Below are 144,179 nucleotides of genomic sequence, written 5' to 3'. Positions count from 1 at the left end.
TAAACCACCAAACATCTGATTGGTGAACTACCGATATACCTACTGAAACACAGCCACCCAGAGAGATCTGAAGACTGCTGTGTTGTCATATCTAAAAATGCTGAGATGTGGTAGGTCACGGTTCTGAAGCCTATTTTAAGTCTTCCAAGAAAGTCCATCTGTAAGCATAAACCAAGAACATAGTGATGTAGCCAAATACATGGCTAGGGAGAAGAATGTCAAGGATATGTTTTTTACCCTGTTATTCCTTCACCTCTACTCATATTAAAGTGGATGAGAATAGTGATTGCACCAATAAATCATTTACAGTCATGCCATATTAGATGTACTTTGTTTTTCTCCTTTTGCTGTTGGTATGCATGGCTTTGTACTAATGCTTGTTAAGTGTGGTTTCAAACCTCTTAAGTTCAGGAGCCTCAGGAAAGAACAATGAAGGCACCAAAGCATAAAAGCAGGAAAATATTTAAAAATACTTTCCCACCACAAACGCACCCTCCTGTCCTTCCACGTCTGTACCGCCTGTCCTCTGAAAACACAACATTCTGTAACACTCAGCTTCTTACCCTCCATCTCCAGAGGGTTCAAGGGCAACAGTTTTGTCCTCTCTCAAGACTCAGACAGTGTTTCCTGAAGAGGCGTTAAGACTGTACACACACATACAATCAGTTTGGGTAAAACAGGCAGCAAATCGCATGAGTTTTAAGGCAGCTAAGTTATTATTGTAACCCCAGGGAGGCCTTCCTCTTTGCACTCCCTTCCCAGCTCACCTCAGGGTGCTTTGAAATGAGAGAGGGAGTGTTAGCATAGATAAACAAGAGATGAAGATTATGAGCCGGATTAAGGTAGAGAGTGGAAGGTGGGCCGTGAACAGCATGCAGCCTCCCATACTGAAGAGGTCTCCTACTTCCCCTCACAGAATGAAAACAAAGCAGGGAGAGGGAAAATAAAGGACAGGATACAGAAGAGGGGAAAACAAGGCATATTGGGGGGGTTGCAGGACACTTTAAATTTAAATTTTATACCGTTTCAAGATTATTAGCCCTGTGGCCAATGAGCCGTAAAAGGAAAAACATGATCACATAACATTACATAAATCAGATACCAAATGCTCTATTTGAACAAAGCTACTTAGCTCTAAGCTGGGCTCAATGTATCCCATGGTCCAGTCCTGCTTTACAGGTGAAAATAGAGCAACAGGACCGCTGAGTCTTTGACTTTATTTATTTTCTGCTGTGTTTTACTTGCATCTATTTGAAAGAGTGAGTGTAAACACAAAAAATATTTTATTTTATGTGCTGGAATGTGCAGAGAATAGGTTTAAATATTAAACAAATTTCTTCCAGTGAGAGAATGTTGCATATAATAAAATTTTTGCTTGATGCATAAAGTTAAAAGATTAAAACTGATAAAACAAGTTAAAAAAAAGAGACTTTTCCATTTGATTACATTGAGTATGATGGATTATGTAGAAAAAGTAGAATTGGGCTGAAAGATCTATCGCTTTATCACCTCTTCAGGTTGTAAATCGTGTTTTTAAAAAGTAACTAAGTAACTAAGTAATTAATTACTTTTGAAAATAAGTAATCAGTAAAGTAACAGGATTACTTTTTTTGGGGAAGTAATCAGTAATTAGTTACTGATTACTTTTTTCAAGTAACTTGACCAACACTGTTTATAATTCTTGAGTTGTTGTTTTATTACGTTAGTTCACCTTTTGTGCCCAGTCTATATTAGTCTAATCTGTGTTCTGGCTTCAGTGTCTATGTGTTTGTTTTCCTCGGGTCTTGCTAGTCGCGTCCCGATGTCTGTCTGGTCTGTTTGTGTTCTGTATCCATGGTTGTCTGCGTATATATATATATATATATATATATATATAAAAACACCCAGCACGCCCCTGCGGGCGGTTTATCCTTCAAGCTCGGGTCCTCTACCAGAGGCCTGGGAGCTTGAGGGTCCTGCGCAGTATCTTAGCTGTTCCCAGGACTGCGCTCTTCTGGACAGAGATCTCCGATGTTATTCCCAGGATCTGCTGGAGCCACTCGCCTAGCTTGGGAGTCACCGCACCTAGTGCTCCGATTACCACGGGGACCACCGTTACCTTCACCCTCCACATCCTCTCGAGCTCTTCTCTGAGCCCTTGGTATTTCTCCAGCTTCTCGTGTTCCTTCTTCCTGATATTGCTGTCATTCGGAACCGCTACATCGATCACTACGGCCGTCTTCTTCTGTTTGTCTACCACCACTATGTCCGGTTGGTTAGCCACCACCATTTTGTCCGTCTGTATCTGGAAGTCCCACAGGATCTTAGCTCGGTCATTCTCCACCACCCTTGGGGGCATCTCCCATTTTGACCTCGGGACTTCCAGGTTATACTCAGCACAGATGTTCCTGTACACTATGCCGGCCACTTGGTTATGGCGTTCCATGTATGCCTTGCCTGCTAGCATCTTGCACCCTGCTGTTATGTGCTGGATTGTCTCTGGGGCATCTTTACACAGCCTGCACCTGGGGTCTTGCCTGGTGTGATAGACCCCAGCCTCTATGGATCTTGTGCTCAGAGCTTGTTCTTGTGCTGCCATGATTAGTGCCTCTGTGCTGTCTTTCAGTCCAGCTTTGTCCAGCCACTGGTAGGATTTCTGGATATCAGCCACCTCCTCTATCTGCCGGTGGTACATACCGTGCAGGGGCCTGTCCTTCCATGATGGTTCCTCGTCTCCCTCCTCTTTCTTGGGTTTCTGCTGCCTGAGGTATTCACTGAGCACTCGGTCAGTTGGGGCCATCTTCCTAATGTATTCTTGGATGTTCGTTGTCTCATCCTGGACTGTGGTGCTGACACTCACCAGTCCCCGGCCCCCTTCCTTCCGCTTAGCGTACAGCCTCAGGGTGCTGGATTTGGGGTGAAACCCTCCATGCATGGTAAGGAGCTTTCTTGTCTTTATGTCAGTGGCTTCTATCTCCTCCTTTGGCCAGCCTATTACCCCAGCAGGGTACCTGATCACGGGCAGGGCGTACGTGTTGATGGCCCGGATCTTGTTCTTACCATTCAGCTGACTCCTCAGGACTTGCCTGACCCTCTGCAGGTACTTGGTGGTTGCAGCTTTTCTAGCGGCCTCTTCATGGTTCCCATTCGCCTGTGAGATCCCCAGGTACTTGTAACTGTCCTCTATGTCTGCAATGTTGCCTTCTGGTAGTTCAATCCCCTCAGTTCTGACTACCTTCCCTCTCTTTGTTACCATCCGACTACACTTCTCCAGTCCGAACGACATTCCAATGTCATTGCTGTATAGCCTGGTAGTGTGGATCAGTGAATCGATGTCTCGTTCACTCTTGGCATACAGCTTGATGTCATCCATGTACAGGAGGTGGCTGACAACTGCTCCGTTCTGTAGTCGGTATCCGTAGCCAGTCTTGTTAATGATCTCACTGAGGGGGTTCAGGCCTATGCAGAACAGCAGTGGGGACAGAGCATCTCCTTGGTAGATCCCGCACTTGATGGTGACTTGTGCTATGGGCTTGGAGTTGGCCTCTAGTGTTGTACGCCACATCCCCATTGAGTTCCTGATGAAGGCTCTTAGGGTCCCATTGATCTTGTACAATTCTAGGCATTCCATATATATATATATATATATATATATATATATATATATATATATATATATATATATATATATATATATATTTTAGGGGTGCAACGATACACAAAATTCACGGTTCGGTTCGGTTCGATACTTTGGTGTCACGGTTCGATATTTTTTCGATACAAAAAAAATGTTCATGCCTTTTTAATTTGTCATTTATTAAAATTATAAATATATATTTTAACTCAAAAGTACAGTTTTTAAATTTAACCCTAACCCTTGTGCGTGTTTTTTATTTTGACAGCGAATGCGCACCTGCGGACCACTTATGTGCAGCCCTGGTTATATAGCTCGTCATATTGCAGCCACAGAAATTATTTTGTCCATGAAACCATAAAGCTGCACTTTCTTTTTGCCTTATAGTCTGATTTGTCATAACTTCTCCGTTTTGTGGTAAGCTTTTCTTTGGCTGTCACTTTTTCACCTTGACCTGTCTTATTTGGCTCAGCAGAACTAAAATATATATCCTGCTGCTTTTACACACACACTCACATAACGCTCAGCGATTCTCTGCGCATCAACCTCTCACATGTTTAAGCTGTGGGAGATTTCACTTGTCATGTTTGCATAGTAAGCTAACGATTAATAAGACGATGTCAGAGGAATTGGTGCACAAATTATCATCACTCACAGATCAGTGCTGTCGCTCTCTATACACAGTTCGCACGATTGCAAAGTGAAAGCAAAAAAACAAGCGCAAATTCAAACGCGATTTCAATATGTCACATACTGACAGAGGCTCACCGATGCCAATGACATAATTACCCAGCTACATTTCTGAAAGAATGCAAAAGCATTGACATATATTTTTCCTACAATAGCCTGACGGGCAAGGCAGAGATAGATTTTGGTAGCCCGACTGAAAAAATCGCTAGCTCCAGGACGTCGGGCTAGCGATATTGCAAGCCCTGTATCTGATTGAGGAATCACTCATCTTTGGAAAAGAGAGTTTATTACAGAGAAATGTCTCTTTCCAAAATAAAAGCTATACTATCCGCTTCTTCTGGGCTATATTCTCAGCAGCATAAGGAGAATCATGTGCTAACAGCTGTCTAAATGACTCGGCTAAAGTTAGTAGCATGCTTGTTGTTTTGGTCTTTGCACTAGGATGATGTCGGCGTAAATGTGCACTCATATTCGTTGTGTTCCCACTAGTGCTTTCAGGTTAATCTCGTTGAAATGACCTTAACGCCACAACACGGCAAATCTCCGTTAACGAGCTACCGCCGATCGCCCCGTGTGTGGGGCTAGACGGCCAACACGTTAACGAGCTAACTGCGCTAACACACTAGTTCCCACCCATGTAATTGAGCATTGCATGGCACATCCAACATACTGTTTTACTTTAGTCCATGACTCGCTTACCTTCAGGGTCATACGTCACATGAAAACCAAAATAATTCCAGACGCCAGATCTGAATGAGGGAGGTCCATGTGTCTTGCTAGCTTGCCCTGCGCTCTTCCTTCTGACTATGCTGTCTGTGTTGAGCGCTCAGTGGATCTGCGCTCGACAGTGCAGTCTAGGCGGAGTAGTCGAACGCAGATATACTGAGCGCTCAACACAGACAGCATCGTCGGAAGGAAAGTTGATAAAATAAATTACAAATGTTGTATTGTTCGATACATATGCGTACCGAACCGAAAGCACTGTATCGAACGGTTCAATATCGATACGAATATCGTTGCACCCCTAATATATATATATATATATGTATATATATATATATATATATATATATATATATATATATATATATATATACATTGGGAAGATGGCCCCAACTGACCGAGTGCTCAGTGAATACCTCAGGCAGCAGAAACCCAAGAAAGAGGAGGGAGACGAGGAACCATCATGGAAGGACAGGCCTCTGCACAGTATGTACCACCGGCAGATAGAGGAGGTGGCTGATATCCAGAAATCCTACCAGTGGCTGGACAAAGCTGGACTGAAAGACAGCACAGAGGCACTAATCATGGCAGCACAAGAACAAGCTCTGAGTACAAGATCCATAGAGGCTGGGGTCTATCACACCAGGCAAGACCCCAGGTGCAGGCTGTGTAAAGATGCCCCAGAGACAACCCAGCACATAACAGCAGGGTGCAAGATGCTAGCAGGCAAGGCATACATGGAACGCCATAACCAAGTGGCCGGCATAGTGTACAGGAACATCTGTGCCGAGTATAAACTGGAAGTCCCGAGGTCAAAATGGGAGATGCCCCCAAGGGTGGTGGAGAATGACCGAGCTAAGATCCTGTGGGACTTCCAGATACAGACGGACAAAATGGTGGTGGCTAACCAACCGGACATAGTGGTGGTAGACAAACAGAAGAAGATGGCCGTAGTGATCGATGTAGCGGTTCCGAATGACAGCAATATCAGGAAGAAGGAACACGAGAAGCTGGAGAAATACCAAGGGCTCAGAGAAGAGCTCGAGAGGATGTGGAGGGTGAAGGTAACGGTGGTCCCCGTGGTAATCGGAGCACTAGGTGCGGTGACTCCCAAGCTAGGCGAGTGGCTCCAGCAGATCCTGGGAATAACATCGGAGATCTCTGTCCAGAAGAGCGCAGTCCTGGGAACAGCTAAGATACTGCGCAGGACCCTCAAGCTCCCAGGCCTCTGGTAGAGGACCCGAGCTTGAAGGATAAACCGCCCGCAGGGGCGTGCTGGGTGTTTTTTTTTTTTTATTCCACTATATATATATATATATATATATGAAGGCTACATCAGCATAAACTGTCATTTAAGCACTTGAGAGGAGTAAATATGTCAGCTTTTTTCTGCTTAGGCCGGAGGACCTAAGGCTGCAAACCAAGAGCCCTGTTGTACAAGCAATGCTAATGTTAGCAACACTTGGCAAACTAATGTGATACTGTGTAAAGCACAAAGGGCCTCATACTTTCAGCAGCATTGAAAATGTGTTTTGGAGCAAAATGAATAACACTTTAAAATAGCTCTTAATCACTTAAATAATTAGTTCAATTTTTAAACGCTTCATGCTCAGTTGTGACTGTTTTAGTGAGTATTTTTTTTTACTTTTATACCAAAAACAGACATCAATTAAAACAGACCAAACATATCTACTGTTGTCTTAAACACTGATGTGTCATGGTCCTGGGTCGTGTGACCCAGTGTGTTATGCTTAGCCTATTTTGATGTTTATTATTTGTTTAGGTTCTCTAAGGTAGTCCAGCCATTTGTATATATCACCCCTGCATTACGTCTCCGTTGCCCTTCGTGTGTTTATGTCTGTGTGTCTTGTACTGTCAAGTTCATGCTGTCAGTTATGTCACCTCCCCCTGTACTACGTCTCCCCGGTTCATGTCTCATGTTTCCTGTTTTACTTTGAAGGCCTGCATTCACTGTCAGTGTATTCAGTTTTACTCCTCCTGTCCTGTCGTTAAGTTCATGTGTGTCAGCTGCGTTCCCATGTGTGGTCACTTCCCCTGATCATCCCTCATGTGTATTTAGTCTCTGTGTTTCATACAGTCTGCGTCGTGTCGTCTGTGTTCCCACCCTCCGTGTTTCCATGCCTGGTCTGTTGTCTTCCAAGCCATAGCCTCACCATCGTTTGTTCCCAGTTCAGGTTTCTGTTTAGCCACGTTATCCCTGCTGTATTTGTACACCTTGTTTTCAGCCATATTAAAGGCTCACCTTCTGTTAAAGCTCACTCCCGTCTGCTCACTCGTGTACGCACCTGGGTCCATTACACGCATTCTCCACTCGGTCCGTCACAGCGGACCGTGACATGATGATGCAAACCGTGTTTATTTGCATCCATCCTTTAAATCACTGCAAGTTGAACAGATAGACCAATGTACGCCAATGCTTTTAGATTAACATCTCTCAAAGTTTAACTTACTGTTTTACTAATACACCAACTTCATTTTTCATTAAGAATCAATGTTTAATCCCACCTTGGATATTGGCAATTAATTGTACAGTGCAGCCTTTTATTTTGTTTCTGAGCTGATTAAAAGATGTTGTGGTCTTTACAGGATGATTTTACTGAATATGATGCATTAATGTAGTAGTGTTTAATAGTCAACCTTAAATGTCTGCAGCAGAAATATTAATCCATATGAAAGTGATGGGAAATAGTTAAATTTTATTTTTAATATTTTATATAGACTTTGACAATAGCAATAGTTCTAAAAGACATTCCTCTACCACTCATTCTCAGCAAATAGTAGATACTTTTCAAAAGGATGATCTTTACTGGGTCAGAGGATACATGGAAGCAGTTAAAGAAGAGTTGAAAGTGAAAATTACAGACAAAAGAGGAAAGCTGAGAAAACAGGACGAATGAGAAGAAAGAAAGTGAAGAAAAATAAGAAATGACAACCAGAAGAGAAGATGAGAGAGCAGGTGGTGGTGGGCGGTTGTTGTTGTTCTTTCCTGTGTGTTGATAAAGCAGGACAGGAAGGAAGCATCCCAGTGAGCAACAGTAAACTCCACACACCGTGCCAGAACCATTACCGCTGCATTGTTCTCCATCAGCCTCTGTCGCTCGCTCTTGTCTTCATTATCTCACCGCTATTGTCTCACAACCCCTTAGGTGATGAGCCCAATGACCTGACGACTACCGCAGACACACACATCCTCCTGCACACACACACACACAGATACTTGCACAGGGAGGCAGAAGACACTGAAAATAGGAAGAATGGCAATTACCTTATTTTTGTGTCTTTGTCTTTGTATGTGTTCGTGGTTACTACCTTTCATCGAGCTACAGCAGAAAAACCAAAGCAGGACAGATGGCCACTGTCAAGTCCGTCTTTTCCTGATGTAAATCTTGTTTCCTTTTATGTCTCCTTGGGGCCTAACTCCTTCTATCTCTGTAAATCTCCTTTAGGGTCAGAGGAGAACTTGCAAAATACACCACTAGTCAAAAATTTGGACACACCTTCTCATTTAATGATTTTTTTTTCTACGTTCTACAAAGTAGATAGATACTAAAGACATCAAATACCTGAAGCCAGATATATGGAAATATGTAGCAAAGAGAAAAGTGATAAATTAAACATGTCTTATATTTTAGATGAAAGTAGCCACCCTTTGCTTTGTTGATGGTGCTGTAAACCCTTGGACTTCTGTCATTGAGCTTCATGTCACCTGAAATGGTTTTCAGGTGTGCCTTGTCAGGGTTCATTTGTGGAATTTCTTGCCTTTTGTCAGGTTGGTACACTGCTGAAAGCCCTTTTTAACAACTGTTAGAATTCATATTATGGCAAGAAGTAAAGAGAAACAACAGTCCATCATTACTTTAAGAACTGAAGGTCAGTCCGTCCGGAAAATTGCTAAAGCTTTGAATGGGTCCTCAATTGCAGTCGCAAAAACCATCAAGCGCTTTGATGAAACTGGCTCTAATGAGGACCGCCCCAGGAAAGAAAGAACAGGAGTCACCTCTGCTGCTGAGGATAAACTCATCCGAGTCACCAGCCTCAGAAATCACAATTTAACAGCACCTCAGATTAGAGCCCAGATAAATGCCACACAGAGCTCCAGTAGCAGACACATCTCTACATCAACTGTTCAGAGCAGACTGTGTGAATCAGGCCTTTATGGTCAAATAGAAACCACAACTAAGGAAAAGCAACAAGCAGAAGAGATTTGTTTGGACCAAGAAACACAAGTGGAAATCTGTGCTTTGGTCAGATGACTCCAGATTTGAGATCTTTGGTTCCACTCTGTGTGTCTTCATGTGACGCAGAAAAGATGAATGGATGGTCTCTACGTGCATGGTTCCCACAGTGAAGAATTGAGTGCTTCATGGTGTGCTGCGCCAGACAGCCTGGCCTCATTGAGATGGTTTGGGATGAGATGGACCGCAGAGTTAAGGCAAAAGTGCCAACAAGTGCTCAAGTGCATCTCTGGGAACTTCTTCAAGACTGTTGGAAAACCATTTCAGGTGATGACCTCATGAAGCTGATCGAGAGAATGCCAAGAGTGTGCAAAGCAGTAATCAAAGCAAAGGGCGGCTATTTTTTGCTTCTTTTTTGTTTACTTCATAATTCCATATGTGTTCATTCATAGATTTGATGCCTTCAGAGAGAATCTATAATCTAAATAGTCATGAAAATGAGAAAATTGTTTAAAAACCCCCCAGTGTGTCCAAACTTCTGACTGGTAGTTTATACGCCATCTTCATAGAAAGAGCTGAAATGCAAATTTTTTACTTTCATTGATTCTATAATTCCAAAGTTGGAAGAAGGACTGAAAAAAGCATATTATATATATATTTTTTGTTTAGCTCTGTGTGTCGATTTGGTATTGATTTAATGTTTTAAACATTACTTTTTGGCTTGGATTTTTTCATCTCATTTTTCATGCTCATTACAGCTGCTTATCATACTGCAGAATGTCAGGTAGGTAAACACAGATTCTTTAATTGTCACAGATCCCTGTGAGCTATGTTCATGCAGATAGTTAGTGTGTTGCAACAACCCTGATGAACTGTTACTAAAGAAGAAACTGGATTTGGTCTGGGGAACCACAGCATGCGTCATCTGGCACTTGACCCTGGTATGGACAGTGTTGGGAAGGTTACTTTTAAAATGTATTCCACTACAGATTACAGATTACATGCCCTGAAATGTATTCTGTAACGTATTCCGCTACGTTACTCAATGAGATTAACGTATTCTGAATACTTTGGATTACTTAATATATTATCATACTTTTTATAACTACATGAATGTACTATTTCTGTGTGATTTATTACTATTACTGAAGGTTACTTGACATAGCAATACCAACTAGATATTTAAATCGTAATATAAATGAGTAACAGTAGGGTGGACATTAGGTAATGCTGCACTTTTTGCAGCGATCTCGTGTAGAAAACTATCCCGTGCGTATATAAAACAGGTCTGCTGCTCCGAACCGTAGTAAAGGGACCTCTGGCTAATACGTCGGGTTCATGTCGGGCTCGTAGCTGAAAACTAGCTTTACTTTGTGTCTGGGTGAACTTTGCTAGCGAGAGACAGAGAGAGGCGTTGAAAGGCTGCTCCAACGGAACTTATTGTTTTGGAGGAAAACATGAACACAGTGTACAGTCGAGTCTTAATAGCTCACTTACAACTGGGCTACACTGCCCATGAGGCTACATTCTTTAGGCTATGCTTGCAACACTCTGCCTATTGCCTTCATATTAAAAAAATTTTTGAACAATAATTTAAAAAAATATTTCTTCATGTCATTATGCGGCCGCAAGTAGAGGTTTTGTTGGGGTTTCCACCGGCGTGGAATTACCAAAAATAGAGAGGAGACAGCCTAACATATGAAACAGGAAAAGACTGCTGGGTAATCCCTTTATTTTAACAAAGTAACTGTATTGTGAATACCACCTTTAAACGGTAACTGTAACAGAATACAGTTACTCATATTTTGTATTTTAAATAGGTAACGCCAGTACATGTACTCTGTCACTCCCCAACACTGAATATGGATAAAGGACTGCAGCACCAGATACAAAAGAGAGGATATTTTATCGTACTTACTGGACTTCTTTTGTCCAAAGATTACAAACAGCTTATCTTTCTAGTTTAGCCTTAGATGAGGTAGCTGCAACAGGACTCACATAAGCTACTAAGATAATTTCTCAACATGTGAGTGCACAGACGGAAGAACTAATCACGCGCTTCATTTTTGCAGTGTTATGAATAATTGCATCAAAATTGGTCATATTTATGCCAGGAATAAAAGAGCACTAACTTTAGCAATAATTTATTTCTTTGAATCAGGTTACAGTCATAATTTTTTTCTGTTCTGTGAATTCTTACACATCAACTTCCTCATGAGTCCGACCTCCATCCCAGCTGTGAGGAAAACTGACTTTCCTTCAGTCAGTCCATCCATCCATTTTCTTAAATGCTTATCTGATTTAAGGCTAACCACCTCACCACTAAGCAGTCCCTGTTTTAGCCCTCCTTACATTTAAAGTCAGTATTTAGAGTAGATAATATAATACATTTGCGTGCACAGAGTGTGACCTCTCTAAGCATTAGTAAATAACATGGCAGCCTGGGAATTCATTTATTTTGGGGTGTCATTATTGTGTTGTGGGACGTCGGGCTCCGACATGTGGTGCCGCTCTCCCTGAGATGTTAAAAGGACAATTCATCCAAATGACTAGAGCTGTTCTTGTCTCCCTGCTTAAGTTTACATTGACCAGAGAAAAATGCACTCAAGTAGCCAACTAATATAATATAACATGAAGCCAGGGGGTGGCTTTGTGCTTGTCCTCCTCAGCTTTTCACCACTGGAACAAACACAGTCGCACGGTTGCCTAACACCGTGACTGCAGAGACACTGCACAGGAAACAGATTATAGTTAATGTTAAAAATATCAGAAACGGATATGTAAGAAAATGAAACCCACAGAGTTCAATGTGTATGTGTGAGTCAGCCCATGACTTAATGTGCACCAAACAACAAAATGGCCCTGTGCCTTTTAGCAGGCAAACAGCATGCCATTAGTTTCTGTGGTCTAAATCAAAACCACTTCTTGTCACAATACCCCACTGTTTTACTGTTTTGCTCTCACATGGCTTTCCTTTACTGGTTCAGTTTGTGGCTGACACAGTTTGACTGTTTAAAATCTCCCTGTTTTGTTTCCTTTTTCAGTGAAAGTTTGAGGACCCCCTCCTCTGAGAGCCTTTGAAATTAAGTTGTTGGGACAGGAAGTAGAGAGAACCAGAACTGCTTTTAGAGATCATTTCGCCCTCTCCCCTCCCTCGCTATATCCATATTTCTGTCAGCGAGGGAGCAGAACGGACAGGAAAGGAGGTAGAGCAGGGATTTGGGTTGTGATGTTTTCCCCGCAGCCATAAATAAGTCTCATGCTCATGCTTTATGGAATCCAGAGCCTCTTTATCCCTTCCATGTGTTCTCTATGAACTAGGGCTCTGACCTCTGACCCCGGGGCTTTTGACTCAGTTATCTCAGGTCTAAGACAGCCAGTGTGTGTATGTGTTTGCGAGTGGAGTTGATCAGGGGTTGATTATCTCATGACCTCGTTGCCCCTTCTTCTCTGCGTCACCTTACCCCCATCTTCATTTCACAGGCTATAAAGCGCACAAATACTCAGACACACACACTCCAGGTGGAATGATTCAGCTGTCACTCCAGAGATCACCTCCAGGCCAGGCTGACCTCAACCATTTCACACATATTTCTACATGTCATTTTAGATACACACACACACTGTTCTCATATTTTTGCATTTTGAGTGTCAAAATATGTTTGTCATATTCTGCTTATTCTGCTGTCAATGCAAAAAAAACAAAAACCCCTTGTGATTATTTTAAGCAACTCTGCAGCTCTGATGCCATTTTTAGACAGCTTACATGCCGAATATTTGTGGCTGGAGCTAATGCAGTGAACATGGATGCCGGCTCCAACTGATGACCGTTCAAAAGCAAACAGCAACCTCTGGGACTGAAAACTAAACGTGAAAGTTCCTCCAGTGTCCACTTGAGGCTGGTCCCAAGACACAATCCTTGAAGACTCTTATGTTAATGCCCAGCTTCAGCCATAAAAAATAACATTTATGCAACCTGGTGCAAAAAAATCCTTTGTGTCAATATAGCTAAGAGCTTACCTCTTCATAACAGCTCTATAGCAGGTGATTTATTTTACTATTAAACAGTTTGAATTTTGTTAAGGTATGAGGCTCACAGGTTTATCCACTTAGGCTTCACACCTGGTAACTCGAGTTACTAAACTCACATTAATACAGTTACAGTTTTTGCACAGTTTCTTTGAATAAGGCTTTTTCTAGTATTTTATTATGCTGTATTTCATCTTTACATTAAAGTGAATGCACAGGTTCTAACTAATTGGAGAGGTTGCTAGCATTAGCTAGCATTAGCTTATACTGTCCTCCACTCTGCCATCCAAATATTCAACTGAATTGTATTTTATACCACCAAATCCAATGTTGGGTAATCACATTGCATTTTTCCAGTAATGCAGTAATGTAATGCATTACAGTCACAATTATTCATTAATTACTAGGGTTAGAAAAGCTCTTCAGTTATCTGCACGTAGAAAAAAAATCAGAGAAATATCCTTTTGCCTTCCTGAACACTGAACACACTACAGTCAGGGGAGGGGATATGGACATTTCTTTTTAGTGCACAAAGGAAAGCACTAAAAAACTGGTTGCTTCACAAACTGGAAGCACAAGCATCCAGGACAGAAACTACTACATTATACTGCTAACAGAACTTTGGGACTTAGCATGCTGTCTGTGCAGATGTTTGCTAACACAAAGCGAGCTAACTAGCTAGCTAGTTATGATAACTTTTACTGTTAGTGATCCCAGCCCAGTTGGTATGAAGGTAAGCTGTTAGCCAGATCATGAACTTGAACAGGTAACAGTGTAACAAACTGCCTTCTCTGGTGAGTAATCAAGTAAAGTACTGCATTAAGAAAAGTAACAAGAAATGTGTAATACATTACTTTTTTGAGTACCAACCCAAACCCAAATTGCAACAATCCCCTCTAAAGGGAAAAAGAAGAAAGAAAAACCCCAACAATCAAAATGACCCCTATAACCAAGCACTTGGTGACAGTTGAAAGGAAAAACTTCATTTTAACAGGAGCGTGTGGTGAGCGGCTTGCTGACGTCAACGTTGTGGATCATGGTGGCGGTGGGGTTCTGGTATGGGCAGGCGTATATTACGGACAACAAACACAGGTGCATTTTATTGATGGCATTTTTAATGCACGGAGGTACCGTGATGAGATCCTGAGGCCCATTGTTTGACATTCATCCACGACCATCACCTCATGTTACAGCATGATAACGCACGGCTCCACATTACAAGGATCTGTACACAATTCCTGGAATCTGAATACATCTCAGTACTTGCATGGCCAGCATACTCAACAGGCATGTCTCCCATTGAGCATGTTTGGGATGCTCTGGATCGGCGTATACGACAGCGTGTTCCAGTTCCTGCCAATATTCAGCAACTTCACACAGCTGTTGAAGAGGAGTGGACCAACATTCCACAGGCCGCAGTCAACAACCTGATCAACTCTCTGCAACGGAGATGTGTTGCCCTGCGTGAGGCAAATGGTGGCCACAGCAGATACAGACTGGTTTTCTGCCCCTCTGCCCCCCCCATAAAGCAAAATTGTGCACATTTCAAAGTGGCCTTTTATTGTGGGCAGTCTGAGGCACACCTGTACAATATTCATGATGTCTAATCAGCCCCTTGATACGCCACACCTGTGAGGTGGGACGGATTATCTTGGTAAAGGAGAAGTGCTCACTAACACAGATTTAGACAGATGTGAGAACATTTGCGAGTCGTGGGTCTTTTGTGTATGTAGACATTTTTTTTAGATGTTTGAGTTCAGCTCATGAAAAATGGGAGCCAAAACAAAAGTGTTGCATTTATATTTTTGTTCGGTGTAATTATATAGTTGTTTTTTAAAATGTTTTTCTACCGGTAAGGTACAGTGTCCACTCCAGAGAAGCCGCTTCCATGTAATTTGTTTTTATAGATATCATTCTAATATTATTAGCTTGACCACAAAAATAATAGACTAATACATTTGATACTGTGACAGGCCATATTGGCGTCACCCTTAGTCAAGCATATTAAGCAATCTACAATGACAGAAGATTTTAGGAGTGGCTGTTACAAGTGAGCAGGTGGGTTTGTAAAACTGCAGTTGAAACGTTTCTGCGGTTGTGCAACAAGGGCCACACATTTTCTAACCCAATAAAGCTTAGACGGAGAATTTATGGAGGACTAAAATCACACAACATGAATCTGATTTATTTGTACTGCAGACAGACCACACAGAGTGAGTCATTGAACATTTCTTTTGTGCTCGGTAGTAAAACTATTTGCATCACAAGGTCTAAATTCTGCCTAAATTTTGTCAATATGATGAATATCTTTCAGATCTACTCCCCCCCCCCTATCCAGCTCCTCTGATGTTGTTGTCCGTTCAGTCATTCGTCTACAGCACATGTTCCCAGAGAATTTGTGCACTGATTGCATTTATATAATCCCACTGGCCGTATCCCCACATATTCCCTTTTTTTCATGTCATTTATATTCCCTGATGCAATAATACAATTTCCCAACTCGAATCATTAAAATTTATCTTACCCCAGTGTAAGCATTATGTCCCGTGGTGCACTTGATGTTTGACATACTTGCCTTGCCAAGAATAAGAAAGGGGAGGGGGGAGGGCATGCGATTGTTGTTAAAACTAGCCAAATGTCGATGTACTGGGACGCAGTTTCTGCAGTGAGACGTGTCAGCCTTCAGAATACTTTCTGGGCTTTTACGCTTGCGATTTTGAACATTGAAAAGTCCTGTTTGCATGGCGCTGTATTAACAACACATGGGAACTCTCTAAAAGAATGATCCTGTAAACGTTCTCTTATGAGAGGGAGACTTGGTTAGCATACACGACCATACACGAGTGTAGAAGGGTGTGTGAGCTCTGTCCTAAGAGTTAAAGCAGCAGGGAGGCCAAGCCTGCTCTATGTCAAAAGGACACAATCACAACTCATCCACCTATGTACCAACACACACACACACACACACACACACACACACACACACACACACACACACACACACACACACACACACACACACACAGCAGTCTGGTTATTTTATTGCTGCTTCCCAGGTTTCTCACATCTAAGGAGGAAGGGGCTAAAGCTCAAAGGTGAAAGGTCATCTTTACAAGGACTGCTCTCCTTTTCCATGTAGTTCCTAATAAAGCTTTAATCAAGCCAATTAAGGTTCATTAACTGGTCTTTTGGGGGCTGGGACTGTTTAACCCAGTACACAGCTGACCCTATTTGGAATCTATAGGAAAGCACCAGAGTCGGGGGTTGATGGACTGAGTAGGAGAGAACAAATCTGTGGTTTTTCTGACCCAGGTGAGTGTTTCTTACATAACACTCCAAAGCAAGATTGTGTTAAACATACATGCATATGTGGACGTGCAACAGCTGCAATAAAGCAAATACAGCAAACATGAATGGGTGTATTTTTTTTTTATTGTTATAGAAAATCACTGTTTCCGTTTCAGTTCAATTCAATTTTATTTATACAGCGCCAAATCACAACAACAGTCGCCTCAAGGTGCTTTATATTGTAAGGTAGATCCTACAATAATACATACAGAGAAAAAAATAACAATCATATGACCCCCTATGAACAAGCACTTTGGCGACAGTGGGAAGGAAAAACTCCCTTTTAACAGGAAGAAACCTCCAGCTGAACCAGGCGCAGGAAGGGGCGGGGCCACCTGCTGCAACCGGTTGGGTTGAGAGAAGGAAGACAGGATAAAGACATGCTGTGGAAGAGAGACAGAGATTAATTGTGTGATTCCATGCAGGGAGGTCTATTAACACATAGTGAGTGAGAAACTGGTGACTGGAAAGGAAAAACTCAATGCATCATGGGAATCCCTGGCAGCCTACGTCTATTGCAGCATAACTAAGGGAGGATTCAGGGTCACCTGGTCCAGCCCTAACTATATGCTTTAGCAAAAAGGAAAGTTTGAAGCCTAAAGTAGAGATAGTGTCTGTCTCCCAAATCCAAACTGTCTGTCTGTGTGTCCTGGTGTGTGTGTGTTCGCTGTCCGTTTTATGTGTGTGTCAACCTCACTTCTGAAATCTGACGTCCTCAGTGCAAATCCCGGGCCGCCGCAGACCTGCGGTCCACAGAATGGCCTCTTTGTATCAGTATGGGACCGACTGGCCACTTCTGCACTCTTGGCTCCCCCTCAAGCCCTGGCTGACCTCCAGATCCCAGAACCAGGGCAGGCCTTGCATCTCTGTAGTCCACCCCAGACAAAGAGGCCTCTACACAGGGCTGACTCTTCTCTCAACTCCCTCCCCCCCAGTATTCCCTCCCCTTCATCACAAACTGGGTTACAACAGTCAGGTTAGCCATTAATGTTGACATCAATACCTTCCATTGATCCAAATGAAATTTCCCCCCAACTAATGCATGATTTCCTATTGAATTATGTCATTTGCTTGTAAGCTCATGAGAGAATACGGCTCTTAATGATTTATTCGAGACACGTTGCTGCGTGTTCGCGCTTTGCTTTTCTTGGAAATACACTTTTCTTAAACACATTTTTGAAAAGAAACCATAATCTTCAAATTTAAAGGAGACTTTTGAATGTTTCCAGCAACTGGAAACTACATTTTCATTTAAATTAGCTCCAGAATGTGTTTGTGAATTTAATGCAGATTCATGCTACACAGATTTAGAAAGCTGCACAGGTGCACGTTAGTATCATGTCATTTTTGGAACTATATTTAATAAGCAGTGAGGCTTGCCATGCTGACCACAGAGAGCTGGACACCTGGGGACAGAGGGGACAGCTCAGGGTCCTCTTCTTGCACTGAGGCATCAGATGTTCCAATCACTGTAAACATCCTTATTAACTGAGCTATTTAACAGAGGTACTGTGTTATGGGTCAGGGAGTAAGTGTGTGTACTACTAGTGCCTGCTGTTTTGTTCAAATTCAAAAAAATTTACAAAAGTGTTGTACAAGAGTCAGATTACAGTGTTTTGGAATATGTTTTAAGGATTTCCTAGAATATTTTCAAATTTTCTCAGAACCCCAGAGAAGCATCCAAAACTATTTTTTTCTCTCCAAAAATAACTTTGCATCAGTGAGAAAAACAACTGTTTGTATGTGAGGTCCAGTTGGTGCAGCACAATCTGTTAAGGGTTTACATTTAGCCATCATAACCCTACCCAGTCTCCCAGGTGAAATAATTTTACTCTTATATTAAGTTTAGCTTTGATCCATTATCAGTGATGCAACTGTATTTCTTTATTCCATGCAAATTCAGACCAAACTACAACCTTTGTTTCAAATTTTGCATTTTGCCACATTTGCACATCTGGACTGAAGCACAGCTGGTTCAGTACAAGTTGGTTGGAGTGCTTGCTGTAGCACGCACTTGCATTTACAGGGTGGATTTCCCCTCTTCGAGTGCATGTCGAGCCCCCCTTCCCCCTGCCAGACGAAATCAGCCTGCTGGTGGTTTTACCGCAAATTGTTCCACCTCAATTATCCGAATCCCAACCAGTAATTACTGCACCATTCACTTTTTCGTTTGCACGGATTCACCTCTCAGGTGTGGAAGCCTTGTTTCCCGCATGGGCACCATCCTTGGCTTCATTAGGCCGCGGCGCTCTCCACCAGGCTTTTGGCTTCAGTTTTCGGCACACGTATATTTTACACAAACTGACAAAAAAGCTTATAGATACATTCAGATTACATGAACCTGAGGATCCTGATGACGTGCCTTTGAGAGAAAGGAAGTGCTATAACCACGTCTCTGTGCAAAGGTTTTGCAACAGTGAGTGGCAGACGCATTAAATCTACCCGCAGTTGGCAGGACACTGTGCTTCCTAACACTGATCCTTAGGAATGTTGAGGAATTCAGGGACACATATAGAGATAGATAGCAGAGGAAAGCTCAGGAGAGTCTCCTGGGGAAATCATTTTATTACACCCTCTTCTTTTTCCAACAGAAAATTTTGATCCCTCTTTAACCCCTTAGTGTGGCTTTCTCTGTGCAGGCAACACATGCTGTGTGTGTGTGTGTGTGTGTGTGTGTGTGTGTGTGTGTGTGTGTGTGTGAGGGGGTGAGGGGTTTCCCCACAACTGCATAGCAGTTATCTATACATGTGGTTTGTATATGCTGTTGTAGTATATCAAATCATACATTAAATCATAAGTGCAGACACATGCAGGCTTTCTCACAAGTTTTCTGAAGGCACATGTGCACAGGCCTCCGGCTCATGCACGGGGAGTGTGAAGGCATGGAAAATCCCCCCCTCACAATGGCAATTCTGCACCTTTTCTGTTGTTGTCAGGCCCATCAGACACGGCTGTCTATGGATATGGGCAGGGCTGGGGTTGGTTATGCTGCATTGTATAGAGGATAGGGGCATAAGCTACGCCCGCACATCCATTCTCCGTTTCACCGAACAGGTTCTCTCATCTGTCACATCATCCCTTTCAACAAGGAGGCCTCCCCTGTCTCCTAAGATCCCTTTTCAGGGACAAAAACAGCTCTAAAAGGAGCTGTGGAGGGTGTGTGTGTGTGTGTGTGTGACAGAGAGAAATGGATTTAAGTTAAACACAAACCAAATCACTACCACCCACTTCCGGTCCTGAAACAAACACTGGCCTCACTGTGAGAGAACGAGTGAGCCTTACTGGCTCTGCTAAAAATAGGACATCTGGTTGGCATTTATTACTTAATAACCACAGTTACATATGCACCAGCACACATGCAAGGACGAATCAAAACATCCAGGGCGATACTACTAACAGAGTTTACTGTAAAGCCTTCAGTGTGTCCACTGAAATTCAACCTGATAAGATTCTTTTAAGACTTGTCATTTACACATGCGTAAATGACAAATACAATAACGACGCACCAGATATCTAAAAATACAGTTTTATTGAAGTGTGTGCACGATTTCCCAGCTCCTACCAACCCACACTCACACAAAGAGGAAAAAGAGACAGAGCCCAGTTGGTTTCACTTATTAACCCAAATGAAGTGGGATTGTGTTACCAGAAATGGTAAGAACAGCAGGCTTTGCTTAGAGTTTGGCACATACAGCAAGGACGCTGGAGAAAAATGGCTCGAAACAGACCTTGACTCAGTCAATGAGCTAACCAGAGAGCAGTGTGTCACAACTCATACACTCCATTTCATCAGAATCCATACGGCCGTACAGGGTAATTGACAAAAAAAGTGGCATTCAACTGTGTGTGTTTAGGTTGGTTTATTTTTCCAAGAAAGAGAAGAGATCATACCTGACAGTAACAGGGTGAAAACCAGTTTAAGTCATAATGTGTCAGACTTTTGTGTCACTGATTGAACCAGCTGACAAAGCTTAGGTTAGAAGGCTGATAACTGACACTCCAGGTGAGTGTGTTAATGCAGCTGCTCTGTAGATGCAAAAATAAATAAACAAAATGCAGGATTAGACCCTGAAATTGCCACTCTTTCCATGCAGCGAGAAGGCTCTGGGTTCAAATGTCAAATGTCAGCAGGGGTCTTTCTGAGGAGTTTTGTGCCCTCTCACAATCCCATGAGACACTTGTTAGGATACGCCTAAAAACACAATGGTGTAGACTTGAGAATGTGGTTTTCCATCTGTTGTGAAAGACTGATGGCCTGTTCGGGTGGACCTCGCCTCTCTCCCTGTGATAGCTGAGATAGACTTCAGCCATGTGAACCTATGAGCAGAACAAGCTTTCGTTCACAGAAATGATTCACAGATGATCTGAAGTTCCCCCGTTTACAATGTCGGAGATTTGATGATCACGTCCGGTGATTGTGTTGTTATCATATGTTAACCTCTGCTTGCAGTCAGAGTAACTAGCATACCTGTTCTTTAACTTCTGCTTTCTTCATCTTCTCCTGTTAGACTCAGGGCAGACTGGACACCATGCAAACTGCTACTGCAAGAAAAACTCAGTTTAGAAGGCAGTTACCATTAGCACATTAGCACATTTCATTAGCACAGGGGTTTACACTGGGTATAAACCTGCACAGGTAACCAGTCTGTCACAGATAATCATTCGTACTCAACTTTAAGCAACACAAATGTTTGTCTGGACTATTTCTGCAGTTACTGACTTAAAGGCACATGAATGCTCTGGAAATGTGGGTTTTATAGCAGGACTGATGACGATTCCATCGTGAAGTCACACTTATTATGTTTCAGCAACCGTAACAATAGCATATCTGATTATACACAGTAATTAAAACGTGATTGAGATATTTTATGTTAGTATACATTTCTAGGTCAGCACGAATAAATCACTCAAACATGAAATGTTTGATGAAACGATGAAACGATGAAATGAAACTAAGAGTTTACCTCCTCAAGCCCTCCACATGTGGAAGGTAAGACCACAGTCCTCGTCACCTGGCCGGTGTAATAAACACGTCCTATAAGCTAAGGCAAAGATAAAAGATGATCATTTTTAAAACGCTACATTATTTTGTAATCTTGACATTTAACAAGGTAATTAAGGTGGATTAACTAGATTTCTACATTTCTTACTTTAGAAATTTGTTTATTTTTAGAAGGAAATTTCTTGAATTTAAATGTAATTCAAAGAAATGAGTGTTAAAAATTAATATGAAGGCCTAGATTTGTTTTGAACATCACACCCATCTTCCCAACAAAATGCTGTAACTGCAGCTCACTCGAACATCAGCTAACTTATTTTGTCCCACGAGACTAATATCAAAGCTAAAGAGTCAAAATTGATCCAGAGACCAACATAAATCCCTTTGAAGGCTCATCAGGATGGACATCAGGTGTAAAAATCAACCACACTGGAAGCAGCTAAAAGTAGCTAGAGCCAAAGAGCAAAAACAGTTATTTGCATCTTGTGTCTTGACTTAAAGCTCGCATTTTAATGTTTTATATTTTATTGTCTTTCAAAATTGCTGTAACAGTTGCATTTCAAAACAGAAATACAAATACATTTTTATCTTTTCTTTGTTTAGGGAAGCTCATTTTGTCCAGAAAATGTTAACATTCTGCTAATGCATGACGATTGGCTACTTAAGGATTTACAACATGATACAGTCTCATAATGGCATGTTTTCCAATGGTAATGACACGTTAGAGGTGTAGTCAAACACTACAGAAACTTGTAGACCATCAAGTGGTTCTTAATACAACTGAAACCTAATAATGGGGCTATGTCTGTTGTATTAATCCCTTCTACCAAAAACACAATGAAAACTGCAAATAGAAAAATGTTTTCATTCATTCATTCAATGGAGCCCCAGTTCTTGATCTTATTAAAAGTCCTTCTTATACATTTGCAAATAAAGTTACCAGTATTGACTTTGTTTTGATTCTCCATATGTTTCCTAGCTCCCAATGCACAACATGATCTTATTAGCTAACTCACCATCCAATAAAGGATAATTCCTGTTTATTTCAAAACAGGCATATTTCCCATTATTAAGGCTGTTTTGGCCTTAAGGATGCAGTTAACGGTGCCACCCGATTTTGTAAGTCACATTTCCAAAGTAGCTAGTTGTTTCTAAATGCTTTATTCATGGATTCCTGAATGGTGTAACCCAGTCCAGGTGTTCCTTTCTGCCGTTTCCTGTAACTTCCACCGAACAGGGAAAGCTGATTAAACTGACTAGCACAGCCAAGTGCACTATAGCGCTTAATGGCTTTTCGATGAGAGAACTGAAACAAATCAGCGGTTGTGGTGGGTGAGAGTTATGGGATTGCTGGAAATGACGCTATAGAAGTCATTGTGTTTGTCTTACACGCACTCTTATGTTCAAGAACAAGCTCTCCGAGGCGTACTTCTGCTCATAATTTTTATTTATGTCTTTCCCTTGAGTGTGCTTTCTACAGTCCTTGCATGCATAATTATACTCCTGCATGACCCTTCATGTCTTTCTTTTTAATGGCTTCTATGCAGATGTGTGTATGTTCCAAGTCAAACGAGGGTTCAGGGGTGGGTGTGGCTGCCCCCACCTTTTCTCTGGGTCACCTGCTTTACTGGGTAACATTCCCTCATATTCCCTCGTTTGGAGACCATTAGAGAGGAAATGGGGCTGCCATCTATCTGACCTTCCTCCCCCCTCTCCTCCCCGATCTTTCCCCAAACTCCCCCCAAGCTTTCAGAATTCCCATCATCGCCCAGCGTCCACCCTCCTTCCCTCTGTGTTTTCACAGTGTTAACAATCAAGCCGTGGCACTGAGTGTTCCGGGGGCCTAATTGGGTTGACTGTTGGCGTTGATTGTGATGGATGGAGGGGGGCTGGAGCCAGAGCCCAGTGTGGACGCTCCTTTCATCTGCCTGCTCCAGCCTGTTGTGCAAGAAGAGCATGGAGAAGTACTGCTGAGTGCGCAGTAGCGACAGACTATAGGCCTGTGACGTTTGGACTGTGCTGGGGACAAGTATCTATTCTTCAGCTGATCCCCACTCATTGGGCAAAATCATTATAATTTGTCTGAATTTCAAAAGTCAGCAGATACTTTCGGCCAAGTTTTTAAGGTAAAAACTTGCACTTCTTCTACATTTTAAGGTGCAGTACCGGTTAAAAAAAAAGAAAGAAATTATTTTTTCTCTTAAAATTTAAGGTTTCACTTGCTGACAAGTTTAATGCTGCATATGTCCTTTATATCGGCTCTACAATGGTGCCGAGATCAGCAGCACTGGTGCCCTACCAAAGCAAAGCAAGGTCGGTCTAATGCTAAAGCTAGCCATAAGTCAAGATAATATCTTCTATTTGTCTGTTTAATAGGAGGCCACATGAACACTCGATGCTGGATGAGTGTACCTAAAGGGGGAAACTGTGCAAGTGTATACAGCCTCTCAAGCCAACAGTGGCACCAGTACCAGTACTGGCACCCGCTACAATACGGTACTTTTCATATGAATCCACTTGTTCAGCTCCATATCCTGAGAATGTTCCAAACACTCAATGCTAAACTGAAGTTTGGAACTCTAAGTTCGCTCGTCGTATGGTTGACTGACTAAAGGAAAAACCAACATTGTAGTTTTTTCACGTCCATGGAGCTCTGCTAGCGAGATGACAACCATTCTTCCAAAATACATGATTAGAGCTCTTTCCTACTGCTCTTTTTAGGGCCATTTCCACTCCTGTTAACATCTGGCCTTGTAATCCTCCCTCCAGACTCCAGTCTTGTGACAGAGCTTGTCAGAGGCTTTGAATCATCATATGTTAATCATGCCCGCATCCCTTGACTGTCGATACACTACCTGTATTGTACTGTACTGTCAGTTTGCGTCAGACCCAAGTACACGTTGGCTTCTTAACCTCCTCATCTCTGCTCAGTAACTCTGGCGCATCTTTTTGGCAGCACATCCAGAAAATTTCATTTTAAGTCCATCTTATTATTCGTCAGGGTGCGTCATCGCCGACGGCGTCACAGATACACTGCTGAAAACAGACCCACTGATTTGATCTGACCTTGCGCTTCTAGATCAAGAGATGAAAGGGGCCCAGCATACTGCCATCTTTATTATATGTATTTATGTATATGTTTTTGTTTTGTCGAGGCTGTGGTTAGGTAATGAAGACTTTTGAAATGAGGCCAGCATTACCTGTGTTTGTACAGCACTTAGAGCCATTGGTGGCTTACAGACCATTTGCTTATCTTTGGGGTGAGTAATGGGAGTTTGTATGTGTCTGTGGTTAAAGCCTGGTTCTGGCTGAGGTCATCAATCAACACTACCATGGGGCTGATTGACTCACGTGACCTCTGGGGGTGGTTGGGTGGGTAGACTTATTAAGAGAAAGAGAGTGCATGTTAGAGAGAGAGAGAGGGAGAGAGGTGTGTTTTTAGATTGAGCCTGTGTACGGATCTGGGTTAAAGAGGCTACGTCAGAGTCATTCTCATTTGTTTAGTCAAAGTTGTGGTCAAACTCTCTGCTATGTGATCAGATCAGCCATGGTTTGCATAATGCAACTGCTGACAACAGCAACATTGTGCAGTGTGTTTACAAGAACACGTAAACAGAGCAGACAGCAGGGCCTCTACGTACACCTGGATCTGGTGATACTGCTTGCTACATTTTCCACATGCTTTCAATAGGCCTGCAGCTTCTCATCTGTCTGTCTTTAACGTGGAAGCACAAGGCTGGAGTCTGCCGAGCAGATTTTTATACGTTTTTCCATACTGATGTAGAAATTGTGGTCTTTCATCTTCCATCTTAAAATATCCCCTCCAGACATGAAGATGTGACGGTGGTTAAAAATATTCTGCTTTGAATAATAATTTGTATCTGACAAAGATTAAAAGGTTCAATTACCTGGTTAGAAATAACCTAGCTTTCCCATGCCACTGACGGTCCATTCTCTGTGTCTGAAGTTTGCGTCTCACTCCCTGTAAATTGCTTGTTAGACCAGGGTTTACTTACAAATGACTTGTGATGTCCTAAATCATGCCAAACAAAACTTTTAGGAAACAGCGTTTTGACACTGGGAAGAATAAGGCTAAGTATATGGAGCACAAATAATGGCTGAGTTTCCGGTTCCATGCATCCGCCATGCTACATGAACCTCTCGTCTTTTAAATGTACTTTATTTCTTTGTCTATTATTTACTGAATACACATGGTCCACACCTAAACTATCCAGTTGTTAGCGTACGCCTCTACATTTTTTCATCACTATGCATGGTTAGTGTGTCTTTAATGTGACACCAGAGACTTTAATCCATAAAAAAATAACCATTTCAAACATTCTCTTGGCCGAAATTCTGCCTGATTTTGCTGTTTAGTTTAATTCAGTTCAGCTTAACTTATATAGCACAATAACAGTCAGCTCAACAATCAGACAACCCTATGACCAAACACTTGGTGACAGCGGGAACGAAGAACTCCCTTTTAACAAGACTACCCTCCAGCAGAACCGGGCTCAGGGAGGGGCAGCCATCTGTCTGTTTGTGATGTCTTCTTCCTGCTACATGGTAGCATTTGTTTCAGCTAATTAGCAACCCTCAACATGTACAGATGAATTCCCTTTGCTAATGTGTTTATAATAACCTAATAATAATGCTTGCCCAACTTCTCTACGCCTTTAAATCAAACATATTTAAGTCTGAACATAGTCTATCACCTTTAAATGCCAACTAACTGGACAAGTTTGTGCTAGTGTCTAACATTTACCTTTGCTAAATTGTTGCTATAAAATTGATCGCATTAAATATTCGCCTGCTAAATATTTGATATATTAATAATGTAAATGTGTTAACAATACAGCCTTGCAGTCCTACTTGCTTGGCTGTAGAGTATTTGCAGGAATTCTGACAAAAGAATTATAAAGTGTTTGCACTGGTGGGGCTATGTTGTTTCTGTTGCTAGTTAGATAATCAAATCCAAGCAACTTGGTGTAACAAATTAATGCATTTGAAAGCCAAAAAAAAAAATACACCAAAATACCTATTTTGCTTTTTTTTTTAAGTATTATTCATACCTGAATTGCATCATAGTTTATACAGCAGCAATAAACATTCCCCACAGTCATGTCTAATGTTTTAAGTAACAAATCAAAAACACATGCTCTGTATTTAAGTTTCATTTAGATTACATAAAAAAGTATCCTTCCAAGTCATCTTTGATTCATGAGCTTTTTTCTCTAGATGGGTTATGTAATGAAATATACACTAACGGTTTTTACTCCCATGACTGGAGCTGGCTGTGTTCTGTAAAATGACCTGCACTCATAACAATGGGTTAGACACTGGATGACACTGCACAGGTGAGTATTACCAGTTATTGTCTCTTTTTGCTACATGATAAATGTGGTGTCTAAGCCCTCAGCTGTGTCATTACCACAAGGACAAAGTGGTATTCATTTTTTCTTGATTATTTGAAATGTTAACACAAGTTCTCTGAAGTTATAGAGTAGCATCATTATAATACACTAAAAGGTGACCTATACAAAAATGGTGATAAATGGAAAATGAACACCTTGGTTGTTTAGTTTATTCTGTTGCTTTACCACATTAAGACCACTGGCTATCTCTGGCTCTCTTCCACAGCATGTCTTTATCCTGTCTTCCTTCTCTCACCCCAACCGGTCGCGACAGATGGCTCCGCCCCTCACTGAGCCTGGTTCTGCCAGAGGTTTCTTCCTGTTCAAAGGGAGTTTTTCCTTCCCACTGTCACCAAAGTGCTTGCTCATAGGGCCTCATATTATTGTAGGGTCTACCTTACAATATGAAGTGCCTGTTGTTGTGATTTGGTGCTGTATAAATAAAACTGAATAGAATTTAAATGGAATTGGTTACAGCGATGGGAAAAAATTAACCTCAAACCAGTCTGGTCAGCCCTGGAAGCTTTTTTGTTGTTTTTATGACTGACAGTCATATGCAAAAGAAAGCTTTAACAGGCAGTCATGTGAAAACTCTTTTCCATAAAAATAGTAGGGTAATAGGGTAAGTAGCAGCCTGGTGCTGTGAATCACTTGCACTTGATTAACTGATTATCAGTAAGTGTGAGCACCTCTACAATGTTCAGAGAATCTGCAAAAAACCCAAGAGCTCAAATGTCAAAGTTCATGACAGTATGTCTGAACAAGCCACAACATTTTTGGAACAGTGTCTTTTGGATAATGCACAGCTCCACATTTGGCAAAAAACCAAACACAGCACACCAGCACAAACACCTCATACCAACTGCCAAGCACGGTGGTGGAGGGGTAATGATTTGGGCTTGTTCTGTAGTCACAGGGCCTGGGCACCTTGCAATCAATAAATCAGCTGTGGAGGAGTTTCGCTTTATATGAAAGTAATCTAGGCCATCCGTCTGAGAACTAAAGCTTGGTTCAATTTGGGTATTGCAACAGGACAATGATGCCAGGCACCGCAGCAAATCTACAAAAGACTAACTGAAAAAGAAAAGAGTCAATGTGTCACAAGGCCAGACCTGGACTAAAATCCTCCATAACGATGAGAGAGACTGATAAAGTCTCAGAAAATGAATATTTCAAGTTATTGCTGTTAAAGGTGATTCTACAAGCTACAAAATCATGGGGTAACTGTTTTCACAAGACGGCACAGAATTCTGTGAAAACTCTGATTCACATGAACTTAATTCCACACCAAAGAGCCCCCAATATTGTCATCCTGACTCCGGCCATGGTAAAGGTTGCTGAACCACCTTTAACTGTCCATTTCAGAGCTGAAAACCAAGTAATAGATATATAGTAATTAATACCATGATATAGTAATAGACCAATAACTGTAGAAAAAATATTTACTTCCTGTTTGAACGCTGGCAGTGGACCTGTCGCTGTTGAGGTCACAAAATATGGAGTTGCATTTGTGGAATGGGCACGATTAAAAGTTTAGACAGTAAACAAAATCTAGACTCCCATATTAGTCAGATGTTTTGTTCACCCATACAGATGTCCAATCAGCATCTCACAAAGGGAGGAGGTCGTAAGGTGACATAGATACATCTTGTTACCTTACTTCCTTTTTCATTCTCATTATAACTAATAAGCCCAGTTGAAATGTGTCTAACCTTTATCCAGGACACTGGAGTTTAAACATTTTATGCGGCCAATTATGATTTTCAGTTTATCTTGCTATTTGGTTAGGTTTGGCACAATAAATACTTGGTTGGGAAAGAAAATAATGATCTTGGTTAAAACACACCCTTTTCTAGCATACCGGTATGCTCCATTATTTTTTAGGTGACCAGGGTGACAAACTCTAAAGTATCAACGTAATAACTGCTTGCAAAAATAACCCGTGGGCTGAGACAGGGTCTCCAGAAAATCAACTCGTAAAAGAAAATTGTTCATCTGGCAGCAGAAACCATAGTTCCACCAAAACCATGCGCAACGATGTAAAGTCCAGTCTCAGTTGCAGTGTTTTTATACTACACTGTAATACGACACACAAGTGTTGATGTTTCTGTGTGACATGTTCCTGAAACTGGATCTGGCTAATTTAAATTAAGATTAAACTCTACAACAGCTTTTTGTTGCAGCTTGGAATATACAGCTCCACGTCTAGCAGCATGCCTTTGCATCTGTTTCATAGGAGTATGAAAACATTTGACAGTTCCCTTAACTCTGCTTCCTTCCCCAGGCGTGCCAAGCTCCTCTGCTGTCTTTTGTGCTGTATCAGAGCCATGTAAACTCTGGGATCTGCATGAAAATAAACAGCCAGCCAGGGAAGCAGACACGCTGACGTCAAGGAAGAGGACAGAATCTGATCAAAAACACATCGAGGCGAGGGTGTCCGTGACAGTCAGTCGGGATTTTATTGATGGAAACCCATGGTTAAAGATTAAAGATTATCTCGTTGCAGATTAGATTTGTAGCCAGTGCTGATGTCCTGAGCTAGGCACTTATTCCTGCAGCGCTTCCTGTGACGCAGCAGGCCTGTGCGGGGTGTTTCCCAGGTGTGAGCATGTGTGTTTGAATGTAACCCGAGGGGAGCAGCCCTGCTGACGTCAGGGAGGAGAAGAGGATCTAATCAGAAGCACACAACAGCTGAAGAGGATAAAGACCTGGAACGGGAGCTGATTTATATTCTGATTTGGAAATCATATCTGAGGGTGAAAAGTTCCAGGTTAAATCTGGGCCGAGGTGAAGAGAGAAGCAAAGTAAATTTTGACGCTTGATCGGTGGCGGGATAAAAACACTGTGCACTATTATGTGCGTGCATGTGTGTGAGTGTGTGTGTGCGTGATACTATCCAGACGCCTGAATACTCAACACTCAGCCTATGGTGTTGATAGGGGAGGGGCGGGGCCTGCAGGTTGGAGTGACAGGTCAGCCACTTGCAGGGATCTGACAGCAGGCCAGTGGTTATCTCACTGACCTGCTGACAGCGACGCACAGACCGAAACACACATACACATACCACGTGTATTCCCTGCTGCAAAGTTTATCTTTCAGAAAGCTCCTTGATGAGCCAAAACATCAGGGCTGACTAATGTGCTGTTTGTCTTAAGTGCATGACCAAAACAGCTTAGCTTGGAGTACTGGAGCTTGAGCTGTCCTATATCATGCGGCATCTAGATCTTTTTTGTTTTTTTAATCATTCTTCGAAGACTTGGCAGTCAGGGGAAAAGTATATAATCTTACACGCATCAAGAACTAATGACCTCTCCAAAAAAGTGCTTTAGGAGCGAGACTGGAACGACTTGGTAAAACTAAAAATTGACTGAATTTAACACTTCATAACGTCTCATTACATTGAGAACTTTTAAACATAGCCTGGTGTAAAGACTGAGCATTGAGTATACAGAGACAGGTTATGCATACTGCACCCACGGCGAGGCCTTTTGGCTTTCATTTTAAATCCAGGTTCCTCCGTAGGAAACACAGGCAGGGAGGCTGAGTTCTCAAAAGGTCCCCGTTCATGCTTAAGTCCCACAACGAAATGTGAAAAGATTGACAAGTGAAAAACTGACCGCAGTCAATCCAACACCCCCCCGTCCCTTCCCAAAAAGCACACATATTCAAACATCAAACAACACCTTGTACTGGCTGAACTCTCTCCCTTTACCCTGTGGTTTACCCTTTGACCCAGTCCAAACCTTCCCCTACAGCAAACACTCCCACTGCTCACCCCTGACCCCCCACGCACACTCAGCAGCCTGCAAAACACGAGCTGGGAATTCCAGCGTTGCAACCCTGATGTGCTGCTCCTCTGGAGGTTTTCTTATCATTTTGACCATTTCCATAATGAACAACAACAACAACAAAAAAAAACACAGAGAAGCACCCAAATAATAATACTATAGGGCTTTGGAGCGTGATGTCACTGGGTGGGCGTGGAAAGGACTTTGGCCTGATGCGCCATTTTCCGGGTCCAAACAAAGCGCAAGCAAAAAAGGAGCGAAGGCACACACAACAGCCATCGTTCGTACTTGCTGTGTGGTCGGCTGCAATGTTCGATCGCACGACCGGCACAGGAATAAGCTTAAAAAGGGTTTGTCTTTTTATTCTTTCCCAACCTGGAAGCAACATGAGGGAGCTCATATGGCGGACCTTACCAAACGAAGGCGTCTAGCCTGGATAGCAGCCGTGAGACGAGCTGATATCCAGTTCGCTTCCATCTCCAGATATCACTTAACTTACCGGACATTTTCATTCAGGTAAGTTCTATATATGTTCATATCACTCTTTATAGCTTAATAATATTATCGTTGGTGGTCTCGGAGGTTATAGAAATTGCGAACAAACATCGAATGGAGTGACTTTGCAGAAATACGTGCTATGTAACGATTCACTAATTCTTTCGCACAACTGTAGGGAAGCCTGCCTATGAAATGGATGTAATAGCTTGCCCGATTATCAATGTGGTAGTTTGCATCAACTTTACAATTATGGACACATAATATGACAACGAGATTCATTGATAAATGTATAACATTAATTGTGGTAGGGGGTGAACCATGGCTGTTACACTCGATGCACTGCAGCTGACTTACCTTGGTTTGAATGACGACGTACTCACAGGTTGAAAATAGCCAAATCTTGGACCCAGTCGTTAGTAAATTGGATGTGCGCCTCCAGCGACTTGTAATTACGAAACTGGTTCGCAGTGTAAGCGCTTACTCCACAAACAAGATACGTAAAGATATCGGGGTAGGACAGTGGCGGTAAGTCGTCTGGGTCTTTACTCCACTGCCGTATTTCATATGGGTCCACATTTGCGATCCACTCTATTTTTTTCAAGTACCGCTGCTTCGCCTCTGGACGCAATCGGTCTCTATACCGTCCGTTTTCTTTTGAGCTGCTTTTAAACATGTTTCTTGTGGTCGTCGTTCCAACACAGTGTGTTTGTTTTGATTTGTGGACCCGGAAAATGGCGTCGCGCTCCCACAAAACATTGCGGAGTGACATCAACTCCAAAGCCCTATAGTAATTCCAGGCATTTGGATGGCTGAATGTTATTCAAGCTGGTTGCAAATATGTGTTCTACATCACTGACATCATTCAGCTATCTTACAAAATGATAAAACATATGACAGCATGGTGGCGTGCTGTTGCGTCACAGCAAGAAGGTCCAGAGTTCAACTCCACACAAAGAACCTACGCAAAAGTTTGCGTAGGTCCTCACACAGTCCAAAGGCATGCAGTTAGTGGGGTTAGATTAACTGGTGATTCTAAATTGTCATTAAGTGTTAATAGTTGTCTGACTCTCAGCATTACCCCTGTGACAGACTGGCTGGGTCTGTCCAGGGTGTGTCTGGCCTCTTGGCCCACTGTAGCTGGGACAGGCTCCAACCCCCACCACCTGCCTCTGCAACCCTGATAAGGATAACTGGAAGAGCACTGATGGATGGATGGATGGACAAAACATATCTCAGGAAACGAAGGTAAGGGCTAAATGTAGTTCTTGCACTCATCACTTGTGAAAAAGGTTAAATCCAGTACTCAACACACAGATCAGACTTTGCAACACGGGATAAATGACTACAGCCAACAATTTTGTATAAAAAGTCAAGTAAAAATTTGTTTCATCCTGTGTTGCAAACACCTGTAAGCTGAGATTCTCCTGTAGTCCGTGGAATGACAACAAATGCTGACAATCAGAAATGGAGGACATGCTGTCTTTTGCTATTTTAAGGGCTGCCAGAATTGTGTATTTCTATGGTTTTGTAGAGACAGAACTGCCAGTTCCACTAACAGACATTCGATCCTGGCTACAAAAGCAAGTCAGCTTAGAGTAGAGTTAAAGTTAGGAGTGTTGATACTTTGACAGCTGTGCAAGGAGGTGTAGACATTGCCTGTGTGCTTTGTCTAACCACTAACTGCAGCTTTCTATTTGTGATATTAATGTCGCCCAGAGCATTTTTATTGGTGTAAACATTTAAAATTCTACTGTTTTATTACTATGTTACTTAGCATTAATTAGCAGATATGTCTGTGTATGCGTTGTGCCCATATATTTTATAAATGCAGCTTGCTGACTAAGCTTGCTAGCATTAGCCGATAACTTGTAGCACTTTACCTTCTAGTCTAAATTTGGTTGCTTTGGGCTTCTTTAGCAGTTTGTACACCTTTTTAATGGTGCATTTAACAGAGAGACAAGTACTGCAGAATGCAAACTGTAAAGGAATTATTTATACAAATTTTCATACAACTTAGCTTTAGATGACTCTGACACTGATGCAGGGGACAACCAATCTCTGCATTCTGTCTATACACTACGTGTGTGCCACACACAGAAGCAACCACCCACACATGCCCACGTACACATCCATTGTTGACCTGAGCCACATGACAGCAAGAGCATTACACACGGCGCACCACATCCCTATCATAAAGTGTCCTCAAGACACCCAAGATGCTTCTAGCCTGTCATTGGCTCTTACAGCTGACCGCTTTTCAACAGCAGTGACACAACACCTCTCTAATTAGCCTCTTTTCAAAGTTACTAATCTGAGTAAAGACAACTCTCAGTGACACACACAAACAATAGCCCCCTACTCTCACCCTCTGTCCCAGTGTTGCCTGTTTGGAGCGGCGCTGCAGGATCCCACACACGAGTGTGCATTTTTATGTATTTTATCTGTGTGGCGTTCAAGTGTGAAGACAGTGACCATGAAGGAAGATCGACTAAATGAGAGTGAGGGAAGACATTTCTAAAGATTTGGTAGTAATAGCAAAAGTGTTTCTGATATTTTGTGTTTGTCACAGCAGATGTCCCTGTTGTTTGTTTGTGTGTGTTTCTGAGTCTGTCTGTCACTCAGTAGTTTTGGTTGGCTTTGCTCGGGAAGGCCTGTGATCACACAACCTTAAGGACTGTGATTAGGAGGACCACTTAGAGTACGCGCACACAGCAAACGGCAAATCCCACAGTGCACTCATGCATGTGTACCAAAATACTGAAACCACTTACCAGCAGTAGCTTTGCTCACAGGCACACGGTCGCACAAACAGAAGCAAACCACTACGCACACACTTGTTCCTACGCTTGGACTGTGAAATGACACGCACGTCTCTGGATGCTCTCTAATTTCCTGCGGCCGAGCTCTGAGCTTGTGAGGTAACTCATGATGAGTGATGGTTCATCACGCTTGGTGGAGATTATACAGGGAACTTCATCCCAGCACACTCATTCCTGAGCAGATGTGTCATACGCACAAGGTCAGGAGAGTTGAACTCAAAATGGGAATGTGTGGCACATTTGCAAAACACACTGTAATCTTGTAACATAATGTCTTCATTAATCAGGTTTATTTACATGCTGTGTACAAGCTGTATTGAGCTGTTTTTACTGTGTCCAAGTCAAGTCAAAACAAGCCCGAGCCAAATCTCCGGACGATTTACAGTTCAAATCAAGTGTTAAGTGTTGTCATAGTTTTGAGATGATTAAGTCCAATTCGTGTCTTAAGGTAAGTCCAAGTCACGCCTCATATCTGATCAAAGCAAATCAAAGCCAAGGAACAGTGAAACAATCAGGACGAATGGAAGTCAAGTCTCAGCAGAATAACAAGCCCGAGCCTAATGTTACATCTTGAAGTTAGTCTACCTCAAGTCTCAAGGCCTTCAGGACAGAACTCAAAGCCAGGATAAGTGTGGGTCACTCAGAGTAAGTCTAATTAATTTTCTCACGACAATTCCAAGTCAAAATGTAATCGAAGGATTTCTAAGTTGAGTCTCAAGATAATTGAAACTTGAAGGATGTTCGAATAGGTCTTCATCTCATCCAATGAGATTTCTCACAGTTTTAAACAAAGTGATCCAGATCAGTCTTTTGCCCATTTTGTGAAATTTTATGTTAAATGTGGGTAGATGAACTGCATGAACCAGGTAGACTTGATACAATTAAATCAAGTCTCAGTTTGACTAATATAATTTCTATCAAGTGGTTTGATAAAGAGGTTTGTCACATGGATGCCACATGATGTTTGGTCCAGAGACAAGAGAACATTGCCCACCTAATTAGGTTTTTCTTCGGTGCTGAATGACAAAAAATAAGTCTGGGGATGAAGAGGAAATTTGTTGAAATTATTAGTGTTTCAGACACTTTAGCATGGAGTCTCGGGGTGTTTCCACACCTGCTGTTTTAGTCTGTTCAAATCCAACTGTGGTTCTGGTTCGTTTTGGATGTGGACCAGCTGCCTGAGAACCCTTTGGGGGGGGTGATCTTGAGCTGACTCAGCTACGACGTTTATGTTGCTTGTTATGTTGTTCTGTTAAGTTTTAGCTAAAAACTTACCGTAGCCGTGGGTGGTTTGCATTAGTCGTGGCAGTCATGGCTGCTCCTCCCTGAGCCTGGTTCTGCTGGAGGTTTCTTTCTGTTAAAGGACAGATTTTCCTTCCCACTGTCGCAAAGAACTTGTTCATATGGAGTGGTCTAATTTTCAGGGTTTTCTCTGTATTATTATAGAGTCTTTACCTTACAAGACAAATCCTTAAGGTGACTGATGTTGTTATTTGACTTTATATAAATAAAACTGAATTAAATGTCATTGAATTCTGGGATCTAGGACAGTAAAGAACACACCACATTCCTCCTGTATTCACTCTTATTGCTTCTGCCCCAAACACATCTGGTGAACAAGCAGACTGTACATTCTCACGTAGTTTATAAAGACACATTTTGATTTTCTTGGAGTCTACTTGGATTTTTCTCTGTTTTCTCTGGTTTTTCTCTGTCTCAAAAAGGTGCAAGTTCACAAATTAACTAACAGATTCGCACCAGAAAAAATGAATTCTAGGCGTAAAAACGCTCTTACATTCATGCACTTGAAAAGGAGTTTGTCGTTGTGTCACACTGTGTCAGAATCCCTCTGTGACCTGCAAGAGAACAAACACACAAATAGATGAATGAAATTCGGAACTATAGTTGCACACTCACTGCATGCAGAAGTACACGCATTTTTTTTTTTAAAAAGCATAAAAAGTACCTAATTGCCCATTGTTTTGTAAGTGATTACAATTGCTAGTTTTGTTGTAATTCGGACTTATGTACTCTTTTGCTCCATGGTCCTGAACATTCCCCACAGCTTGGAAGAACTCCCGCATAGTTTGTGGCTGAGTCACACTCATAGCAGGTTTGCAAAGCTATCTATTTTGAGTGAGCCCATATCAAATGTGGCATCTCCTAGTTCAAAATTTTGGACTATGAATTATTATGAAACCCGTCAGTGACAAATGTCTCCTCTGGGTGCTTCCAGCAGAAAAAGTCTTGTAACAAAATCAGATAGTAAAGCACGGTGTGCAGCTTTATGATGCAAACTGGGTTTGATATTTACATTTACAAGTCTTACAATCCAAGCCAGCTCTGCAAAGGTCTGCAGGGCGCCAAAATGGCCGACCTCCTGTTCCCAGGAACTCTAACTACAGGCTTTAGCAGAAAATGACCACTTTAAGCCTGCCTCGACCGCCCTGCATGGCGACAAGCACGGTGATTGGCGGGCTGGTGACAGATGCATGCCATGATTGGTGGGGGCCGTAATTCAGGCTGTAATTTGCAAAGTGGAAATGTAGGTGACTGAATATTTTGTCTGTGTTTGTGTGTGTGTGTGTATGACAGAGAGAGAGAGAGAGAGAGAGAGAGAAGAAGAAGAAACATTTCTGGCAGACATGCTCAAATTGCAGCAAAGGTCTTAGTTACAGTTTTGCCTCTTCCTGTTTTTTACCACTCCCCCGTCATGTGCTTTTTCCTCTATTGCCACACTGGAAGAAAGACACTAAGTAATGATTTCATTTCCTCTTTCATTCCTTTCAGCTTCCTGTGGTCAGGGAGTTGAAAATGTCTTCCCACATGATCTGCTGATGGCATGACTGTTTCAGTTCACAGGTCAAAAGAAAACGTTCATTCATGTGTCATCACACCAAGACGTGTGATAGCATAATATGTCATTGCCATTTTAGGTTATGTATAGCTGTGTGTAGATCTAATTGTGTAGTTGAATTTGTGTGAGTGAGTGCCAGAGGTGAAATGGCACCAAAGAGGGTTTTTCTCTCAGAGGAAACAGTGGTTAGCAAAGAGGAAGTGTCTCCTCTTTGCCAGGAGATAGCTGCCCAGCTGCAGTGCTGAAAGATGGGTGACTGAAAACACACGCACGCATTCCCATGCACACACACAAATCTTCCCACCTGTTACTCAGTTACGATCGATAGTTCCTTTGATGCTTGGATGTGTGGGGATGATGGTAGGGGGCTTGGGGTTGGGTACAGGGCTACATGGCCCATGGGATCCATGGGTGTCAGGGGCACTTTGATCCTTGTTACAGCCTTACATGCAGAGCACTGTTCTCTAGAGGGGGTACCACATCCCCTCCGTCACCCCTCCTCACAGCACCTTTCCTCTAGACTGTTCCCCCTTACCCCTCGCCTCTGCCCCAGCTCATGTGCTGATCCCTGGGGACAGGTGAACCAGCTACAGAGCACGGGGAAACACTCATGGTGGAATAGCACTGAACAGTTAAATGGCATTTAATACTGCAGACTCAAACACTGACACTTATTTATAGTCCTTTAAACAAAGTCCAAACTCACCACTGACTTGCTCATTTTTAATTCTTTTGCTAATGTCACCGTGACCCCAGCACACATGCACACACGTTAAAATCTCCTCTGCTGTATCCTGTTACCGAGATATTTTCATGTGTGCGCAAAGACGTACGAGCACCCACGTACATTTTACATGCACATGTAAAGGTAATTCAGTAACATCAGCCTTAGCATAACGAGATTTATGACTTGTGTGGTTCATACAGAGTTGAAATGTATTCAGTTTGAAACTAAAGAGCCCTGACACCCTAACCACAGCGCAGAAGAAAAGAAACTGACACAAAGGAGTGTAAGAAAAAAGTGAGAGATGGAGGGTAAGACAAAAAAAAAAGAGCAGGGTTGTGGGCTTGTGGTTTCAACGACAGTCAAGGCCAATGTTTCACAAGATAAAGAGGAAGAAGAGGGGGCATAGAGAGAGACACACACACAGAGTGAGAAGGGAAGGGAGAAAGAGAAACACAGTCCAGCACGAAGAGGACAGCAGGCCGAACAGTGCATCCATTGTCCATGTGGCCTGGTTAACATTTTAATGAAGGAGCCACATCCACAGTCCTGCCACAAACTGCACACTGACTCACACAATGATTAACACTCTGCTAATACACTGAGACAATACCGCGGCTTACTGCAGGCTCATTGACATGAGCACATATGGACATACCGTACTGTGGACCCTGCCAATCAAATGCACACAGAGGGACACTCATTCACAGAAACTCACACATACAAACATGTGCAAGGGTTCATTTTCATGACTAGACGATATGTTTTCCTAGTTCTGGTCATCACGTAAACTCTTCTTTTTATTTGGCTTCATAAGTAACTCATCATACACAATGTAGATGCCATTTATGATGCTTTGATTTCTGGCTAGCCACATATATTGTGTATGTGTCTTTGTTTTTCTGTGGTACGTGCAAATCAGCATTTGCCCTATATTCAAGTTGCAGAGGTCGGTGGCAATGGACCTGAAGCTAGCTGCCAAAAATACTAAAAGAATACAAGCACTTATGTAATAAGAACAATCAGCTAACAATTGCCCATAAACTCAATACAAACCCATGCCATGACTTGCATGAATGCATCAACAGAGCACACTCGGTACTCTTGTGTTTTTTTTAAATAGCTTGAGCTGCTTATTGCGAAATGGCCCAGAGTGATAGATGCTGTCGATTCGTCAAAACCAGTGGTGTTTCATAATGTGTGACCCAGTACTGACAGAAGATCAGTACTGGGGACAGTGGGATAGGAGTGTGTTGTGTGTGTCGCATTAAAATGGAGGAGAATGTTATTGTTAAAAAAAAAGAAAAAGACATTTCCAACAAATGCTAACTAAGCTACACTCCTGGCTACACTGTGCCAGTTACATCATATAGTGGAGGTGATCAGGCTAAGTCAAGAAAAAAGCTAATGATTCCACAAGACGCACCAGAGAGCATTTCAGGAGCACATTTATAATAATGGTTTGTATTTATATAGCGCTTTTCGAAACCCTCACTCTCACATTCACACACTGGTGGAGGCAGCTACAGTTGTAGCCACAGCTGCCCCGGGGCAGACTGACAGAAGCGAGGCTGCCATATCGCGCCATCAGCCCCTCTGACTATCACCAGTAGGCGGCAGGTGAAGTGTCTTGCCCAAGGACACAACGACCAAAACTGTCCGAGCCGGGTCTCGAACCGGCAACCTTCCAATTACAAGACGAACTGCCAACTCTTGAGCCACGATCGCCCCGGACGATACGCTGGTCTATTTTCTACTGAACCAAAGAGTCAGAAAGTCGGGATCAGGAATATCATCGTCACAGCTGAAGCTGTGTGTGGACAAAACCCGCTGACACACGCCTGGTATGACTCTTGTGTAATGCATACACCGATCAGCTACAACATTATGACCACTGACAGGTGAAGTGAATAACACTGATTATGTCTTCATCATGGCACCTGTTGGTAGGTGGGATATATTAGGGAGCATGTAAACATTTTTTACCTTAAAACTGATATGCTACGAGCAGAAAAACTGGTTTCAAAACTACAGTTCTTCTGAGGTGTTCCCTGTCTGCAGTGGTCAGCATCTATCAAGTGTTCCAAGGAAGAACAGTAATGATGCTTTTGGCCAGTTTTCTGCTACTCAACATTGCCACGTACCAGCCACCTAAGCATTCCTGCAGACCATATACACCCTTTGATGGAAACAGTATTCCTCAGCCACAGTTGAACTAGCGCTGGAGTTTGAGGTGTTGACTTGAGCTCCATATTTCCCAAATCTCAATCCAATTGAACATCTGTGGGACAAAGAAGTCCAATCCATGGTGGCTCAACTCACAACTTACAGGACTTAAATGATCTGTTACTAATATCTTGGTGCCAGATACCGCAGAACACCTTCAGGGGTCTAGTGGAGTCTTGATGGGTCACTGCTTTTTTTGAATACAAAGGGAAACAACATGATCAGGCAGGTAGTTACAATGTTATGCCTGGTTGGTATATATGTGCATCCAGAAGAGGTGGATGAATTTATAGCTTTTCAGCACCTAATTAGAATCCGAAGGGGTTGAATCAGGTTTCAAACTCTTCTTTTTCTTGCTTTCAGCTGCACCTAGTCTTTGTGATTTTATTGAACTTTCCAGTATACCTCACAAAGATGAAAAATATTACATTTTATTGTTCAAAGACAGACAGTATATTTAGCCATTCAGAAAGAAGAATCTTTCCTCAAAAACCTTCATCCCACACTACATAATAATTAAAAAAAACTTTGGGTTGTTCATTAGTTGCTTCATGACATGGAAACACTTATATAATGACGCAAATGACACAATGATAGTTTTACTGCAAGCAACACGGGGTTGTGGTCAGAAATTTGCATTTCTGGGAACAAGCAGAGATTATCACCTGACTAAATGCATCAGGACTGATGGAAGCCCCTTCAGAGGGGGCAAAGTCATTGCAGCGCCAAAATCTGCTCGACTGTAAGAACATGTGAGATCATGAAAACATTAACCAACAAACTTTTTCTCAGGGGTTTTTGGCATGAATTAAAACCGAGTTGTCCAGCTTTCCTGACCACAATAATGTAGATGATTTGAGGAGAGAGCTTTGATTCTGACGGGGTAGAACTAATACAGCCGACTTCAACATTTCAAACACAATGACAAGTGAACATGAAAAGATTTATGCTCGTCCAAGAAATGCATGATTTAAATTTGTGGGTGAAATGACCCTTCAGATTTGCGGTGAAATAACCATAAAGACTAGCACTGGGCTTGAATCAGCCCACCACCTGTACTGCTCAATGCACAGGAAGGGAAGGATCGGTCAAATGTTCATATGCATAGGAAGGACTGTCCTTTTGAACGAGCACAAAAGGACCCTCCATCCTCTTTATTCTCCCCCATCCCCACAGACACACACACAATTACACATTACCCAAGTGATGTAAATCTGGCGGACATATGTTGAAGAGGCTATATAGGGGTTGTTTTCAAACCAGATCCAAATGTTTTTGAGAGCAGACTGCAGCAACACGTTCGTATGTGTCAGCAAAAGTTCAAGGTGCCTTATCCTGCCACTGTGTCGAATGCTGTTTCTCCTTGCCTCTCACACTCTTTCCATTAATTCTTTGTGTCCTCGCGACTTTTTAAAAATCTTTTCTTGCAAACCCCCCAAAACACACACACAATAATGTAATGTGTTCTGCAGCTGTCTCTCTGGGGGAGGCAGCGTATACGTATACCCTTATAAGGGTGATATGATGAAGAGGGTAAAGAAAGGAAAGAAGAAGAAGAAGAGGCGCATGAGGAGGAGAGGGAGGAGGAGAAAGAGGGAGAGTAAATCTTGGGGGTCACTGCCACTGGAGTTGGATTCCTTCACACCAGCTGCTGATAGCTTCTGCCTGGGAACATGTGAGTGTGACAGCCCTTACTAATGCTTCTGTACTGAAATGGTCTTGACCAGGTCCTCGTTCTGACAACAACTTGACAGGAAAACGTGAAGGTGAGGAGAACTGCAGGAATTTCTTTAATCTGAAAGAGATACAGCAGCAAGGGAATGGTGGGATTTTCCAAAGTGCGCACCTCACTGAAGACAAAGAAGCCACTGGACTTAAATGCTCTCCTAATTCCTCCAGCCCTGGAACCAGGGCGCCTTATTAAGAGTTTGCCCCCATTGCATTTAGCCAATCCCCTTCTGCTATGACTAGTTAAATTAATGATTCTCATAGGGCTTTAAAAGCTCATTTTACCACTAGATAACCGAGGCTACAATTTCAAAACAAGGCAGCAAGGAGGGGTACAGAGGTTAGAAGGTGTAATGCAAGCCTGGAGCCAGTAGCAATCCTATTAGTCCCTGAGAATAACAGGGTGCTCTCATGGACATGGGCATTCTGGTTACAGGGCTTTTTTTAAACCTGGGATATCATGTTTATACAGAACACAGAGGAACTGTTGGCATACCCATGTAGACAATGATAAGGTATCATGTAGGTGCCTGTGTGTAGTTTTGTTGTAGTTAATCTGCCACTTCAACTCAGTCTCACTACTAGGTCATCACATATTGACACTTTGTATGTCAATATGTGCTGACCTGGGAGAAACATCCAAAGCAGTCTGTGAGAATGCAGTTAAGTGCGCTTTGCTGGTGTCGTCACTGCTGTGGGACAATGAAGGCTGTACTTCTGACAGAGCAGAGATGCTTTGGTGTCTTTGGTATCTGCTGTTGTATCTTTTGGCTGCTCCCTATAGGAGCTGCCACAGCATCCGTGTAGATTCATTCTATGTCCAGCATCCACTTCTTTCACAACAACCCTCTGCATCTCCTCCTTCCCTACATCCATGAATCTTCTCTGTTGTCTTCCACTTTTCCTCCCGTCTGGCATCTCCATCCCTCCATCCCTCTGAACCTTCTCAGCCTTTCCTCTCTAACTTTGCCTTCAAAGCGCTCAGAGTTGCCCCTGTGGTGTATTCATTTCTAATTTTGTCCATCCTGGTCACTCCCAATAAAGATGTTAACCTCTTCAGCTCGGCCTCCTACCTTTTTGTCAGTGCCACCATCTCCGGATCACAGCAGGGACACTCCTCTCCGTCCACTCCACCCTGCATTCACTGTCTTATTCACCACTCTTGCATCTGTTGCTTTGGATGGATGATCCCAGGTATTTAAACTTATTACAATCACTTATTACTTCCATGTTTACCATTACACCTGTCTCCATCTCCTTCACACACACACATCCTGTCCTGCTTCTACTGACTTTCATTTTGGTGTTTTTTTTTATTGTTTTGCTTTTTAATTGAAAGAAAACTTGTGGCTCGACTTCTCCACCTCTGAGCTTAAAATCTGTCATTGGGATCAGTCACATCAGCCCCAACAAGAATTCATGTTGCAACACTGTGCAATATAGACACAATAAAAGTTTACCAACTAACCCACTTAGCAATTATTGGTTACAGGACCACTTTCCTCACATTCCTATTGAGTTATGAAGATATTCTTTTTGTTTTTTTGATGATCTACTGTAATATGTTTCATTAATGTTTTTAAAGGGAGAAAATCAGCTAAACTTTGAATTAACCAAGTACCAAGTTTTTAGGTAATACACATATGGTATGATAATCTTATAATATACTGCTTATGACAAAATATATAATGATTAGTTGGGACCGACTGACATTCCCAGAAGTCAGGTTTCCCAAAAAAGTTGATTCTGTTGATCTGGATGTAACGTTTTCAGTGGGAGAAACATTTTGTAACTCATCCAAGTGACGTCTTCAGTCTCTATCAGGGATCAGTTTCACCAAAGAAAAAATGACGATTTTGAATTCATGAATTCATTTAATGTATTTATGGTCTAAAAAGGTGCAACTCATCAAACAGTCTATCCATCTATCTATCTAAGGCAGGGGTGTCCAACTTTTGGAACTCCTTTGGAACCACTGGAATAAGCTACCTCCACATCCACAGGCAAAAAATACATTAAGGACATTTGAATTTTTGGAAATTTGAATTTTGTTTTTTCTAATTTGTCTCCTTTATGGCCATTTTTCATTTTCTAAAACAGTTATCCAATGTGTTTAAATATAAAGCCGTGTTGTCCTGTACAAACATCCACGTGCAGTGAGTTACAGTGAGAAGAGTTTCAACATCTTGTTGGGAATGTCACTGACTTCTGCAGTATGTTTGGGAATGATAACTGCAGAAACATTACAATCAGCACAGATTCATTTTCACAATAAGCATTTTCAACACATGCAGTCGTGCCTACGAGGTGAGAAGCTTGTGACTTGGCTGTTTCCTGCAGTCATGTGTGTCATCCATGGGTGTGGATAAACCATAGCTTAAAGTCTACCTGTTTTCTGATTCTTCTTCTGTTTTTTTGTTTGTTTGTTTGTTTGCTTTTTAAAGTCTTCAGATCTATAATTACTTACGTTTGTGACTTGACTATAGCACAAGCACAAATTTGTACACACCATGGGAAAAAAACAGCACCTACACACTCTGTATGTGGCTAACCATAAATTAAACTGAATCACAGCTGGGTACCTGGCAAGTACTTCAACAAGTGTGAGCCACAATGACTAGAATGCAGCAGCAGATAACATAACATTCTTAACATTAAATATCTTGAAGATATTCAGCAACATTATGAGCTTAATGTCCTTTAAATGAGTAATGATGTAATACTGAGAAATGTAATCCTGCATTTGAGTCACTCCCACAGCACTGAGTGTACTCAAAGAACAAAATGTTCTAGCAATCCATAAAGCACACGTTTACCCAACACGTACTCTTATCAGCTGTCACAGTCATGTCCATTAGGCTCCATGCCTATATATTTCTACTCATCTGACACTTATTTGCACTACACATTCCCCAACCTTAACCATCATCACTAAATATCTAACCCCAACACTAACCCTAATCTTATTCTTAACCTTCAGACTACCCTTTGAAGGTCTGTCCCACAGTGCTGGGTCCTGCCTAAACATCCACACTCTCCAATGCAAATACACTCAGACACACACTGTGTGCATATGTGTGTGTGTGTGACACATTTCCTGCCAGGGAATCGTTGATCACCGGCATACATCTTATCTCAAGCACACACAAATGCATGGCTATACACATACCGCAAGACCAACACAGGCTCACCTGCATGGAGTTTACACTGCACACCCACACACAGTTGAGTTAGCGCTGACAGGTACAGTACACAGAATACCGGTTGGTGCAAGCACACACACACACACACACACAGTGAGAGAGCATGGCTGGAGGTGCCTGGTGTTGTTTTCTGACTCATATTACAGCTCGCTGAAGCAGCTCCTTCTGCTGCGGCAGCGGCTCTCATTCCACTCAAGCCACATGAAGGAGAGCTGGCTTCCCTGTTAAACAGACGCTTTAGTGCAGCACCGCCGCTGGGTCCCACCAACCTAGAGAAAGAGCGAGGAGAGGAGAAGGACAGAAAGAGAGACCCTCCACCCTGCAGCAGTGCAGCCACACCACAGCCATTATGTGCAGATTCAATGGAATCTAATGTGGAGGATGTGGCTGGCTGTATCTCAGATGCTGTTTATGTAACTGTGGGGAAGCCGAGTGTGGAATATTGAACGGAGAATAGCGGAGGCCAAGGACAGAATAAAGCCATCCATTCTCCCCTTCTTTCTTTTTTTTGTCTGTCTGGGTGAGCGCTCCTCTGCAGGACTTGTTCCAATAGCTTAATGAGCTCTTAACAGAGCCATCGTAGACAAGAAATACAATTAAAACATGGTCGTGTGTTTCAAGCTATGGCAATTACAAACTGATGATCATCTGTATGAACAAAAAGAGGGTTGTTTGGCACAGATTTCAAAAAGCAACAGGTCTATGTGTGTTCCAGGACCATACATGCAACTGTCAGCTTGACTGGGAGTGAATCACAACCGCTGCATGCTCTCCCCATGTTTTGTATTAGACTGCCCCCTAGTGTTTGTATCAGGTGGGGCATAGTCTGTCCTGCAGCTTGCTCTCTCTTTGTCTTCGTGCTAATAGGTATTAGCTCTGGGGGAGTCTCAACTTGAGCGAAACTAGCAGATGTGGAGGTGATAATGACTCTCAAAGTCCTCTTGTCCTTGGCTCGGGGAGTTTTCCCAGACCTCATGTGCTCAGTCAGCTGAATTAGAAGAACAACAAGTGCTCTGGGAGTCGGAACATACAGTATGTGTGGATGGCGATGGAAAGATGGAAAGATGATGTGAGCCGTTTGATAAATCCCTCACGTCCAGCCGACGCGATGACCCAGACACCCCCAAGCACACAGATTCCCATTCAGACCGATTTCTTTCGCTCATTGTTCTCCTTCTGTTTTTGCCAACTTGTAATTGTCTCCTGTGTCAGTGCCTGTTTATGCTGTCAAGTCAGTTAATAAGTTTAACAAAGCGAAAGGAGACGCTGGAATCTGTTCAGTTTCTGTTTAACAGCTCCCCTGCACTGTTTATCCGAGCACAATCCCAGGCACTTCATTTTCAAGATGTTCAAACACTGAGAGCGAATTTTCTGGAGCATTGGAAACAGGTGGAGTTATCTCACCACACCGCCTTGAGTAATTCCATTTAGTGCGACTGGATACTTTTTTTCCGCTCCCCAACCAGATTCATCTGACAGCTGCAGTTTTGACTCTGCAGAGTCAAAACATTCACATGAAGGAATTCACATGAAGCGCTCTTACACCGTCAGGCTAACACTAATAAATATGATGTGGTGCAGGGGCAGCACATTTTCTCAACTGTCCAGTTTGATTTACATTGCTTATATCTTTTACTTGAGTATCTAAACTCCAGGAGAAAATAATCACAGTTGTTAGTTTTCCGAGGTTGTGCAATAAACAGGAGCTTTTTTTTCATTTAGTATTTAGTATTTATTTATTTATTGTCATTGTCAAGAACAATGAAATTGCGTTTGGGGCTTCCATACAACCCAAAAAAAAAAGAAGAAAATAATAAATACCCCTTAAAACCCAAGTGTACATATTTAACCCAGTGTGACTCCAATGCAATAAGACAATCCTTAGCAATAATGTTCGTAGAAATTCAGACAAAGACCTGAGAAACATGACAAAATACAACAATGCAACCCATTCAATATTATTGTACTGTGAGATATGATATCAGATATGATAGTTATCTATTTAAGATAAGAGGGGGGGGGGGGCAGGAGGGGGAAGAGAATAAAGATATGATGCACCAATGCAGACCAGTTCATTGCTATTAAGAAGTTGGATATGGTTATTGTCCGTGAGAGGGGGGCAGAGAGTTCAGGAGCCTCACAGCCTGTGGATACAGGCTGTTGGCCAGTCTGGATGTTCTGGCCTGTATAGACCTGTACCTTCTCCCTGAGGGCAGCAGATGGAAAAGGTGGCGCGCAGGGTGATGTTGGTCCCGCAGGATACTGTGCACCCTCCTCAGACAGCGAGTGGGGAAGATATTACTGATCTCTGGCAGACTTGTTCCAATAATTCTGCCAGCTTCTTTCACCACCCGCTGGAGTGCTTGCTGATCGGCCTTGGTGCAGCTGGGGAACCACACTAGAAATCCATACGTCAGAACGCTGCTGATGGCACAGTTGTAGAAGTTCAACATCAGAGATCTGGGAATGTGTGCGCTCCGCAGTCTCCTCAGGTAGTAGAGGCGCTGTTGGGCCTTCCGTACAACTGAGGTGATATGGTTGCCCCAGGACAGGTCCTCGGTCACAGTTACCCCCAAGAATTTAAAACTGCTCACCCTCTCCACCGCCTCACTGCCAATGAAGAGAGGCAGATGGTTGTTATGACCCCTCTTCCGGAAATCTACAATGATCTCCTTGGTCTTTTTGGTGTTTAAGACCAAGTTATTGTCGTGGCACCATGACTCTAGTTGTTGCACCTCTGTCCTATAGTTTGTCTCATCATTGTTGGATATAAGTCCGAGCACTGTAGTGTCATCTGCAAACTTAACAATGAGATTGGACGCGCAGGAGGAAATACAGTCATGGGTGAAGAGAGTGTATAGCAGAGGGCTCAGAACACACCCCTGAGGGGCACCGGTGTTGACCACAAGGGTGGAAGAGGTGTTCTTACCCACTCTGACACTCTGTCTACGGTTAGTGAGGAAGTCCACAATCCAGTTGCACAGAGAGGAGTTAAGTCCCAGTTGGTGGAGTTTGGGACGGAGTTTGTATGGCCGGATGGTATTAAAAGCCGAGCTGTAGTCTACAAAGAGGAGCCGTGCATAGGTGTTCCTGTGTTCCAAGTGCTTCAGTAATGTGTGCAGCACTGTGGCGATCGCATCCTCGGTTGACCGGTTCTCCCTGTATGCAAACTGGTGCGAGTCCAGGGATGGTGGAAAAGCAGCTCTGATGTGTTTAATGACCAGTCTCTCCAGGCATTTGGCGGGAATGGGGGTGAGTGCCACAGGTCTGAAATCGTTCAGACATGTGACATTTGACTGTTTTGGGATGGGAACGATGGTTGCTGCTTTGAAACAGGATGGTACCAGTGAACAGGACAACGAGGTGTTATATATAGAGGTGAAGACGTCCGCCAGGTCCGCAGCACAGTCTTTTAGCACCCGGCCCAACACTCCATCCGGCCCGGCCGCCTTCCTGGTGTTAATGCTCCGGAACACACGCCTCAGCTCATGAGTGCTCAGGACCGGAGCAGGGTCGGTTGAGGGGAGAGGGGACAGGACAGGGTCGGTGTTCTCCCTGTCAAAACGGGCATAAAAGAGATTTAGATCCTCAGCCAGAGTAGAACTGTCGGCTGAGGGTGATGGTGTTCTTCTTTTGTAGTCCGTGATAGCCCTGATGCCCTCCCAGACCTGCCTTGGGTTTGTGTTGTTCTCAAACCTGGCCTCGATACGCCTCCTGTGCTGCTGCTTGGCAGTCTTGATGCCTCTTCTCAGGTTGGCCCTGGCAGCACTGTATGCCTCCTGGTCCCCGGATTTGAAAGCGTTGTTCCTCGTTCGAATAAGTTGTTGAACTCCGTGTGTCATCCAGGGTGGATTATTAGGGAACACACGGAATCGTTTCCAAGTTGTTACATTGTCCACACAGAAACAGATGTAGTCCAAGACAGTGGAGGTGTAACTGTCCAATGCGACACGATTGTCAGTGTCCTGCACCTTGAATACATCCCAGTCTGTGCAGTGGAAACAGTCCTGAAGCATCGGAATAGCATCCTGCGGCCATGTTCTCACGGTTTTGGTTGTAATCCCAGTGCTCTTGATCTTTTGTGTGTATATTGGGTGTAGCAGAAGGGAGAGATGGTCTGACAGACCCAGGTGGGGATAAGCCTGGGCTCTGTACGCATTCGCCATGTTGGTGTACACCTGGTCCAACGTTCTATCTCCTCTGGTAGCACACTTCACATTACGGTGGAAATTGTGAAGTACAGATTTCAGGTCCGCGTGGTTAAAATCCCCAGCCGCAATAAAGACACTGTCCGGGTGTGCTACCAGGCTGTTATTGATGCTGCTGCTCAATTGTGCTAACGCTAGCTTAGCATTAGCATCTGGTGGAATGTAAACAGCGCAGATGTAAACGGCAGAAAATTCCCGAGGGAGATAGAATGGACGGCACTTTAACACCAACAGTTCTACCTCTGTACTGCACAGTTTTTCCGTTACCGTGACGTTCGTGCACCAAAGGTTGTTAATATAGATGCACAGCCCCCCGCCAGTCTTCTTACCCGAGTCCGCAGACCTGTCGGCTCGATAGGCGGTGCGGCCTGCTAGATCGATAGCCGCATCGGGAATGGCGCTGTCCAGCCAGGTTTCAGTGAAAATCATGCACGAACAGTTATTAAAAGTCCGTCGAGTGGCGATCTGCAGTCGTATTTCATCCAGTTTGTAACGGATTGAACGGGCGTTGGAGAGGAATATGATCGGGAGTGGTGGTTTAAACGGACTAGTCTTTAGCCGTGCCCACAGGCCTCCCCGCTTGCCTCTCTTCTGCCTCCGCTCGCAACGTCTCCTCCTGCGGCTTGCTGTTGCGGGTAGCCCCGGGGGTTGCTTAACGATCTCCGGGGGGATGAGATACTCGGATGTTAGTTGAAGATCTCCACGGCTTAGTTGTAGTAGATCATCTCTGTTGTATTGAAGTAACCCCAGACTGTGTGAAATAATACACAGTGCCACCAAAAGTGCAAAAGTGTTAGGTAGTTTACCATTTTTGCTATGACTTCTAATCCTGCTTAAATAACAGTTGTCAGTGTAGCTCTTAGAAGAGGCCTAGTGGGTCCTCAGAATAGTACGGCTCCTTTAATTTTCTAATTAAATGACACATATTGCACATTTTAAGAGAAAGGGTAGGATAAACTCCAGTGCTAAATATATATATTAAAATATTTCTTAGTGACTGAACTCTTTTCTCCTGGCTAAACTCTTATAGTTATATATTAATGGTAAATTACATATTTATAATGTTTGCTGAACACAGTTTCACCAGAGAGGCAACAGTGCAGAAGTACCTGCAACTTTATGTTGCCACAAGTCATTATATCCATTTAATGCAGGTTCAATTTAGTTAAATTAAATTCAGTTTTTTTATATAACACCACAGCAGTTGCCTCAAGGAGCTTTATATTGTAAGGTTAACCCTACAATATTACAGAGAAAACGCCAACAATCAGACCGCCCCCTATGAGCAAGCAGTTGGTGACAGTGGGAAGGAAAAACTCCCTTTTTATAAATAGAAACTTCAGGCAGAACCAGGCTCAGGGAGCGGCAGCCATCTGCTGTGACCGTTTGGGTGTGAGGACAGGAAGAGTGACAAAAGACACAATGTGGGGAAGAGTCAAAGATTAATAATAACTAATGATGAAATGCAGAGTGGTGTATAAACACATTCAGTCCACCATGGGAAGCCCCAGCAGCCTAGACCTATTACCACATGAGTAAGGGATCACCTGATCCAGCACTAACTATGAGATCTGTCTCTGAATCCAAACTGGAAGGTGGTTCCACAGCAGAGTGGCCTGATAGCTGAAGGCTCTGCCTCCCACACAGCTTTAAATATCATAGAAACCACAAGTCTGAAAGGAAATTGCTCTGTTTCTGTTTCTCTCTGATGTTTCCTTAATCATCTTTTCTGTCTGTGCTGTTGCAATTGTAGATGCTCAAATTAAACGATGTGGTCAAAGTATCTGCAAAGAAACCCCTGTAAGCCAAAAGCTTAAATTTCAGATCTAAAAGGTCAGTTTCAGGCAATTTTTTCTACTCTTTCTCTTATGATGTCAGAACAGATTTGCCTAATATGGTCAGCTCATCCACAGAAGTCTCACCCCAAACCTTCTGTTTACAAGAGGAAAGACAATGAGACGAACGTTGGGTTCCAAGGTGTGGGAAGCTAAAACTGAACTGAGAGACTCCAGTAAGGCCCACAATAAACACTGTGAACTCTGAATCATACCCAACTACTTAAAGAGAGTCCAAGCATGAAAATACAGAGCTTGGAATGTGCATAACAGCATATCTGTTTTAAAGAATAATGTGCATTAGCAACACCCTTACGGGTTGCTAAGTTTGTACTTGATTGAAACCTGACATGTTAGCACAGTGTTGTTATAGTAGCTAACATTAGGCCATGTGTGGATGGTTGGTGTTCAGTGTGGGGTAGAGGTGTGTGTTTCTGTAATGTGAGAGCCTACACCCAGTGCCCGTTTTATCTAGTGTCTCACCTCAAGAAAGCTTGGCTCCAATCCAAGACGTCACATTTAACTACAACCCTGTTTTTATAAAGTCTGGTACTTTAAGCACTGTGAAGTTTGTCCTCTGCATTTTTACAGTGGTGAGGAGAAATGTTTGCAGTGAACAATTACTCTAGAAATACATTAAACACTTGATCATTTGTCTAGTGTGGATCTGAAACAGTGCTAACATGGCCTTGTTCCCTGTCAGAGGGAGTCTAAAGCACTTATTTATTAATTACTGATCATATATTGTGTATTTTTTCACAGATGGGACAGAAATCCTATTTTACCCCTTCAAAAACCCAATTAGACCACCTGCTCGTGTGTGCGTGAGGAAACTGGGTTTTTGGTTCATATCTCCTGATTTGCCTCACAAGACTATATGGCACTTTCCAAAAGTCATTCATCTCCCTGAGCAAGGCAGGTTTCAGTGCATGCCTCAGACACACACACACACACACACACACACACACACACACACACACACACACACACACACACACACACACACACAAAGACACGTATGCATTAACAGTAGAGTGTATGTTTAACTTAGCAGCAAGAATAGTCCCTCAGTGAGAGGTGTTGATGGATGGATGTCACGAGGCAATGACTGCCTGGGTCTCCTCTGTTTCACACAGCCACATTAACTGGGTCATCAATCAGTGTGTGTGTGTGTTTCAGAACATGCACAAACACCATGTGTTCAAACTGCAAAAGTATGACTCCGTATGAGCTGGCGATACATTTATTAATAGCAGTGAACAAGCCAATCAAGAGACCAAACAGCAGGCTGATTAGTCGTAGACTTGTGCAAATAAACTGCAAAACATCTGCGAGGAAGAGGAAGGTGTGGACAAGAGAGACTGGGTGAAACAGAGATGAGAGGTAGATGAGTTTAGCTTGAGGTAAGAGTTGTACAAGTTACCCACACAATGCCCCCTCTGCATCCACGTCAGAGTCCCCGTGGATACAGACACAAAAAGGGAACACACACATGCACAAAAGCAAGAACGCACATGAATTCACATACTTATTTTTCTTTCTTTGCACTCATATTTGTCTCTCAAGTGCACCCACTAATGGTAATGGTCCCTGCAAAGAAGATCCATCCAGAGTTGAGCAGTGCTGCAGCTCAGCGGTTGTGATGAATGAAGAAAATCAAAGCTGCAAATTTTATCTGGGGCTCCAATGTGTGTGTGTGTGTGTTTCCCTTCCAGCTGTGCTCCCTGCTGGAGCACAGCTTCACAGCCCAGTCCCCTCTGATACAACCTCTGTGGTTTATATAAGAGTTGGCAGACACAATTGCAGAGTGTGTGAGTAAATTACTACGTATTTTAGTATGTGTAGGGGCAGGTATCTGTGTGTGTGTGTGTGTGTGTGTGTGTGTGTGTGTGTGTGTGTGTGTGTGTGTGTGTGTGTGTGTGTGTGTGTGTGTGTGTGTGTGTGTGTGTGAAACACTGCTGTAGAACATAGAGGTTATCAGGAGTGAACATGCAGATGTTTATAGCAGAGATGAAAGAGCCTGCATTTACGCAGACAATCACATGCTCACACACACAGCTAGACATTAGCATACAGGACAGCATGCATGTACAGAGTCAAACACATCCCTGCCACGGTGACACACTCACACCAGTGTGAATGGCATTACACTAGCTAAGGAATCTGGCTGCTGGATGTTTCCGCCATTCCTCTGTCAACCATTCATCTCTCTGCTTCGAGGGAGGAGGGGAATGAGGGGCGAGAGAGGTGCACAGAGAGCCAGATTCAGAAAGAGAGAGAGAGAGAGCCCGGGTCTTCATTCAGCCACTGGCGATATGCCAAGAACATTCTGTACTGGTTTGTTTGGAGAGAATACGTTTCTATTCGTCATGAAGCTGACCTTCCTGTCTGCTTCTCTGCCCAGTTACTGTCTGCAGGAATCCCCTCCTGACTGCTAGCTCATCTGTCTATGCTAAAAGTCTTACGGGCTCATACTCTGGAAGAAAAACGTGTTGACTGACAACAATAAATACGTCTGCCTTTATAGCTGTATGCATAAATGTTTGAGGACTGCACAGCTTTAAAAGACAGTCATTGAGTTCTGCTTCTCCAAATGCCTGAATTAGGCTAGCTAGCCAAAACCCTTACAGATGCCTGGATCTGGCACAAATTCATAGAGTGACTGGTGTCAAACACAAAAAGTTTCTAAACAAGCTTTTCTCACAGACCAAAACCCAAACTTAGCAAAATCTGCCAACTAAATACAGCCAATGTTGTATTATGTAGCACATTGTCTATATTCATACAGGCAACATTTCCCTGCTCCACCCCAGCTGTCCCATAATTAGCAGCTTGTAGAACTACCTTTAGCAGCAATAACTTGAAGTTATCACTTTCTGTTTGAGTTTTTCAGTCTCTCTTGCTTCAGTTCATTGAAGGTTCAGTTCTTTGGCTTGTAGGCATTCATTTAGGCTCAGCTCTCACAGCATTTGGTCTCACAGCTCTCAAATCATTTCATAGAGTTGTATGTTTGCTGTGTTGGGGATCATTGTCTTGTTTCATGAACCAATGTGGGTGAATCTTTTTGTTGGACCTAAACCTTAACATTTAATTCTAGAAATGTTTGATGCTGCAAGGTACCAAGTCCTGTGTTTGCAGAATAATCCCAAATAAGCCCTCCACCACCGTGCTCAATATCTGATCAGATGCAACTTTGCAAACCTAAGGCGTGCCCTCATGTTGTTTTTACAGAGAAGAACCTTTCACCTGTCTTTTTCTAACTGTACTGTCATGACCTTTAACATGCTAACTGAGGCCTGCGGTGTCTGAGATGTAGCTCTTGAGATTCTTAGGGTGAATTTGGTGGGAAGATAGATGAGTAGCAGCACCAAGCCAGAACTTACCGTCAGAAGTTCAGTGGTTCAAGCTTTGGTTACTCTACATACCAAAGTAGAGTGTGAATGTTAGATATAGAAAAAGTGAAAGGGTGGAAAACACTAAAATTATATTAGTTATGAGCGCAGCAGATAAAAATAGCTGTGAATAGTGGGCAAATAAAGTAGAGTGGTCAAACATTTCCATTGAGGTAGTTACAGTTATGCGTTACTCCTTTCTACCATTAGGGGGCCCCAGACTTGAGAAAGTGTCCTATGTAGTTTAAAATTTAGTTGTACTAAATTGCGTGACATGTTAATGGATATGTTTAAAGTATATTTACCTGCCTGAGTGTCTCTTTGTCTGCAGTTTTTTCCTGAACAGACCACAGTGCTACATATGACCAACAGTCTAAACACAACCAGCTGTGGCCTGGAGTGACTGGACTGCTGGGAGCGCCCATCCCAGCAGCTTTGCTTTCTGTTCACACATACAAGCCCAAATACATTTGGTATAATATGCAATTACATATTTCTTAATGTGGAGTTAATGTTTTTCTAAAGCAAATGCTATTCTTTCCCTCTTCCTCTACTTCTTTATTTTCTTAAAGGTTCGCTCCAGGGTCTGCATCTGTGTGAATTTTTATATGACCACGTCCTTTGCGTGTACATTTATGCGAGTACATGGTGCCCAAATGTCCACTTAGTCCAACAATCAATAAAAGCCTCTTTGTTTGAATTATATTAGAAGGAGTAGACCTCTCTATTGGCCTCGCTGCACCATAAACACCACTTATTAAACTGCATAAACTGGCATTATTCAGCACAGATCTGACAGTAAAAAAATATATTTTTGGTGTCACCTCTGGCTGGGGTATATCAGTAACAGCTTCTATAGGTTATTAGTGAGGGTGTGTGGAAAGACTGATGACAGAGGAATATGTGCTGTACAGCACGGCTATAAACAGACCATGACTTGATGTGAATTGAAGAGTATTAGCATGCAGAGAGCAATTAGAGAAGGGAGTGGAGTTCATTTGTTTGCTGTGAGAGGAGGAAAGTCAGCCAGTGCTGACTGACAGTTCACGAGTGTCTGAGCTGGAACTGGGATGCAAATAGTGATACGGGCAGAGGAACCCATGAGACAAAGAAAAAGAGGTGCACAGTTCTTACTTGCAAACTGTCAGTCAGTGTTAGCATATTAGTTTCATGCAGCATGTAAGTTACAAAAAATACTAATCACAACTTGTATCTCCAGAAAAGGAACTCATGGAGACCTAAGCTGAACTTTTAAGAGCTTACTAAAGCTTTGATAAAAGGTTCAGCAACAGTATATCACTTTTATTTACTGTTAGGTACACAGTGGTTGTTGGAAAGATGAAAATAGAGTGCTACTGACATTCTGTCATATTTAGGTTGGCTCTCTGACAATGCATTGAAACCCCAACCTCTCATATCAATGCTGGCCAGAATCTGTTTTTAAGGCCAAGAAATGTTCTCCATCGTTCTTTCTCTTTAAATCTGCTGTTCTGCCTGATGCAAGTTGTGGCTTTCATTGGTGAATTTGTTTTGTCAAAGTTGCAAAGTGATGGCACAGTACTGTTTCAAACCTGTGAAATAATGAGCCCAGAAAGTCCTTAAAATCAGTGCCAAGCACTGAAAACAGAAGCTGAAGCTGTGGCAATGGCTTGTGTTGTGACACGTGCACACACACACACACACACACACACACACACACACACACACACACACACACACACACACACACACACACACACACACAGTATCCTTTCACACATTCAGTACACATGAATTATTCAACTGTGCTGCATTCAATTTTGTTTTGTTAAATCTTCTTTAGTTCTGTTTTGGTCTCAATCAATTAATGAGAAAAAATATTGTTCTGTTTAATAGCCATATGTGGCGCTAACTGTAAATAACAAAGCTTCCTGTAAAGACATAGCTTCCTGTTGTCCAGCAGGGGGAGAAGCAGGGGGTTTCTAGATATGTCTAGTGTGGCTCTATGGAAAAAAACTGCTTCTGTTCCCTTATCTATGACCTCAGGATACCTGATAAGTTTGTGGTCTAAGGTCTTACAGACAAAAAGCAGGAAAAATGCTTCACCATGTGACTGACATAATAGCTAGCCAATGAGCATGTCCCCCAGATTCTCAGTCCGATCTACCTCACACTCCTTACATCAGATTTTGAAATACCACATGAACAACGAAAACTCTCAGTTTAAGGATGTCACTAACCAATAGGTGATGTCCCTATCTGGTCTTTAAGTCTGACATCATTAGCTGTTTCGGGGTCCAAACTCTGCTTCAGGTCCCAAAGTCAAATGAACACCGCGGCATCACTGAGAGTCACAAGCTGTCTAAATTCTTTCATCTTTAATAAAATGATCAGTGTGGCTGCTCTACCAGGATGCCTGCGTGTCAAATTAAGTTTAACATCCAGGCATCCATGAAAACAGAATTTATGAAGTTGAATGGAGTTCAAAGTTAACAGGGAGTTAGCGCGCTAGTTTCCACTTAAACATAATATACCATGTTCTGACTGAGGGATTTATGAAAAATTAACCTCCGACATAAACAAAGACAGAAAACTAAACAGCAGTGATGTTTGTAGGATTGCTGAAGTTGGGCTGGTGGTGGCTAGCTACACAGCTATGGTTAGCATAATGTAAACACATGAAGCTGGAGGATGAACGCTAACTTTTTTCACTCAATAAAAGCTAACGTGAGGGTTTGCGATGGTTCGAGACAAATACAACTGCATGGCAGGATGCTGTAAACGGACCAAACTTCAGTCAGGAGAACAACTGAGATAATCCATCCACAATACAAGGTTAGTCATTCATATACTGCTGCATGGGCTGGGCTGTAGTTACATCCTAAGGTTTTACAAACTGAGCTTTAAAATGAACAGCGGTAATAAAAACCGAGAGAGGCCGACAGTGATCACTGACTGTTTTTAGGGGCTTTTTGAGATTAAATAGAACAAGATATAAAGCATTAAAACATGTCAAAAACACAACAGCCTTATTAAACGCAGAGTAGTTTGGACCCGGAAGCAGGGTTCATACGTCATCACTTAACAACAGGATACCTGCATCCATGTTTTATATAAAGTCTATAGTTGCCAAGTTGTCTGTCTGCCAAATGTTTCTGGGATTTGTCACAGATTTTTTTTTACTTAAAATACTCCTTCTTACAGACAGGGAAGTTGTGTAATATAAAACCGAAACAATAAGCTAAAAAACACTAGAAAGCGGGGCAGACTTGGTGGTTCATTTGTCGTTTCACGTGACACAAACATAAATTATCCATGGTTGATATTTTTTAAAAAAGTACTGATTGGATCATGTTTAACTTGCTGCAGGGTAGAAGGGATGTAAGTGTCAGCAAAACCAAATGTGCATGAGACAACAGTAAAAAACATGTTTGTTTTCCTTTTGGCGGTGCCTCTTCAAACCAGTCTTCAGCAGCCTGGGGCTATCTGCGCTTTCACAGGTAGAGCGCTCATCAAAATGAATGACAGCTGCTTGGTTAGTTGGTGGACCAGCTGATGGGGGAGGAGAGCGTGACTAACAATACACTTTACGCCTGCAGGCATTAAGTTGCATGTTAATCTTTCAAGTTGTGTCTTGCAAAATGCTTTAAGCAGCTGACTTTAAAGCCTTTTTAAAGCCAATTCAGAAAACGTCCAACTGGTTTTAAAACTTCACAAACAGCCCTGCTTGGCCAAAAAGGTCATAATTATGCCATCAGTCTTGTTTCTATCCAGCACTCAACCATGGATTTATCCATGTATATACCTTTAAATCACAGCCAATCACACACACACATAAGAAGTAAGCTGTAACACTCTGCTGTTGACTTCATGTTGACTTAGCCATTAAAGGCTGTAAGACGTCTGAAATCAAAACCTGCGTAACTGTTTGGATTGGATTGAGCGTGCATTATAAGTGTACACTTGAGCTGTGTTAAACACTTGTACTTCTGACACACGCAGGTCGTCAGTGCAATTCATAAAGAGAAAAACAATTCATAATAGCGCGTTGCTCTCGCATACTCTCGCAAGAAAAAAAGAGGTAAACAACAACAATGAACATAAGCAGTGAAAGTGAAACTCATATTTCAGCAAAACAAGAGCAGACTCGGGCTTTGGCTAAAGGAAGATGTTGTGTAGGCCTGTGCAAACGAGTGCAGATGGGTGATTAATTGCTCTGGCTCAGATGAAACAATAAACAGAGCGAGAGCTGGATTGTTCCCGTCAACCTAACGGTCATGTCAGCCTCTGACATCTTGACTTCAACATTCTTCCAGTCTCCACATTTCACTCGTGACTCACATGTTTGCTCTTTTTGAGTCAACATTTTGAAAAATAAAGACATTTGAAAGACAGATCCACATCCTTTTTTCGTCTTTTCTTTTCCAGTCTTGTTAGCGCCCTCTGAAAATCACACAGTCTCGCTGTGTAAGAGGTCTTCATGACACACTGACACACCTACAGTAAACGTGCACACAGCTTTAAGCTAAATTCCTGAAAAAAAGCAATCGCTACACCAAGTGAAACCTCAGACAGGTTGCATGAACCCACTTGTTTTTCCATTTTACGCTTTTTCTCGTTTTCTTCTTCCTCTACTTCTTTGCTTTGACATTATAAAGACATTTCGACAGATTGTTGAAACAACGCTTAAAGTCTTCCAGATGGACTGTCAATAGGTCCCCTTAAATGAAGTCCTTGTTTTATGGAATCAAAGCACAGTCAGACCGAATTACAGCTGAGAGTGACATGAAAGGAAAGGAAAATTTCCTTTTCCTACTGTAATGCAGCAGAACTTAATATTGCTCTTTTATGATTACTCTGTTGATAAAGTCAATTAGCCATTTGAAAATGTGTGATGGTGGCAAGATGAGAGCTGAAAATACCCCAAAAATCTAAAAGGTTTTTAGAGAAAAAGTCAAAATAAACTTCCCCTTTATTAAGTGTTCCTAGTGTAGAGTTAGAGAAATGCTCCCATGGTGTTGTTTAGTGGTGCTATAGTATGACATCATCAGTTTTCAGATGGATAGTAGTGCTATCTTTCCACGTTGAACTCGTGGGATCCATAAAATGTTCATGAGAGCTGCCACTGGCACAATTGCTGGACTTTCAGGACGCTGGAGACTGAGCATCTGTTGACCCCATTACTCGGTTAAACAGTCCGGTTGGGGTCCTGGGACCTGGAAATACTGAGGGCATGACTAACAGACAAACACGTGGGTGTGTTTATCTGTTTAGCCTGATATCGTGTTCCTTGATGGAGTTATTCAAATGTGCACACACACACAGATACATTTGTCCTGTCTTTACAAAGACATTTGTTGCAAAAATATAATGCTCATCTAAATGGTCGTCTTAACATTGTTTTCTCCCCTAAAACAACTGAAACACCCTTTTGCAGTTCAAAATGAGAACTTTGCCCTGTCAAAGATAGTACATAAATACAAACAGGTGTACTGCACCCTGAACAGGTCTACTCCCTAGCTTGGGATATTGGCATTTTTAAAGTCTTTATTAAACTGTGACGTGCCTAGGCCCAGTGGGTCACCATGTGTGTGCCAAAAACTCTCTGGAATATCCATAAAGATGTCATTAACAGACTTTGCTCTATGGGTGGCTTAAATGGCCTTAGCCTCATTCAGATGCAATTATCTTCATATATTCAATGAAAAAAACAAAACAGGTCCAGCTCCTCTGGCCATTTGTTCATGAAACTGGCCGGGATGATCTATGTGTACCAATGAGTGCTAGCATCAATTTAGCAAGTAGCCTACACTTACATGCCTCCCAGTTATGGATCTGGTTTTCTTGGCTAAATCAGAGCTTCATTTGGTTCCAAAGTGAAAGGGACATTTTTTTATGTTTGTTTTTTAAATACAAAGAACCAGGTTTACACATTCCAGCGCAAACTGGGTTTCGGTACTGTCTGTATTTATAAAGAGGGCACAGTGACGAGACTGTGTATAAGAGTGGGGAAATCAAAATGTTTTGCAACTTAGCTTGTGACGTACATTTCTGTTAGTTTCTTTCTCGAGGCGCAAAATATAAGGAAGAGAATCTTTAAATCAAAGCAAATGGGTTTACTTGTGTTTGTGACATGCTGTTTACCGACAACTGCACGGATATTCAACGGCAAAGAAAGGCGGGTCTAATTTTTTACGCTTGTTATGAAGTGAACCGACAGCACAGCTTAAGCTACTCACTGTTGCTCTTATTTGAGCATATAAAAACTGCTTAAAAACGTAGAGCGTAGAAAATTAGCCCTACTTGCACCAAAAAATGCGAAAATATTCAAACATCTACATTTCAGGACAAATTCTTGTATAAAACTGCCACAAATTCTAATGATAGTGACAAACCTTTACACACTGAGTCTTTTTATTCCAGTGAACATTCTACTTTCTGCACAAAAGACATTTTCTGTGGGTGGCTAACCTTGAGCTAACCCTAAATGTAACACAGCCTGACAGTAATATCACAATAGTTTATTTTCTTCCTGATCCATAGAATAATAAAATATGATTTCCCCAGCCTCTATTATCGTTCCACATGAAACGCCGTTTAGTTCCAGGAGAAACAACCCTGCTGTCATTCTGCTCGCCATTGTGCAGTTATCCACAAAATAATATTTTCTCTCTAAATTAGCATTATGGAGTTTGCACCAGTGCTGAAGGCTTCAACATAACAAGGTTGCAAATCACTGTACACACTCTTGTACTGTAAGCACACACAGTGCGTCAGCTGGCTAGTAATTGTGTAGAGCAGTGTAAACAGGAAACATGTCGCGGGACCTCGAGGTTCGTCATCAGACCTCCCAAAGCTTCAGTACACAGCATAACAATATGAGCATGACACTAAAAATACACACACATTTGTCAGCATATCTGAATTTACCTTCAGTGTGAGAGAGTGCATGTGGGCATTCGTGCATGCCTGCACATGAACGATTCTGTGCGAGTTTATCTACTGTATGCGTCTGTGTGCGTTCATGTGGATGTGTGTGTAGCTGTGTTGTTAAGGAGGCAGCAGTATAAACATACTTGTGGAGAATGGGGCAATTTCCTGGTACACACAGCTGGATAAAACCCTGGACAAGTTAAGACAGTAAAAGAGCGAGAGAGAGAGAGGAAAAGAATAAAAGGCAATGTTTTTCTTTTGCTTCTGCTCAATGCTTTACAGGAAATGGTGGAGGTTTTGTAGATTAAATAGGATCTCTTTCATTTGCAGTTTCTGGAGTTTTGGATGCATTAACACTTTGCTAGGCTTCACTTCCACTAATCAGAGCCACTGAACTGGACCTGTTTACCATGTTTGAGGTACACACCAGTCAAAAAGTTTGTGCTTTAGTTTTTTATAAGCCCAATTCTAATATTTTATTGGTCTGTTATTCAACCCTATGAGCAGATGTCTGTGCATTGCACCAGATTAGTTTTTGAAAGCAGCTTTTAAATCAAGCTTCCTGTTGCTAACTGATAGCTTGCTATCCCCTCTTCATTAAATATGGCTAAATTCTGGCTCCAAAGAGAAAACAGCATAGAGGCAACCAAGAAGCTTACACTGAACGGGTGACATCATGGTAACTGCCTCCATATCTATGTATGGGTATGGTAAACTTCTGTAGAGGGATGGATGTTATTACCTGCTTTATTTTGGACTCTTTTTTTTTTTTTTTTTTCAGAAAATTAACTCTTCCGAAAATTAAAGCTGGCAGTTTGCTGTTTGTTTTCTCTGAATGGGATCTGACAAAGTTAAAAGTTGAACCTGTCTGCACATGCATATGCAGCTCCTGCTGATGTAAACTGCATGGCAAAGAACAATGTTATCATTCTGTCATCTGCAGGACTCACACATGCACACACTCGCACACACAGACACACACACAGTGGGAGGATGAAAGCAGCACATTTCATGCATTGCTTTGGTTGTAGTAAACCTGCCATAAATTAATGGTGCGGTTCCTATATTTAGTTTGGAGCCAGGCCAAATGTTCTCACGGCTTGCTTGCATGTCTGACTAACTTTCTTCATAACTGTTTAAGCTTTAGGCCCAGGATCAGCTACACATGTCCACACACATACACATGCACATGTCATTAATGTGCGGCCCCCACTAAAACACTTAAACCCTTACAGATTACTTCGGGGGTAAGCCCTGTGATGATTTTCATTTGAAGTGTAAAGAGCCCGTTTCAGCACTGCACATTTAAAATATTTTTAAAGCTTAATTGACCACGAACATGACTTAAAATTTTTTCTCTTTATCTGTGCTCCACCGTGTTTTTCCATACAGAGACAAAGGAGGCCAGTGTGTCTGTAGAGTCTGAGGATTATGATTAACTCGTTGATTACCGAGGAAGCACTGGGGAAAGATGGAGGTGTGAGAATGAGAGAGGGAGCTGGAGAAACAATGCAAAAGATAAGGAGAAGGTGTGGGTGGGAGTCAGGGGAAAAGGTGACAAACATCTTAACAGCTAGTGATATGGTGTGTGTGTGTGTGTGTGTGTGTGTGTGTGTGTGTGTGTGTGTGTGTGTGAGAGAGAGAGAGAGAGAGAGAGAGAGAGAGAGAGAGAGAGAGAGAGAGAGAGAGATTGTAGCATAATGCCAAGCTATCTCACCTTCTTAGCAACCTGACACCCTTTTCTAATGTTATCTTTGTTTTCCATCAACTTTCAGCAATACAGTATGTATGTGACTGCGAGTGTGTGTGCATTACTCATGTTGTGGGGACATAAATCTGTTTACACTAGCACACTGTGGGGACTTCACTTCCTTATGGAGCCAAACAAACAAGTCCTCATGACATTACTCAATTTCATTCATCCTGAAATAATTGAGTCATTCAGATAAGCTCCACATTTTGAAGTGTGTGTTAGTATTTTGGCTGCCTGCTTGCCCAAAGTTCACTTATTTGGATGAGAGGGTGGAGCACAAAGTTATTAACTAACAGCAGTAAAAACTTTACAGATGCATAAAATGCATGTCTGCTAATGAGTGCTAAGTAGCAGACCAAAATTCTAGAAAATCTAGACACAGGCAATATTATGCGTCATGTAACTCAATTAAAAATGCTCCAAAAGCCACCAACAGCACAAATACTGTCTAAACGTCCCATTAGCCCCTTTTCTGTTAGGACCTTTTTGGATTCAGGGTTTTCCATTAAGCCATAGAACCTGGTACCAGGTACTTTTTTAGTACCTGCTCACCCAGGGTTCTTAGCGATCCAAGCAGGTACTAAAATTTCACCAGCCAATCAGGTATCAGCCAAAGTCCCTAACTGGCTGGTGAGTAGCGTCACTTGATGAGTCATGAGAGCGTCTTGTTCATGAAAATTAAAACTGTCATTTTTGAAACCCAGCAACGAGAGAGAAAGTCTGACAAAAAGCCAAAAACCAAGCAGCAGGTATATTTTTCCTTCGACATCTAACTTTGTTGTAGCGTTCGTGACGCATATTAATGATGTTGTGGGATGCGTCGCTATGATGACAACCATGCACGTTAGGTAGTGCCTGATTGTAGTGGAAAACCAGTTGGTCCAAGTGGAGTCGTGGTGATGCGTGGTGAATTGATCTGAGTAGGTACTAATGGAAAAGGGGCTGTTCTGTGACCCGAGTTTAACTGAGGTGAGTCCTAACTATACTGAGACAACTACTGGCTATAGTTACCTTCAATGGAGCACAATGACCTTCACAGAAATGAAAGCAGAAAACATGAATCTATAATAATGTATCAAAAGAAAATTTTAAAAAATTCAAATTGTTTGTAGCATGGCTGTTTTATGAAGATCACATATGTCTAACTATGGCCACATAAAGGCAGTAATGCAAAGGATGGTTGCAAATATGCAAACAGTTCTGTGATACAGAAAGAGAGGTTGTTTTCCTTTTGGTACATTTTAGTTTGTATCTATTTTTTGATATTACTGGGCAAGCACTGCTTGCCTTGCTTGTCCTAAGTGAAGGCCATTGTTGCCTGTATTGGAACACCTGTCAGGTGAAGCAGTTATACTCCTGATGTTAAGCCTTGTGAATAAATGAAAGAAGGGAAGTAATATCCAAACCCACGTTTTGTACCTGACTGTAAACATGTTTTTATGTTTTGCTGCAGAGTTGGATATTAAACTGTAGCAGTCTATGTAGCCTTGCTTTTGGAGCTGGTCTCAAGTTCGAGTTTAATGTTACAGTTGAGTCCAAGATTACATTTAAGTTGAGAACATTTTAGGATAAGCCCTTAAGATGGGAATATAATGGGTGTCTGTATGTAGCTTCTCAAGTTAACCCCGTTGTAACTGCTGAGGGGAGAACTGCACAAAGCATGCACACTTACTGTAAACCAGTACAGACGGCATTGTACAAAGCACATGGCAACTCCCTACACCATTAATAATTTTACTATAAGCATATGTCACAGTGCTTCTAGTGTTTGCAGGTACTAACGACAACATGCTGACACTATAATGTAAGGAAAATGTTTTTACACCTCACATCGCTGCCTGCTGCATCACTTTGAGTGATCTGACCTTCTGGAGTCAATCATGAGTCCAGCAAAACAGATATTGAAGTGAGTACAATCATTAATCCTGAATGTCAGTGTTCATGTGTGTTTGACTGATGAATAAATTCAAATTTCAAATATAGAATTTTCCTTTCTGTACAATTTGACATCATACTGCCAGAACTATAAGAATCTACACACGGTTAAAACAACTGAATCTGGCTTACAAGCAAACTAAGACGGATGAAGAGTAAAAATAAGCAACTGAAAGTATGTGCAAATACAGAAAGGATATCATACACAGAGAGATGTGATCCCAGTCTACTACTGCCAGCCAAAGATCTGTTCATCCAGAGTGTTATCAGTGTAGTGCCAAATTGATCACAGTCTTTCGTGGTTGTTTTTGCTTCACTGACGAGGTGTTATTTCATTTTTCTTTTCACATGCACCCTGTCCAGAGATTTGACTGCCTCACTCCCGCTGTAATGGAAGCAGCAGTTGGGAAACCACCTCAGCCATGGGGCTGACACATATGTGTAAAGTGAAAGTTTATTCTCTCATGCACTGATGGACCCACAGGATGTTATCACATGGTTGCAGGTTACATCAACTGAATGGAGTATTTTAGCTTCTTGCAGCTCATTGTTGTGGTTTTCTGGACCCAAATGCTACTGTTTCACTCACCACTGTCATCACTCTTGTTTCCAGACAGAAAGCAGATCAAGTTAGTAACTCCCTGAAGCATTTAATGGCAAAAGTGTCAAAAAGAGTTTTATCAGATGGCTGTCTGACTGTAAAATAGGATCTGGAGCAGGTTGCTTCCTGTTAAAAGAGAGTTTTTCTTCCCCACAGTCACCACGGGGTCAAAAGTTTTCTCTCTAATATTACGACGCATTTACCTGCTCTGAGACCACTCTTGTTGTGTACTGGTGTTACAAAAACTTGACTTCATATACAGTTGTCCTATTACGCGGTTCACCTTTCGCGGCCTTGCTGCTTTGCAGATTTTTTTTGTGCAATTTTGCATGTTTTCTTTTTCTTTTTTTTACAGCGCATTGTGTTCTGCGTCCTGATTGGCTGTAGACCATTGTCAATCAATCTCCTCCGTGCCGTGTCTCCTGTCCAACAAACAACAATGTCGACAAAACGTTTTGCACCGTCAAAGTCACCCGCGGTATCACCCAAAAGGCAGAGGAAGATGCTAACCATTGCACAAAAAGTTGGACTTCCTGACATGCTAAAGGAAGGTAGAAATTACCATATTTTTTTAGACCATAAGGCACACCAGATTATAGCGCATTAAGCGAAACAAAACAGTCAGATAAATCAAACTTTACTGAACTTATTCTTCTTGCTTCCTCCACTTCCGTACCATTGAATCATTAATGCTGAATTCTCTGGCAGCTGCTCTCTTCCCATGTTGTTGACCTGAAAACAAGGTTTGATCTTTGGTTTCATTCTATAATACTGGACTTATTTTTCTACAAAGGTTTGAACTTTGAGAGTGTTTAAACAAGAGAAAAGTTGAAAGTGTTCATGCCTGTCTGAGAAAAGTGTACAAAGTGTGTAGTGAGGGGTTTTACAGCCTTAAAACACCTATAAAAATTGTAAAAAATAAAGTTGGCTACTTTGCGTATTTCACCTATCGGGGGTTAATTTTAGAACGTAACCTCCGTTATAAACGAGGGACCACTGTACAGCAACTGTTATTTATCAGTCTGTACAGGTTAACCCTACTTATTATTTCACTCCAAACAAAAATGAGGTGAAGTGAATTTGCTAGAAAAAGTAGCATGTAGTGGGGTAGAAACTAATATTTTAAAACTCAAACCAGAATTATCCACTATATCCGTCCCATATATGCTTATGTGATTTACAATTGGAACCAACCCTTTAACACTGTGCTTCATGGGCCACAACCAAGCAAAGAAACTTTCAGGCTTTTGCAGCAAAATGAGCCAAGCTCCCCCGATCCTGAGACAGACTTATGATTTATGAGTTCATATTGCCACCGAAACTCAGTGGTATTAGAGTACTCAGAGCAGGAGTGATGTATGCTGTGAGATGGATTCGACTCTCATAAACGTACAGATTTGTCTGATTCTTTTCTTGGCTCTGCCTTTGAACTGCGACTCGTGTAATAAACTCTGAATTCCAGCACAATTTCCTGTCCCACTGGAAGATGCTTTGATGAGATGAGATCAGAGTTAAACACGTACAGAAAGGCACATACAGGTCCACGGTACACAGCGTTTATCTCACACACATGCCTATGATTGCACACACAGCTAGGCACACTTAGCTATACAGACTGATTATATGCATCGCGGGCCCCGAGGGGAATCCAGATAAAGTTTAAGGGTGGAGGCAGAGGAGAGGATGAATAAAGCTCAAAGGCAGCCTGACACACCGGCTTACAGGACAAAAGGCTCCATAAATACAGGATGTGAAAAGCAGACAGTAAATACCATCCTTGTAACAATACTCCTGAACCTTATTTACTCTGTTTCATGACCGAATGTCTCTTCTCTTCTAATGTACAATAAGAAATAACCCGTTAAGGTAGGAAAATCTGTTCCATGTTTTATAGTATCACCCCATTACAAAAATTTGGAATTAGAAATGAGCCTGAGCATCTATATTTCTATTCTCTGTAATTTAAAGTGGTGTCTTGTCTTAATCAGCAGGTCTTACAACCTGGTATGAATCCTCTAAGCTACCGAACAAGACTCAACTGAAATCCCAAAGCATTCCTTGGCAGCAGAGTGCCTCTCTTTGTCTTATGCATCTAAAAGAGCACACTGATTTACATCAGAGTGGGTCTGGATCAGATGTGCCCGTTCTTCTCATTCTCACGTCATGCTACCGTGGCACCGTCACACTACGCCCACCTCGCAAACGTATCTCCCATCTTTTTTCCACAAAGCATAACAAAATCAGCTTCGTATTTTTTTCTCTCCTGTATGTTTTTCTAAAATTTGCTGACTCTGCAGATTCCTTTTCCTTGAAAGTCTGAAGAATCGGTGACATCTGTTTAACACTTTTTCACTTCTTATTAGGTGCCAGAATTTATCCATCCATCCATCCATTCGCTTCCGCTTATCTTTTTTCAGGGTCGCGGGGGGCGCTGGAGCCTATCCCAGCTGTCATAGGGCGAGAGGCGGGGTACACCCTGGACAGGTCGCCAGTCTGTCGCAGGGCCAACACACAGGGACAAACAACCATTCGCACTCACATTCATTTGCACATTCACACCTAGTGACAATTTGGATTAACCAATTAACCTATCCCCACAAGCTGCATGTCTTTGGACGGTGGGAGGAAGCCGGAGTACCCGGAGGGAACCCACGCAAACGCAGGGAGAACATGCAAATTCCACACAGAAAGACCCCGGCCTGATGTTGGAATTGAACTCAGGACCTTCTTGCTGTGCGGCAACAGTGCTAACCACCATGCCACCGTGCTGCCTGCCAGAATTTATAATTTTGCATTTGTGATTATTTTTGAACAAAATGGTAAATGGTCTGTATTTGTATAGCGCTTTACTTGGTCCTAAGGACCCCAAAGCGCTTTACACTATACACAATCATCCACCCATCCACACACTGGTGATGGTAAGCTACAGTGTAGCCACAGCCGCCCTGGGGCGCACTGACAGAGGCGAGGCTGCCGGACACTGGTGCCACCGGGCCCTCTGACCACCACCAGTAGGCAATGGGTGAAGTGTCTTGCCCAAGGACACAACGACCAAGACTGTCCAAGCCGGGGCTCGAAGCGGCAACCTTCCGATTACAAGACAAACGCCCAACTCTTGAGCCACGATTGCAAACCCATTTGAATGAAAAGCAGATGGACATTTTCTTGCTGTACTTCAAATCGTTTAACCCTTTAAAGCCTGAACCATGAAATAATTCCTAAAAAAATGTTGAATGTTTTGAAAATGGAGGATTTATTGAACCATCTGAACCTGCACTGTTGTGTTTCACTGTGGCAGGTCATAACGTGAATTTCTTTCTGATGATAGGTTAACAAAGTAGTTTTTTCTTTGCTCACTGATTGCCAGGATTGAGAGTACGCTCAAGTCAAAATAAATTACACATTTTGATTTGTTAGGTTTAGAATTGTGATCATGACCAATGACAACTTACATGTGAATCATGAATACAGGACTGTGGTCGAGTATTTTACTCCAAGTACATTTAGTAAAGCAAATATGGCATTGCTGCTACTTCCAAAGAGGACTCAGAAAAAAGAGAAACCACATATGGGTGAATCCACTGATTTACAAGTGGACTGTCACATAACTCTGCAAAATCGGATCTCAGCTGACCCTTCTCACCCTGGACACAGTCTGTTTGACCTGCTCCCCTCAGGCAGGAGGCTCCGGTCCATTCGCACCAGAACCTCTCGCCATAAGAACAGTTTCTTCCCCTCTGCTGTTGGTCACATGAACAATAACCATATGACTGTCCCCGCCACTAACACATGACCCTACGCTGTGTCACTGCATCATTTCATGTTTGGCACTGATCACCACCTGCACTCATGTATATATCTTTCTACGTAGCACTCATAATTCTTATTCTCATGTATATATCTCATGTATATCCCATGCACATATCTTTCTACATAGCACTTTTAATTCTTATTCTTACTTTTATTTTTTTTTCATGTCTATTTAAGTGCTATTTATGACACTATGTTTGCACTGAAGCACCGCAGCAATTTCCTAATGTTGTAAACCTCAACATCTGGCAATAAACCCCATTCTGATTCTGATTCTGATTCTGAAAATAAAAGCTAAACGACGGCCTCAGAGTTTCACTCTTCCAGTTTTGTCTCCCCTCTCATACACTCTTTGTCTCTTGTACTCTTTAGCCCCGGGACATTGATAAACACAGTTGATCCTGGGCCTGTGCACTGAGCACAGAGTGTTTGAAGGGCAGCCTTTCTACTCAGGACCTTGTTTATTCTGCCCGCTCCCTGTCAACTGTGTTTAATGTCACCAGCCTTTTCTCTCCCCTGAACACACACACACACACACACACACACACACACACACACACACACACACACACACACACACACACACACACACAGTCTTTACACAAGTTACCAGATAAAAGAAAGAGAGAGGAGGAAGAAATAGATAGCAGCTCCATGTGCATCTGTGTGTGTGATAGGAACATGGAGGTAATGCATGAAATTCAGAGCTGCTGATTATATCTCTGTTGAATGTGTGTGTGTGTGTGTGTGTGTGTGTGTGTGTGTGTGTGTGTGTGTGTGTGTGTGTGTGTGTGTGTGTGTGTGTGTGTGTGTGTGTGTAGAAATATGGAGGGTAGTTTGCTGAGCAGGAACAGGCGTACGTCTTGGCACACGGGCAGGGGTTTGGCATTTTGTTGTTCCCATCCTGCATGTGTTTGTGTATGTGTGCATTATTAGACCTGTTGGAACAGTGAGGTATGTGTGCTGTCACATTCAGGTTAAGGTGTGTGATAGTGTGTGTGTAGTTAAGGTTAAAAGTGAACCCGCAGCGTAATCTCTGTGCTGACAGTCTAAATCCCCTGAGTGAAGTGGCTTTTGTGCAGTGAAAAAAAAGGCGTGCTACCTATAAAGTTTGATTTCAGTCCTATTGCAACAGGAGAATACAGTGTTGCCAGCTTTATTTTTTACAATTACTGTATCTGTTTTAAGGCTGTAAAACTCCTCACTACACATTTTAGACAGTTTTCTCAGACAGGCATGAACATTTTCACACTTTTCTCTCTTGTTTAAACACTCTCAGAGCTCAAACCTGAGGTCCAGTATTATAGAATGAAACCAAAGATCAAACGCTGTTTTCAGGTCCACAACATGGGAATAGAGCAGCTGCAAGAGAATCAATGGTACAGAAGTAGAGGAAGCAAGAAGAATGAGTTGAGTAAAGTTTGACTTATCTGACTGTTTTGTTTAGTTTAATGCGCCTTATAATGAAAAAAACTTGATAGATTTATGTAAATTTGACAAGCTGAACGCATTCTGTACTGGGCAGGAGAGACGGCATGGAGGACATTGATTGACCATGGTCTACAGCTGATCAGGATGCAGAACATAGTGCAATGTAAAAAGAAAAAAAAGCATCCAGAATTGCACAAAAAAAATCAGCGAAACAGCGAGGCCGCGAAAAGTGAACCGCGTTATAGCGAGGGACAACTGTACGTTCATGCACCTTTTCATGAAGTTTGCCTTTACAAACATTTGTGAGAGAATGGTTTGTTCCAAAGAGCTCACTGAATTTTAGCATGGTCCTGTATTAGGATGGCACAGTTTCTGTCTTTCCAGGTCAGTTCTTGACATTTCTTCCCTTCTAGATATTCCGTGATTAACTGTAGGTGGTATTTTTGCAAAGCAGAGTTCAGGAGCCACAGCAACTCATCCATAATGTGGCAGGCCGTGTCATGTTAGAGTGGAATGCACCATGCGTAAAAGTCATCATTGCTCTGCTGACTCAGTAACTGCACAGTTCCAAACGTGCTTTTAACATCAGCAGGAAAACTGTGTGCCAGGAGCTTCATGCCATAGGCTTCCATGACTGAGCAGCTCCTGTAGGTGTCGTGTCTAAGTGAGCCGGTACTTTTGTCCACATAGTGGATGTAGAGCTTCTGTTGTTTCCTACACAAATAGCAAACGCCATTGCTAGTATTAATAATAGTGCGTAATGTGCCTCTTTTGCCTTGGAATATCTAGTTGGTGGTTGAGATTCTTCCTTTGAGGTGATCATTTCACTTTCAGTAGATTCAAAAAATGCCAGAAGAAGCCGCTTTAAATACGTAGGAGGACACAACAATAATGTAATCTCACTTTTGAGCTGTTCCGAAACCACATGGATTTACAATTCAAGGGAGGTGCACTTCAGGTTACAGCATTGGTTACTATCTAGATTACAGGATAAAGTTTCAGAGAAGTTTGAGATTACAACATAGATTTAATGCATAGATGTAATGCAGAGTTACTCATAACAGGAGTTGCTCAGCTATGACATGAAGAGCCAGTTTTTGTGCTCATGCTAATGCCAGAGGAGATTTGGCAAAGCACTGGTGACTTTTACGCACTGTGCACATCAGTATGTAGAGACACATTTACTGCTATTTAAATCTTACAATACCCATTACTTTGGTCTTTAAGTCACCATTGTAGCAAGTTATGATCTCATGATACAGATTTGGGAAGATGGTTTGAGATAATCCTCACTTCAGTATGCCACCCACTGCACTCGTTGTGTCACGATGACACCATGCAGCAGCAGCAGGTAAGGCTGAGCAAAAGTCTGCTTTATTGCGTGAGAACTGAGAATAAGATTTCTTCACATAAAAGTTACACAAACTTGCTTCTGCACTCAGCCCACCAACATACTTGTCCCTTCCAAATAAATTTCGGGTTGTAACAGTAGCCAGTAGACAGGCATTTATGTTTTCCCCCCATTTTATCTTTCCAGGTCTACTTCATAGATTTGTATAAATCAAGCAGCAGCGAGAGACATTTATATGTTAGGTCTCATATTTGTGAGTTCTGGGGTCAAGACACACACACACACACAAGCACGAACACACATACAAACACAACAGATGCATGCATATGCATAAAATCTCTCTATAAGTTTCATGGTCAAGATCATGGAAGCAGGGCTGCTACACAAATACATCTGTACTCTTTTCCAAACTTAAACATGCAACAGCTCCCTTGGTCCAGGCTGCACTACAGCCCTCCCCTACAACCCCCCCCCCCCCCCCCCCCCCCCCCCCCCACACACACACACACACACACATCTGCTGAGTTCAGTTCACAAAGAATTTAATAGCCAAGCAGAGGCACATCTGCAAGCCATTTCAAATGTTGCTGTTGAGTTGGACCAGGTCATGCAGAAGGACTGGACACTGCATCCACTGCGCAACCCCCCCTCCAAGGTCAGGACATCTGAAGGAGATCCAGGGAAGCAGAGTGGAGGATGGTATGTGGGTGTATGTGAGAGGAGAACAGCAGGAAACCCATCCTCTCTTTTCATGCTCAGGTGGACTTTATTGTCCAGGTTCAGTGTTAAAGCCTTCAAGTTCATTACCATATTTAAACTCTTTCAAGATTTTCTTTTTCACTGACACACCCCAGGCCCCCTACCCCCACCCAAATGCAAAACAATAGTTCTTTTGTCAAGCATCATCATTCAAATGGTGCATACAGTAAAGGCCCTTTGACATTCATATTAATGGACCTATTTCATGTGAATGAGACACAGCAGGGGGGACAGATCTGGATATTTGCATGTTTCATTAATCAGCAAACATTTGTCGCTGGGTGGGCTGCGTAAGTGTGTGTGTGAGCTTATAAATTTCCACAATTTCAGGCAGTCGATCTCTGCTGAATAGAGATGGTCTGTGAAACCGCACAAAAAGAAGTAGAAGGAGCACACAGAAAGTTTGGGTGGCCTCATCATATACAGTTATGTGTGGATGGTTGTGTAAGCGTGTGTGTCTGTGAGCGTATGTGAGGCGAGGATCTACTGTAAGCCACATGCACACACACTATCACTGGTGATGAATGGCCTAACCTGGTGAGGTAGTCCCTCATGAACTAACACACACATACGCAGCCAGCTTGCAAATGGATTACACTGTGTTGAGACTAGTCATCTTGTGTTTCATCTCCTTTATCACACACACACACACACACACTGAGACTAATCCACTGTGTATGTTTATATTGCCCGTGGTCCCCAGGATTACGGTGGCAAGTGGGGAATGCTGGGAACAGCAGGTGACGTGTCGTCAGGTGGATTCAGGCTGCTTTCCATGACGTTAAGGCCTGAAACAGAAGACGTGTGGTGACTACACAGACCTGTGGAGAGAGAGAGAGAAAAAGAGGCACAAAAAACAAACTTAATATCATCACTTTTATATATGTGAATCAATTCCATTTGAGTTCAATCTGATTTTATTTATATAGGGCCAAAATCACATCAACTGTTGCCTCAAGGCACTTTAGGTTGAAAGTTAAAAACCTTACAATAATACAAAGAAAACGGTCATATGACTCCCTTCCCCCACGAGCTAGCACTTTGGCAACAGTGGGAAGGAAAAAGTTCCTTTAAACAGGAAGAAACCTCCATCAGAACATGGCTCAGGGAGGGGTGGCCATCGGGTGCGACCGGTTGGGGTGAGAGATGATGTTATTTTTTATGTAAAGCAGCTTGATAGCAGCTACATGTACTGCAGGAGATCCCACATTATTAATAGATTTTGACCTCTCAGCTCTACAGAGCTCTTTAGCATCTCTCAGGCTGGTTTGGCTTTAGGGCTCAGATGTTTTGTTTTTTCGCCCTCATCGCTCTCTTCATCGAATGTAGCAAAACTACCAAAACCTCTACAGTTACACAAAGTCACAAATATCAAGTTGTAGCACAAAGTCAGAGGTGAAACATCGTGACTAATGCGAGAGACGTTTTCACACGATGTCCCATCATTATAGGTACGCTCACCTGGAGGCCCTCTGCTGCCTGCCGCTAACATTTACCAAGTTTGTGTAGCCAAAATGCTGTGAAATCAGAAACACTGACAATCCACTACTACATGCATGTGAACACATAGGAACATAGTTGTCACTGGTGAGTAATTTAAACTGATATTGGACATAAGTTTGAATTATATTTATGTAATATAAGCTATCTAAAATATTACTTCCTTGTTCCTACTGCTCTACTTTTACCCTTAATGTTGCTACGTTGCTAACTTTTCTATTTTGCTAGGTCCTGTTTTTGGTTTAATTGTTAGTTGTATTTCTCTACAAACTACAGTTAGTAGTTTTTCTCATACAAACAATTATGGTTAAGCTAATAATGAATCCATGTGAAGAAATATCTAATCTGCTAAGTACATCAAACAAGCACCAAAGAGCAAAGACACAAATATCCTTTGCTGATCACCGGGGCCAGCAGCAGTTAACCTGCCTGTCACTCGCTTTACAACTGAGGAAACCACTGTCCAAACAAGATATGCTGCCACTCTGACACTCGGCTCTGACTCATCTTCCTCGCTTTTATCACCTGCAACTCTTTCCCACTGCTAGAACCAAAGCCACTACAGAGAATCTTCCAGGTCAAAGGTCATATAGAAAGCTTGAAGTGTGAAGATGGATTATGAGATTCCTTGAAATTCTTTATTTCTAAACTGCACGTAGTGACAGGTTACGGTCATGCCAGGGATTTACAAAGGCTTTCAAGTAATGCTGTGTGATGCAGATTTTGGTATTGGTCCAACACCAGGAAACTACAGCGCCTGTATGGCCGATACCAATACTGATGCTTTTACCCTATAAGGGCAGTTTTTGTAGAGGAGAGCAGTGTGTCGTGACTTATGAGGTGAATCATCATCATTTTGCACATTCTGAACACATTTTAATGACCTCTAAATCACTGTGATTTTTACTTTCCACAATAATTAGTTAACTCAACAAAAAATTCATTTCAGCTTTTAATGCATTTTAAAACTGGGTGTTTTTGGAGATCTGGAATGTAAATATGCCGTCTCTTAAGCACTTTAAATGTATTATATAAATAAATCAGACTTCACAGTCAACACAGAAAGGTTCAGACAGTGGAAGTTTGATGTATATATTCTCATTCCCCCACAAAAAGAATTAATTTCCCATAATTCAGTGGGCTACATGCTGAACTTAGAGAATAGAACCAAAATATTGATCCTCTCTGATATCTGTACTATTGGTATCAATACTATTGATATCTGGATTGATCCCCCTACCTCTACTTTCAATCCAGTCGTTAAGTGATGACATGACGAATCCTACTTCCGGGCCTAAAGTAGTCTGCGTTTAATATGGCTTTTGTGTTGTTAACATGTTTATGTATTTTCTTCTATTTGATCTCAAAAAGCTCCTAAAACAGTCAGTGATCACCGTTGACCTCCCTCGGCTTTTATTACCGCTAATCATTTATTTAAGCTCAGTTTTTAAACCTTAGGATGTAACTACAGCCCAGCCCATGCAGCAGTATATGAATGACTAACCTCGTATTATGGATGGATTATCTCAGTTGTTCTCCTGGCTGAAGTTTGGTCCTTTTACAGCATCCTGCCATGCGATTACATTTGTTCCTGACCACCGAGAACACTCACGATAACTTTTATCGAGTGGAAAAAAAGTTAGCTTGTTTATATTATGCTATCATAGCTGTGTCGCTAGCGGTCACGTAGCACATCATTATATACCAGCTAGCCAAACTTCAGTAACCCTACAAACGTCACTGCTGTTTAGTTTTCTGTCTTCATTTATGCTGGAAGTGATAGCAGAGCTGTACGTTTTAATTTGTTTCCAAAACCCTGCAGTCAGGACATGCTATATTGTATTTAGATAGAAGCTAGCGAGCTAACTCCCTGCTAACTTCTAACTCCGTTAAATGTCATAAATTCTGTTTTCATGGATGCCTGGATGTTAAACTCAATTGTTACACCTGGTAGAACAGAACGCTGATCATTTTATTAAAGATGAAAGACTTTAGACAGTTTTTCAACTCTCAGTAATGCCATAGTGATCGTTTGATATATGGACCTGCAGCGGAGTTTAGGCCCAGACACGGCTAGTGACGTCAGACTTAACGACCAGATAACATAATGTGCATGTAAACTGCTGCCGGTGTAACACTACGTTTGTGTCTTTTACAGGTGTTCTACTGTCTTACAGTGTATATATAGCCTACTGGTGCCAGGCTACATTATTACTGTAAAATTTCCCAGAATTTCACGTGAGACGATACTGACAGTCATCTTGTCCATAACGTCTGTTTTGCATGCAGACAGGCCTTGAAAAATTGTTAACAGGCACAATAATGCAGTGTTTTGAGAACTGGTTACCGAGCTTGCCAAGGGAAAATTTATGATGGAAGGATGTTTCTGGTTCCCAGGGCTATTCAAAGCATTAAGCCCTGAATCCACGTGCCAACACAGAAACAGAAATACGTATCAAAGGAAGAATGGCTGCTAAACATAAGAACTAATGTCCAGTGGAGCAGAGATGCTTTGGAAGGATTTGAAAGAAGCAGACAGAATGGTGTATCTGCGGGTTTTATGGACAGCACAGATCAACATTAGGCTGAAAGGTGCCTCCATCAGACTCCACACATTTCTATGAATGTTCTACCGCATGGGAAGGCCAAGTCACTGATGGCTGTTTTGAATTTTAGGATCAAAATGGCTTTTCAACATAACTGCCCATCTCTATGCAAAACCACCATTGGCTGATTGTTAATCTCATGCGAAGGAAAGGCAGCTGTAATTATCTCTTCCTTTCAAATGACAGCTGCTTGGACTTCTCTTCAGCCCACACGAGTCCTCTGGACAACTTCTGTTAAAGCATCTGGAAAGATTTACCCCACAGAAATGCTTTTTTTGGTCAAATGTTTTTCTAATAGGTATTTTGTGATTTCATCTCGCTTGGTAGCTACAGTTTTGCAAAGATTTTCCTCATGCCAAACTACAGGTTTGTTCTCAAATGACCTGTGGACCCACGTTTAATTATGAGAGACAGAACAACAGAACAAATACAGACGGGTGGGGGAGAGAGAGATGAGGAGACATGCATGTGGTGAGGACGCCAAGAGCTGTAGGCCTGAGTTTGAAAAAAAGAAAGATTGGAGAAGAAAGAAAGAAAGTGAAGTAGGGGGCGGACGTGAACAGAAAGCAGGAGGGCGGCAGTCAGTTATATAAGCCAGCTCAATGAATCACTGCAGAAATCAGAGCTATCAGACCGCTGACACAGACAGACTTGGCCGAGGAATTGGAACAATATGAGGAGTAACACAAATGATAGGGCCTCTTGGCTGTTGAGTCATGTTGTTTCTTACCAGATCAAAGGTCGATCATCTAGGTCCAACGCTGCATTCATTCCTGTTTCCTTGTAACTCCTTTTGTCACATGCAAGTCCCGGCACAGGAGCTGTTGATTTACACATTTACTAGTAACTGGACTTAAACTTCTGGCAACCCAGTTCTGTTGCTCATTTGCCAAAAAATCCATTAACATAGTTTTGTATTTTACCCTAAGCAAACTGAAATAAAACAAACCCGTGTGTGTGCGTGAGCTTGTGTTAGATTTAGGTGTAGATAGGGATTAGAGATACACGTATAGGATTTCATCCCCTTAAACCTAACTTGGGGAATGTGTGTTTATACCCTTGTATTCCCTGTTTTTGTGCCTGTGTGTGTGTGTGTGTGTGTGTGTGTGTGTGTGTGTGTGTGTGTGTGTGTGTGTGTGTGTGTGTGTGTGTGTGTGTGTGTGTGTGTGTGTGTGTGTTGCGACGCCGTAGAGGAGCCTGGCTGTAATGATCCAGCACAGTTTGTTTGCACAGCCACCCAAAGATCCAACAGGTCCACAGATTCAATCAAGGAGGATGTGGTTTCACTTCTAATTTTACACAAACCGTCTCGGCTATGCTCTGGATGACTGTAGAGTTGAGAAAGAATGAACATAGAGAATGACTGAGTGGCAGGAGATATGAGTCTGTAAGCCTTTCTTCCTGCACTTGCATTCATGTCTGCATGTGGGGCATGAAGGAAAAGGATATTCTGTTTGTGCAGAGGCATGGAGAAAGTGCAGAAATCAGCGTGTGCAGTGTGTGTGTGTGTGTGTTTCAGATGTATGCTCAGTATTAGTGCATAATTTTAGTCTGCGTGCAGAACTCCTGACCCACTGCTCTAACAGCACAGCAGTAATGAGCTTATTAGTCTAGTGATGTATTTAAGGCAGGTCACAGCAGTCGGGATTATTAGCAGCAGACTGTACACACATGGACATGTGATTTAGGGTAGTGGCAGTAATTGCAGTCAAGTACCAGTAGTACCAGCAGTGCTGGAGCTAGTTGTTAGTGCTGAGGCGGTATAGTTTTGTTAATAAAGGTGATGTGTTTTTGCTAGTTTTTTTGAAATTATAACCATCTGGCGTTGACTAAATAACATTAAGCTGAAAAAAACATATTTCCTCCAAATTGAAAGTCTAAAAGCTTGTAAAGTGTCCGTTTACACTATTATGCAAACGTCCTGAGCCTCGCCTCATGTCTTTAATCAGAAATCGGGCAGTTAATTATTGTACCACGTGCAAACACGGAAACACAGTGTATAATACAACAACAGAGTTTGTACAGTTCAAAGATTAAAGGTCAATATTTAGTATGAACACCTTTATTCTCCAACACAGCCTCTCTTAGGAAAGCTTTCTTGTTACATCTTTAAATAGTCTTCAGGAAAAGTTCCGCAGGTTCTCAAAGGACGTTCTTTGGATGTTGGCCTCCTTTTGTTCTGTTCGCCACCAAGAAGATGCGGCCTTTGTATATTATGTAGCGGTCCGGGCTCTGGGGAGGCCAATCCATGGCTGAGAATGTTCCATTGTGTATTTTTGTGTTCTTTTACTGCACTACTGCATGTTTGGGATCATTGTCATGCTGAAAAATGAAACAGTCTGATGCTAATGGTGGATCAAAATCTGCGTGTCTTTATAATTTGATCAATTTTAATAAGATCTCCAGCACCACCAGCTAAAATTCAGCTCCAAACCATGAAAGAACCCTTAAACCAAGACCATTTCTGATGAGGCTTCGTGTAATTAGCCTGCTACTTCTGGTTTTGTTCTCCCCCCTTTTCCAGTTTCCTCAAAATTTGTAAGAACACATTGCACACCATGCTGTGATATGCCTGTCAGACTGTGTTCTCTATGGCATTTTGTTAGATTTCAATTCTAATAAAGAAATGAGAATAAGTTTTGTATTTTGCCTCAGGCTGCTAGTAACAAAGTGCCTATAGATACAATTTATTTATTTTTTTCACCCCTCCCTGAGCCTGGTACTGCTGGAGGTATCTTCCTGTTAAAAGAGAGTTTTTCCTTCCCATTGTCGCCAAAGTGCTTGCTCCGAAAAAAGTCAGAATTCTGACTTTTTTCTCAGAATTCTGGAAAAGAAGAAAAAAAGACATGCCTACTTTTTTTTTTCCGGTGGCCCTAATCCTCTTCTGTAGTGAAAAGCCAGAGAGATGTGTTTTGTTTTGTTTTTAATGTTATTTTGTGATGTAACATGATTTATTGGCTTGAACTGAATATAGAAAAAAATAACACTGAACATATTAATGCACCTTTCTAGAAATGAACCTGAGGCACGCCCTATAGTTTCTTTTAAAGAAAAGAGGAACAAGGTGCTTCTCTGTCATCTAGGCCAGTTTTTGCACCAATTCTGACTTTTATCTCAGAATTGTGACTTTTTTTTCAGAATTCTGGAAAAGAAGAAAAGAAAAAGACGTCCCCACTTTTTTTTTCCAGTGGCCCTAATCCTCTTCCGTATTTCACTGTCACACAAGTTTCCAGTTTTCTCTGAGCTTGACACCAGTGACAGCAGTAATTGAGTACAAAGAAGAGTAAACACGCAGGTCAAAAGTTAAAAGCAAATATTGACCCAATGACTTGACACCGTGCAGCTCGAGAAGAGTGCTTTCAATGAGCAAGGTGGGCACAACTTTTGGGAATTTGTTACTGCTGATTCCCAGAATTGCTGTTCATTTTCAGAGGCAAAGAGAGCTACACCAGAGAGCCAACTCTCCATTTGTACATGGGCCTTAAGCTTCCAGCAATAAGACAGCTATTTTAAGTGTAAGTTCCAGTTTAACTATTGGTTTCAACTCAAACGAAAATCGTCCTGACATTTACAGCACCTAGCAGTGCCGTTCACGACATAAACACCCCCATCAGATCGTGCTGGCAGAATAAAGTGCAGACGAAGAAAACAACATGGGCTCTTTGTGTTTAACTGCTTCCTCTGACTTTCACAGGCGTCTTTCTAATAACGTCTCAAACTTAACGACTTCTTCATCCTCCAGTTCCATCTCAGGTTACAGCTGTCTATCTCTAACAAAATTATACCTTTGAAAAGATTTCCAATCTCCAAAACTGGACAAAGAACCTTAGTGCCTTTCATTGTTAATTACCTTTATCAGCGCATATATATCTTAGCTATATCTTCAACTGCTTGCTTTTGCTTCCAGCTTTCATTATGGACACTCTTGAGTTTCAGCTGAACTGCTATCATGATAAAGACTCAGGGCTGGAAATCTAGAGCAGAGGCCATTTTGATTCTTCAGTGACACGTAATGGAGGCCATTGAGTAGTCCCTGGACAGGAAACCAGGGGCCGTTGGGGGTCGTTGACAGGCGTCACTGACCCCTTTCTCCACTCATCTGGGGAGAAACCAGAGCCATCCAGCTGACAACACAACATCTCTTCACATTCAGAGCTGGCCAAAGATTTGGTGCTAATAGCCGAGGAATGATGATTGTCCCCGCGGTCAGGTTTCACAGAGGAGACGTTTGCTGACAAAGGAAGGGAAGGGGGAACGTGAGCTCAGTGTCAAACACCGTGTGCATGAAAGCTCTGAGAAGTATTAGTCACATGCTTTCATTATTTTATCTTTTTGTGACATACATAATCCATGAAAGTTATAAAACTCGCAGACACTTGCATTATATCAGATAATTAAAAGTGACACTAATTATTTCCTATGGGGCTTAGGCTGGTCACACAGTGTGAAGACAACCAGCTGCAACCTGAGCTGTACTGGTCTCAGAATCTCTGCTCAGCGCTTAGTGGAACTCATAGTTTTGAAGAAATTCAACCATACTGTTAAGTGTCCAGACCAAGGTTTATGCTAAATAATAATCATAATCTTTCTTTAACCTTAAATGATTTTGCTCCAATGCACACACACCATACAGTAAACAGGTTGTATCTATCTGAGTACTGTGCGTTTACATCTCCATGTACATAAATCTGGAGCAAGCATAATAGATATTCCTTCGTTTAAAAAAAGATGTCTAAGAAGTCTTCAATGAACCATCAAAAGGCTTTGGACAAGCTACCTGAATGCATCATTTTAGCCTTTCCATAGTTCATCATCTATGCCTGCTGACTCAGGCTTCAGGGTTACTGCTTCACTGAGAGATTTCTCCACAATCTTAGACAACTTTAAGCAGCAGAGTCATTTTTATTCCAACGCTGCTCACAAACCAATTTTCATGTGTAAAAAAGTGCTTAACATTTAAAAGTATACACTATAGGGCACAACATCAGGACTAAAAGTGTCTCTCGGTGAAATCTGAGAGACACTCTTCCCTGAATATGTTTGAATCAGAAGAATAACTACACACAGGAGGAATTGAGCTTTGAATGAAGCAACCAAGTCCTTGATATTAAACTACATAATGTGGATATATAGGGTCAAATAATAGGATTATATGTGTGCATCATTAAATCATTCAAATGGGCCTTTTCATATTTTCTATCACTTTGTCACAACAGTGGATACTCATATTACACACGGCCCATTTTGAAACCATGAAGTCAACATAATACTTTGTAATGTGATTTAGATTTTTTTTCCACTCTCTGCTCTATGGTTTTACTGGGAAGAGGTATGCTTGTCACATCACACATCACAGGACCCCACCCACACTTGTTTAAACCATCAGTTTGTGAGCTGCAGCCAATTAAAAGAAAGCTGGCTTAAAAGGAGGGTGGAAAAATAGCTAAAACCACTTGTTTCAGGCAGGACAAACTGAGGGACGCCTAAGTAAATTAGAACTGTGAATTAGGCAAAGTTACTCTAATAGAGTACAAAAAATGCAGAGCTGGAACAACCCAATATCCAGTGATGGGAATAACGGCGTTACAAGTAACGGCGTTACTTTTTTCAGTAATGAGTAATCTAACTAATTACTATTCCTATCGTTGCAACGCCGTTACAGTTACTAACAAGAAAATACGGTGCGTTACTATTTTTCAACACACACCCGGTTGAAGCTGTCTTCAGCTTACTGGGAGGTAGGAGTGCAAAACAATCGCACAAGTGGTTCTGATTGGCTGAGTAAGAGTAAGGTAGTAAACCAATCAGAGGTACACTTGGGCGGATGTTCACATACAAACAGATAGCACAGTAACAAAAGTCATGGAGAGCCCGGATGATTCGAAGGTAGCATTTTTTAAGTGGAGGTACAGACATTATTTTTCACTCAAAGAGATAAAAGGCAAGAATCTGTATGTGAAATGTAACCTATGCCCTGGAACAAAGTGCCTTTCAACATCAGTTACAAGCAATTCAAATCTTACGACGCACCTCTCAACGTCACATGCTTCAACAAAACTGGTCGCCAAGAACGACGGTGTTGATGCTAGCAGGCGCAGCTCAAACCCAGATGAGGCTAACATGAGCTCAGCGAGCGATGGAGATGTAGCGACGCAATCCAACCAGTCTAAGCTTGATTTCTCTTCTCCACAAACATTTGTGACTGTGACACAGACTGAATTAAACAAATTGACAGCCAGGTATGTCGTTGAGAACATGCTGCCTTTATCAACAGTCGAGTCAGATTCCTTCAAGTCTCTTCTTGCCAAGATACCAACAAGAGGAGGGGTCGGCCCTCCATGCAGAAAGACTTTTTCCAAATACATCGACACCAAGTAAATGAATGTCGAGCTCAAAAAGACATTTAATGAGTTAGAATACGTCTCTACTACAGCAGACATCTGGACTGCATTTAATAAAAGCTATCTTGGTGTAACAGTACATTGGATAAATCCACACAGCATGCAGATAGAGAAAGCAGAAGATTCAAGGGTCGCCATACGCAACATTGCTGTTGAGTTGGACATCATTCACTCACACTATGGCATATCCCACAAAATAACATAAACTGTGACGGACAATGGCTCTAATTTTGTCAAGGCCTTCAAAAAGTACCAGCCAGTTGAGGAGGATGACTGAGAATGATGAGGATGAGGTAACTTCTACAAACATGAATGATGCCTTAAAAAACAGTGTTGGTGATGAAAATGACAACGATGAAAATGTAGGTGTGACGATCACTCTGCCGCCACACCAGAGATGTGCTTCACACACATTAAGTCTTGTTTCTTGTAATGATGTTGACAAGTGGCTACTTTCACAATCAGAAACAAAGGCAGTATATAGAAGCGCTACCACAAAGTGCACAGGGTTATGGAACAAGGCCAGTCGTTCAACAGTGGCTGCAGAGACAGTGGATGGCATTATTGGAAAGAAACTGCTAGTTCCTTGCACTACAAGAATTCGTTTTATGATTCCCTGGCTCGAATCTGTGAGATTTCTCTTGTTGAGCTGAACACCATCTTCTCCAAGTTTGGGTTGACAGCCATGACAGAGCGGGAACATCAGTTCATCAGGGAGTACTGCACTGTCATAAGGCCACTTACAGTGGCACTGGACATTCTTCAGGGAGAGGACAACACTTTTTATGGGATACTCCTACCCACATGGGAGACATTGACGTTTAAGACCCTGGAGTCGAGCAGTGGCCTGCAAATTCTTGAAAATCTTCCAGAGGCAGTTGTCACAGTAAGAACTTGTATTTTTAATCAATTGCATTTTATACATATGGATGGAAAATGCATATTGTTAGTTTATACAACTTATTCTACGCTTTAGAGTTGTATGACTAGAGATCAAGAGGCAAGGGTGCTGAAATTGAGGCACAAGAAAACGGACATCTGCTGCAAGTAGTTTTATTTTCAAAACACTCACCAGTGGGATGTAAAATAGAAATGAATAAATGGAAGTTTTCACTTTGGAAGACAGTCTTTACTCGCTGGAAGACCTACACACACAAATACTCGTGTCTTGGATAATGACGTGCAGTAAATCAAGTGACACACAGATCACTTTCAAACACACTCGAACCACCACAGGGGAGGACAGACCACCGCAAAAAGCCAAACTCCATATGAGAACCAAACAAACATGAAGATTTACTCAAGACGAGCGAGACCAGACGACTTGGATGTCACAGACCACACTAGGCTTTAGGTTTCTGACCACAGTTTGCAGTCTCGAGATTTGGATGTAGGTTAGCGGCGCTCATCTCGTTCTGTCTGCGTTTAAAAAGCATCCAGACCTTTCGTCCTTCGTCCAACCGCAGATATCCTACAGTTTCTGCCAAGTCTTCCTTTGGCCTCCGTCCAGCAGGCAAATGCAAGCCTCCCCTCCCTCATTTCCCTCCACCGTCTCACCACCCCCCTCTCTCTCCATCTTATTTTTCTTCTTCTCTAACTGTTGTGTAAACCTCATAATTACAACCATGGGGAATTTCCATGTTTGTACAAGAAATGAAGTTTGACATGGCCCTTAAAGGTACAGCGAGCTGAGTGACCCCGAGCTCCCCTGAAAGTATTCAAACCCCACCAGAGCGAATTAAAAACGCATCGTCATTAATCTCGAGTGCCATCTTTTTTTCTTTAGAAAAGTTTTTTTTGGTTTATTTTTTTAGAACTTACAAGGTTTCCATTCCACCCGTCCGTCTTAACGGTAAAGCACTATTACCACTAATCCTGCTGTCTGACTCGGGCCTGGGACCCTCTTCACACGGACAGCCAAGAGAGAGAAACCCCATCTGGGCCCAGCCAACCAAAACCACACGGCTTTATGAAGGACGTGTGAAAACTCTGCAAATATCTGGGTTTGGAGTAATAAGAGGGAATCTGATGTATAGCACGGAAACATAAGCGCGCCTTCTTTGTTTTTGTTCTCTTGCCCGCTCCTTCTTCATGCACTTTTCCCTCATGTATCACTGGATTTCTGTTTGCACTGCTGATACATTCTTCGTGGCTGATAGTTGTATCAAACCTAATTTTAACTGGCACAAGTCAAAAGCAAATACCAGTGTTCCAGCAGTGAAGCGTGACACACACACAGTTTTCTTTGTTTAAAGATACAACAGTGTGCCGGGGTGTAAAATTAATCAACAAAAAACTGCCTTTTTTGTTTCCAGTCGTATATAATTGTCCACAGATCCTCATCCAGTATTTGAGTAGCAAGCAGTGCTTAATGGGCCTGCATTCTTAAAATAAGTATGTTTAAGATGGAGCACCATTTTCATGCCAGCACCCTTCTGTCACTATGACCTGATCTCTTGCAACTTTGCAAAATGTGGCTCACATCTATTTTTATTAGTGCTGGGAACAACAACTCAGGACACATAAAACTGTTGTCATTTTCCCATAACTGCAAGAAGACAGAGTTATGGGAAGATTGATTTCAAAATGTCTTTAGTCACAATGCAAATGTCCCAGCAGAAGAAACAAAAGTCATGCTGGAGCCATCCTTTCATAGCTTTTCTGAGAGCAGCTAATAACAATTCATTGTTACTACTTCAAAAAAAAAAAAAAAGATACCATGATACTCCCTACTAGAAAGTCTAACAAGTCAAAACCCTTAAGCTGTAGAATAGTAGATAACAAATCAGAAGTCTCCTGGCTTTGTCAGTACAGAGCTACAGAGGAGCTGAATATTTTGACTTTGCTTTGCTAAAATTAAGACACATATAATCTTAAGTCTCAGCATCCCACAGAAACTCATGCAAATAAGGCCAGATTTAAATCCCAGTGCTGGGACGCGTATCAGCAGGACTGGAAGGGCCACTCTGGGCGAGGGCTGGTCTAAGTGAGTTTGTATACTTCATACGGTATTTCCTTCCCTGTTTTTCAGACTGACTATTGTCAATACAAACCAGAGCCTGTCAAATATGTGTTTTTTTGCATTGTACTTCACTTTCATAATAACCAATTATGATCTTGGGGGTGGATAATAAAACAAAGGGACCCCACGCTGCGAGAAGTGACTAAACTCTCCCTGTAGTAATTTTGACTCCTTTGGGGTCATTTTGGGTGTTATCTGGGTTGCTTTGTTTCCCTTTGGTCTCTTTTGTATGTCTTTGTGGTTGTTTCCTGTGTCTCACTGGAGTTATTTTGTGTGTCATTAGGTTTGTATCAAGTCTCTTTATGTTGGCATGTGTCTCCCTGTGGTCTTGAGGGGTAGGTTTTGTGTCTCTTTGTGGCGCGGTTGCGTTTCCTTTGGGATCCGAATAGAAAGGTGCGTTTAACAGCGCTGAGCAGCAGATTATGTCATATTTAAATATAATGATTAGTTATGTGGTCAGCAAAAGCAACTCAACATATGTGGCTCAAAAATGACAGCGAGAGATACAATAACTTCCAGTTTGGTTTGACTATTTTAGACGTGGAGGCTATGTTTTGTAGTCTGTGGCCAGAGATTCAAAGAGCATCCACACAGGAAGGCCCACGCAGCAATAGGGTGACCAGAGAACATAGAATTTAGTGACCTAGTGAGTCAAGCAACTAAAGTGACAACCAGTGCTGGTAAAGGATACCACTGATTATCATATGAAACTGTAATAAATACTTTAAAGGCAACAGGAGCCTGGAATATGCACTATTATCCAAAAGAAAGTGCCATGAAAGCACTTTCTGGCTGGTGTTTCAGGCTGATATGAGCTAAGAGCGAAGGTTATATTTATATACTTGAAATGAAAGAAAACTTGACAGAGTTAAAGTGGTAAAAAACTTGAGGTAGCCTTAATAAACAGTTCACACAGTATGATTGAACTGCTTATCTTTCCCATTAGCATTTTAAGTCAAATTTACCAGTATCAAATGAATTACAAGGTGTGATTCAAAAGGTTTAGGAATAAGCCTATGAGTATGTAGCAGCAACAAACATGTAGCAGCAAGCTAACACAAAGCTCCACACAAAATTCCTGTAAACACATTACATTTTTAAGTAAATTCACTGATTACATATACATACATTACATATAGAGATATGGACATTACTTTAATTTTTATTGCATAAAAGTCCAGGACAGAAACAACCACATTATGCTGCTAACACAACTTCGGCTCTGCACTGACAGAATGCTAACGCAAAGGTAGCAGAGAAGTTATTATAAAGCTGTGTAAGCTGACCCCCAGCAGCCAGAGCCTGAACTTTGTTGCCTGAACAGCAGGTAGCAAAAACAGTGATGAGCAGTCAGGTTTGTGGCCTCCATTTCTACCTGGTCATGTTTCTAAAGTAAAATCACGGTGACGATCACTTTGAAGTCTCTTTGGGCTAGTTTTCAACTTTGCTTTGTGTTCATACATAAAAACTAAAAGAAAGGTTGTATGTGTGTCTTCATGTGTTCTTCTATGGAACTGGAGCTAAGCTTTATATTGTTAAAACTAGTAACAATGAGGCAATGCATTTCAGGTCATTTTACTGAGCATTGAGAAAGTAATGCAAGAAATGATTTTAAGGTATGTACTGCATTACTTTTAAGAAAAGTAACAAGAAATGTGTAATACATTACCTTCTTTAAGTAATGACCCCAACACTGCATCTTTCAGTCAGACTGCTGTTTCAACCCACAGAAGTCCTCTTGAACTTCTTTTGCTTTAATTTGACCATAGTTCATAAACTTGTATGAAAAGCAAACACAGACTTCTCTTTATAGCAAACCCAACTTTCGTGTGGAACATCATTGGATCTAATGAGACACAGTTCCATCACAAAAAAGAGGGCTCTGCAAAGATCATAGTTGTTTAGTGGTAAAATTTTACATGTACTAGCCTGAGCCTCATATGCGGTGAAACTGCTTTCCTGTAACACTGAAATTGAGAATGGCTCTCAAGGACTCTGTATTTTCCTCTTAACACCCTACAACACTGCTTACTGCAGCATTTTTTAAGTGCCATTATTAGGTGGTATTATGAGGTGAATTACAGTATATCTTCGAACACACATGCTTACTTCAATAATACTATAAATGTACATAAAGGCTCGCCTCCACACACATAGCACTTGGTACACCCTCTCTTTACATCTCAGATACTGATAGACCCCCATTACTTTAATATGAAAATTACAACCACATGGAATTTCTCCCATGGTTCAAACATACAGCGGCTGGTGACCACACTGTATGGCAGCCTGTCGCTCCACTTCTGTGTTTTTTTTCACCCTCCTCCCCTCCACTGATCAGGCACTTCAAGCTTTGCCAATCATAACACAGTTGGCACAGGACTTGGCCTCCCATCACTGCCGTGCACGCAAATGTTGTTTCACTTCTTTCTTCTCTTTTTTCCTCATCATCTGTTTATTTTTTTTTTCCTTACCTAATGGAAATTTTGAGGTCGACTGGTGTTGCCTGTTCCGGGCGAACAGTTCCAAGCACAAAGGGTAGGATGAAGAATGGACGGAGGGTTGAAAAAAGACAGTAAGAAGTCGCTGGGCAAATTCAGTTTTTTAACCAGCATTGAGGGAGCTTCAAAACATCTCCCATGTGTTCTTTATTTCAGCTGGGGTTCGATTGCAAATGGAGTGAGGCGAGAGCTGGCTAGACCCTCTAGCCGACACAGAAGTACTCCACACACACACACACACACACACACTGAGAGACGTACATACACTGTCCCCATCCGCCAACCACATCCACTGACTACAAACCGATACAGAGCAGGGGGACTGTACTTTCCCAGACCCTGCTGCCAGTTTGGACTTATTACATTACCTAGATTTACTTTATGACAGTACAACAAGACATTGTGGTTTACAAGAATGCAGGACTGTCTTACAAAGCCATGAATATACACATAGTGAAGATTACAGCCATCCAGGGGAGGCAATTGAGAACACTTTCTCTTTTCCAGGAGCAACAGTCTGGTTCATATTCAGCCACTCTCAGGCCTGAGAGATGCCAGGGGGCTGTTCGCTGCTGAGCACAACTTCCTGGCTTGCAAAAAGGTAAACAAGCTTGTTGATGAAGGGGAAATAAATGATTGTTCATTTAACATCTTTTCATCATCTCGGATGGTCAAAAAGATTGAAAAGATCATGTAGCACAAACTCCACAGTTCATGTTTATATTGTGAAGTTTTCTGGCCAAAGCTACTTTTAACATCCACCAAGTTACTGGCGACTTGAGGGGTACGAATAGGGCTTGGGTGAGAGTGATGTACATCAATTTTTATAGATTTTTTTTTACATATTTGGAACATACAAATGGAAAAGCTTTTAAAAGAAAAACTGTAATGCCAAAATCAATGTGTGAAACTTCAACTGAAAAGCAATATCTTCTAGTTTAGAAAATTTCCATATCTTGCAGGTCAAACTGGAAGGATTCAGTTATTTAAACTTCTGACACACGTGAAAGAATGAAGGATAAAGCCAGGGTATGTATGTGATATGCACCATAGGCATTAAAATAACACTCTGGCTTTGAGCCTTCTACAATTTCTTTTCACTTTGCCATCTTTATGGCATTATGACCTGTTCCTGCCTGTTAGATTTCTTGGCTTATTGAAAAGGCTGTCCGCTCTTCCCTCTATTCTTAGTTCTCATTCCCAAGGTGTCAGATACTGATGTTTTTACCAAAGTCCCTTGAATCTCACCGACACACTAAGTTGTCTCTCTTGCTGTCAGACTGCAGCAATAGACAGACTTGTTCTATCCGGTCTTTAGGTCTGACATCATTAGCTGTGTCTGGGCCCAAACTCCGCTGCAGGTCCCAAAGTCAAACAAACACTGCAGCATCTCTGAGAGTTTAAAACTGTCTAAATTCTTTCATCTGTAATAAAATGATCAGCGTTCTGCTTTACCAGGTGTAACAATTACGTTTAACATCAAGGCATCCACCAAAACAGAATTTATTAAATTTAACGTTAGAAGTTAGCAGGAAGTTAGCTTGCTAGTTTCCATAAAAATATAGTATACCATGTTCTGACTGAGAGATTTCTGAAACAAATTCAAATGCACAGCTCTGTTATCACTTCCAACATAAATGAAGACAGGAAACTAAACAGCAGTGGCGTTTGTAGGGTTACTGAAGTTTGGCTAGCTGGTATATAATGATGTGGTACGTGATCGCTAGCGGCACAGCTATGTTAGCATAATATAAACAGTGAAGCTGGAGCATGAACGCTAACTTTTTTCCACTCGATAAAAGTTAACATGAGGGTTCACGACGGTTAGAGACAAATACAGTTGCATGGCAGAACAAACTTCAGCCAAAAGAACAACTGAGATAATGCATCCACAATACAAGGTTAGTCTTTAATATACTGCTGCATTGCCTGGGCTGTAGTTACATTGTAAGGTTTTAAAAACTGAGCTTTAAAATGAATCGCAGCAATAAAAACCGAGAGAGGCCGACAGTGATCACTGACTGTTTTTAGGGGCTTGTTGAGATTAAACAGAACAAGATACAAAGCATTAGAACATGTTAAAAACACAACAGCCTTATTAAACGCAGTAGTTTGGGCCCGGAAGCAGGATTCATCAGGTCATCACGTAAAGACGGGATTATTTGCCTTATGGTCACAAGCCGTATGGACCCCTTGAGTAAGTGTCACTTTTTTGACATGCACAGTTAATGTTGTGAAGATATCTACTATAATGTTTCGGTGACTAACTCTATCCAGCGAATAAATGGTAAATGCATATAGAAATATGTTTTTCTACTTTACCTGAGCACTCGAAGCACTTTACACAAGTAGGATTCACACACATTCATACAAGCAACATGGAGGTAGTATCTTGTCCAAGGACACTTGGCATGCAGACTGGAGAAGAACCACCAACCTTCCAGTTAGCAGACGACCTGCTCTACCACCTGAGCTACAGCCACCCCAGTAAAAATAGACATAAAAAATAAGACAAAACTAAGACATAAACTGAAGACTCCTGGCTGCGAAACATGTGAGTTACTCCACTATCAAACCGCAGTGGCCTCAGCTATCTGTGTTTTATATTGCCACGGCTCGCACATTGACATCTTTCTTGGGTGATTTCTTGGTCACGATGTCGTGCATGGCTGACCATCAATGCATCTGCTGACCATTTAAAAAGCCACTTTTGAATCTAATAATACTGACGGGTGCAGATTTAAAATGAGAAGCTTGCCGTAATGAACCAGAATCTTTCCTAAACGGCATGAATGGATTGGCTGCCAGTTTGTGACTTAACTAAAGATTTGTTCCCATCTATGACATAACCTGTGCTCACAAGCAACAGTCCTGAGTTTGTAAGCAAATGACTATTACAAATTACAACGAACACGTCTCAGTTTCTCTTTCATGCTCGCTGCTTGTCAGCCTCTGATCCTTCCAAGCAAATGTTTTGTTTCTTACTGCTAGGAGGGAAGGCAGTCATGGAAACTAGCATATTCCAGATAAACACAGGAGGTGAAGCCCTTCTCTGTTTGCTCTGCTGTAAACATGAAAGCACTTTCATGCTGGTGGAATGCTAGCGGCCTGCGTGCTCCAGAGCGCATATGTGCACTTTCATGCATGAACGTATACGTCTGCTTATCCTCACCCTTTAACGTGTCAGCACAGTCGCTCAAGCCTCTGCATATCTACAATATGAATGCAATTTGTGAAGAAAGCAAGCTCGCTGGATGCCATATGTAGCGCAAATGTTGCATCAGCAGGCAGGGCATATAGCTATTACAGTCTTGGCTTCTGGTGTAAAGTGTTGCTTCAAAGTTCAGCTGCAGCCAAACTGTCGGGCCGAACAAATAAAGAAACAAAATGTCCGTGGTTAACATCAGCCAGCCAAAGTTTTTCTTGTCATTTAAAATAAATGGATTTCTTTAGGCTTTCGTTTGTTGTGGTGAACATGTATCCAGCATTTAAGGTATGTGGTTGTCAGGAGGGTATACATAGAAACAAAAGGCAATAAATCCAGTTTGCAAATCTGAGAGAGTGGTTAAAAGTGCATTTTTAACATTATTGCAGTATTTACTTGTCAAAGAACTTCTGACATTGTTTGAGGCCCCACTAACTACAAGGATACTTAGTTCCAAATCACAACAACAGTAAACTTCAAGACACTTTGTATTGCAATTCATAGACCCTACAATAATAGAGAGACTCTAGAAGTTCTCCCAATCAGACCATCTCCTATGAGCAAGTACTTGGCAACAGTCTGAAGGAATAAATCCTTTTTCACAGGAAGAAGCTACCAGCAGAACCAAACTCAGGGAGGGGCAGCTATCTGCCATGACTAGTTGGGGGTGAGGGGAGGGAGACAGGATAAAAGACGCACTGTGGAAGAAAGCCAGAGATGAATTATAACTAATGATTTAATACAGAGTGATGTATAAACAGATGAAATTAGGTGAATGTAAGTGAAGAGCTCAGTTCATCATGGGAAGGGTTCAGGGTCACCTGATCCAGCCCGAACTATAAGCTTTATCAAAAAGGAAATGGTGTCTCTCTCCCATATCCAAACTGGAAGCTGGTCCCACAGAAGAGCTGCTTGAAAGCCCTTCTACTCTTCATAGGGACCACAAGTAAGCCAGGAGTCTCAGAGTGAAGGGCTATATTGGGGTCATATGGTACTATGAGGTACGTAAGATAAGATGGGACCTGATTATTCAAGACCTTGTATGTGAGGAGAAAGTTATTAAATTTGATTTTGGACAGGGCGCGAATGAAAACAAGCCAATGTGGGAGAATCTTGTTCTCTCTTTCAAGTCCCTTTCTAGTTAGTACTCTCACTACAGACACGGATGCTTTGAAAAAATTACAGACTCGAATATTTTTTCATTTTTGAACTTCATAGGAGGTGAAGTTATGAGAAAAGTCTGCCTTTAAAACTGCACCAGATCTTCAAGGTATGAATAAACATAACTTTTCACAGTACTTGGCTAACAGACTGTTACGAGCACTATGGAGAACTTGTCACATGCCTTCAGTGGGTTTTGGCACTTTCAGGACTTTCTAGACTCACTTTCTAGAGTAACTTTTAAAAAAGTAATGATTTTTTACAACGTGTAACCATCCATCTTCTTCCACTTATCTGGGGCGCAGGAACAGCAGCTTAAGCAGCGAAGGCCAGCCCTCCCTCTCCCCAGCCACCTCCTCCAGCTTGTCCGTGGGAAGACCAAGGTGATCCCAGGCCAGTCAAGAGATATAATCTCTCCAGCGTGTCCTGGGTCTGGCCCAGGGCCTCCTCCTGGCGACACATGCCCGGGACACCTCACCCAGAAGGCATCCTTGTCAGATGCCCGAACCACATCAACTGGCTCCTTTCGATGTGGAGGAGCGTCAGAGATTAATAACAATTGTGATTTTTTTTCCCAATGTGTAACAAAAACCGCAAAAGGTTCTGAAAGAAATCAAAGCCATCTGCCAGCTCTACGGCATTTTTCTACAAATATACAAATGTAAAAATGGTTGCACAATAAAACTGCGCTCAAGTGACCAAAACCCACTGACTAGGTTCATTGCAATGAATGAACACAGCATATTGCCCTTTTATTTTGTAATATGACCAGTTGAACTGCCTTTAAAAAACACTGGGTCCCTCCAGCTTTTAAACTTTGTTCTTCAGCTGTAACAAAGAGCAGCCTATGATCTTTTAATCTAGACTTATTATAACAGGTTCCCTTGTGACTCTGATTATGCTTTTTAATCTCACAGAAAACATTAATGATCTGTTAAACATCTTGACCTACAGCCTTAAAACACACACCCACACACCCAACTGCAGACTGGCCAGTTGGTTTCCCTTAGGACACAAGAGTATGATTACAAAGTTTCATGTACTCACATGCTGTTGAACACACACACTGGCACACACACAGTGCAAATGCAGAAGTGTCATATCCCTCACGGGGTTACCTAACGGTAGAAGAGTTGTGGTTACAGCGCTGTTTTAATTTTGGACTCGTACAACGACTTCTATAGCAGTAACTCACTTAACTCAGAGGGCAGTTAACACGTCAGCAGCAGCAGCAGAGCCACTGAAGCGAAGCAGTTAAATCCCTTGGAGGATTCATTTAAAGCTTCACTGCAGCAAGTGTAGGTGGTTTGATATCATTTGGATGCTTTATCTTTGGATGCTTTATCTTTTTTAGTGTTTGGAAGTTCTGCTGTCTGGTGATGATGTTTGTTAACATCGCTATGGTAATGTTGGACATAACAATTATCATCATAACAGGAGTCATGATGAGGGAATTTCCACTGGAGGAGAGCATATGTGTTTATGTGTGTGTGTGTATCTGTGAAGGGGGACGTGAGCAGAGATTGGCGCGGTATCTGTGTGATGATATCACGCAGATATTGTGGTGGTTTGGGCTGAATCATGGAGCAGGTTAGCCAAGTCTCTCTGTCTCTACCTCCTTTTTTTCTCGCTCCCTTTCCCCTCACTTCTCTCTTTTATCCACAAATCTCTGACTCTTTCTATGGCCCCTTCTCTCTTTCTTTGCGCATCGTTTAATTTTATGGGCTCCTGCTCCTCCTTTCATGCCATACCAGATACTTTTTCTTCACCCTGTGTAAAAATGAAGACTCACAAGGCTGGTTAACCGATTCAGAAACTGAAAAATGGTGGGAGTTTCAGGCTAGCATAAGAGGTTTCTGCATGTACATATCAAGTATTAATATGGATATGTAAGTATATGAGCACAGAAAAGCAGGCAAACCCATGGTGTGCTCTTCCACAGCATGTCCTGTCTGATGCCAGATGGCCCCGCCCCTCCCTGAGCCTGGTTCTGCTGAAGGTTTCTTCCTGTTAAAAGGGAGTTTTTCCTTCCCACTGTTGCCAAAGTGCTTGTTCATAGGGGGGTCTGTTGGGTTTTTTTCTCTGTATGTATTATTGTAGGGTCTACCTTACCATATAAAGCGCCTTGAGGCGACTGTTGTTGTGATTTAGTGCTATATAAATAAAATTGAATTGAATGGAATAGAATATACTTTGTCACAATACTGGAGGCTCTAATCCTTGTTCTTCCTTGAAGGCTTGGTGCATAGTGGCCCATGAATAAGTTCTCTACAGGTTCTCGCTGGAGTGTCCCATTGGCTGCAACCCACGAAAGCACCTTTGCATACCCACAAGATGTCTTATGCTGGTGGAACTTATTTTAAAGCACAGACAGGGGAAAACATGGACGTCGCTTCAAGGTTGGAAAAAAATTATGCTAATGTGGAAGTGTCTTAAACTTGTTTTCTCTCTGACGGCCATGAGATGGCAATAGCTGCAGCAATAGAGTGGCAAAAGCTCAGATGTAGAGCAAGTCATCTGCTAATCAGAAGGTTGGTGGTTTTTTCCTGGCTGCTCCAGTCTGGGCGAATGGGCGAATGAGGCATGTTGTATGAAGTGCTCCGAGTGTTCCAGGAGAGTAGACAACCAGTCCATTTACCATTTAGCTGTGCAGACAGACTTCTGGTCCCACTGAGGACAACAGCTTTGTGTTTGGACCTCTGTAAATACTTTCCTGATTTTATGGGCTCAATCAGTCATTTTTGGCCATATTAAATAACAGATTTTCTAATTTTTGAACATACTATTGACAATTTGTCAATGTCATTAGCCAATGAGCATGTGGTTTAACAGTCAAACCCGCTCCTCCTTGTTACTTGGTTGTTTTTGAACCCGTGATGGAGATGGAAGAAACACTAATCATGAGGCTTCAAAGACTGCACAAACCAATGACTGATGTGCAGTTTTTTATGCTGTCTGCGTTTGAAAGTATCGGGTACCCGTAAGTGTCATTGTTCAGCATGCAAGTTATGGGAAAACTGGACTTCTTTAGGTTTATGAAAATGTTTCATCTCTCATCCAAGAGGCTTCGTCAGTTGTAAAAATATTTAACCTCTTGTAGGGCTGTCCCCTTTACAGGAAGTCCAGAGGTTCTTTGACCCGTTATTGATCAAGTAAGTCACATAATCCAAGGTGTGAAAAAAGGCACGGGTCATTACCATCACTGGGGGTTAAGGGTGAAACCACTGCAAAATCTTGCCCCATCATGTGACCTGTTGAGGTCACTGGATATAAGGCGTAAATGGGAGGTGAAGCACCTGGGAAGGGATCTCAGGACTGCATTGTAAGTGGCTGATAGCTGGTGCCATAAGTCGTCAGTTGTAGCTACACAGTAGGGCGATCGTGGCTCAAGAGTTGGGAGTTCGCCTTGTAATCGGAAGGTTGCCGGTTCGAGCCCCGGCTTGGACAGTCTCGGTCGTTGTGTCCTTGGGCAAGACACTTCACCCGTTGCCTACTGGTGGTGGTCAGAGGGCCCGGTGGCGCCAGTGTCCGGCAGCCTCGCCTCTGTCAGTGCGCCCCAGGGTGGCTGTGGCTACAATGTAGCTTGCCATCACCAGTGTGTGAATGGGTGGATGACTGGATATGTAAAGCGCTTTGGGGTCCTTAGGGACTAGTAAAAAGCGCTATATAAATACAGGCCATTTACCATCTAAACCATTAGCTGTTAACTAACGTCAGTTAATTTCAAGTGTGACCTATCTGGTTTGTTAATGCTGCATCACAGCTCTGAGTCATCTTATTATATTTAGAATTAAATGGAGTGAGAGCTGTGCACTTTACAGCTGTTAGAAGTAAAAGTAAGCTGGATAATGAACCACAATCTGTTGTTTTCTCTCTCTACATTTAATTAAATTAAGATATGTAAAGCCACCTAACTGAGGTGTGTTAAGTACTGCAAGTAATTATTAATAGAACCCATTACTCTTAGTGGTGAGCTACCTGATTAAAGCACATTTTCAATCTGCTAATAGATTTGGGGGTTTTTTTAACCCCATATATAAATATATATTACATTTGCACATGGTTTTGAAACATTCAAGTACAAAATGTGGAATATGTGATGTGTTTGACCTCCGATTTGCTCAAGCCCCAGGGCGGCTGCAGCTGCAAACTCGCACACGCTTGCAAACAATCAGCGGTACACATACACAGATGCATTCCACACATGTGCTAAAAAAACATGACAGAGGCCTCCTGACAGCAACCTTTGTTATTGGCTGAACAACAAGAAAATGTCACAAAGGAAATCAAGAACAGGACCAAGGATACATAAAAATATACTCTTCTACCACATGTGCAGCTGGCATGCTTGCAGCGCAGACAGCACAGAATTTTCTCAAAGTTCAAAAAAAGATCTATAAGGAGTGAGGACAGTCAGGTACTATAAACGAACACATAAAACAAACAGAAATGTCATAGTTTTCTACACAGTTTTCCATCATTACCTTGTGCCATCATCTTCTGCTAAAGAGAACGGCCTGCTTAGTTAGGCTATCCAGCCTGCAAGGTGGTGCAACTTAAATGTAACTTTAGATTATAATCTTGTGTTTGCATAACAAATTTCAGTAAATGGAGTGACGGTAGATCGGCCCCTCCTCAACCCCAGCATCCACATTTCACTCATGATTCTCAGATTTTTACGTAAATTATTTTGTGGCAGTGATGTGCTTGGACCCTGAACACCAAACTCCTAACTATATTCTCATGCTGCAATTAATCAGTCATGGCAAGCAGGAGTCGTCTAACAGTTGTGGATACGGTCTGTGTATTCAACCCCACCTCTGGCGCCGGTGCCCACCTCTCAATTTTAAATCCATGTAGACATTGAGGGTTCTCGGGAGGGGCCGTGCTAACACCTGCTGCTCTCTGGCAGCAGCACCATGCTCTCCCGTGTTTTAAATGCACCTTAGAACAACACGCAGCAACACTACACATGAGCGAGAGGAGGTAGGTTTGGGGTCTTCACACACCACTGTTCTCTGCTGGCCATCGGGGCGGGGGGGGGGGGGCTGGAAGGAGGTGTTGGCCGTCCGATTGGGATCTGGGATGCGGGGCCTCCCTGCTCCTGAGGAGACTGGGGCTGTCTGCTTGCCTCCACCCCTGGGGAAAGGGTAACATTTCCTGGGTCTAGGTGCCGTTTCCCCCTCCAGGGACGAGGGTACCTGGACCCGGGGTATAGAGTTTGTTTGGGGAGTGTGATTATGTGTACAGTGTCCATGTATGTCTATCCCTACGTTGGGTGAGTGCTGAGTATTTGTATATGTGTGCATGAGGGTGGGAATGCATGTTTGTGTCTGTGTGTGCCTGTTTGTCTGTGTCTATGTGTCAGGTCGGGTCTTACACTCCACCTCTCTGGGAACTCCCAGGCCCTCCAAAGGCCTATCTCCCCTCACCACACTCCCTGCCGGTAACTGATGCCCTTGGTCGTTGGTGGTTCTTGGTGTCCGGGGCTGGGCCCTCAGGTATGTACCAGCTCACTCCCGGTGACTACTTGGCAGGGCCTGGTGCCTGTTGCTCGGTCAGGCCTCTTCCGGGGCAAAGGGGGCCCTTGGGCCTCCGGCCTCTGAGCCTGCAGCTCAGTTCACTCTGCCACAGCTGGCTGCCGGCAGAGCCGGCGGGCACGCCACTGCAGCCCCCTCTGGCTTCTGCTCCATGGCTACTGGGTGACCCCTCATCTGGGGCTCTCCTCAGCTCTTCCCAGGAGGGTGGTCCTCCTTGGGCTCTCGCACTCTGGGGCCTCTGGATGTCTGGGGCCTGGATCTCCTCCATGCCTGCTTCATGCCCTGGGGGACGGGGCTATGGCTCTCTACACCCTCTAGCAGACCATTACATGGGGAAACCTTTTGAATACAAGTGCGTTGATCCACACAGGTGAGCACACGGGTGTTCACTGTTCATAGACATAAACTACACCTCTACTGGCTGCTATTTCCAAGCACATTGTGCGCTGTCTGTCCTGCTTGCTACACAACAACATTCAAAATTTTGTATTTACTGCTGTTTACACTTAGCTACATTAACGTGATGGTGTTGTGTTTAGTATGTTGCTCTGTTTTTTTTGCGTGTTTTCTCTTCTTTTTCTCTCAGGAGATTTTTTTTCTTCTTTCTCTTTTTAAGTGCCCTTTCTCAATGTCCCTCTTCCCTTCTGTTTTTCTTTTCCTTCATCTTTCTCTCTCCCTTTCCTATCCCTCAGTCATGTCTGTCCCGTCTGTAACAACTGAAAATAAAATAAAATAAATAATAACAACAAAAGTCAATCAAATGGACCAATACGGCAAGGCCGTGATGATCCATTTGGCAAAGTAAATCCATTGGAAATCCTTGTTGGTCTTCAGACAACAATTCTGACGGCTAAAGAACCAAATGGGACCAAAAAAAAAAAAAAAACAGTTGTGGATACCACTGTGAGAAATCGAATGACTTCTTGGTGATAATCCCAAACACCTTTCAGCAAAGTCTTTGGGTTTTTAGCACAGCCTCAGTGTTGCCCAGTGAAGCCAAAACCTCATTGGTGACACGACAATTCAAGATATTTACCATTGTTGCTTTTGGCAGTCTTGGCTGTTTTTACTGGAATGTTGTTCTTTAGTCCTCGTCCAGCTTTCGTTGCTGGCAATTATTCATGCTGAATAAATTGTATCCTTCCATATTATTAAGGGCACATGAGATTTTCTTTCTCATGCAGTATGCCAGGACTCTGTGTATCCGACTGTGAAGAACTATTTGCCAATATGCCGCTATCGATGTAACAACGTGAAAATCCTCAATTTTTATTACTCTCAGTGATATAAAGTGGCTGATCTAATGAGTCAGAGCTGTGGACAGCTTTTGCCAAACAGAGCCACATCCAAAACAAACCCATGCAGACGTCGGCATGGGAGTCTTTCATTCTTGTGAAATCAGACCCATTAACCTCCCATTATTTCCCCTCCTCGTCCTAATGCTTCGCAGTAATAGCTTGAAGAGAAAAATACAACGACACAGAAAAGGAGAAAATACAAACATAGAGCCTGAACTCTGGTCTGTTCATTACCTCCTTCATTCACAGTTACTTCCTGATGTTTTCCCCCTTCAATACTAGCCTTCAATACTTACTTTCCCCTTTGGCGGCCGATACAGGACCACTGGAGGGGTCCTGTATTGACAGGCGCTAAGATTTTGGCAGTAGTGTCCTCGTGTTATGGAGGATCATTGTTTGTAGCTGTTGTGACGCATCCTGCTGGATGTTTGGGGTGGGATGCATTAACTTTATGTTGGAGACCAATGCTGTTGTGGGGGTCATTGTGACTATGGTAATGGTAGGTGGACTAGTTCTTATAATGTGCTTTTTACTCTACTGGAGCACTCAAAAAGCATTATACAAAGTGCCTCATTCACCCATTTATATAAGCATTTACTATCAAAAATTCATATACATTCACACTTCAGTGAAGACCAACTTGGACGTCAGTATCTTGCCCAAAGACCGCTTTCTGAGCTACAGATAAGGGACACTAGGTGATGTTTAGCTGGACAGTACATGTGACAGGACTGCTGAGGTTTCCCAGTAAAGCATTGTAGGTTTAACTGGAAACAAAGCACACACAATTAAACAGTTATGTGAACGCACTAAAATTTAACTTACACACAGACACGGGAATGGCAGCCAAGCAGGTGCACACACACACACACACACACACACACACACACACACACACACACACACACACACACACACACACACATTCACTCTCCTCTCCTATTTTCCTCCCACTTTATTTTTCTACCTGATTACACACTAAATTTGGTTTTGGCGCACACTCAAACCCTGCTACACATCCTGGGAAAAATCATCATGTGTGGGACTTACACAGTTTCCATGTAGAAATCCAGTGGAACAATATTGATGTAAAAAGTCTGTGTTATCCTCCCCCACCTCCAACCCACCCACCTCCCTCACACACACACACGTACATATAAACTCTGGGACAAGGAGTTCATTGAGGGAAGAAAATACAGCTAAGCCCTCTTGATTGCTGGCACGGCCTTTTCTTCCAATTCCCTTGAGTCACCTGCTGCTTCGCCACAACCTCCACCACCAACACCACCACCAGTTCCGCTCTCTCTTCCCTGCTCAGCCATTCCTCTTCTTTTCTTTCTTTACATTGTTTGCCAACAGTGTGCCAAGAATGTGCTAATCCAGCGAGCATGCCAGCAGATTAATTGAGGGCGTTTTTCTTTGATCAGGCTGGCGGTATCTAACACTTGAAATATTTAAACCCAATCAGTTAGGAGGAACAATAGCTCCAGGGTCAGGGTTAAGGAGAAGCGAATGAGCCACTCCACCCCTACTCCTCGTCTTTTTCACCTCCTCCTGCTTCTTCTGCTCCCTCGCCTCCTTCTTTTTCTGTCTGCTGATGATGACCCCCTGGCCAGCAATCAGTAGAGTGCAGGAAGGATTAGATGGACATTAACTATGATTAATGGGAAAAATAACATGGCAGCCAAACAAAGACCCCGCTTCCATGGCATCTCGGAGCTGCTTTGAAGAGGGCTTCACTTTCTTGATCTCGTCGCACGCACCACATGCAAACACGCTCATGTGCGCTCTGCAAGCAAACTGATGCACACACTGATTCATGCGCACGCAAACATATGCACCCAGACAGAAACGCACACTTCTCCATCCATGGCCCGCCTTTTGCTCTCTCTAAGGGATTATAAATCAAACCCTTTAGAAAGAGGAGTCCTATTTAAAGGAACTGTGTGTGCATGCATGTGTGTGTGTGTGTGTGTGTGTGTGTGTGTGTGTGTGTGTGTGTGTGTGTGTGTGTGTGTGTGTGTGTGTGTGTGTGTGTGTGAGAAAGAGAGAGAGATTTAAGTGTTACTGTAGGGCCATAAACCCCCCTACACTGCAAGAGAACATAGGGCAGACATTCATTAATCTCTGTGCAGGCCTCTCTTCTCTGCACTCTACTGAAGTACAGTCAGCCACACGCACACACATAGCTGCACTACTTCTTCCTATTGTGACAACCTGCCTCTTCAGTGTGTGTGTCTGTGTGTATACATGCATGTGTCATCTCAAATCAGCCCCATATGGAAACACTGCTCCTTGAAAAATGTGTCTTTACTGTTTATCTTGCATTGATGTGGACACAAATAAATGATTTGTGCGTGCCTGTGTGAGTGTACTAGCTGGTGTGTGCACTGCTTCAGAGGGCGCTGGTACAGCAGTGAGTCAGGCCAGGGAGGCAGGATGTTCCCATGCTATGGAGTGTCAGGGCCGGCTGGCCCAGAGCCAAGCCAAACCATGGCGGCTGGAAGGAGAGCGGCCCAGCACCGAGATCCAGTTACTGTTTCCTCAATCACTGCGCAAGAGAGAAAGAAAGACCTGATGAGCCATCTTTCCTGTCTACACACAGAGATGATAAAATGATAGATCTGGGTGAGCGGGCTCGGCTGTGGGCAAACACCGCGTGCCAGCTGAAGATGAAAGCTCCATTTCGGATTTCAGTCAGAAAGATAAACTGCCAGTTCTCCTGTTTCTTGTTCTTGTCCTTCGATCGCGCTCATCAGTCCCTGTGGAAAAAGAGCGAGAGGTAAAAGAGTTTGGTGTGCGTGTGTGTGTGTGTGTGTGTGTGTGTGTGTGTGTGTGTGTGTGTGTGTGTGTGAGAGAGAGAGAGAGAGAGAGAGAGAGAGAGAGCGAGAGAGCCCCATATGGAAGCCATTCTCCCATCTCTCCTGTATTTGCTGCTGGGAATGTTTCAGTGTTTTCTGGAGATGAGCGCTTGTGATGTCACCCACTGGCACAGGACTGCTGCGTCAGGAAAGAGGAGGGGAAGGACAGGAGTGGGGGTGTGGGGTGCCAATGGCAGTCGATGGGAAGGGTTGGGGGGTGTGGGATTGCTGAACTGCCAGTTTTTTCTCACCACACTGTAAATTAGTCCGCCGGTCTCTTGATGGAAAACATTCGAGGGGCAACACCGAGGGGCCTTGAAATGTGACAGCCGTGCTTTGCTTTAGCGTGTGTGAAGGTATCTTTTCAATTTAGAAAAGGCCTTGAAGAAAACATCTTGAGCCACATCAAAGGAGACTTGTTGCTCCCTGTAGATGGTCTATGTAGTGCTCGCTTTGCGGAAAAGTCAATTTCCACTGGTTAATATTCCAGCGCTGTGGTGTAAACCATAGCACAGTTTCTTGAAGTGTGACTCGCCACATGTCTTCAGTCACTCCCAGAGATTTATTTAGTCCTAAAGATGCTCTGTTGTACTAAAGGCCATTTAACTATCAACTACCATTCAACACATGATAGTGGCTTAGGAACATCAAACACATCTGTTCAAGGGTAAGAAGAAGTAAATTCAATCTCTGGACCAACTTGGTGAGTTAAGCATTTTTTTTAAACCTTTCACAACCTGATCTGTTCCGTTACTGAACATACATCAACAAGGCGTAACATTATGACCCCCTGCCTAATATTGTGTTGGTCTTCCTTTTGCTGCTAAAGCAGCCCTGACCCACTGAGGCCATGTCCACAATAATACGTTTTCGTTTGAAAACGCATCTGTTTCTCTCCGCTTTGGCGTTCCGTTCAAGGAGAATGCAGCGCTTTAAAAAAACGCTCTCCAAAGCGGATACATTTGAAAACGCCGTTTTCGCGTCGCAGTGTGGACATCGAACCCGGAGCCTTTTCGATGCTGACACATTTTAGTCATGAGATGCAGTCATGTGACCAATAGCGGAGGGCATTATACAGCAGTTGTTTTGATTGCTCTCAATTTTGATAGCCCTATTAAAGGGTACATGCTCCAGATAGCTTTTCTCCAAATTATTTAATTCTCACTCGCTTTTGCAACTTTGTACTTTTGTGGTACTCGCAGCAACAACTCCACCTCATTGTTAGTCCATTTAAACAACTCGGTGCTTTTTCTCGAGATTTTGCCGCAACGTTTCAAAGAGCCGGAAAGAAAATAAACAGCAGACAGAAATGAGGCAGGTCGAATCGTCTTGCGTTTCACACATGCGCAGTACTGGAACGTAAGCGTTTTCAGCCGTTTCAATGTGGACGCACAACTCTGTGAAAACGAATGAAAACAATGTGTGGACACGGAGCGTTTTCAGACGTATACGCCGTTTTCTAGAGTAGACGTAGCCTGAGGCATAGACTCCACTAAACCCCTGAAGGTTTGCTGCGGTACCAAAATTTGAGCAACAGATCCTTTAAGTCCTGTAAGTTGTGAGGTGGGCTTCCTCCTCACAGACTTGTTTGTCCAGTACGTCACACAGATGCTCGACTGGATTGAGATCTGGGGAATTTGGAGGCCAAGTCAACACCTCACACTCGTTGTTGTGCTCATGAATCCATTCCTGATCCATTTTTGCTTCATGGTAGGGCACATTATCCTGCTGAAAGAGGTCACAGCCATCAGATGACTGCTATAGGGGGTAAACAGTGTGCAACAATGCTTAGGTAGGTGGTATGAGTCAAAGTAACATCCATATGGATGGCAGGACCAAGGTTTCCCAGCAGAACATTGACTAAAGTCTTACATTGCCTTTATGCAGCCCCATACACAACAAACTGTGCCCTGTGTACTCTGACAGCTTAATATAAGACAACATAACATCCCCACTGTTTATCTCAGTTATCTATTTGTACCACTTTATGAATGTTATAAAACTGCAATTCCAATGTGGAGCAGTCCAAACTCTTCAAAATACTTTTGAATTTATTTTGCCTTAGGTAATGAATCTGCTAACATTGTTTTCCCCCATGAATTATTGATACTATTGAGATACTATTAACAGCAGAGCTTTTATGGCCATATCACAGTGTTTAGTCTCTTAACTCATCTGTGTTTGATCAAGAGAGTGTTCGGGTAGATGACTATAAATTGTCTCCTTTCAAAGAGAATGTGATATATAGTTAACGCTCTGGAAAAAATAGTAATTGTATCTTCAGTTTATAAAATCAATCAATAATGGTCAAGGATGAACTTTAAGGCCCCACTGTTGTATGTTGATAAACACTTTCAGCTGTCTCATAATAGTGTGTAAACAACCTACTAAACTGTATCAACTGTGAATTATCGGATATGAATTAAGTATAAACGTCAATAAACTGTAAACACTCCTGTAAATTCTCCCATCATCTGTAGAGCTGTTTTGATATCTGATCTAGATGAAAAGTAATTAAATGAAAAAGATGTGAGACCTCACCACACTCTAATGTATTGGTTGTGGCTTATGATCAGCACGGTGGGGGCATTTTGTCGCACATACCTATATTTAAGCCAGTCCCAGAGGCCAGGCCAAACAAAGCGTCAGGAAAAGGCCCCTGCTCTTGTGCGGTAGGCTGGCGCAGCACTCCTAGACTGAAAAACAACAGGAAACACATGTGGATGGCTCAATACATGGAGGAGGAACGGCTTGCTCACCAAACAGCCGGGAACCTGAGATCCCAGGACTGAGACCCGACCTGACCGGGCCCTTTCCCACTGACACTTCCTCATCCGCTAGACCAGGGCAAAGGTCGGGGGGGAGTGGGAAGGTCTGGGCACATATCTGTGCTGAGCTCAGCTTCAGGAAGTGGGCACAGGGTGAGGAATGGAGGGAGTGAGGGGAGCGGATGATGAATGTTTTTGTCTTATCTAAGGGCACTGTCATGCTTACATAACAGATAAACACTGCCACGGTGCTTAAAGCCTCTGCAAAGCTATCCTTGCATTATAGATCAGAAGAGCGCATTAATATATCTTGGTATTTATATACAAAGATAACAGTTATAGCAGCCAGCTGGGCGGAAAAGCAGCACATACGTCTTGTACTCGAAGCTGAAGCGGACAAGCAGGATCACAGAGCAACTTGAACAGAGGCTGGAACGGGCGGCTGTCATCTGATGTACATCAACTTCTTTTCGGAATCATGCACAAGTTATCATCCTACTCGTCTGTCTTTCATCTGCCTATTTTCTCTCGGGTGCCATTCGTTTTCAAGTCAAATGGAAAACAGGGCAGAGTTTAGTCTGAGTTTGGGAAAACGGTAATCTCCTTTTCCAGTCTGTTCCAGCGACTCGCAGCGTAGCCAATGTCAATGTTTAGCCACGGCGCAGCAAGCGGGCCAATTGCTTAGCAGAAAGGGAACGATATCATTTTCTAAATCTGACAAACATACATCCCTCTTTTGTTTTCATCACACGTATGTCGTAACATCGCACGTCCATTATTTTTTTCTTTGTTATTTTTTTGGTTTGTTTGTTTTTCATGTCCATGTTTTCAGTTTTTCCTGTTGGTAAGTATGTCATGTATTGTACTTTTGGAGATGCTTTCCTGGCTCTAAACTTCAGCACCCATTCTGGAGGTGCAACTCTATTTGAGTCCCAGAGCGGGAGAAGGAACGCAATAGTTCATTTGCAACACAGCAAACACATAAATTCATAACGCACGACATGAGTAAATGTGCTTCACATGCGCTGCGTCTGCATTTTGTTCAAATGTTCGACATGCACATTTTTTTATTCATCTTTTGAAACTGTTTTAAGCAAAATAGGGAATAAACTGGTGAGCTGAGCCCTTGTAATGTGGAAAAAATGTATTAATAGTACAACACACAGAACTGTTTCCTGTTATTATTCTTTGTTAACTTCTACGGTGGTAATTATCTCTACTGTACCTTTTTGGAACTGCTGCCCCCATGATGCTTTGGAGGATGTAAACAGGAAGCTTATTGTTGTTATGGATACAGTACGCAGTAGTCTCCTTGTGTTCCTTTGCAGTCCATGTTCATTGGCGAACTGGCGCTATCAGATTATTATGGAGAATTAGCTATTAGTGTGTGTTTGCGAGTAGGGTCACTGCTTGCTTTGATGCTTTAAAAAGTTTTAAAGTAACCGACGTGCTTCAAAGCTGCAGCTGCAGATTTTGTGTTAATACTGTAAGTGGGCCAAATGAGTGGCCAAACTACACAAAATTGACTTTTTGTTGTTTCTAGGACACCTGTGGCTTTCACCTCACAGACTATCTTTCTGTCACACAAAACCTTGGGGAGGCACCTCGTAGTTAGAAAGCATTTGCTGTAGATTGTTTTTACAGTGTCAGGTTATATAAGTTGAGCTTAATTATTTCCTCCAAGTAGCCTAACATAATTTTAAAATAAAGAAAGTAATGGGGAAAAAGCTTTTAGGGCAGCTGACCTGTCAGGGCACGATTTGGTCGTCTTTTTTCAGGCTTGTGTTTTCTGTATCCTAGAGTAACTTTTAAAAAAGTAATGATTTTTTCAAATGTGTAACCAACCATCCATCCATTCTCTTCCACTTATCCGGGGCTGGATCGCAGGAACAGCAGCCTAAGCAGAGAAGCCCAGACCTCCCTCTCCCCAGCCACCTCCTCCAGCTTGTCCAGGGGAAAACCAAGGCATTCTCAGGCCAGTCGAGAGATATATTCTCTCCAGCGTGTCCTGGGCCTGCCCCGGGGCCTCCTCCCGGTGGGACGTGCCCAGAAAACCTCACCCAGGAGGTGCCCAGGAGGCATCCTTGTCAGATGCCCGAACCACCTCAAATGGCTCGTTTCGGTGTAGAGGAGCAGCGGCTCTACTCGGCCCCTCCAGGATGGCCGAAATTCTCACCCTAGCTCGTGACCGGGAACTAGTCCGACTTATTGCTGGGTATGCGGACCAAGCTCTTGCAATGGTTTTATAGGGATCGAATGGCCCGTAGCAATGGGCCAGACATCCCATACTCCCGCAGGACCTCCCACAGGAAACCCCGAAGGACACAGTCCTGTGGGAGGGGGGACTTGGAGAAGCCAAGTCCACAAAACACATGTAGACTGGTTGGGCAAACTCCCATGCGCCCTCAAGTATCCTTGAGAGGATAAAGAGCTGGTCCAGTGTTCTGCGACCAGGACGAAAACTGCATTGTTCCTTCAGTAACCGAGGTTCGACTAACGGATGGACTCTCCTTTCAAGCACCCTGGCATAGACTTTCCCAGGGAGTCTGAGGAGTGTGATCCCCCTGTAGTTGGAACACACCCTCCGGTCCCTCTTTGTATGTAGACCAAGACTTGCTTGAAATGCTTGAAGAAAAAAATATTTCATTGATATTTTCGTTCTATCCACCCAGATAACTGAGCAGATGACTGTAACTGTAATGTAATTACTGGATTTAATACAGTAATACGTTACATTACTGTGTTACTAATAAATGTAATGGGGTTACAGTAATACGTGACTTTGGAACGTGTTACATCCAACCTTGGTGCAAAGCGCTTGTACAGTTTATAGCTGTAGGTTAGTAGCTTGCTAGCCTAATTCAGCACTTCACTCTTTCATTCAGATGTGTCCAGTTCCAGCTCCACAAACCAACGTGGTGTTGCTAAAATGTAGTGTCCAGAGACCAATCATTGAGTGTCACCATGGCTACAGCCACCTGTTATATACTTTTAGCATGGGAAGTTGAAGGCATTTCTGGTAAAGAAAAGATGCTAACAGAGGCTAATTTAGCTTTCTGGTTGCTGATACTTACATTTGATATGCTGAAAGTTCCTCGAGCACTACACAGAGGTTAAAAATCGTACTTTCTTCTGCATTTTTCAAATTTCAATGTGTCTAAAAATAAATCTATAATTTTCAAAGTTAGTTCTCTAATAGTAAATTAATTATAGCCACATAATCTTACATGCAATGATGATGAGTTCCTACCAAACTTGCAAAATTATGATTGACTGATACATACATATATAAATAAAACAGAGTTGAGTTCTTCTCGGGGTGATCGTGGCTCAAGAGTTGGCAGTTCGTCTTGTAATCAGAAGGTTGCTGGTTCGAGCCCCGGCTCCGACAGTCTCGGTCATTGTGTCCTTGGGAAAGACACTTTACCCGTTGCCTACTGATGGTGGTCAGAGGGCCCGGTGGCGCCAGTGTCCGGCAGCCTCACCTCTGTCAGTGCGCCCCAGGGCAGCTGTGGCTATAATGTAGCTGCCATCACCAGTGTGTGAATGTAGTGTAAAGCGCTTTGGGGTCCTTAGGGACTAAGTAAAGCGCTATACAAATACAGGCCATTTACCATATTCATCTATTCCTAACACCAGCACCGTGGTACCACTTCATGCCACCCACGTTCAGCAGTAAGTTTTTAAACTTTCTTTCATATTTCAAGTATTTTGGCATCATTTTTGAGTCCCGCACACTGACAGACTTGTGCGTCAGAACCTCGTGTAAAAACCCATTCCACGTCATCCAAAACCATGTAGCACTACTCATATCTACAAGTTATATGTCTTGGGGATTATCAGCATTGTCTCCTGTCAGAACATGATGGTGTGTTTCTGCAACCCTATCCAAAGTCAACATCAGAGACTGAGGAGACTTAAGCCGGTGATTCCCAGGTGTGCTCCTGACATGCCAGGACGTACCAGCAAAAAAAAAAACTAACAATGTGTTCCAGTAACACACAGATGAACCGACACAGACGTTAAACTAGCACATGTACTTACACGCTTTCAATAGCTGTCAGCTAATCGACATGGGAAACTGTTGATTTAGTGAAACCTGAAAAAAGAATCAATCACTTTCTTGCATGTTTAAACTGTGGTGACTCTGCAAGCTTAAATGAGTTTAGATGAATTTCTTTCTCATTTGCTTTTCATCTTCATTCGCCTCGGTGCTCATAGGCAAAGCTATTCCGATGGTAATGATAATAAATACAGGCCTTGGGAAGCTATGTCCATTCCAAGAGCCATTCATCTATGAAGCAACCTCATTCTTATATAAGAGTCCCTATTTGGATTTGGTTCACATCACCGTTTATTTAACGTAATTTCCCTAAATAGTGTACTGATTGGGTTGCATAAGGGCTGTGAGTCCTCTGTGGACAGGAGGACGGGGTGATGTAGACGGGGGCAAGAGGAAAAGTGGAAAAATAATGAGAGGGGTGTTTTAAGTTCAAGTTTCATCTTTTATTTCTCCAAGCAGGAATCTGATTTGGCAGCAAGAAGTTACCCGAACATTACATGAATGTGTAGGTTTGAAGGTGCTGAAAATAAGCAGTCTAAGACAAATCATCACCGTCGTCTGCATCACAATGATTAGCATGATTAGCATCCACATGCTAATAACATTACTGAGCCAGAACCGCAGCCTTTCTCCTTCCTGTATCAGCGGTCAAAGGATGGAGAGATGAACAGTTGTTACACCTGTTTGTCTTCTGACCAAACAGCTGGTGATTGGACAGATTGACTATATGGTAGACTTAACGTCACTGAGTCTACCATATACCGATCCGTGAGTCGTTTTCACCGGGCCAGGGGTTGGAGTTGAGGCTCGGGTGTGAAATTTATGGTTTTTAGGGTTTTTAGCTTTTTTTTAGCGTTATTTTTTAGCTCGGTTTCCCTGGGTCTTTTCCCGTGTGTTATGAATGAATCGTCTTTTATTTTGGTACCAGTGCTGGTTTTATTTTGCTGTATTTATCTGCGACACCTTAAAGGCTGGTCCGTTAAAATATTGTTGGACATAAACCGGTCCATGGCGCAAAAAAGGTTTGGGACCGCTGATATAGACCATGCACTGATGAGCTAAAACAACATGGCCATTAGCAAAAAGCTGTTTTCTTATGCTAAGGCATTCACAAAAGAACTTTGGTGGCATTTTCAGATGCAACCAGTGACTAGATGGACCTCAAGTCTTGGCATTTTGGAGATGCTCGACCCAGTTACCATGCTATTACTATCCCAGAAATTTGATCCTGTTTACCTGGACTTTGCGTTTTCAGTGGGAAAACAATGCGTCACTCATCCAAATGACTTCTGAAGAAACATCACGTTGTCACGGATGGGTGATGACACGTTTCTCTCACTGAACGTGCAAAGTCCAGATGAATAGAATCAGCATCTGGGATGTGCTTACCTGGATGATTGAGCATGTTGGGTCCATTTAGAATCAGCAGTGCTAAACATCAAGGAAAGCAGAGTATTAGTTTGGGGGGGCTAGAGAGTCAAGCTGAGAAACAATTAAATCAGTTGACCTCAAGGCCAGATTGTATCAGCTGATGCTTCAGTTAACGCTCTTCTACACACATTCACTGTGTAAATCTCATATAGCGTTTGCTATTTAAGCTGGTTTAAGCTGATTTAGTCTCGTAGCGTTCACATTGATGTCTACCCTTTTTCTGTGCTGGGACTTTGCTGTTGCTCTCTTTGCTTTATTTTTTACTTGTACGGGCATGGAAGAGCAGGAAAATAGAGCCATACAGCATGTTGAAAGACAACCTGATGACAGTTTAATCAGTGCTGGATTATAGAAACACTGCAATGCCATCCATCAAATCCTAATGTCAATACAAAGCAGGTGTGATTTACAGCAAAATACTTCTTATTTTGCATGGGTAAATACATTAAACAAACTTCACTAAACAGATAATCAGATTGGTATCTGACCCAAATGCATATCGGATGCTTTTTATTTTTTATTCTTTTTTAAGATGGGTTAAAAAAATAGTAAAAACCTTCAGAAATGACAATTGAAGCATTTAAACTCATTCATTTAAATCCTACTAAGGCTCTGAAGTAGAGCTTTTGACCGTCTATGAGTTGCTGCCTTTTTAAACTCATTCATACAGTTTTCTGACATAATAAAATCGTCTAAACTCATTAATAGGAATCTTTGACTGCAATGCTGCTTTAAAATCTAGGAAAGCACTTTGCTAACTAAACCAGTCCCAGTGACACAGTCGTGAAGCTCTGAAGCTCTGCCCCCTAAAATGTGTTGGCTACAATATGCAACTTTTACTTTAAAGGTGAATGTTTTCCATTTTTGCTGTTTGCATCAGACTTTTTCAAGTTTTGCTATTGCTAACATGTAGTTGGTGAGCATTAGCAGACAAGCTGGTGTTTTCGATGCAATCTGCTGGTGATCAAAACAAAAACAAGTAAGTTTTTGGTGAAGCAGTTGCTTTGTGACTGATTTCACCAACCGACAGCCAGCAACCACTCGCCAACCGGTCATTTGTGACTATGTTGACTGTTTGTCTAATAATAAAGGATTGGATTAGCAAACTGAGATAGACTGCTGACTTCTTTGTAATTTTTCCAGCAAACAAAAAGACTGCAGGCATGATTGTTAAATGTACAAGGTACACCCACAACTGTTAAAATTGCCTACTGTCCAAACTCATGACCAGGATTTTAAAATATGTCCAGTTTGATGAAGGGCCAGATATGAAAAACAGATGGTTTTTGATTCAGTCAGTTTATTGCTGACTTCAGTTTAACTCATTTACCACTTTTGAAAGTGCAGTTAAACCTGTGCCACTGTCTGGTATTAACAGACTCAAAAATCCCCCTCTGATTTAACGTATACGGTGAGAAACTGTTTTTTTTGGGTCTGTATGAGTCTGCATTTGCTTCACCTCAAACACACTTTCAGTCTTTGTAATATTTTCATTTTCAGTTTCAAGATGAACTAAGGAAGTTAAATCCCCATCAGCACTTGAGTAAAATAAAACAGATGGATGTGAGAGCTCATTCTTGAATATCACAAAAGCATGTCCAGGCATTTGCCAATAACTGACTCATGGCACTTCTAATAGTTTTTCAGGAAGCATAATAATTCAGTATCTGCTGTCAAGAGATTGTTTACATTGTTTCATTGTTCATCTGTTTGGTGATTGCTAAATATGAGTTAACTTTACCTTCAAGGAGTTTCTCATGGCAAACATTGATATGAAAAGAGAAGCTTATTAAGGCTCTTCACATGCTTGTATCACAGAATATTTTCGCAGATATTTGGCCCCGAAACCTTTGCAGTCGGTACATCCAAAATAAAGCTGGAGCTGCAGCGGAGTGAAATAACAAAAAGAAAACGCACCAAGAACTCGACTAATGATTTATTCAGAATGATTTTTGAGAGGGAAATTTCACACAGTGCAGACAAAACAACTGTTCAGTCGTTAAAACAGTGCTCGCACATTTCCGCAGAGGGTGACCTCTTGACCCATGAAAAGCACCGTCGCCTCACGAAATCCCAGACTGGCCAGTCTGCACTCTTAACACATAAAGACAGGTGTGTGAGGGGGGAGTGTGAGAATCCCTGCAAGTGTGACGACAATGCTGAGAGATCGCTAACCCCACAGGCTTAACATATAGTTTCCAAGGTCAAGCTTTTTCTCCCACACGTCTACTCTGCTGAATAACCCTCTGTGTGGTGTGGCGGTCCATCCAAAAGGCCCATCCGGATGCCAACGCAATTACCACGGGGATACTGCGGTTAGGATCCCAAGTGGCTGCTGTGACATTTCAGGATTAGTCATGATGGGCGATAGCGTGAGCTCCCATTAGTTGCATTATCAATAAAGGGCGCTGTCGTTGTCGTTCATCCATTCATGTTTGAAGAATTCTGTGGTCCTCACAGTCTGTCTTTGTGTTTCTCAGACATTGACATGACTTTGACTCTCTGTTTGCATCATTTTACCCATGATGCACCATTATGTTCAAATATTGTTTGGACTAAACATCTTTATTATTCAACATCATGTGGGATTGGGTCCAAATTACAACTTAATACAAGCTAGCGTCAGTTCTTAACAGTGCTTTGAGGCCTATGTGCCAAATCTTAAAGGAACTGTTATCTCTGGTGCCAGAGGATCCAACACAATTTAAGGTAAAGGAGGTAACACCTACTGACATTTCCTGTATCTGTTCTTCCTCAGTGTTAGGGTCCAATATTGGACCTCATAAAGTGTGTTTTGTCCTATTGTTGTTCGTGGTGTCCCTCTGCTCCAGTCCAGTCCAACTGTTTTTGGAAGATGGCTGCCCCTCCCTGATTCTGGTTCTCCTGGAGTTCTCTTCCTGCTTAAAGTGATTTTCTTCCTCCCCACTGTCACCAAGTGCTCGATGATAGAGACTGTTAATTTTTTGGTGTTCTCTCTCTAATTTTGTTTTTGAAGAAGAAAATAAGTACCAAAAGGCAATTAGCAATGCGAACTGGTGCGATATGGATTTAATAGAAAAGCATGCACTTCAGGTTAGGGTGACTTTTGCACAATTGCATTTTGGATTGGGTCCAAAAGTTTGGCCTCCAGTTTGGAGCCTTAATCCTCAAGGGATCACTGTATAGAGATGGGAGGTTATAGACAGTGAGAACTATGCAGACCTCGCAATCCTCCTCTAAGCCCCAGTGATTGTGGGATAAGGCAAAGGTCTACCAAGGCGTCTTAGTGGAGTGCGAGGAACCATGTTAAAACCAACAGAAAGAAACTTCTTCTACCCATCTCAACATCTGCAGCCACTCACAGTTTCCATGTTCTGGCCTGATGAGCCACAACACATGTTGGGCCTGACTGAGCACATACACACAAACGGACTGGACCAAAAGACCTGATGTGTGTCTGTGTACACCAGAGGCAGGGGAGAGATGTTCTTGGCCAAGGCACAATCAGGAATCAGACATCTTTCTTTGCCAAGGACAAATTTAACTCCATTCTGCTTATTTTTGGAAGCAGTGGCCCGAGTAAATCACAGCACTGCTTTATTGGCAATCTCTGACAAGCTGCCATATGACTGCAGCCCAGTTCCTATCCGCTCACAACGTCAACAAGGCTCCATGCGGCGTGGGTGTCACAGGTCGCACAGAGAATACAGCTCCAGGCCAGTGAAGGGGCACAGAAATTGCATCAGTCACTGAGTGGAAAACTATTTTTCAAATGTCTGGAGAAAAAGAGCGAGATAGCTGCCCCTTTTCTCTGTGACAGAGTGAAAAAGAATGTACAGTAATACTAGACTGTGATTAAAGGAGTACGCTGACAGACAGAGGCATTTACAGAAAAGTTTCTCAAAGCTTTCACAAACAATTTCACTTTAGTAGAATAGAGAACATTATCGATATCAAACCTTTTCCTGTTATGTAACTATGAAGCTACAGCCAGGAGACTGTTAGCTTAGCTTAGGACAAAGACAAAAACCAGGAAGAAACCTCTAGCCTGGCTCTATCCAAGACAGAGGTCTAACCTCTATAAAAATAAAAAAGCAAGAACATTGTGGTTCTGGCAGGGTTGTGTGCCACGCTATGTTTCTGAGAAGTAGCTGTGACTTCTTTAAGTGCTGTTTACAGACCAGGCTAACTAGTCTCACCTGCTTTTAGCCTTTATCGTAGCATCTAACTGCACCTTAACCACTGGCAGCTTAATGGGAATTTAGTTGAGGGAGATTTAAGAGATAAACTGATACATGCTGTTACACGAGTATCGATGTTGCAGAAATAAGTTACAGTGGACGTATTATATATTTTACCTATAAGATGTTCTGCTAATACGTTTTTAAAGTTCGTTTAATATGTATCCTCTGGTAAAGGGCATGAGTGTCTGTTGCTGTGCTACAGTGTTCCAAGAAAAAATAGGGACAAGTATAGTAATTATTGATTTTCTGCTCTCAATTTATAATTGACCTCTTGAGAGATTGGAAAAACTCAATCTAAAAGTCAGTTCATGTAGCATTTTCATAGGTGACTCATTCCATAACTCGTTCGCATAAAAAAAGTGAATAGTATTATGTAAGCCATCAAACAAGTTCAAGAAGCGCCGTTCAGTCCTGGGGGCAGATGGGGGAGGGGGTATGTGGGATAACAGGGTTGGTGCCTCACTGATGATTAGGGTATCATTACACATGGATTACTAGGAGGATCATCCAGGAGGTTACACTAAAGACAGCTGTGCTGCATAGGGTGGTCTGGTGGGCCTGGGAACTAAGGGTCAGACTCACAAAGACGCTGAACAACTCACACAATAACATCATTTTGAGTGTGAGAAAAAGGGTCAAATCCCGCTACCAGCTCGGAAACAGTGTTGTGTCTGGAAGTAAAACATGCTGTTACCAAGCAGAGCTTCAAACTAACCTCAGTGGAGGAGTCAAGTGTCTGCAGTGTCACCGCTACGATTCATGCAAAGCTGAAACCAAAGCTGCTCCCTCAGGAGCTCTGGGCAACCGCTGCATTGTGTGTCACTGAGTGTTATGTGTGTGTTTGCAAAGACAAATGTGAGAAAGTGCGGTTGAACCCGAGAGGTTCGAGAAGCTACACTCACCATACCACCAGCTGGGTTGTAGACGTGCAGGGCACTATCGCACGCTGTCAGGTTGGCTGGCTGTAATTTTTTCCAGTAGTGCAATTATGTGGCTCTGTGTTAAAAATCTCAGCAAAACTTTTTCGTAATCCACCTATGAAAAGACTAACATTTGTACTAAAAAATTATGTCCAGCTGCTAGGGTATTCACCATTAGTTGGTGAGTGTTTGCTGGAGGCTGCTAGGTGAAATTGGGAGTTGCACCAAAAACCTCTGGCTGGTTGCCACGGTCACAGTTTGCATTAAGAGTCCAATGTTGCCAACTTAGCGACTTTGTTGCTATATTTAGTGGTAATTTCCGTTATAGATTTAGAAACCAGACTGTTCAAGTGCAAGACTTCATACATTTAAATGTGCATTTGAGACAAGACCCATTGCAAGTTCCTGTATTTATAGTTTAGCAAGACGCTTACTTCTGCTTTTCTACTTACCTCATACACAGTTTAAGTTTGTTGAAAGGTTGTATGTCTATGTAAAGTATGGCTGGAAACACACACACACACACACACATGCACCTACACACAGAATACAGACACTGATGTTGTTTAGATATGCCTGCTTAAGAATGTCACGTGTATTTGTAGTTGCATATTCATGAATGATTGCTTGCTGACAATAGCGAAGGAATGATGTGGAGTTGCTTGGACAGGCAAATGACAGCAATGCTCTCCAATGCTCCCCTTGCAAGTAAAATGTACACTGGTGTCTGTGTGATTGCTTTCAGTAACAGGTTCTGTTTACCAGCAGGGTTGACTTAAACCTAACATATTTTTGGTCCTTCGAGCCAGATTGAGATGAGGGGCCCCGGAGGCTTTCCCTCCCCTTTGTTCCCGGTCTTCCTGCCACTTACTCCACGCTGGCCTGGAAGTGTGTCACCTTTTTGCAATGACTTTGGTGTATCCAGGTGGGTGGTTCTGCGATTTTTACAGCTGTTGGTGTTGTCAGCAGAGCCTGGTATGGTCCGTCCCACTGTGGTTTCGACCAGCACTTTCCTCTTTATGACTTTTATTAGCACCCAGGCTCCTGACTTCAGGCATTCTTCCTGTAGGGAAACAAAATCAACTGGCAGATTATTTGCACTCATGACAAATGACAATATAAAAAAATATCAATTCCAACAGACCCCTTAGCAACTTTTTTTCCTAAAAAGCGACTAACTACAAATCTGGCAACTTTTGCTGGTGTTATTGGAGACTTGACGTGAAAGCACGTCTCCCTCTTATTCACAACAAGTAGCCGTTGTTGCCGTGGGCTCCTCACCCGTGCCAAGGCACACACAGGCAGCAGATTTCCTCACGCAGCAGTCCCCCCAGCAGCTGTCAGAGCAGGAGATGTTAACCTCTACACGTAAAAACTGCAAAGGAGTCGCACATTAGCAAAGCCGCTGCTCCCGCCCTGACTGTAACGCAGTCAGTTCTTTTATTCTACCTTTTTGTGGATCACAAGGTTTAAAACTACTTAAAAACACACACACACAAAAATAACTCCGCTAGAGTTAAATAGAGTGACTATTTCAGGTCACTTTTGCAGGTCCCAAGCCCAGATAAAGGAGGAGAGTTGGAAATGACTGCTAAAAGAAGTTTAATTTGTAGTTCTAAATATATTCTAAATCAGGGGTCACTAACTCCAGGCTTCGAGGGCCGGTGTCCTGCAGGTATTAGATGTGTCCTTGATCCAAGAGTGATTTAAATGGCTAAATACCTCCTCAACATGTCTTGAAGTTCTCCAGAGGCCTGGTAATGAACTAATCATTTGGTTCAGGTGATGTCTAAAACCTGCAGGACACCTGATCTTGTGGCCTGGAGTTCAAGACCCCTGTTTTAAATGCATTTAGGGTGTTTTTTACTCACTTTATGTCTCTTCCACGATGTTATTTCTCTCTCCTACAACGTAGGTTAAAATTACTCAAGCATGGCCAATTATGCAAATTAGGCAATGACATCATTTAGCGACTTTTAGGACAGCCAATAGTGATTTTCCTTACTTGGGAGTTGGCAACACTGGAAGGGTCCAATTTGTCTGCAAAGACTCATTTCCTCTCTGAGCTGTAGTGAAACTTGACAAAATATGATACAAACCAGTTTGCAAGTGTTTAAAGACCAGTGAGGATCTTCTATGCAAGCTACTGTCAACCAAAACAATCACAATGAAGTTTTCAGTGTCATACACCATATACCCCTGTGCAACCACGTTTATGTGGTTTCTGTGCAAGACCAACAGTAACCGCCAAAAACTACTTGCCAACTGGTGAGGGAATATACATTTTTCCCTGAGGGAATGGTGCCAGATGGTAGACTTGTGTGAAATGGATTAATTGTATAAGCCAGTCTCTGATTTGTAATATTTAAAAAAGAAAAGAAAAAACATAAACATTTATCCAAAAACTTTTCAATCCACAGAATTTTCCTCAGGTTAAAGCCACCAAATCCTAAACCAACTGAGAATCCACAGGATGCCTCTGAACAAGCCCTCTTCAAGCGAGGGGTGGCGACACCACAGTCGTTATAGTTCACAGGTGTATAAGTATACAAAAGTATTTAGGCCATTTGATATACAATCACGCCTTTGAACACAGCTCCAGCATTACAGAGCTTCAGATCTGTCACACACGAATACTTTACTCGCTGAAGTCTCGTATATGACATCACAGAGTCGAGCTTGAAAAGAACCAAATATTAGTTCCATTCATGATCGCTAATTGCAGACGTGTCACTTAGCAACGGCAACAAAAACACAAATGCTGCATTACAAATTAGTCAGCATGATTAATTGAAAATTCATATAACAGGATATTAGGAAGGCGCGTGAGTCATCAGTGTCACGCTGCGCTGAAGAGATACAATGTACCAACACAAAGGAGCCAAATAATCAAAGAAAACCTTTCTTAACGTGCTGAAATAAGACTGAGAATATACACTGCATGCACTCACTTTACACATCTTTGCATACTATGCAGTGCCTTTACAACTCCCTGTGGATGAAATCCTTTTATTAGTGGCCAGTAGCCCGCTGGCTGGCTTCAAACCTGGCAGCGTCTGCCTTGGCCCCAGAGAGCGCGGCGAGCCATCTATAAATGTGATGATTGTTGCGCTGCGTTTTCCCTTGCTCCATGTAAAAACCAGCCAATGACCCTCCCACCTCCCGCCCTGGCACCACTCTCAGCATCCCACTGGCCCCTGAACGGCTCCCACAGCAGAGCCACGAGCTCCGGTCGCCTGCACTTAACTGTAATCTCAGCAACATTATTGGGAATTCAATAAAAATAACAGCCGCTGGATTTTTCACCCAAATTATAGGGTTGAGTGTGGGGCAGTTTCAGGAGGGGTGGTGGGCTTCACGGGGTGATCATGAGGAGTAAAAATAAGAATTGGGAGATGAGAGGAGGAGGGGTGGAGGGCTGAACCCTGAGTTACAGCCAAAAACAGGCCACTAATGGACCAAACTCACACTCCTCTATGATTTGTGAGGGGTGAAAGGTCACCCCACAATTCTCTGTCCCTGCTCTGAATCCAAGAACGTTGCAACACAGCTATATATTTTCCCCGTCCTTCAGTTGCTTCCTCTGTTCGCTAACACAGTTCTCAATATTTGCTTCACGATCCCCACAGGATCACAGGATGATTCATTGAGTGCAAAAACACAGATATTACATTCACGGCTACACAGCTGCTTGATTAATAACTTTTTCCATATGGATTTGGTGTTTACAGCCTTTAGCCTTCTTAAATGAATCAAGTTTTAAAAAGGCTCAGAATGGGACTATTACACTTGGTGTTGCAAAGTCTCAGAAGTGTGCGTTCCTTTCCATTGGTCTGATAGAGGGCCGATAGACTGACTTGATTTGAACTTTACTAGAAACCTAGAGGCAATAAGCCAGTCTCTGATTTGGATCTCACAGTAATCGTTTTGGCCGTTGTGCTGACAGCTGAGGCCTGGAAATAAGGCAATGTTGCTGCAACAACAGGAGAGGGAAAATGCCGTTCAGGTTGATAACAAGCCAGTTCAGACAGATTATCTAAATCTCTTTCTCTGGACCTCAAACAGAAAGTGAGCATGCTTGAATTACTGGCAATAATCAGTCTTCATTTCTTTATTTTTTAAATTTTCCTGGCCTCTTGCTGAGTGGCAGTCTGATAGAGCAGCTCCCATTGTTGTAGTTTGTCTGGTTTATCTATTTTCGTTCTTATTTTAAGATCACCTGATAAAGTTGCTTTTCATTTTCTCGTGTTTTCATCACGAGGTGAAATGGCTGCTTTTGTGTTTTGCAAGTCTTCCAGTGGTTTTTCTTTGTGTTATACTCTTGGCAACAGAGAGTCTTCACCACCATAACTTCTTGTGCCCGGATTTAGGCTTACAGTCTTGGTAGAGCTACGGAGACGACAGACTTTCAGAGCTGGAGCTAAGTGAAAAGCTAAGAAGAGAAACGATAAACCATCTGTTCCAGCTATCATCATGTTGATTTTGAGGTTTTTGGACAATAAGATGGACGAGCTTGGTGAACTGATTAAGACCCAGAGGGAATACAATGAGTGTAGTTTGATGTGTTTCACGGAGACGTGGCTACACTTCCCGGACCACAGTGTTACCAAGCATGGTTTCAGGACTTTTCTGGTGGACAGGGATGTTTGTCTGAGTATTAATAAAAAATGTGAACTGTTATGAATGAAAAGTGGTATAATCCCCAACATGTTACAGCAAAGGAATGTTTTTGTGGCCTGAATGTTAAACTAAAAGCTTGGAATGTGTCCATATCACTCACTGACAGAATCCTCTTCCATTATCGCTGTTTGAATTCAGACTCTTGGTTATTTTTCATGTTTTGGCTGTTTTGACACAATAATTTCCCATTTTTTTTATCTCATCTTATTTATTGTTCACCCTTTTTTCATCGTTGATGATAGTTGGTCCAGACTGCGGTTGTATATGCATGAGCTTCTAATGTATTTACCTACCCTTTTTGCTAACTTTATCCACTCATGTTGTCACTGCAGCTCACTTTCTGGTCACCACATCACTCCTGCTATGCTCCTGTGTAGACACAGTTTAAGACTTTGTCAAATACAGAAGGTTTAAGGCCTGTTATGGTTCAGGGATCCAACCGGTTGGGGGAAAACCTATCAATCAAGACAGGGTGGGGCGAGGCATGAAGCCTGTAACTCTACCTGAAAGCAGAGAGAAAGAGGGATCCATCCATCTGTCCATACAAAAATCTGCTTATCAGCATCATAGGGGGCTGGAGGCTATCCCAGCCTACGCCCCCACCAGGACTGCTGGACCCATGACACCAAACCAATGAACCTTGTTCTTAGTCTTTCTGTGAGATGACATTGCTAACATCTGTCCTACCTTTTTTGTGATTTTTCTTTCGATAAATAATGTTACAGCTTCAAACATATTTGTATTTGTTGGAAAACTTGGAAGAGGCTGACTTTAGGGTCTGGAAGTAATAATCAAATAGGCTAGTTGGTGGAAACACCCTATCATTAAAGAACAGGTCAATTTGTGTCGATTTGCTAGAACAAACAGATTGCTTTTTCATGACTAATGTTTTGCTATGAGATCAGGTTGAAAAATGAGTTGAGTTAGCATGAATAAAGACAAAATGAATGAATACCAGCCAGTAAGGGAGGTACTCATACCTCATGTGGAAACACCATAAGTCCAAAATTACAATAAAACAAAGAAAATGACTCCTTAAATCTGTGCATTCTAACATTTTGAATTGTAGTAAAATTCTTAGAGTTTCTCAACATGAAGGGAAAAGTTTAAGTGACCTCAGAGCTTGAGCTTCATCCAGAGTTGCAGTAAAACGAGTCTCTGCAGACCAGCCCAGGAAGGGTATTTAATAACTGAGTGGAGGCCTGATTTCTTGGAACAAAGGATCACCATTAGAAACAACACGCAAAATGTTGCGTAAGGGAACAGATAGTGACAAACTATGGGAGAAGAACTCATTCAGGCTGTGCAGCTCTTCAATCAGTGACACCATCACCCCTTTTTTTCCCCTGTCCCCTTTTGACAGCGACTCAGCACAACCAGCTGTTTCTTATTTTCCCCCTCACACTCACTCCCTCCCTCAGTCTTTTCTCCATCAGCACCCCCTCAATCCAAACATGCAGCCCAACTCCGCTCCTCGAGGAAGCCACAGAGCCTATACCTGATATCCACATCACATACATACGTTTATAAGGAAAGGGTGGAGGCGCTCAAAGCACATACGCGATCGTGATGGAGCTTTATTTGATCATCCAAAGTGCAAAAAAGTGGTATTCCTCCCAAACTACACATTGAACCGTTGAAAGATGAAATTGTGACTTGTGAGAAAGCATCCATTCATGATATGGTGGGTGATTCGTGGTCCAAGGTGTCAGCAACTGTGCTTTTACAGTGACAGAGATAAACATACACAAACTGCTCAGTTAAATCCTGACATGAAAAACAGCTTTTTTGCTGTTTCCCTGTTGTTATGCAGCAGAGAACACAGGTTAAAAAGAGCATCGCACAGCAGCAATAAAAGGTCTCGCCTTATATCTCTCACTAGCACGTGCTCAGGACCAAAATATTTGTCTTCTAGATCTCACAGGAGATGATACAACAGTTTGTATTTCCAACCCAATCAAAATAAGTCTACGTAAAAAGGTGGGTTACCAATGGGGGAGGTGATAGTGAGATCTATGCTAATTATGCGGGTGAGTGGGAGCCTTGTTTTGGGAGAGTGTGAAAAAAGCTTCTATAGACAGCACGGTGCGTTACAGGGTATAGGCATATGTAGGTGGGTTGGGATGTTAGCTAAATCTGAAGTTTAAGCCAGCATATGATGGACTTATTTTTCAAAAAGAGTGGAAGAGTGAAGAAACTCCTAGATTGGTTTTTATTTAAAAAGTAAATAAATAAAAATGCCATTAAAACACAGCTGGTCAGCAGGTGACGCAACAGTCTTGGAAACTTGGCGTGATGCAAAAAGTGTTGAAAGAGCAAGTTCAAACTACATTGTATAAACAGCTGATTTAATAGCTGAAGAAAGCTAGAACATTCGACTGTTTATCTGTGAATGTCAGAAAGTTTTTATCCTGAGTTATAAATGTCACTAGATTATTTAGACACAGTCTTCAAATATCATTAGCAGGGTTTGTATTTCAAATGCAACTCAAACTTTAACCACATTTTCAGAAAATCGGCAAAAGAAAACATAAATTATAGTTGGGTTTCCAGTTTACCATAACCATTATACTAAAATTATGAGTTAGCTTATTGACATTAACAGATGGTGGCACTAATTCGTAATCCAGGGAACATTATAGAAGTAGAAAGCAAGATGCTATGTTAAGCTGGAAACGTTTGAAAGAGTATGGAGATGGAGATAACTTTATGGAGATGTGCCATTTGTGTTTCATGCTTTTTTTGCTTTTGGGGTTAAACTCTGGACAGTTTGAAGGTCGAGTCAAATCTCTGAGCTTTTTGCTGTGCTTCTCGAGCTGGACTCCTTTATCGTGGGAGGTGATAGTAGTCTGCAACAAAATCTGGGTAGTACATGTAAAAGTACAGAAAATTCAAGGGATGAACCAGTGTTGTGGCTACACATAACACACATAGCACTTAAGCAGCCTGTCACAAAAAACATGTAATTTGTTTCCATTTCTTTAGCTGAATCCACAAAGATGGCATGCATAAAACTGCATTTTAGTACTAACAAGGAGACTCCCAAAGAACTTTTGCTAAAAATTAAGCATATTTTTTTTGGCCTGGTGTGCAAAATGTTCTTACAAAATTTGAGTAAACTGCACAAGTGAAGGACAAAAGAAAAAGTTGCACGCTCAAAAAAGTAATTGGAGCAGAACAACAGTCAGTGGACGTCATGTCCTTGCATTTCAGCCAACAGTGATGGGGATCTGGTCAAAAATGTCAGATTTTGATCCATTGGAAAGCATCTGATTGGTGATGGCTTTATTTTTCAGAATAACAGTGATCCCATCACACTGCCAATTCAGCAAAAGCATACCTGGATACAAAATTACACAGTGGAGCTCCAGCAGTCATGGATTGGCTTCCCCAGACCTCAACATTATTGAATCAGTGTGGGATCAGAGAACAGAACTAAAGGCAGCCAACATCCAAGGAAGAGCTCTGAATGTCCTATTTGTCCTATTTCTTTATTTCTTTAAGAATACACGTAAAGAAAAGTTCCCTAAGAGAGCTCATCAAGTACTTCACATAGCAACATAAAATGGGTGGTATACTTATGTAAAGGGCTGCAAGCGATTTTAACTGCACTGAGCTGAGTACAGACAGCAGACAAGGGCATTTTAATGGAGATACATTATAGCTTACATATGCCATTTTACCCCCCAGGTGACCTTTAAGTAAGGGTGAATGTTGTTCAAATCAATGGATCAGCTCGACGCTTACCATTATCAGCTGTGCTTATCTACTGTGTCCTAACATCTAAGACTTCAATCTGGAAAGAAAAAACGAGTGTTGTTATTGGTAATACAATGCCACAACCCAGGGCCTCATCAATGACACGAGGGTCAACCCCTTACTGTAAAACACTTCAAGGCGCACTGTAAAGAGAGTTATCAACAGTCTTTGAATGGCATGTGTGTGTGTGTGTGTGTGTGTGTGTGTGTGTGTGTGTGTGTGTGTGTGTGTGTGTGTGTGTGTGTGTGTGTGTGTGTGTGTGTGTCTGGGATTGTTAAGGGGGAGAGTTTTAAAGGGAAGAGAGTGGCTGGTGATAAGATTGAAATATCTCAGCAGTGTTTACTTTAGGAATCAGAGCTGCTGGTTGTAGTCCAGGCCAGCTGAGTGTTGTCTGCAAAATGAGGGACCGGGGAGGAGAAGTATGTGTATTCATGTGTGTTTATGTGTAATAGTTGTGAACGCCTGCCCTTGTTTGCTGGATAAAGAGGAAAATCTCCATAATGTAAATTCTAAAATGTTATAATGAAGCCTGGTTTACAGTTAGGATTAGGTCATGATAGGATGATTAGGAGACGTCCCTGGGACTTTAAAGTAATTGAAACAAGCCTGTGTTTGTGTGTCTGTGTTTATTCACAAAGTAATGTACAAAAGGAACTTGTCTAAAAAGGCGAGCGACTTGCATCACACAGAATAAAAGTAAAGTTTCTGCTGTGTTGGTCTCTTTGCATCATTGTTTTGCTTTCCCTCCGTCTCTCTGCAGGGATTTAACTCTGATCACTGTGTCTTCTTGCGTCCACAGGTGCCCTGGAGTCTTTTGTTCCAATTAAGTCTGTTTGTAGTAGTAATACTACCCAAGCTAAACACACATATGCACATTGTGCACACAATGCAAAATTCCTGCACCTGTAGATGCACTGATTCTGACATTGCTTTAAAAATCATTTGTTTCCACTGTAAATTCCTACTTTAATGTTTCTATCTATGATAATGTGAGCATTTCTGAGCACAGTAGCACAGCGTCTGCATACAGGGTGGTTGTTAACTATGACACTGTTTTTCTTTTGTACGTTGTTCAATGTGTTGTTGCTGCAATGACAATAAAGATTCTGATTCTGATTTGTAGGCTGCATATCCATGATGTGTATCTCCCGCTCTACCACATCCCAGAGGGGCTCTATTGGACTGAGTGCTACATAAAATGTATGCAATGGTTTTGTTGCTTGAAAGTTTTCGTGTGCATTGTGAGTTTAACATTTTTATTAATAAAGAACAATGCAATGTTTTTTCTTTCTTTTGATTTTTAATCTTACAGTTAAACTTGAAGTATTTTGAGCCTTTCCAAGGCACAGAAAGTTCCAGCAGTCAGTCATCTTACGCTTTCAGTGGAATAAATGAATTGAAGGCAAGTCATTCAATATGGCTCTTCACACTTGGCAGCTCTGCTGGGAAGGCCTTATCCTCGTTTCATATTTCATTTTAATCCAAATGTACATGTTTGCAGGTTAGAGAAAAAAAGACTTGTCTGGAATGTCTGGAAAGCAAAAAAAAAACAGTGATTAGATTTTGGACATTACATATAATCATATTTAGTGTCAACCACAATCATGTCGCGCTTGTGTTTAATGAGGACGGCCAGAAATATGTAAGGAAGCAGAGGGATAAGTAATAAAGTTTCTTCCCAGAATAGCGTAAATAGTTTAAACCATCCCTGTCCACATGTGGCCTACAATGAACAAACTAAAACATCTTGATTTTTTGTTTTGTTGGGTTTTTTGCACGTGGAACAAACAATTAACCCCTCACTGATTCTGGGTTCCATCCAATCGTTTAAGAAAGCAGGATGCAAAGAATTTCGCTGCGGTCCTCTTTTTATGCTCTGCTGCTTTTCATTCTCTGATGATGATTGCTGTCAGAGTCCAGTGATAGTTTGCTGGTTAATGGGGGGCGGGGGCATAATTCTTTGCACATGTGTGCCAGTGTGGCTGTGCAGTTTCCACTTATCTGTTATTAGATTTAGAAGCTGGCCTATCACACTGAGAGAGGCCTTGCTGCAGGTTTGGTCTCACCACGACAACTGCCACCCCAAAGGTATGTGCATGCGCCTGTTTGCACTACGTTCATAGATATGCTGCCCTCCTTGCAAACCAGCATTCCCTTTTCTGTCAACATGCAGGACCCAACAAGCCCGGGTTTATTAACCAAACCAATCCTTTGGAAATCCTGCATAATCCTCTACAAGCCCCCTATAGCCTCTTTATAAACACTCCAAAAAGTTTACCTCATCAAGCATCTGCATTTCCAACCACCACAGACAAAAGATGGAGAACGCCCACAACTCAATAATCAGAGACAGGAAGATTGAATCGTGAGCAGAGTCTGAGGCAACCAGTGCTTGTCCTTTGGGTCACTATGTTACCAAAGACAGCCACTGCTGTTTGTTATAAGAATGTGTTTCATGAGTGTGTTAAAATTTCTTTCTGTTTGTGTTAGCATGGCTTTGTCTTTGAGATGAATAACTAAAAAATCAATAATTGTTTTTTTAAAGTTGTCCAGTGTAACATGTGGTAGTTCTCACAGTGGTACAAACCCTGCAGTCTTGGGGTACTCTAAACTTTTCCTATAGACTGTATATAAAGGTGTATGTACTCAATGTGTTATAACCATTGGTTTCTCAGCTTTGCATTTTGAAACGTAACAGATTAATAAAATGATCGAATCTCACTCCCTAAAACTGGAGCGCAAACTTCTTTGATGGGCTCAGGGCTTATTATTTGTCAGATTACGCCCCAGTACGAACCAGCAACACAAAAAAAAGTCTAGTTCTAGTTACATTAAGAAGAGGAGGTGAGGTCTAACACACACTGATCAGCTACAGCTGCCATTGTTACCACACCTGTCAGTCAAAGGTAAACTTTAACAACATCCAAAGTTCTTATGAAGGGTAAAAACTCTCCATGACTTTTGTACCAGACTGTGAAAACGTCTGAGAACTGCTTTGTTTTAGGAGTCAACCTCAAGTGGTCACTAGAGGAAATGCAGTTTTAGGAAATCCTGTGACTTTACACAATGAACATCATCATGAACATAAAAAAGAAAAGTGCAACGGCAATCTTAAAAAGCTATTATAGATATCCTATAAAATGTAGTGAAACAGTGACAGTCGTGTTTTTGATTCTCATTTTATTCCTTTGTCACTCAGCTGGGATGCACAAAGTAAATTATGTAGAAGTGCCTTTTTTTAATCACAGTAGTGCCATCTTCTCGCCGCACACTCGTGCAGCAACATGAAAAACAAAGAGTATTACCTCTGTCCTTGGCAATGCTCCAGCTAAGTCTTCTGTAACTGTGGATTAGGTGTCTCTCACCACCTTTACCCAACCTCCAATCTCTGACTAATAAACACACACACAAGATCTGCACTGATTGCACAAGTCCAGGCTTGTTAAAACTGTTGCAATCACTGTTTACATGCTTACTCAGTAACACAGGGTCACTCAAATTCAAGTATGCTTGTGTCCACACGTACACGGATTTGCATATGTGTGAATAAAATCTTTGCATGACTAGATTACATCGGTACAAACGGTGACCATGCAGAGGTTCCACAAATGCACTCACAAATATATATGTGACTCAGCAGGGATTGGATAACTTTCCCAGAACTGAAAATTCCCCCCTCATCCTGCACAAATCAATCCCCTGGTATTAATCAAATTAATCTGGTTAGTAGCTGGTGATATTTTCTCACAAACAACAAGATGATCTTTCAGTAATCACTGAAAAAAAATCCAGATCAACTTTAAGTCAATTTTTCCTAAATCGGGCCGAACCCTATCTCTGATATAAAAAGTATGTTTTTAACTTTTAAAATAGCCCTTCTAATAATAAAAAAAAACTGCAGCATGGTTTTAGCATCATAGGACCCCGAACATGAATTTAGCTATAACATCTAACAGTTTGGATGGAGTCTTCATTGAAGAGCTGTGGACTCCCCGTAAGCAGTGCTGTGTTTCATACACTCAGCAGTCATAAACCACGTAGTTTCCAGGATACCAGCCTGGCTCAAAGAGGGGTCCTAACATGGGACAGGAGCCCAACCAGTGCAACTGATTTGTGTCAGGAAGATGGTTACTGGAACAGCACTTGGTTAAGTCATGTGCATTACTGTCTTTATTTGAAGAGGCCACGGGGAGCTTCTAATGCTGGCTCTCCAACAAAGTGCAGCAATGAGAAGCAGACTGTGGCTGGGTAGGAGGAGGAGTGAAGGTAAAGATCATGAGGGAGTAAATAGAGAATGTGTGTGAATGAATTTAATTTGTAACATATATTTTTGGGTGACATATAATACGCCATACAAGTGATATAATATCCTTATACCAAACCAAGAGCCAGATGAAGATTTTTTTTTTAAATTGCACATTTGAAAATCGAGTTCCAGTAAAAGTTTTTAAAAAGCAGAGTAGTGCAACAGACCAAAAGGGTATTAAATCAAGGTAAACTACACCCTAACTCATTTTCTTGGCTTGGTAGCCAGTTTGATAGTGCTAACTTGGAAGATGCCAGAGAACCCAGAGTTCCAGTTCTTTTCCGATGGGTGGATCAACATCCAATGGGGACACATTCATGTTCCAGTCTTACAGGCTTGACTTCCTGCTGTCCAAGCAGAATGAATGGAGTGTGAAAAGACCATCTGGAAAAATGAGAGGTGATCCAGGAGGGGAAAAAATAGGACAGAAAGGAGAGATGTAAAGTAAAAGGGAAAATGGTGGGGTTACCATTAAAGGCACAGCACAAATAGCTCTGTTACAAAATTTTGTTCTTCTAGGAGTAAATTTTACTTTTGAAGTTGTCGCAAGATCATTCAGAGAATATCAGCTAAGGTACCATTATAACTCTTGCATTATTTTTATGCATGTTTATTGTATTTAATGTTGAGAATGTGTGATTCTCTAACCTTTGGAGTTCCTCAAGGTTCAATAATGGGTCCTGTCTCTTTTTCTTTCTCTGTAAATCCTACAACTTAAAGGCACATTATCTGATAGGTTGGTTAATCTTAAGGCTACACAAAAGCAGTTTGGTAACCAATCTTCAGTTCCAATGTAGTTACATCTATTATTTATGTTCATATTGTCTATGATTTTCCATAATATAAGTAACTGCTATAGATTTCCATTGCTTGTGGTTTTTAAACCACAACAAAACTCTGAGATTCTTGTCTTTTCAACAAGTCAGAATTTTGAAATTGGATCTAAAATTGTCCTTCGTTCAACTCACAATGACCCTTTCCTTGTCTATTTGGTTATATTCAGCTAACCTCTTAACATCCACCAGTGGTTGGTTAGGGTTAGCACTGTGCAGGCTGATGTTAGCAGCTGGGTTTCCAGAAAGCTCTGTGTCACATGAACCCCAGTTGAACCAACTTTTAAAATTAGTCTTGCAATTTTCAATTATGAAAAGTATGTTATACTACTGTGTTTTCTGTTAAAACAACTAATGCCACAACCCAGCCATTGTGTTGTCTAGTTAGACTATTACTTGCTTAAACTACAAGGATATACCATGTTTATTGTTCCATTATTATAAAGAAAACCCCAGTGATACATTATCACGTGCATACATTAAACTTCACTGTAGTTGGATGAAGCTAACTAAAAGTTAGATACCAGCTAATGAACCCTACAGTAATTAAATTTTGACACCTCATAAGTGAAGTTAATCAAGAAATTTGACCAAAAGTGTTTTTTAGTGTGTCGCTTCTTGGTGCTATTGAAGTGCTATTGAAGTGCTATTGTTATAAGTAATTAGCTGATTGTAATATGAAGCTGTAAATGGTGGAAGAGAGAAACGACCAAAGAAAATTATCCTATAAATGGGAACAGGCAGAGTAACAAAGCTGTGGTCAAATAATTTTTGAGCATTTACTTTAACCTGCTTGGAGTACCAGCAGTTTAGGAGGGGTTCACACCATTAAAACAGCACAAATAGTGTTAAGTCAAGTTCCCAGTCACAGAAAAGTTCAACAAAGTGACATTCAAATACTTTAAAATGATTGACTAATAGTTCTGGCACTCATTTTATTGTTCTATGTGGCAAATCCCACCCATCTGGCACAGAAGCAGAGCCAACACAAATCATAAAAACTATCGTCAAAAATTGCTTGGCTTTGGTTTTTGGGCCCCTGGTGGGAAGAGAAGGAAGGAGAGAAAAATGGGAGAGTTATCCTCTCCTGAACGAGACTCGAGCTCCCCCAGTGGGACAGCTGAGGCGTCTCTCAGGCATTTTGTATCCGTTTGTCATGTTCTTATCTGACATCCATTAAAACATAATAGAGAGCAGATGCCTGGGAGATGGATCGCTAACCATAACACCCGCCCACACACACACACACACACACGTACGCAAACTGAAACACAGAGTGAGAGACATCTGCAGCATCTATAGAAGTAGGTCTAATTACATAACACTTGCTCCAGTCACTGTGGAACACTAGCAGCCATGTCAGGTTTTCCTAAATCAGGAGACGCATGCAATGATAAGTGACACGCCGCACATATGAATATACAAAATGACAACCCAAGTGTGCACTCACAGAGGAGGGAGCACGTACAAAGGCGCCCCTTTGCAAATACACAAAGGTGATTGAACAATCAAGCAGAAAAAGAAAAATGCGCACACATAAACTTAATCAGTCACACATTCAGATGCAGTGACGTAGAGATGGGGAAATGGAATATCAATTAGCTCAACGCCTTGGGAGAGCAACGCCTTTAAACTGCTGAGGACGCAGAGTCATCGGCCGAGAATAGACCGTAAGCAAGGAAGCGAGGGGAGAGGGGAAAATGTGCAGTGTCACTGAGACCAAACCTCCATCGTGAGTCTTCACCTGCCAAGAAAAACAGGCATTGCTGAAGGAGAAAGAGGAAGAGAAATGGACAGGGAGTGATGGAAAAAGAGGAGAGGAAAAGGGCAGAGGGACACAGAAAGAGAGACAAATGGAAAACAAAAGGAAGTCAGTGTGAAATAGATATTTTGCCGTCAGCGTGGAGGTCAAGGCTAGCCGGACAACGCGATTAGACAGGCCCCTAAATGCGATGATGATTCAACTGCCTGGAGGAGAAGGGTTGACACTGGTGACAGGACCAAAGTGGCTGGCCGTTTACGTGGAAACCAACATTGTTATGAGTACAGTTTGTCCCCTGATGTCATCCTGCTGCTTCTCATGGCCGGGCCTTCAGCCATACCGCCGGCCTGCTGGGTAAAAAAACACACTGTGACACATTAAAAGAGAAAAACACACTAGACAAGAAAAGGCACACACAGATGATCACGCACTAACATAATGCATAAAACTAACGCACATGCAAAGGTGTGAAAAAGCAATAAGAGCTCATGAATACAACACCCCAGTGTCACTCACAAGTTGGACCGTCGGCAGGAATCCACACAGCGATGATGATGATGGTGAAAGAAGAGGCCTAGTGTACGGAAAAGTAGTGAAGCTGCTGAAAAGTGCTGAGAACTTTCCCCCTTCTTCCAAACAGAGACTTTAGGCTCTGAGCAGAGGGTAAGTAAGCTAGCTGTCTAACACCAGGCTCGGCCCGTGCTGACTGATTCTATCTCCTCCTGGGTTTGGCGAGCGCTGACGGATCCTGTCACCATTGGAAAAGTACTTCTCGCTAGTCTCCACCCTGCTGCCTCCTAACGCAAACAGGAATCAGGACAGATCCACAGAACAGGCTAATTCAACAGATAATTTTCAAGTGTTATACAAACATATCAATATAACAATACCTTAGCCATCAAGGCATGAGTAAATAGTCACCAAAACTCACTCACTCACTCCATCCATGCTTATCTAGTTCAGGATCATGGAGGTCTGGAGTCTACCCAGCTGGGTCATTCTGTCTCTAATCAACCAAGCCTTCTGCTCAGCTTACTCCAATTCATATAAAAATTGAATATTGGAAAATTCAAACATTTATAATGATTGCTGTGAGATTTATATATCACATATAAATCTTTTAAGATATGTCTGTACAGGTTTGCTTTTATTTAGTTCTAGTTGCTCTATTTCTACTTATATCTATGCATTCTTCTCTCTATTTTATATTACACCTTTAGCTATCAGTCGGTCAAACATGCTTCTGAATTTGTACCAAGCTTTGTACATGCTCAGACTAATAAAGCTTAAATAATGACCGTGATCTACCATGACCATCACATTTCAAAGATAGAGTAGCTGATCTGTGAGCTACAGCCTGCTTAGCCTCCTTACTGCTAAGTTTTGTCTGTTAAATGAGACGCAAGTGTGGTTCCCACCAGTGGTTTACCACTAATAATAATGTAGCTTGCATCAGAGCAGTAACATAGCTGATAACTGCAGCAGGATTTCATAGACACAAAAAACTATATAGGTTTATATATGATTTAATATAAAATGTCTTGTATCAACATACAAGACAATAGCCAGCCTGTAGTGAAACAGTCTTAGGAAATGTAGAAAAGCTATTAGAATAAAAAATGTGATGCAAGATTATCAGCATAATGATTATCAGCATGATGATTATCAGTATGATGATTATCAGCATGATGATTATAAATATGATGTCTACTTTCGAGCAATTAAACGTGTCCAACAGGCTCATCTTCTAGAAAACACCAATAAAGCAGAAAGGAAATCCCTTCTGCTTCTGAGCACCAGGCAGATTACAGAACTACTGAACTCTGCTGTAGGTGAGGCTAAACAAGACTCAGCCTGCTCCTGGCAAACATGACTAGATTTGCTCTTGTTTAATTAGACTGGTTGATCCACAAACAATCAGGGCAGGTTTACTTTGGCTAAATGTGACACCACTGGCTTCGAGTCATTCCCTGACAGATGAGGTAAGCAGGGCTCAAGCGATAATTATACGTATAGATTTAAAGTTTCCTTTGTTTTGTTAAGCGGTTTTAATATCGTCACACACATAACGAAGACGAGCCAGGACACAATTAAGTCTATTTTATATCAGACCGACTACAGAGATGTAGATCTGGACAAAGCAGTTCAGTAACTTCATTCTTATTTTGAGTAGTAGCCCGAGGGCAGCTGTAGAGTGGGGCTGTTCACATGCTCACTCCTGCTATGCTACATGAACAGTGAAAAACAGCTGCAATCTTTGGATTTAACCTTGCATCCAACAAATCTTTTTAGATTACAGCCATTATCTGTTTAAACCCCAGGTAGCTTGTATACCATTAATTAACAGGGCCTGATGGTGTCCTATGGGAAAGCCAGATAATATGACTCCTCTCATAAATTCTGAGCTGAAGTGAAATTTTTGTGGCCAGCAATCACTGACTGCTGCTCAGAGAGTCATTATTTTACTGAGTGCATGACCATGTCTTAGGGGGTAGACAGAAAGTAACTCATGCCTCTGGGACCAGGGCTATAAATCTGCATGTGTGTACGTCTGCATACCAGCTTTTGGCCTCGAGGTTCACTTGAGGCTGATGTGGAGCTTGCTCTTGCTTGCCCATCAATCAATTTGCACTTTATAACTGCAAAGACTTGCTGCAAAGAGAGAGAGATGAGGAGTCAAGTGTGTCATGTTTGACCTTAAAACATCAGTGATTGGTGGACTCTGAAATTAAAGATCTGAACTCTACTATGCCAAAGGCATTAGTAACAGGTGTCTGCCTTTCAAACAGAAACATGTCTGAATAGGTTGAGGAAGAAAACAAATGGGAAACTTCTCAATATTTAAGATGATTTTATGTGAAAATATACAATTTCATTTCATTTTCAAGGAATACAATTGCTCTACAGTGCGATCCTATGCTGATGCACTCATTTGACTGTAAATCTTTTTTTTAAAAATGGAAAAAGCAGGTGTCCTATTGTTCAGATAATATGCGGTAATATAATGTATTAAATATTATGTAACCTTAGTTGCAGGTGTGCAGGTGTGGCTGTTAGTGCTATTCTTCTCCATTCATGTGTAAAGGAATATAAGCCTGCATCCATATGGAAGATAAATCCACAGTTCTCAATGCCTTTTCACAACTAAAGCTTTTGAAGGCATTTTTTTTTATCTTTGTTGGTTGATGCATGGAGAATAAATGATATTAGCTCTCCTTTAGCAATGCATCGTCTTTAGCAGTGCAGCTCTATTAATCGTGCATATCTAAAGTTGTTTCTGTGTGCATGTATTTCGTACCCAGTTGCTAGCTTGATAGCTCTTGCAGCTTGCTCTGCCTTGTTCTACCGAGCAAGCAAACACACAAACAAGAAGGGTTTTAACGTGCAATTTGATACATTTAAGATCTTCACTTCCACAAGAGACAGATTTCAACAAAGCTTGAGCAATGCTGCACACCCTCACCTCTTTTATACAACAGCATGCAGCATGTGCATAACTGTCACATCATGTGAACTCATAACTGACTTTACTGGTTACCAACTGAAGTTCTGAGACATGAACAGGCCTGCGGTTGCCCAAATGAGGGTGACTCACTTACCCACAATAACACCCTCTGCTGCGATTTGCTTAAATCAATCAAACCTCAACAACAACAGTCAGTCGTCGTTGACCTTATAAAACAGAGATTTGAGGTGAACCGGGTCTTGTTTGTTGTATAACCTGTCTGCACGAACAGTGGAGGCTTTCATGTCAAATATACAGAGGCATGTTTATTTTCTTATGCTTATTTATCTTCTTCCTATTTAATGATGCGTGCTGCACTTTGTCCAAATCACAAGGGCAGATCACTTTTTCACTCTGGTTTTTGTTTTGTTTTGTTTTTTGAAACAGTGACTTAGTTTTATCAGAGAAGCACAATTTAGGTAACGCAATCATTTTTTATAATATACTGAAGTTTCGTTTAAATGCAATGACCAATAAAATGCAATCAAAATGCAAAAATAAAATGTAAATCAGAGCATATATTCAGAATTTAATGTCTTAAATTGAATTTGTTCAACATTATTAGTCTTTTTAGTACTTAAAAATACATAATATTGACCTAATTTAACAATAATCTGTAAGGAATTCATTCTAAACGTGGGTAAAACTCAGATATTGGCAAAATATGGGACTATCCATAGGACATGAGAATGCATAGTATAGTAAGCAAATAAAGTTGGCATTTAAAAATTTTTAAATTATATATATATTTATGTCTTGTGTTTTGCACATATTTCAAGTTAATAAAAATGTTAACTTATGTTCCAGTAGTTTAGTTATTAGCAAAGGACAACATTAGCTTTACTTGTTGGTTAATTGTTGACATTAAAGTCACTTTAAATAAGAAATGTTGAGGCTCTAATACCACACTCAAGACTTTAAAATGTATGCAGTGCGTTTATAACAAGGAGAGTAAGCAGTGATTTAAAGGACAGAAAGGTAAGTATTTAAAAGGAACTTTTTTCACTGTTAAGTAGTGACATATTTGAAATAAAAGAATCTTTTTTAGGCTTGTCCTGGGCAGAGATAGGTGGGATTAAGTAAGCGTGTGTCTTTTCTAGGAGAAAACAGGCCACGAGCTCCGAAACAAAACCTGTGCAAGAATGAGGGGCACATACAAACATTTGTTTAAACTTTTCAAAACATTTAATAAGAAAATAGGATTTAAAGTAACTTCACATAAAAATATGAGCTGGCATGTGCCTCTGTGGGGAAACTGTTGTCCAAAAAGGAACATATTACAGGATGGGTTGGGTTTTCTCCAAGAACGAAGTTAAACCCTAAACCTGGGTGGTCACTTCATTGGTTAACCATATTATATTGTTTGTTTATGGGTGTACAACAACAAACGTGATCCGAGGAAATGTCAGCTCAGTCTGTGGTCTTGTATTCCAGCCTCCTCTCTGCTTCTCATTGATACTATCACATCATTATTTCTCCAAATAGCATGAAGAGCCTAAATCATTGTGACGTAGGCAGAAAGCAAGGACATGAAATGAATGGCTCGGTGAAAGCCGGCGACAACAACAGCTCTCTGTGAATGTGAGATATTTGGGATCGAGGAAAAAGCATTGTGACCAACTCTGAGTTCTTATTGTTATTGTTACGATACAGCAAGACAAAAGTGAAACATTTTTCTCGTTGCAATGGAAAACCGCTCGGGTGAGTGTGCTCCAGCTGCTTCGGTTTCCTCCCTCACCCGTCTCACCCAGCAAGACGTCTTTCATGCCATTGTGGATGTGGCATGCTGGAAACACAATGAACCCGAGCTACACTTCCCCTGGCACCATTTCTGTATTGTGGGACCCGGTGGGAGGAGATGCTGGGTCAGAGCAAACTCAACTAAGGCCTAAGAGTTTATAGTTGAGAAAACCAAGACAAACGCCAGATATGTTAAAGTTCACAAGAAACTACAACTAGAAAAGTGCTAAACAAGTATGGCTTGTTTGAAAGAGCCACAAGGAGAAAGCCTCTCCTCTCTGAAAAAAATAACATGTTAATAACAGTTTATGTTAGCAAGGTTGCATCTGATCAAAAACGCAAGACTTCTGGAGTGATGTCCTCTGGACAGACGAGCTCAAAGTGGCCATAATGGAAAACACTAAATTTGGTAAAAACCAAGCATTTTTGCATATCAGCAAAAATGCTTCATATCATTAAGCACGGGGTGGAGAGGTGATGATTTGGGTTTGTTTTGTAGACGTGGGAGTCAGGAACCTTGCAATCATCGAGTCAACCACCAGCTACTCTATACACTAAAGTTTTTCAAGAGTCAAATTTGAGTCCATCTGCTGGGTCATGCACCAGGACAATGATCCCAATTACACTGAAAATTTACAACAGAATGAATGAAAAAGAAAATAATCAAAGTCCTGCATTGAACCATTAAAACTCTAGACCTCAACCTGGCTGACATGCTATGGCAGCACCTGCAAACCTCATTGAACTGAAGCAACGTTGCAAAAGCGTTGGCTCTCTTCCACAGCATGTCTTCTATCCTGTCTTCCTTCTCTCACCCCAACTGGTCGCAGCAGATGGCCCCGCCCCTCCCTGAGCCTGGTTCTGCTGGAGGTTTCTTCCTGTTAAAAGGGAGTTTTTCCTTCCCACTGTCACCAAAGTGCTCACTCATAGGAGGTCATATGACTGTTGGGTTGTTCTCTGTAAGTATTATTGTACTGTTATTGTAGGGTCTATAAAGCGCTTTGAGGCGACTGTTGTTGTGATTTGGCGCTGTATAAATAAAACTGAATTGGGCCAAAATTCCAAAAATACAGAAAACAAGCACTTCAAGTTATTGTTGCTACAAGTGCTTCTACAAGCTTCATGTAGAAGTCATTCTGTCTGTTGAAAGACGCGAATGCTACAGGTGAAAATATCACAATTTCTTCATCGTGGCACCTGTTAATGGGTAGGATATATTAGGGAGCAAGTGAACATCTTCTCCTCAAAGTTGACGTTAGAAGCATGAAAAATGGGCAAGTATAAGGATTTAAGTGAATTTGAAAAGGCCAAACTGGGATGGCTAGATTACTGTGTCAGAGCATCTCCAAAAGTGGTTCAAGGAAGGAACAGTGTTGAACCAGCAACAGAGTCATGGTCAGCCAAGGCTCACTGATGCACATGGGGAGCAAAGGCTGGCCTGTGTAGTCTGATTCAACAGGCAAGTTAAAGTCAAGATGCCCATGTTGACTCCTGTCCACGGCCAAAAGCACCAACAATGGGCCGCGCTATGAATTCTGGGATAGGTTGGGTCACGAAGGATACACCCGACCCATCCTTCAAATCTGGGGGAAAGGAGGACCCATTTGTTGGCCGCATTTAGAGGAGTCTACGAATTAGAACAGCCTTCGCCACGTCTCTGTCATGTAATCGGCCTACAAATGTGGCCTCTGAAGGATGCGGTCCCTGAGTTTGGACACAGCTACAATACCGGACACAGCAACTTCTTCTTCTTTGGCGTTTAACAGCAGCTGGCAACCTTGTAGATGCAGTGCTGCCATCTTCTGTTTCAGTCCGTTATTACACTCTTAAATCCTACTACTTATTCCTGCATCTTTTAGGATCATACGAAGCTTCAAACGGCGCGTCGACTATTAAATTAGTCATCGACAATTTTGATAGTCAACATAATCGTGACAAATCGACGCAGCCCTAGTGCCACCTTCAGGGGTCTAGTGGAGTTGATGCTTCGATGTGTCAGGGCTGTTTTGGCAGCAAACGGGGAGAAACACAACATTAGGCATGCAGTCATAATGTTATGCCTGATCAGTGCATTGCCTGGAATACATTTAAATCAAGTGATCACCCACATTTATACAAAGAAGGCAGATGTTTCTGACATTTCAAAGATTAGACTGATTTATCATGCAGGACTGAGTTGTCAAGAGGTTCAGTGGTCAGTGCTTTGGTTAAATTATAGAAACACCCCCAACCTAATCAGTAACACCCACTCAGAGCACACATCATGAGTGTACCCCACAGGGCTCACTAGGTAGCAATTACAGGCACTCCCACTTAAACCACCAACATGTCCCTAAACCTTTTTCCTGAGCATGGCCTCACTATCTACCTGCTATAACTCTTCAGCCTCCTCCCTCTCTCTTTGAGCTCTCTCAGATCAGATTACAGAGCCATCTGATAATGGTAAACACTGTGGCTGAATGCTCTACCTGTGATTTTGTGTGTATTGGTTGGCACGAAGGTAAGAGTGGTCAGTCCAAAACAAGACTCCCTCCATTCACACAGTTTGCTTGACAAGCTATGACAGACAATCATAATCCTAAAGTGGATTATAGGCTGGTTTTGTTTTCTTCTTCTCCTAAATTTAATTTCCAACCATGTGCATGTGTTTAATTCCATCAACCGTTAGGTCATGGTCTGCTCAGCCATGCACATCCAGTCTGTTCTGCCACCGCAATCATGCTGGACAATTACAGTAATCCTATTGATCCAAAACACACCTAACCTCACCATTATTTTATATCCAAGATTGACCTCAAACACCAAGGCAGTCTTGGTGAATTGTCTCTTCAAGCAGGGCTTGAAAATTATGAAAGACAACATCTCCACAGCCACCCCCCCTGGATACTTCCTCTCCTCTGAGTTCTGTTTGAACACATTGCACTGGATATGTACACATATCTAGTTCAACAAAAGGCTGGAAAAGTAAGTTGTACTAAAAAGGAACATTATAATTGGCAACAGGTCAGTAACTTGATTGGCTATATAAAGAGCACTTTAAAAAGAGTTTCTCAAAAGTAAAGCTGGGCAGATGTTCAACAATCTGCAAAAAATGTCTGTCTCCAAGTTGTGGAACAATTTCAGAATGATATTCCTCAATAGTAGTTGTGATCTTGGGGCAATCAGAAGGCTCTGCATTTAAAAACAGGCATGATTCATTCAGAAAATGCATGGCCTCAAGAATGGCAAAGACAATCCAGGACTTTTGATCAACTCGGAACTTATGTCAGACCAGACCAGGACATTTAAACCTCTTCCAACTTTTTTGAGACATGTTTCTGCCATCAAATAATAATGGCTTTTGCAATTTCTCACTTTAAACATTTAATGTGTTTTCTATGTTCTACTTTAAAGAGGTACCTATTTTTCACCCTTTTTGAAATGAAGCTAATGAGTAAGTTCAGTAAGGAAGCTCTATAGTAACACATCTTTCCGCTTCCCAGGTGCTGGCGGCTAATCTGAGCTTTAATCTAAGTTCTACTCTCCCATGCTGTCAAGTTTATTGTGACATCACTCCAATCATTTTTCTGCTGGCCTTCTTCAGGCCAATCGGCTTTCACTCTGCGTACTTTAAATCTCAATGCCCATCTGCTATTCTCCCTTGCAGATGCCTCCATACAACCCACCTCCTCGCCATCACCACCTCTCCCTCGTCACTCAGGCTCAGTTCAAGCTTCAACCTTCATCTCCACCACCAGCATCTAGACTCCGGAAGGTCTTGCTCTGATTCCTATTACCAACCTGTTCTGCTGTGATGGGCCATCCAAATCTTAAACTGTACTTCAATAAATCACGTTCAATTCCTTCTAATGTTCTCTCCTTATTGAGATGTCATTAAAGGTTACACACATGTAATTAATAACATTAACTCTGGCCCTGTTCCATTTAGCTGGGAAGAGGCCATGGGATTATAGCTCTTCATGTGAACTGCTATGGCACTAAGTAAATCTGAACTATAATTAATTTCATTCATCACAGTCACCTATTGGATATCATAGCCTAAAAAAAAGTTTAAAGATGACATTCATGCGAAACAGGCCTTCATAAGCTTCTTGAAAGGTTTATGGTGCCAGTATAGAAATGAACCCGGGACTACAGTAATACTGTTGATGTATTCTTGCATGTTCTGCGCACTCTGCTCTATTCATCTTTGCCTCTGCTCCCTTAGTTTTATCCTCTATCTTAGTCCTGCAAGTTGAAACAGTCAGTAATGCAAAAAATATAATCAGAAATGAACTTTCACTTGCAGCATTCACGCCCCTGTGAAAGTAGTGAGGATTAAAGTAACAGCAATAAAAACAAGACAGTTCATTGTCACAGCAGACTGTTTTGTTAGTCTGACAAGTAGGAATAAACTTTGACAGCTCTTTAAACTCTTGTGAACTTAGATATTCACGCATTCAAACCTCTGTTAACAAAGTCCAATTTATTATACTTTAATATTGAACTTAATTAGCACACCTTGCCATGAGCCACTACATCAAAACATCCGTTTAATTCTAGCACGTTAAAGCATTTTAATCATTTTCCACGATGCATCCTGGGTGTGCAACAGGAAAGGACTAAACGTGAGACAGTGAATATTGTGTGCATTTTTCAGTTTCCAGCTTGTTAAGCTAAAATTTATAATTGTTCTATAAACACTGACAGCAGTAGGAAATATTTAATACACTAACAGGCCTCTAGCAACTTCTTGTGAAGTTTGTGAATTATTTTTGGAAATTAAATGGTTCCAAAACACCTACACAACCACCTCATAATGCTACAATGTGCTGCTAGTGACTGGAAAAGCAAGGCTTTACTCAGCCAAGCTAGTCAGTAGCTTCTCGTGGCTGAGTAGCTCTGACTCAGACTGCCAGAGCTACTCAGCCCAAGTAAATAAGAGGTGCGCAGTCAGCAGTCTCCTCTTTTAGCTGCTGCTTGCAAAGTTTAGCTTAAGCAAATGAAAGTTAGCTTAGTTCTTCATTTAAGAAGAATCAGCAACCATGCTAGCTAGTTTGTTGTGGCTATGCTTGGACATTCAGGAGCTACATTAGCAATCATGTTCACCAAGTTAGCAAACCAGCATGACTGCTAACATGCTTGCCAGGAGGACATCACTCTCTGACCGCTGGTGTTTCACCTAAGAAGTTGCTAATATAATGTGCTAGTATGTTCTCATCAGTTCTAAACACCCAGTGCAGCTAACTCTTGTGGAAATGCTGTTACCTTTGAGGGTTTCTTGTCACTAAAGAAAGTACTAGACCAGTTAACAGTGACAACAGTTAATGGCACCAAATAAAAATATGTAGTATTCCCAAAGTTTTTAAGATTCTGCAGGGAGTCATTTTATAACAATTTAGGAAACATCACACCTACTGAAAATTTGGTTACCACCTTTTCCAGAGTGATCTGTGTGTGAGGAGTCAACTTTTATCGACATTTGTAAGCTTTTAATACAGAGAGGATCTTTTTTTCTACCTTACAAGTTAAGTTATATTTCAATTCACAAATAATTTTTCTTATTTGTAAAGTTGTTAGATAAAAGCAGATACGTGAAGTTACATTAAAAGCAGGGACCTGTGGTCTTGCTGTTATGCTAAACGTTGACAGACAGGCCACATACCAGTGTGACAGACTGCTTTCCATAAAACAGTTAAAGGAGTCCTGTGATCACCTGTGGCAGACGGGTGGAACTCTCATCTGTTGTTACATGAGCGCTGAGAGATGAACAGATTGGAAGATGAGGAGCTGGATTCCTCGAACACAATCACACACCTGAGATCAGATCATAACCTGGAGAGATGCTCTCACACACACACACAGATATGAAACACACACACACCCTGCAGAGGCAGACTCCACATGTACAAACCACTGAAACGAGTATAAACCACAGGGATTATACTGAGTATGCTGCACATAAAACCAGACTGGAACTGATTGAAAAGCATTGTTGGGATTTGTTTCATTTCAGTGGCCGTGTCAGGTACATGGGGACATCACACAGAAGACTATTCTAACTATTCTGGGAGCATCTAAGCTTTCCTGGTAGTCACTCCAGAGCAAATGAACTTTGAAAAGAGAGCTTTATTTTGGATGTTGCAATTCAGCCCCCTCTGCATTAGCTGCTTCAGGCTAATGTGGAAACAAACACACAAAAAGAAGTACATAAATTGCTTTTAAAGGCTCTAAATCACACACACACACACAGAGTCAGGATGCAGGCATTTCTGTGGGCAGCTGTGGCTCTTAAGTGGTCAAGGCAGACGCAAACACAGTCAGAATGAGTGCGGCATGGCAATCTAAAGTCCTCATTAGCCCAGATGATTCAGCCCCTTTTCACAAGGCAATGCTGTGGAAGTGCACTGGGAGTGTGTGTGTGTGTGTGTGTGTGTGTGTGTGTGTGTGTGTGTGTGTGTGTGTGTGTGTGTGTGTGTGTGTGTGTGTGTGTGTTTAAGTGGGAGTGAGAGCACCGTCCAGCACAATGGAAGGTTGTGACCCACATATGTTCATAGAGTGAATTTGTTCCATCAGTTCCATAGTAGGAGACAGGAAATGATTATTGCACTCCTGCTACAACGGCCATGTTTTCCTCAGCTGTTCCATTCTCGTGTAATCGCTTCAACATAAACACATCTTTGAATGCAGGTTTACATGCAGCTACTGAATCGCCAGAGGTCAGAGGTCAGCAAAGGAGGTTGCAGGTGACCACAGGTGAGTGCGTGTAATCTCAGAGGTGTGTTTTACAGGAAGAAGCAGGTCAGAGGTCAAATCCAATAATGAACTGGAGACAATCACTGACTAAACGTTGTTGCGTGGAATAAAAAAGAGGAAATGACTTGCTGTCATCATGACAAGCAATTTAGTTTACTGTAAAATAGGATTGATTCCAGTGGATTATGTTTTATTGGAGTTTGAACAGACAGGAAGATGTTAATCCTTTAAAGTTGCAATCTTGAAAACATAAGAAACAGTTAAGTGCACAAAGTAAAGGCCCATTAAATTACAGATATGTTAACGTAAGGCTCAAATAAGAGTAACTCTTTTATCAACGTTTTAAAGCAACGAAAGGAAGGTTAAGATCCTGTTATAGTTCTACTTAGTATCATGACCAAAATGTTTAAAATGATTTGGTTTTGACCTTTTGAGAATCTCCTCAGGAAAGTAATTGAATAAGTTATTATAAGTCTGTAAATAAGGACTATTATGCATCACTTTATTTAGTTATGGG

At 42.1% G+C, this 144,179-nt stretch overlaps 1 protein-coding gene and 1 long non-coding RNA gene across 4 annotated transcripts; one reads left to right on the top strand and one right to left on the bottom strand.

Annotated features, from left to right (window-relative positions):
• The first annotated feature begins 31,054 nt into the window (after positions 1-31,054).
• Positions 31,055-140,888, top strand: LOC308388872 (uncharacterized protein). 3 transcript variants are annotated; one of them, XR_013970190.1, is made up of 6 exons: positions 31,055-31,316; positions 32,388-32,543; positions 89,029-89,090; positions 89,380-89,473; positions 89,835-89,901; positions 93,544-93,917. XR_013970190.1 is itself a non-coding variant. In XM_080869829.1 (5 exons), exons 1-4 carry the CDS (start codon positions 31,201-31,203, stop codon positions 89,868-89,870), a joined length of 402 nt encoding a protein of 133 aa, XP_080725955.1. In that variant the 5' UTR covers positions 31,055-31,200; the 3' UTR covers positions 89,871-89,901; positions 93,544-93,917. The 3 variants fall into 3 exon arrangements, 1 of the variants encoding a protein (XP_080725955.1); XM_080869829.1 differs by lacking the exon at positions 89,029-89,090; XR_013970189.1 differs by lacking the exons at positions 89,029-89,090; positions 89,380-89,473; positions 89,835-89,901; positions 93,544-93,917 and adding an exon at positions 140,574-140,888.
• Positions 124,968-134,418, bottom strand: LOC308388873. The gene is made up of 2 exons (XR_013970191.1): positions 132,199-134,418; positions 124,968-132,029 (listed from the first exon to the last, which is right to left on the bottom strand). It is a non-coding gene; the product is annotated as an uncharacterized lncRNA (long non-coding RNA).
• Positions 140,889-144,179: the final 3,291 nt, after the last annotated feature.

Source organism: Rhamphochromis sp. 'chilingali' (genome assembly GCF_963969265.1).
Source record: "Rhamphochromis sp. 'chilingali' genome assembly, chromosome: 20".
Lineage (NCBI taxonomy): Eukaryota > Metazoa > Chordata > Actinopteri > Cichliformes > Cichlidae > Rhamphochromis > Rhamphochromis sp. 'chilingali'.
The sequence above is the reverse complement of the archived record's forward strand: the minus strand, read 5'-3'. Positions and strand labels throughout refer to the sequence as shown.

Bases quoted from the DNA above. Each gene is read 5' to 3' on its own strand.
- LOC308388872 (XM_080869829.1), top strand. From the start codon at position 31,201: ATGGCGGACCTTACCAAACGAAGGCGTCTAGCCTGGATAGCAGCCGTG. The intron at 32,544-89,379 runs GTAAGGGCTAAA...TCTCTTTTCCAG, and splicing joins ACATATCTCAGGAAACGAAG to GAGCAACAGTCTGGTTCATA. The intron at 89,474-89,834 runs GTAAACAAGCTT...CATATCTTGCAG, and splicing joins ACTTCCTGGCTTGCAAAAAG to GTCAAACTGGAAGGATTCAG.